The following is a 125,880-nucleotide window of genomic DNA, read 5'->3' on the forward strand; positions in this document are numbered from 1 at the left end:
GAGAAGGAAATGCCTGGCGTGTAAGATACACTCTCTTTATATAGTAACCCTGTATCTTTGTGTTACACTCTCTTTATATAGTAACCCTGTATCTTTGTGTTCATCAGATTGGTTAATTCTGATTACACTCTTAGTCCCTACCAATCGCCTGACCCGACCTCCATAAAATGAAGTTTATACATCTAAAAATTTCAGAACATTGTATCGCTCTCAGTTCAGTAAGAATTAAACAAGAACATCCATTTAAAAAAAAAAAAAAAAAAAAAACACTTTTATTTTTGACCTGGTACATGGTAATTGCCCAGTTTCTGTTTTGAGTTTCCATTCATTCAGTTAAAGCATTAGAAGGCATCTACTGAGGGATTTGTATGAGATCAAGGTCCTATTACCCTTTACTGAATTAAAATGCACTTATAATGTAGGAGAAGCCCTGGAAGAGGAGAAAGGCAGGTAGCATGGGACAGAGTGGCAAGGAGGGAAATTCAGGAAAAATCTTCAGGAATGGCCTTGGAGTCAAATTTAAGGAAGGGCAGGACTTTGAGAGATAGAAAACTGTGGGAGATAGGCTTACTTTACAGTTGAGAAAAATCAAGGCTTAGAGGGGAAGTCACTTGTACCCAGGCCCACTCCAGGCAGTGTGGCCTACAGCTAAGCTCTTCCTCCTATTTCCTATAGATTTCCTATAGTTTCTCCAGGGATCTTCGCTCCCCCTTTTTATGGAATGAGATTTTAAAAATAGATTTTAAACGTGAAATAATTCAGGTTAGACCACAGGCAGTTTTTGACCCTGCTCACATCCCCATTCCCATAGCTGGATGATTTATTATTTTTCCCCCAGCTGGGATATAGGCCTCCAAGGTAACCCAACTCTGGGGTAGGCCACAGGCCTCTGCGGAACAGGAGACCTGCTTTAAACAAAAGTCCCATCTCTTCATTCCAGATGTTTGTGGAGCTGCTGTTAATAGGCAGGATGGTGCCTCTCAGAAGGGTAGTAGGGATGACAGGCTTGCCCAGGGCCTCAGGCCCACTAACTCTGAGTGACCTTGGGAGATTTATCTTTTTGAGGTTTTCCTCTCATAGTAGATATAGATTTACCATTTATTCCTCACACATCGACCAGGGTCCAGGTTTATTAACGTTTATGTGAATCCTGGGGAGGCACTGAAAACTTTAAAGAAAAACCAATCTGGAGCTTTTTGATATTGTCTGACACTCATGATCCAGCAGGGACCCATTGGTCACAGATAGCAGTGACTATTTTCAGGAACTAACCCACTATAAACCACTCCAACTACCCAGGGTAATAGCCTGTCCTTTCCTGTCCTCTTGGAGTCAAATTAATCTATTTTTCCATTGGTTCCAGTTTGTTTTCAAATAGTTTTCTTCTCATGCTGTTTCATGAAGAGCTTGAATGACACCAGATGTAATTAAATTTACCAAAAGGAAAATTCATCAGAACGTATTAAATAGGGGGAAAGAATAAGGTCAGTGGAGTGGGCGAAGGGAAGTTGGGTATTAGGAAAAGGAAAGACAGTGGAATGAATCTGACATAAATTTCCCATGTACCTATATAAAACATACCACAGTGAATCTCACCATCACATACATCCACAAGAATTAAATACACACACACACACACACACACACACACACGCAAATGGCAGGAAGATTAATAAAAGGAAGGGAATAGAGGGTGGAGGAAGAAAGGGAAAAGAGAGGTACTAGGGACTGAATTAGAATAAGATATATTATTACATGCTTGTAAAATTATGTCAGAATGGATTCTACTTTCAGGTGTAACTAAAAAGAAAGTATTACATAGATTATATTCCGGAGTCACAATCTACAAAGAAAAGAGAAAGCCAAGACGGAGAAAGTAAAAAGAACATCGATCTGGGGGAGGTGGGAATAGCCTGAACAGAAACTATTCTCCCTCCCCAGCCTCTAATGGTACCAATCAGCAGCCCCACCCCGCAGAGATATATACCACTGCTTTTATTTTACAGTTGAAGGAGCAAAGCTGGGAGTAGTTGAGAAAGTTGTCCAAGGTCACAGAGCCTCTGAATGACAGAGCTGGTGTTAGAGAAGACCTCTGATTCTTTGTTGTCCCTCTCTTACACACCCTGATCCTGTGAGTGGTCCAACTTGACTGTTGTGAAAACAGGAATGGGAAGGGATAAAGATGGCTGATGTGAGTGGGCATTTCCTCAGTATAAAGTGCTATAACTTTTACAAGAAAAAATGAGCTGTCAGGACACAGCAACCTGAAATTGGTTGATGAGTCACCTGCCTTCTTTATAAGAAAGAATAGACGTTAGCATGAGACAGACCTGGATCCATTCCAAGCTCTGTCACTAACAAACCACAAATTACAAGTCCTCTGAGCATTTTTGATTTTTTTTTTTTTTTTACACCATAAAAGAGTTAAAACTGCCTATTTTGGAAGGTTGTAATAAGTCTAAGTGATTCAACCTACAGTAACTCATCTAGAACTCAGTAAATACTTAAATACTAATGCCCTCAACTCCTTCTCCTCTCCTCACAAATTTCTTATTACCCACTTTTTTTTTTAAACGAGATGAGCACACAACCCAACAGGATAACCTCAAGTCCAACCAAATGTTAAACCTCACCATGGCCCAGGTTACTCTTTTGTCCTACAATTTTATAAACCTCTGAAAGTAGATGTTCTGGACAAAAATCCACCCTTAGTTAATCCATTCCATTTAGGTTGCTCTCTTTTCTACACAAATCTCATTTGCATGTGGCAGACAAAATGTACTTGATAATGCTTCCGAGTATGATTTCCTTCCTTCCATCTTCCCTGTGGCCACAGCTCCCAGAAAAAGTCTTCATACTTTATAACAACAACAACAACAAACTGACTTTATTACAATTTAGTTTTGCTAGTATTTAGGCCTACCCCCCCACCACCAAGTTCTCTGGAAAAGACTGACAAAGGCACAAGGAATACACCTCCAAGGCAGGCCATAAATCTCATGTGTATTGTGCATGCGACACACCACACTTGGTAAGCCAAGATGAAGGCTTAAGAAATAGCAAGTATATCTCCACACTGACAATCAAATGCTGTGGACTACTTTAGGAGAAAACAAAATCCATTTTTTAATTTGCATTCAATTTTGATTTGTTTTATTTTTGTATTTTTCTTTTGATTTGAAATTCCTAGATACTTTTACTATTCACCAAATCCCTCTCTCACTCTTGTGCATATCCTCCCACCCTTCTAACCAGGTACAATTTGATGAAATCCTACTGATGTCTAGAGAATTCTAATTTCTGGAAGACACGCCAGACCATTCATTTTGGCTCCTATGTCAGGGTCTTGTACATAACAGATGTTCAATAAGTACTTAAAATCAATTGAACCACCTCTTGTGTATCAAAGAGCAAAAACATTACCAGGTATCTAGCCCAGACTTTGTACATTCTTGGCTATTTTGTTGAGCTGGGAGATTGCTAACATCTTTAAAGTAAACATGGCACTTTACATAAAACACATTGTACAGTGAAACATCCCCTGAATATTTAGTAAGTGGGAATTAAGTTGAATATTCTCTATAATGAACAGTTAATTGGTGGGCTATAGAAAGCAGTTTGGGGGCTGGAGATATAGCTCATTTGGTAAGAGTGCTTGCCTTGCAAGCACAAGGCCCTGGGTTCAATCCCCAGTACCACAAAAAAAGAAAGAAAGAAAGCAGCTTGGGGTCTGTCTTCACACTCTTGTGGAAAATGAATACTGGATGTTAGTTCTTATAGAACAAGGATGATTCATGTCAAGAGTGAAAGCATCATTTTCCCCACTTTGATCAGGACAGCCTTCGTTATACTTCAGGTTCCTCCCGGTTGTAAAAGGCTCCAATGCTGTGAATGCTACTCCAAATGAAACCAAATGCAAACAGCATTCTAACAAGTGCTCCCAAAGGAACAGAAGGATTCCAGCTCCACTTTGGAGCAGGTCTTAACTCCTTAAAATCATTCTAGAACAAATTCAGTCTCAGGGAACACCTTGGAGATACCTAAAAAAGCCATGAGGGGAGGGTGCTGGGTTGCCTCACTGCTGGCCTCCATCAGACAAGTCTGTGGCTCAGCCAGCCCACCCCAAGGGAAACTACCAAGAGAGCCAGCCTGGAAGGCCACATCTCCTTCCATTCCAAGGGCAGTTCCTTAAGTACAGAAACACTATTTATAGAATGAAAATAACTTTGCAAAGCTATTCTTCCAGAAAATGTTGACCTTAAACTCTGGCATCAGAGTATCTAGAATTCAGGGAGTAATGATGAGTCCAGGCTGAGTCCAAACTCATAAAAACAGCAAAAAAAGTTCAGAAAAGCAGTTAGCATCAGCACGATAAGGTAGGCTCTTTCTTAACTGAAGACAACTTGTACAAAGCAGCTTCCAAATATTTCTTTAGTCCTTATTATACACTTCTTAGAGAATAAGAGGAGTTTATTTTCTACAACTGTCCTCACAAATCTAAAGCTCACTTGATGAACAGGGGCCTGGGGAGCATCTGAAAGTGCAAACCACATATTTTATTCATTGCAAACCCTTGAAATTTAGGATATTTAGTGACATTCCCCAAAGCCCAATAAATTGAACATGAAATTCTGGAATTTAACTTTGAGGTTTGGCATTAATAATAAATCAAAGTCAACCTGCATCAGTAATTTCTTACAATTTAATAGTATGCAGAGAAATTTTCTACAATTAGACTTAAAAATGATGTTAAAATGAGAATAGGAATTAAGAAGATATGTGCAGTCAAAACTTAAAAAACACTTAACATAGGAATGAACAAAGGAAAGCAATCATAGATTGTTATTTTAAACAAGTCATTTTCAGTGGAAATTCCAGAATTGAAGCAAGTTTTCCCAATGCATTTGGCTATGAATTTTAAAGTATGAGAAGGACATTATTTTCCAAGTCACAAGAAACTAAGAAATATTAGTGATTATAGTATATTACTTTTTGCTACAGTTTTGTTTTCCTTTCAGCAAACTTTAATATTAAAAGATCTGAAAATAAAAAATATTGATCCTTTCTATATTCTGTGCCTAAAATACACACTAATTTTTAACTTTATCAAAATGTGCCTATAGTTCTTTCTCTTTAGATGATCCCTGAATTAAGGGCTCTAAGATCAATTGCTGACAGGTTTTTCTCACATGAGCACAAAACACTTTGTTGAGGGCTCTCAAAACCACATCAGATCCCATGAGGTTCCTGCCCTCAATTTAAAAATTGGAATGCTTACATTTTTCAGCTTTATTAGGGAAATGTGAGAAAATTGAATATATGATAATACAAGAGATTGTTGAAGATTCAATATACAATCACAAGGGATTTTACATGGTGAAATATGATTAGTTGCCTAGTGCATACGATAAACCTCGGGTTATTGAAAAACAAAGCCAGAGAGTTTATTATGAACAGAAAAAGACCCTGGGAAAACATAACAGAGATAAGGATCAGAATTCTGGTTTTCAAAAAGATGAATATATTGCAATATGCAGAATAAAAAAGAGAAGGTATTTAATTGTGCCAGCCAAAATTCAAAGGTGAGAAAATCCAGGAGTCCAGGCATTAAACGATTTGACTGAACTATAGGATTAATGTGAGCCACTGGAGAGAAGATTGAAAAAGAGCATACTGTTTAGGACCTTGGAGGTAAATGTAAATTTGGACTTTCCTTTGCTAAAGGAAAGGAGGGAAAGGAGAGAGAACACCCCTCCTTGATGCCCTGATCCTGACACAATATTCTTAACAAGATTAACATAATAGTAAAACACAGCACACTATTTAAAGGAAAACCAAGAGTTAGATGAAGCAAAGTCAAAGACTAGAACAACTTCTGGAACCTCCAAAGCTATCCAAAGGTATGGATAAGACTTGATGGCTATACCGTACTAATTTGATTTGCCTGCTAAAAGATAGTTCATATGAACATAGTTGCCAGTTGTTTAAATATGTTTTCTAAATACTGATCATTACAAAAGAAAACTTCTTTGGTGGATCCTACCTCATTGAGTTAAAATGTTGCACGGTAATAACTAAACAGAATATCACAAGCAATTGATAAGATGAATCTTATGGCTATATCACAGGAATATTGTCTATATTATGGAACTCAACAATTTTACTGGTTCCTACACATCTAGGAAGATATGCTATATTCTAGGGGACAATATTTTAGGATGTTGATGTGCCAGAATTTTCTAGGATGAGGCAACCAGGTCAGCAAAGAATATGAATATAAAGTCGATCAAAGAATAAATGAAGGAACAATCCATATTTCTTATCAACTTGTCTGTTCCACTCTGGGCTATTATGTATGTTTTATATATCTAGACATCTGGACATATCAGTCAATAGTAGCTTCCACCAAGAGTTGAAGAGCCATCCTGAAAAAAAGGTATTAGCACATATATTCTGGAGGTCAAAACAATAAGCAGTAGGTAGAAAATATAGGAGAATCATCTTGGGGATGAATATCAGAAAGTCTAGATGACTAATGACACCATTTGAAAATGGAGTAAACCTCCTCAGGTCATAGTGAGCTGCCTATCACTAGAAGTACTTAATCAGAAACCATCTGTGAAGGAAACTACAAGACAGATTGTTAAACTCAGTGAGAAACTTAAGATTCACTCAACTCTAAATACACATTCACCTCCAAGGATTCTCTCCTCTCCTGAGAACCATTTATTTATAAGGAATATAAATCTACTCAAACTAGCACAAAAGGAAGTTTTTCTGGAAGGACCTAGGGATGTCTTACAGAACCCAAAGGCAAAAAAAAAAAAAAAAAAAAAAAATGGTTGTTTCTCAGGAAGGACTGGAAACAGGAACCAGAAGTGATCATGGGCCAAGAATCCATCTTTTTATTCTCACTCTTCCATTCCATTTCTATCTTTTATTGTCTGTTAAGAGATTATTTCTGTATGTCTATTCCTTCCTTATGGATCTATGTGCAATCTTTTCAGAGTCTCTACTTTGAGATCTACCACCCGAACAGGCTTAGAGCTACTGCTAACTAACTAGTTCAGTACCTCTGTATCTTATAGCCCATTTTGGGTACTCCCTAGTGTAATCAGAGATTAGGGCCGCTCTTTGCGAAGAGAGAGTGAAGTATCTTAAAAGACATTTTGAATTCAGGGAGGAAATTATTGACAACCCTAAAACATTGAAAATATTAGAGATGCCCATTTTCCTAAAAGCAAATGCAGTCAATATGGTGAAGGAGTTAGATGCAAATAGGTTGGCATCAAGTAGAAATAAACTCAAGGCCTCTATATTTATAGCTAAGCTAAGCTAGTCTTTCTGTGTCTCTTTCCTCATCCATAAAAGGAAGATTAGAGGTATTCATATATAAAAAATCAGACAAACAGATAATAGAAATACTTTATATTTTGATTCTCAGAACTATAAATATTGGTCTTGTTTGGATTCTCAGAACTATAGATATCAGTAGAATATATATTCTTCATTCCATAGATTATAAACTTTCCCAAAATTACATGATGTTTACTTTTCATATAGCTAATGGCCTCACTGGGCCTACATTCAAGATTTCCTGAGTCCTTTCAACTGATCCTTCCACGTAAGATGCTGCTTATCTTCATCAACTGTATTTTTTAATGATTTGTTAGACTAAAGTAAGATTTAGCCTGATGAGCAACATCCTATACCCTCCTAAATATCTTCTTTGCCCTAAACACTGCTCTCAATAACTACATTAAGTTGCATTTGGCCTTGAAAATAATTTCAAAGACTATTTGAAACAAGAACAGGTTTGTAACTGCTGCCCCCTTGCCTGGGACACACTTCCTCTGAATACACGTCTCTTTACCTCCTCCACCATACTATCGGTTCCGTGAAGGAAGTGCCTAGAAACCACCTGGAACAACATACAATAAGTATTTGTCGAATGGATAAATACACCCATCTTTGTTATGGAGTTTATGCCCTACAGGCCTCCTGGATCCCCTCATAATGAAAGGAACCAATGTTCTGCAGTCACTTTGCCCAAGAGAGACCTTGTCCTACAAAGTTGAATAGAGCTTTCAGAACATTTCCAAGAATAGTTGGGTCTTTTCTGAAAGGTGCCTAACCTAAAAGAAAAAAAGAGATGGAAAGGAAAGAATAGACCACTGCCCATTAAGAACAGAGGACAGTGGTCTTTCAGCATGTTGGCTAAGTTACTGAAAGAAGACAAAGTAGTGAACAGTGAAGCTCCTCAGAAGAGGGGATCCTGAGACTATGGGGTACCAGCAGCAAGAGCAAAAGGGGGTTTGCACAGGGACAATTAGGAACAGATATTTGGCTATCTAATCATTGTGAGAATCTGACCGACTTAGAACGTTTTTTGCGAGAGAAGAAAACCCAGTCCAAGGCAACCAGAAAGTCCAGGGTACTAGTTTCCAGTTCAGTTTTGAGCAGGTTCAAGTGACAATGATCAAGACCCAATTTTTTTCTTTCCATCTCTCTGCTCTGCTACTTTTGATACCGATTCTATCTCTAAATAGGCTTTCACCTAGGACTACAAGAGGCTGTAGCATTCCTGGCCCACATCCTTGCAGTGTACAGTGTACCAGAAAATAGTTTGCTTCAATGATGCTATAACTGAACCTCACCAACTCTTATTAGCGTAACCTGAGCCAGTCTCTTATCCAAGCACACGCTAGGGAGAAAAGGATGTTTTGATTGGCCTAGGCATAGATGCCATCCACCATCCCTAAAAAATAAGGTCTGGTGCCAATTCCTCTTGAAATGCTTAGAGGTGGGGAAGAGATGGTTCCCCCAAGGAACCACTGGGGTGTATGTTCCCAATAAAGTGGAGTAGACACTAAAGAACAACTTGCATTCCATTTTCCCATCTAAGCTTAAGCGTGGCTATCATCCTTGTTGGCTTAGAGTGCTTTAATACTGGATTTCGGAAAACCCACCAAGACATCAGAGATGATATCAATTTGGAAAACATTCAAGTATGAATTACAACCTAGCTGACTTTTTACTGTGTGGTCTAAAGCAAGTTATGTAACCTCTCTGATTCTCAATTCCTTATAGTGTAATAGCTTCCTCAAGAGACCATTAGGAAGGCTTAATAAATAATGTTGCATCACTCAGTAACTGACTTGTGAATCCTAAAAGTAGCTGTGATGATGACACTCATGATGCTTAGAGTTGCAGTAGGGCCAGTAGGACCCTGGTTATTAACCTATTTTATAGGATGCTGAGATTTCTTAACCCATTTTCCCCATATAATAGGACGTTATCCTATATAATAGAATGCCAATAGACAAATTAACAAAAATGACCATAAATGTTTTTATGCACTGTTCAATTTAAGTTTTTATAGGGGTCCTATGGATGGGACACCAGGTCAAAATGGGTTAATGAGGCATGGTTTGTCTGAAAAACATGCAGTGGTCATCCTAATCCATGTAGTTTGCCTTTCTTTGGTCTATAACTTCTTTTATAGGAACCTCAGATTAATTCCTCTAGCCTTATCCTCTCTAAATATAAATTAAACAAAAGGAACACTTCTCTCTCCCTTGCAAAACTAAAGATTTCAATCAGTGTTCCCCTAGGAAGTCAGAACTTCATTACTGTAAAAATAAAGCAAGTGCCAAATCCCTTTGGAAAGCTGGCCAATCGCTGAGAAGCCCTGTTTATTTAAAACAAGCAATATTTTCTGTGTCACATTCTCTGCATCCAAAGTTTTGGCATTCTTCACAGAAGAATCCCTGTTCATGGACAATGGGAATATTCGGTTTATCATTTTCTGTCTGTGGACTAACTAGAGTTGGTTTATCAACAGAAACGGGCCCACCCTCTCAAGCGGAGCTTCCCCTTCTCACTTCTGTCTGAACTCCAGATTCTCAAGGAAGGACCATTAGGTAGAAGGCAGTATTTCTCTGCACTTTTAGTGGGCTTTTCTAATGTTTTCCCCAGTCCTTTGACTTTCACTACCACTAAAAAGTCCTCAGAAGGCCTCAAGCTTAACTTCACTCAATTTTATTCTACCCAAGAAAATTAACACTAATTATAGTCACTCTTGTCATGCTGTGAGAATCCCTTATATCAGAGTAGAAACCCAATTTTATAATTTTGGACACGCCCTGAAATATGCTTTAATTTTGAAAATGCTTTAATATTGAAAATGTCATTTAAAAATGTGTTTAAAAATCCTCCATTCTGTGGAATTTGTGTGTGTGTGTGTGTGTGTGTGTGTGTGTGTGTGTGTGTGTGTCTGTGCTGGGGGCCAAATCCAGGGTCTCATACATGCTGGGCAAGTGCTCTACCACTAAACTACATTCCCAACCTTTTGAGTTTTGGGGGTTTTTTGTTTGTTTTGTTTGTTTGTTTGTTTTTGGTTATAGAATCTGACTAATTTACTCAGGCTGGCCTTGAACTTTCTATCCTGCTTCAGCCTCTCTACTGGCTAGGATGACAGGTATTTACCACCATGCCTGGGCAGGAAGTCACATTTTAAAAATCTGGTTTCCTAACATCATCTTCTAGTAAGTTAATCAGTCACTAGTAGGTTACTCAATATTACATTCTTTAGATGTACTTCAGGAAATGTCAGAGAGCACTCAAATTCCCTAGAATCTCCTGTATTCTAACAAAATGTAGATTCAAGACAACTTCAAACTGTATGACTCCCTGACAGCATTCAAGATATTTTTTTTCATCATTGTGCTCAGCAGGTATGAGGGTCACATAGGTCAAAGTTCAAAATGAAAAGTCAACCAGACTCTAATGGAAGCTCATCAAGTATTGTCAAGAGGTAGCTGAACCCAGCTCATGTTATTTTTTCATAGTAAATTAAAGCATCTCAGAGACCTTCACTTTGTTAAACCTATCTGTATAAGGACTGTAAAAACAGATTTCTAATATCCTTTTCCAGAAGAAAAATAAAATTAAATTCTCTTCAGGCTACATTACTAGACTAATGATGCCAGAAGCACAGAGCATTTTCTTAATTAATGAAATATCTCAGGTTAAATCTTGCTAACCTATCTGCAAGCAAATCCTCCCATCCTTCCCCAATATTTTGTTTCCCTGAAAGATAATGGCTTTGATTCTGGATCCTGATATTCTTAAGTTTTCTGTGAAATCAAATTCCATTTATGAGCCTTGCTTTTATTTCTCTCCCCCATTCCAATTTTACCTTTATGCTTTCAAAAGGCAAACATGTTTTGATCTCTTGGAATTTGATTTCATCTTTCATTCAGCCTTAGAGTCACTATTCTTTTATAGAACTTTTTAAAATTAAACACTTGCCAGAAGTTGAAGGAAACTAAAATCCTGGGAGATTTAGACAAGGATTATTATACGTCCAAGAACTTCTACCCCTACTCGCAACTCACTGATACAAGAGTCCCAGGAGAGCAGAGGAAGGAGGATGGTGGTAAGTCAAGTGACTTACTTCAGTTATCCTTCCTGTCCCCTTCCTTCACCCTCCACTCTCTGGGCTGGTTTCTTTGCTAAACACTTAGATGGCAACAGTGGATAAGACAACCACAGTCCCCATCCTTACAGAGCTTACAGACAAGAACTCCTACCATCGTGATACAATATATTAAATGCCAGAGTGAGGGCTCACGAGAGAATCCCACTCACCATACTCGGAACCAGCTTCAAGGTACACAACTTATATAGTCATACAGGGACCCAAGCTTAGATGAGTACTGTTGTCTGTCTTGAGATTTTTTTTTCCCCCACGAGGTCCTATTGCTCCGGACCAGTATGCTATATAACCAGTCTTGCACAGACTTGCCACACAAAACTCAGGTGCAGGCCATTCTCCCTCTGTGGCCCAGTCTAGCATCTAAACTCTTTTGCTGAAGCAGGTTCCAATGACTTGACATGCTTCCTTTTCCTCTTTAGTACACCACTGATTGCATTCTTTATTCTTGGAACTTGCCACCCCCTAAATTGTCTGCAGAATGATGTTCAATGCATTGGCACCTGCTTCCTAGTTAATGTCATTGGTGTGATTTTTGTATTTCAATGTCCTTTTGGATCACTGCTACAGAGAAATAAAACTAACACGAAGATGTTACAAAGTTACTAACAAAATAGCAGATCACCTATACTCTACCCAGCCTGTTTTATGACCAGAGATGGAACAGAAACAAATCCTCCCCTATCAGGCTGAACAGTGCAGCAGCAAAGACTCTCCTTGAGGAACTGGCCTTTCTGCAACTCAACAGACTAGGGGACATTCAGTTCTCAGAGTCCCCAGCTCTCAAAAAGAATTCTTGAAGGGTTGTTTCCAGAGGCTAAGACTCCACCATGACCCAGGCACACACAAGGCAAGACCAGTCAGAGATGGGGCCCTCCACCCTTTGAGATCTGGGGCCTATCTCATTCTCGCAGCGCCTCTTACTATCATACCCATTTTGTAAAGAAAGGCTTAAAAGGTCAAACTACTAGGATTAACCAGCTAGGGAGAGGAGACCCAAATACAGACTTTTTTTTTTTTTTCCATCTGATTAGTCTAATTAACCCAATATATAAACTTAAAAAAAAAAAACTTGGAAATAATCATTGTCATCACACATTAGAGTGAAAGGGATAATTTTAAGTCTGATGTAAAACAAATGGTTTTTAAAACATTTTTACTTTTATATCAAATTAGATATAGATTACATATATCATAATATTAATAAAGCAGGTTTTTCTACTTCATAATTCATGCCAAACTTAATATTCTCTTCACTGATTCTTTGTATTGGGAAAGGGTAGTTTCATTTCCCCCCTCATTCTTAAGAGTAAGAACAGATTTTCAGTATTCTTCAACTTTTTTGGTACCAAGGAGCTCTTCTTTATTTAGTTCTGTGTTCTTCTCAGCAGATTTAATTGGAAGAAGAGTTTCTAGGATATTTTTTTCTGAGGCACTATTTTTCCACATATATTCTTCCATGTCTGCTTCAGTCTTATTTTTTTCCCATTCTTCAGTTTTCCAAGACTCCTGGTATAAAACCGTTAGTAGATATATCGCATAATCATAATTCTGTCTCTTTAAAGGACACCTATCTGTTTTGATGGTAAGTACATCCTTTGGGGTTTCAAATAGATGGTCCTGATGAAACAATCAGCTGTGTCAATTTCAATCAGAAAATGCTTCTCACATTTCTCATCACTGTCTAGTGCAGCTGGCCATTTGTTTTTTTAATTGCTACAGGAGTCAAATGCACAAAACTGGGGATCTTTAAAAGTTCCAGATTTCCCTCCTTTGCCATAGGCACGCCCTTTTTCACTGGATAACACATTCAAACAGGTAGAGGTACTGTGGAGGGTTTAAATGGTGCTGCAACAGGGTAAACTCTAGGTCAGTCCTGGTCAACAGCCATTTTCTCTGTCCTAGGAGGTAGTGCCTTTCTTCTCAGCTGCCTTTCACTTTTGGATGTTCTTTCTGTCATGCGCAGTCCAGGCCTCAAAGCATGAGTGGCCAGGGATACCACAGGGGAGAAGGCACGCAGAGTCCTGACCCATGGCTGCAGGCCCAGCCAGAGCCGGAGCACCGCGGCCACCACGCTATGAGGACAGCAAGCGGGAGGGAACAAGTCTCTAGACTTCTCAACCTCTATGCTTCCTCCTTTTTCCTAGTCTTAAGGCAGTGCCTCCTTATGATCCCCTAAAAAATCTTCCCTGCTGTATGATTAAGCACAAATAGAAACGAGAAGCCCCAGTCCCTCCACACTACCCCCAGCAGTTTCAGGTGCCCAAGGTAAATGTCCAGCTGCCAGAGCAACAAGCTTCAGGACAAGGAGGAGATAGGATGGGGGACAGGCCTGTGCCCCAGGATGGAGATGGTCTGCACCCTGGGTTGAAACGGGTGAAGGCACAGCCTCTCTCTGGGAGCTGCACCCAGGGGAGGGTGATCTGTAGGAAAAGGCTTGGGAGGAGAGGGCAGAGGTGTGAGGCCACAGCATTGGAGATGCTCCAGGAAGGGACTGGGGCAGGGTACACTGACGATGACGCCAAGAAAGAAAGATTGATAAATTTAATTTTTAGGAAGGTTTCTGAGTCAAAAGTTGCATGAAGTATCTATACTGCCCTTCTAAAGTTATGGGGCGCAACTTAAGAACAGACCAATCACCGGCCAGCTGACTGTCTCACTCAATGCCCCAAAAAATGGCTATTGGGAGAACAGCCCCGACCACAGGGTTGTAGGGGTTCTTATACCAAAAATCACATTAATTATAAGTGTCTGTTGCTATGATTCGAAATTGCACATTAACATCATGAGATCATCAACAGAGGGGAAAGTGGGTCAAAATGACCCTTATCTAGGTACAAACTAAAGAATGGTTACTAACATCCACACAATCACTGTTCACATGGTACGTTGTTTAGGAGCAATAGGGATCAAAAGAGAGCAGTTTTTCTTTACATAGAGATTGTCATTCTGTATAGTTAAACATGTCACACTAAGTAACTGATAATGGGCACAGAGGCAGGGTGTTCCCATGGGAGAAGTTTATTTCCTACATAACATGGAGTCTCAGAGCAAAATGGAGTCTGTTTAGTCATTTCCCTTAGAGTCTGGCCTATAACATTCTCATGGAGTCAGATCTGTCAGTCCATCACACTAAAAGTTATGTTAAAAAAATAAAACACATATATATATATTCAAAGCTTCTGAAGTTAGACTGCAATATCTTTGATGCAGTATCAACATATACTATGCTTCTTGAGATCCTGGTATTTAAGTTACAGAGAGAACAAATCAGCACTTTAGACCATTTCCACTGCTTTAGAAAGAGCTAGAAGATGATTCATCCTCTCAGAGGGACCTGCCCCTAACCATAACACCACTAAATATTGGAAGCTTTTTCTAGTCAAGAGAAAAAAATTTTTTAACAAAATGACTAGAAATTAAACACTAGAATTCTTAAAAAGCATTTTAGGAGAAAAGGAAAATTCCTGGAAAATATGATCAGCTACCCAGGCCACAGAGCATACACCATACATATGACTAGAGGTGCTCCTAAGTGTTAAAAATAAGGCTTGATAATGGGGACCCAACAGGGACCGGGTTTCCCTAATAAGAATCTGAATTCCAGATGAACGTTTTAGCCCCTAAAGGATTCTAGGAGCATGTGTATTTTGAGATAATTAGTCATCATGTAGTGGACCGTTTTACCAATTTTTCACTTTAGTGAAATCTCAGGTAAAGAGTCCATTAAATTATATTTGCTCTTTAGGGACTGACTTCCTGATCTGTAAAGCAGAATAATGAAACAGTGACACATCATATCAGGCAATGAAATTAAAGAGGCTGTTTTCACTGAGCAGGGAATAACTCACCTAGTAAACAACCCAGAAAAGACTTAAAAGTCAAAAATTAAAATCTTGATATCAAGTTAACCCCCACAGTGCTGAAAAGGTTTGCCTTTAGTAACAAAAATAGATTTTCTAGATTCAGAAAAGAAAGCCATTCCCTGAAATAAGAATTGGCTCTAGGAATAGCAGGGCAAGGGAAGGGGAATATTTTATCTTCCAACTGCAGCCCAAGTCACTCAGTGGAAATCCAATTTTCAAGTAGAAGAGAAACTCCCATCTTTTTCCCCAACCTTCCTTCAAGTGCAAGAGTAAGTTACCCATGGTCGTGGTATGTTCAGAAACCTAAAGAATAAACAATCCCAGTACACTTTTTTTTTTTTTTTTTTTTGGTTCAATTTTTGAGATACATTTCAGGGGTATTTAGTACATTCACCATATCATTCATGCAACCATCACTTCTAAATCCAAGACATTTCCATCACTATAAAAGCAAATTATGTGCAGAAACATTGATTCTGTGTTTCCCTCCTCCTACTCCCTGGCGACCACTAGTTTGTCTCTTAGTTGTATGGATTTATCTATTCTGAATGTTTCAAACAAATGAGATTATACTAAGTGACTTTTGTGTCTGCCTTCTTTCTCTTGGCATAACATTTTTATGGCTCATTCATGTTGTAGCATTTATCAGCACTTCATTCTTTTTCATGACTGATTAATATTCAATTGAATGGATTTAGGATTTACCTCTTTTCTTTTTCCATTCATCACTTGATAGATATTTCGGTTGTTGCCACCACTGGGCTACTATGACTCCTGCTGCCTTGAGTTGTGACCCCCTTTAACATAAATATTATGAGAGTGATTTATATACCACCCCTCATTTGGTCCTCTAATACGCATATCATTCATTTCTCAGGATTATTTATAAGACACAAAAGATATATTTCATAGAAATAATTCCAAGTCACCCACCTACTAAATGGTAAAACCCAGGCCCTTTGACTTCAGAAGTGAGCTCTGTAACCTATTAGACAGGAAGACTTCTAGTCCTTAACTCTATCTTAATTTCATCTGGAAGCAATTTTCCTTGGGCAGGTGAGGCCATACAAATTCATTTCATGCTCCAAATGCCACACAAAACTATGGCTACACTTGAAGCTCCTAAGGAGTAGGATTATGTTTTGTACACTATCATAGAATATAGCACTGATGATAGTATCTGTACAGCCACACAAAGCTATCACCAAACACAAGATTAGAAGGAAGAAAACACACACAAACACATACACTCAGGACAGACTCACACCATCACCGGAAAATTTTTCTTTTGTTCCTGTGACTTCCTGATCACTGTGCCCCTTTCCACACACTGGGAACATGAGTCAGGAGCAAGTCTGAACTGAAGGTAAAGTTAGTGGTGAAAATCACTGTGGAAAAATTCAGTAAAGTTCCTACTGCAGTCATCAGGCCTTTATTGCCTTTCTATTGTGAGACTGTACTACACAAAAAGCAAAAACCAATATGAAAAATAAAAACAGCAAAAAATGCTTTGTAAGGCATTAGCTCCATTATACTTCTGTCAAGGTTAATGCCCTACCCTTTCTGTGTCACAGAGAAATTATGGCTCCATGCACATCCCTCTTATATGCAGCTAAGCCCTGGATTAATGTATGATTTTAAAAAGTGAAGTTCCTATGTCACTGGACCAAGAACCAGAAGATGGATCCTAATCCTAGACCCATTTAAAATCATCAAATGTTAGGAGACTGTTCATTTCGGATCCCAATCTATTCCCAGTACAAGTGAAAATGATATTCCTACAGGACATTGGGTTAAGTGGGTACCTGCTTGCAGCTAGGAATGAAATAAAAGGAGTTTTAGATTGTGGAACCAACCTAGATGCCCTTCAACAGATGAATGGATAAAGAAACTCTGGTATATATACACAATGGAATATTATTCTGCCATAAAGAAGAATAATATGGCATTTGCAAATAAATGGATGGAATTGGAGAATATCATGCTAAGTGAAATAAGCCAAGCCCAAAAAACCAAAGGCCAAATGTTTTCCCTGATAAGTAGGGAATGATATATAATGGGGGTTGGGGGGGTGGGGAATGAGAGAATAAAGGGGAAACTTTAGAATATGTAGAAGAAAATGAGAGGAGGGAGGAATGAAAAATGGTGGAATGAGACAGACATCATTACCCTATGTACATGTATGATTACACGAATGGTATGAATCTACATTGTGCACAACCACAGAAATGAAATGATGTACCTCATTTGTGTACAATGAATCAAAATACAGTCTGTAAAAAATTAAAAGCTAAATAATAAGAAAAAGAAAAAAAAAAAAAAACCCAAAGGAAACAAACCCAACCAACAAACCTCTGCAACTGATTAGAGGTTGGCACCATATGGTATTTATTACCCCACAGTTATCACCTTGTGGTAGTAACAGTGCTTAAAATTTTTGTTTTCTGTTGAAACATTTCACATTAGCATCATGCTATCTCACCATGACTTTTTAAAGTGAGTGGGAATATTCCCATTTTATAGAAAAGGAAGCTCAAGCTAAATGTAGTGATTTCTATAATTATTCAGCTTAAAACTAGCAGATCCACAAGTCTAAGCCAGGTTTTCGGATTCAATCCATGCATCATTACCTAATTTATTCTTAAACTTGAGTTTGCATCAAATCATCTGAGAAGCTTTTTAAAGTACAGCCACTCAAGCATGGCATCATGGGAATTGTGTTTCCAACAAGCTCCCAGGTGCAGCCAGTCTTGGGATCCCCATTCAGGTGTGGCTGCCCAGTTGGCCAGTGTTCCATCACATTGACCATGGAGGTTCTCTCAATTACCTGTCCCTTACCCACTGAAATACAAAACATTCGACTTTCACAGCCCATCCTGAGAAATGGGTGACCACAGCAAGAATCATCTGTCAAAACATCATCCTATGTTTGCTCCCACCTGAAGGTCCATTTCTCTACAAAAATTCCTGCTAGCCTCTTCCTCTAAAAACCTTTTGTATTTGAGGTATTTGCACATCCTGAAATTGGAGAGTTCTCCCTATTGCAATAGTTTTTGAACAAAGTGTCTCCTTGCCAAGTCCATATTTGTCCTTATTTGACAAAGTTCTCAGCCTCTGAATAAACTGCAAGATTCATCAATGCTTCTCCACAGAAGGAAAAGATCTGACAATACCATTTGGGGTTTAATTTATGCACGCAGTAAATCGACTGGGGATTTTACCCCATAGACAGCCTTGAGATTCCACATAGGCCAAAATGTGTTTATCTATGGCTTGTTGTAGACCTTGCTTATCTTAGTTTCTGGACTTTAATTCCTAGCATCTGAAAAATCAGTCCCGTAGGGACCTAAAGATGAAAGTTTTCCCTATCTCCAGTTGTTTTCAAAACTCAAAAAGTGTCTGCCGTGAAATAGATCTCTCCTGAGATAGACCCTGCTTCCTCGTGTTCTAGGAAATGTTTCTTGAGGCTGCCAAAGCAACCTTCAAAACCGACTTTTTTCCTCCAAGGAGATGTCTCCCTTGTTTGTGCAACTCCCAGATTTGAGGTGTGCACTTTTCGTAATCTCTGGCTAGGCAGCCTAATTGGCTCTCACTGCCTTAACCATCCTCCTCCCAGCTGAACGCTTGGCTTGGCTTTGCAAAACTCTGGCCAAGAAATCACCCAGGCTCTTCAGAGGCAAATTTTAAGAGGAGAGTGCCAAAAAAGGAAATTAAAATCTTCTAAGTGCAAAAATTCCTTCCCATCAGTTAGAGAGCATTAGGCTATTTCTAGTCTACTACTTAAAGTGGTTTAATTTGTTGGTTGTTACTATTAACAATTATACAATGATGTCCCAAGTTTCAAAAATGCCTACTTTTTTAGGCAAGAAATAAAATGATCAAATGAAATTTGGATCTCAGGGGTGTGTAGTATCACTAGAACATTTCTAAAGAAACTCTACAGTATAGCTTTCTGAGTAGGTGATGCCTCTTGTCTTATTTTACTCCACAGGACACTCAAAAAGGCAAAAGAGGTGACAGAAAGCAGCATGTATTGATAGGAAGAAAAACCCCTAGAGTTAAATACCTGGGCTTAATAAGGCAAACGTGGTCTTAGGCAAATCACTAAACCACTCCAAGCCTCAATTTCTTAACCTGTGGGAGTAGGCATAAATAACATGTGAATCCAGTCTACCTCGTTTTGGTTGAGAAGATGGAGGAGTTGGAAAACATTTTAAAACAGTTAAGTGTTTTAGAGAAAAAAAATCAAAGCAATAAATATAAAATTCTATCATTCTGAGCCTTCAAATCATCCTAGGATGATTTGCTATGTATACTTCTACATCTCCAAAGATTTTTCTCCTTTATCACATGTCTCCAAGTCTTCATGAATGCTTTTGTCAAAAAGATGACTCTGTAGGTAATGTTGGTACATTAACAAAGTACATAATATATGCATCTCCAAGCCAAGCTGATAATATATACCATAAATTTAAGTACAACAGCACTTGCTTGTCTAAGGCCTTATTTAAACTCTTTTGGGAGTTAGCAATCAATTTATCTAACTCATTAGAATTGATTACATACATAGACTTTTTGCCTTTCAAGTGAACCAGAAACTTGCAATATTTTTCATAACAAGTCTTATGTCTCAAATATACTTGTATTTCTCATGCTGAACCTGCAATAGAATGTTAATGTTCTGTCATCACTTTAAAGAGCAGGAAAGGGAGGCATTTTAAAAATTAGTCAAAGTGAGCTTTCAAGCATCTGCTATGCTTCCCTAGTCCTGGAACTTGAAAAGAAGCTATGTCCAGTCTGCATTATGTGAATTTGCCTGGAGTGGAAAAGGGAGACATTGCAGAGAATTGGAGTCTGGAGCTGAGGTTTTAAAAAGTTGTCACCGCAAAAATTCCCTAACAGAGCAGAGACCCAGTATACCTGGGTTCTTCTCACCAGGTAACACTCAGCTTCAGGGACGCTCACAACATGGCCTGGGCCTGGTAGCAGCAGAGCTCTGTTGGACCTGAGCATCCTCCAGGTCCACCCCAGACCTACTACATAAAACACTCCGGGGTGGGGCCTGCCAACCTGTGCTTAACAAGCCCGCCAGGTAATTCCAATGTCTGCTCCAAGCTGAGCACTGCTGTTTATGCTATGGGTTGGCAGAGAAAACATCCAGTCCTGGTTTGATGATTCTCTGCCTAGAACCTGAAAGGGACCTGGATTCAGTGCACCCTCCATTCATTTGACAGGTTCTATGATTTTTATATGAAAGAAGTAAAGTCATGTGTTTTGTTTAAAAAAAAAAAATGACAAGCAACACAGGACATATAGAAGACATCTGTGATTCCACAGTCCAGAATAAGCAGTCAGGGCCATGACATTGCACAACTCCAGGGAAGATACAATGTAAGTCATGGATCACAGCAGTCTTAACCACTATTCATATCTTTTTGAATATCTTCCAATATATCCTCCATATAGAATCTGTGGTACCTACCATCTTAGAACCTGTTTTTATATTGAAAGAGATAATCATGATATAATCAAAACCATATGCTTTTTTGAATTTGTGATGGTATTTTTTATTTTTTATTTTTGCAGACTGCATTTTGATTCATTGTACACAAATGGGGTACAACTTTTCATTTCTATGGTTGTGCACAATGTGGATTCACTGGATTATCATATGCTTTTAAACATTCCTAATATAGGTTATTTTTAGTGACAGTCTGGTGGAATTTTCAGTGGGTTTACTATAAAGTATTATATGTGATTTGATATTTTGATTATAATTTGAAACCCTTATAAATACTAAAATGAACAACTATGAATGTTTCCTCGTGTGCACCTGTGGTTTTTCTCCTGTGGTAACTTCTAAGCAGAGAGATTAAAAATAAGGTCAAGAAGAAAGTTATCTTCTTGCTCTTTATTTGTGGTGGTATCATTCTATTTTACTCATAGCAGACTAAACTCTACATTTTGGAATTTTTTTTTTCAAGTAAGTATGTTAGGCTCTTTTCTATGAATCACTGAAGCATCTAGCTCAATGAAGAATCTAACTTGGACTTGTCCTCACGCTGCCATGTTAAGGAGATCCTAGCACCAAGGCAAAGTTCTCTTTCCAGAGGCAGCTTCCTGATTCAACATTAACAATTTTTGTCCATGTGCTTCCTGCAACCAGCACAGTTCCTTTAGAGCTTTGCAGAAAGTTCATTAGCCAGGTTGAGATCCATCAGTGAAGGACATAGAATTTTCCCCCACATTTCTGACACCAGTCATGGAATTTTAGTTCCTTTTCTTTATCTGGAATCCTTCAATGGCCCCTTTTTTCCTTCCACCCGTGACTAAATGGACTTCAATCAATTCGCATCATGTAGAAGCACAGCCATTCTGGAAGGGAGGGCGTTGCTGTGTGCACAGCACTAGGGGAGATACACGGCAGCCTTCCAAGGCTGTGGGTTGGTAATGGAAGGCTTGACAGGCACTTCATAACCCTGAAGCACTGTGATTACAAGCTCCAGCGCCTGCGTTAGGCGAGCAGGGGGAAAATTCGCAGTTCATCCAGCGCAGCAAGGCCCCTCATTGGAGCACTGCAGACATTTGGCTGAAAGCTGCAGAGCCTGCTCCAATGCGCCAGCTGGGGGCAGGAAATGAATCACACAGTAAAACGGAACGTGATCACCTCTCTGGCTGCCACGTATCTATGAGCAGGCTGCCTCTGCATCTTCACATGTCTAAGTGGGGCCATTAACCAGCCTGCATGGACTGGAGAGATTCTTCCAGATTATCACTCAGTCCATTGCTTTCCATATTCTCCAGATTATAGCAAACTCTATAGAATACAGGAGGAAGCAAAGCAGTGAAGGGAAAAGCAGCCCCATGGAGGTGGAAATCCCGAAGGCCTGAGTTCCAATCCCTCCTCCACTGATTCCTCCTGTCCTCACCTGTGATAGGGTGAGGGTGGCTGCTGTCCTCCTCACCATACCACCCACCATATGCAAGTGATAAACTGAATCAGCAATTCCTATAATTGATGAACTACCCCTATTCTCCACTCCCAAAGGCCAGCGGGAAGATAAGGAGCAGTTAATTATGTCTGAATTCAGAACTACACGTGGCCTTGTTTTGCCCACTTAAAGTGGTCCCTCCCCATCAGCCCCTCCTTTCCACCTGCTTCAATGCTTTACCCTCCAGTCATCCTTCAAGGTCATATCAAGACCCAGCCTGCAGTGGGTTCTGCCTTTTCTAATAGTATAGCAGTTATTGTTCTGACCACTACTTTGAGGTTCCTGTTATCTTTTAATTTGAGTGTGTGTGTGTTTCACCTCCATCACTAAGTTATAAACTTCATAAAGTCAAGGATTATGAAGTATACTTCTGGGTGTGCCCTGCAGTGACTCTTATCATGGAATTTATCCTAAGAAAGTAATCACAGGCACTTATGACTGATGAGTGCAAACCGATTTGTCACAATAATAACCAGTCCAAATAATTATTTTCTCCCGTAGAGCCTGAAAGAGCAGGGATAATCCATCCTCCTCACCTATCATCACTGTCACCTGCTTCCTAATTCCCTACATCCCGAGACTCAAGCCCCTATAAAAGGCTGCTCTCTAGTCCTTCAAGACTCTGGAGACTTTGGGACTAGGGTGGGCTTGAGGGTGGCTACAATATATTGTTTGGCAGAATTCCAAGCTACTTCCAATTTCCTCGGAGACAATTGCAACATTCTCAAAAATCCTCAAAACCAACAAACACTATGTTGGAGGGGAATTCTGAACTGAAATGAATAAAATATGGTAGGATTATTAAAGAACAGGGGGATCGCTGGGGCTCAGGTAGCAGACCCCCGATGTGGAAGGCAGAGTGGGCGTCTCTGCTGCTGTCGGCATTGACCCACTCCTGCATGCTCAGTCTCTGTTTCCACACTGATGCTCAGCATTTAAAAAGTCTTTTGTTCCTCATTCATGTTTAAAATGCAAATAGCCCCTGTTTAAATAAGCAGTAAGACAAATGGTTTATGTCAGGCCCTTAACTTAATGCAGGTTTTAATAGTAGAACAATAAGAAGAGATGCCATTGAATGAAAAAAGAGAATAGAAAGGAACAAAAACTCCCTTTGGGGCCAAAAATAAATTTATCCTATTTTTAAAAAAAATTTTAATTGCTCTGTTATAATTATACACAACAGTGGGGTTCATTGTTACTTATTTGTATATGCACACAATATAATAATATAATTTGGTCGATCTTAGCCTCAGTTATATCTGTTCTAGAATAATAATAAATCAACAGAAGCAAAAATAGCAACTTACTCTTGTAGGGTGGATTGTAGTCTATAGAATATGGTGATATCTATCACCTAAGACTTTTCCCAGAACAATCCCCCAAGGTCGACAGAATTCCCACATGACTGGTGAACCAAACGAGTCTTAAGGAGACGAAGTGAGAACTCAGAGTGTCACAAATACTGATTAGTAGAATGAGGTTTCAAAAACTTGGCCATGTTTATTTATTCAGTGGATAATTATGAAGGACCTACTATAGACCAGACTTGGGCTTAACATTAGGGATGCACAAAGCCCAGCACAGATTCTGACCTTGTAGACCTAGGAATCTCATAAATAAGACAAGTACTAATCAAATTAGTGACATAAATCAATGTGGTACTGCAGTGGTGAAAAGAGTCGTGGGAGTGGTGACAAGGACAAGCAGCCTGGACAGAGAAGGCTGAGTAAAGGAACAATTGTGCAGAGTGGTGACAGAGGATGGGAGAGCAGTGACTGAGATCGGGGGTCTCTGATGCCCTCCTGGCTGTGGCATGCCTGGTACCTGGGAATGTTTCTGTGCAAGGGCACAGGATGCTCAGCTGCTGTGGCAATGCCCTGCATGAGGAGGCTCTGTGCAAGAGTCCTATCAACTCTGACCTTGATCTCAGGTGCACAGCTCCCAGGAAGGAAGGAATTCTTATGCTAGACAACCACAATGTTTCATCAACTCTGCCTCTCTAGTTCCTGCCCACTTTACAGTAACGTTTAACAATGGACATTCTTCAGATCTACACAAAGCTCCTAACATTGCACTTTCCAACTGAGGATGGCAACTGCAGAAAAGCTACATAGATGTCCTAGTTTCTGTAACTTTCCTGAATACAAAGAATAATGCTTGCATAGTCTTCAACCTGATAAGGAGACATATATAAATAAAGATGACTGGCTTTAACTCTTTAGATCTGCATTTCCATCAGAGAGCAGAGCTCCACTTGATCCCAACTGAATCTTCAAAATCTGTGTTCAAGAATCTATTTTCCAATCCAATCCCTCTCGCTGAAGCTGAGAGTTTGGCTGTGCTGGTCACAGCAGACAGTAGTTTGGCAAGGAGAGAGGGAGGGCAGTTTTCCAGAAAGAGGGAGGAAATACCCAGCAAAAACCCTAAGCAAGAGCCAGCATGTGTATTCCAGAAACTATCCGAAGGCCTGCGAGGCTGCAGGAGGAGAGCAAGGGAGCAGGTGGTGCAGAAGGAGTGTGGGGAAGTCCGTGGCGGGAGAGCACTTTGAGTCTGGTTTGCCCTGACATGGACTTTGGTCTTTCTAATAAAAATAATTAACTGCTGTGGTTAAAATGTTTTAAATAAGGAGATGAGTCTGAGAAGTTTCCATGATTGAAAAGCATCCTTGCGCACAGTGACCCCATGTTCCCACACCTAAGTGTTTCCAATCAAAGTGAACATGTACAGTGGGAAGCCACGGCCCTTCCACTTGCCATGGCTGTCCAAACCTGAGGATCCCAAACCTGACGCAAGACCATGATGCTTCCTTTCTCCACCCACACCTCCCTAGATCTTGCCTGTAAGGTTCCATGCTGGGCACCACTGCAGATAAATATCTCAGGCTCAAACTCCATTGACAAGAAGTCTGTTACTTGAAGAAGGAAATAAGCCATGTGAACAAAGAAATTCTGGACCAAGAACGATAGCTGTCTCCTGGTTAAGGAAAGGAAATAATCCCAAGATCACAGAGCTGCAGCCTTTCCTTGTGGGATAGTTGGATCTAAAATGTTCCCCCTGGTGCATGTGCTAAAGGCATGGTTGCCAGCCGGTGGCACTATTTGGGGATGATAGAACCCTTAGGAGGTGGGGCCTAGTGGAAGGAAGTTAGGTCATCAGGACAGGCCCTCAAAGGAGATTTTGAGACCCCAGCCCCTTCCTGGGGAAGAAGAAGGTGACCAGGCTTCTGCCACACAGTCCGTTTTCCATGATATATGTGCCACCACAGGCCTAAAGCAGTAGGGCCAAGTAACCATGGACTGAAACCATTAACCAACATAAGCCATTCCTTGAAATGAATTTTCTCAGATATTTTGTCATAACAACAGAAAACTGACAGGATTGACCATAGAACCCAGGTTATTTCAAAGAAAGCATTGCTATAGAAGAGCAGGGTGTAGTTAAATTCCTATCTGCCATGTGACCCTCCCTCTTGCATGCACTCTCACCATAATGATATTTACTACGATGTGATATAGACAAGGGAACCCTGACCAGATCTGAACTGACAGGGCCACCCAACGTTAGACTTTTATCCTCCCAAACTGTGAGTTAAATAAGGATCTTTTCTCTATAAAGTACTCAACCTCAGGTATTTCGTTATAGCCCAAAAAACCCCACACAGACTAATATTGTGGTAACATTTAAATCACATAGACCATGCAGTGATGCAGACGATATGTAGTTTTCTGGCTCCATATCTTTTGTTTTACTTTCAGATATTCTACATGAAGTGAATGTAAAAGGTGCTTTCTACCTACTCACAGGAAAGCAGTTCATTTCTCAGCATAGGCAGGCTATTGATTATACTTCTAACCCAGCTTTTCAGCAATATAGTTGATGAAAACTTTCTCAAAATCTGGCAGTGGTTTAACTGACAGTCATATTCCCCACATTTTTCAGTCTTCCAGTATTTTAAGCAAAAACTGAAAGAGTGTATTTTAGAAACCATTTTATGTGCTTTTATAGGGGTTTCTTTTCTTTGGTATCAAGACTCAGCTGTAAGAAATCTCCAAAGCTAAGAAGATGGCAGAATAAGGAACATGGGGCTAGAAAAATTCAGTTCACTCTTCCTGAGCCTGCACGTTCTCATCTCTGTATTGAATAGAGAGCCCATAAGTTAAAGTGTACGTATAAAGCAGATGCACTGATTTCTACTTTGATCCACTGTATCATGGAGCTGATTTTTTGCTCCTTGGACAAGTCTGATGAGACAGAACACTCATGCAACAAGGCACATGAAGCAGGTTTATCGTAGATACCCATCAAGGGGCAACAGAAGCATAGGATTTATGATAACCTGGCACCTCGAGGTTCAGGAAAGTTGCCCAGAATTGATGGAGTCTTATCTGTGTACCCCACTTGAACCTAGGTAAGGGGTCCCAGAAAGCAGTCCACCATGGGTTTGCACCTCAGGAGCAACAGGACTCACTGAGATAAAGTGTTGAAGGACATCATGTTCTGGGAGGAGTGGGAACAGAGCCAGGTTTTCCTACCAGTTCTTCCCTAGCTAAGGATGTTCCATTCCCAGCGCATTCTACAGTTATTCTTGAAGTACAAACAAGAAAGCCAGGAGAATGGGGTCAGACCCAGGCCATGAGACAACCATCCTGCAATGAGGGCTGTGACCCTGTATTGTTCATACTGCCTGATCATGAGAGAATGCTTCTCGGAGCACCAGACTGGAATCCATGTCTGAAAAAAACAGAGGCACTCAAACCCCAAATAATAACAAATACATGCTGGTTACAGCAGCACAAGTCTGTAATCCCAGCTACTGGGGAGGCTGAGGAAGGAGGATCACAATTTTGAGAGCAGCTTCAGCAACTTAGTGAGACTCTGTCTCAAAAATATAAAATAAAAGAAGAGGGTATGTAACTCAGTGATAAAGCATCTCTGGGTTCAATATATATACACACACATACATATATGAACATGAAGGCTCAACTAGGAGCTAGTAATACTGATGGTTATGGGTGACCAGTTCTGCTTCTTCAAATGTTGAAGTTTGAACATTCGAGAAGCACAGTGAAGCAAGCATATAAACCAGGTGTAATTTAAAAGTAGTAATACAGACTTCTCCTCAGAGGGAGAAAGGGGGTGATAGCTGGTATTGTGGTATCCCGAGAAATGAAAGCCTCTGCAGAGACATGTTTGGGTAACCCTAGGATGGCGGCTGGCATTGAGCCAAGAGGTGGCGCATGATTAGTGTTAACACGGCACGATCTACTTTTGCCTGATTAGTTAACGTCTCCTCTGTGCTAGTGGTCAACAGATGTTCCTCATTCTTAATTGGTACCGTGGCGCATGCTCCAACCATGCTACTTAATCCTAAGCTGATTGGCTGCGTTAGGTATGTAAGACACGCACCTATAGGAAGAACCTCTGATAAGCAGTACCTCTGATAGATGGCAGAACACAGATTGCAGATCGCAGATCACAGAACGCAGGACTAAGCAGACAACTCTAGGTTGCAGATCGCAGAATGAAGATGGCAGGACGCAGGACTAAGAACGCAACTCTAGCACGCACCTTTAGGTCGCAGGTTGCAGGACGCAGGCTGCATGCCGCATGCTATACCCCGCACCTCTAAGAAGCGACCCACCTTTAAGAAGCAGTAGACCTTTGATAAGCGTAGCCTCTCTGAAAGAGTAACATCTCTAAAATTAAGCAAAGTCTCTTTTCCTCTAAGCAAAGTCTCTCTTCCACTAAGCAAAGTCTTTCTTCCTCTCAAAGCCTCTCTTCCTATAAAACTAAAAGTAAGCAAAGCCTCTCTTCCTCTATAAACTAGCAAGTAAGCAAGGAAGTAGCCCAGATAAAGTAATAGAAGTAGTTCAGTTCCAGGCCACCTCCGATAAATTACCACAGGATTGTTGCTGCGGGCGGCAACAAGCATCCTGCCCCGTTTTATATATTTCAGGTTTTATTTGTTCTGTTCATTTCCTCCTTATCTCTGTCCTGGGTACTGACTAGGCCCAGGAGATGCTGATAAGATGGCCAATAGTTGAGAAGCAGATGGACAGGGGTAAGGGCCAAATGGAGTGATCCAGTCAGCAAGCAGTCCAGGGGGCATTAATTAACAACTCCCTGTCTGCAACCTTTTGGTTTGTGTAGTAGAGGTAGTTAATCTTAGTAATCAAAGGGCTCTGGACCAGCTCCAAGTCCTGGAGCCAACGGTGAGCTCCGGCCCACAGGCAGTCTCTGGGACCAGGGCAGGGCAGCCAGAGACTTCTCCAAGCAGCCCTGCTCGCTCCAGTGGCAGGCTCCCTCCAAGGCCAGCTTCTCGGAGCAGACAGCCCAGTGAGAGCCTTTCCCCACAGAGTCAGCTCCAAGTCCTGGAACCAGTAACAGGCTAGGGGCAGCTTTCTTCAGAAACACTTCATTATCAAGTTCCTCCAAGACTTCAGGCTACTGAAGGCTGGGAAGTGATGTACTGGAAATCTACAGGGACTCTATAAGCCATAGAGTAAATCTGCAATATCTCAGAGTCCCACTGATATCTGACCAATATGAGAAAACAAGGGAAGAAAATGCCCCAAACAAATCTAGATGTTACATCAATAAAATCCAATGACAGCATGGCAGAAGAAATGACAGAAAGGGAGTTCAGAATGTACATAATTAAAATGATCAGAGAAGCAAACGATGAGATGAAAGAGCAAAGGTAGGCATTGAATGATGAGATGAAAGAGCAAATGCAGGCATTGAATGATCGCACCAATCGACAGTTAAAAGAGCAAATACAGGAAGCAAAAAATCATTTCAAGAAAGAGTTAGAGATATTGAAAAAAAAAACCAAAAAGAAATCCTTGAAATGAAGGAAACAATGAACCAAATTAAGAACTCCATAGAAAGCATAACCAATAGGATAGAACACCTGGAAGACGGAACCTCAGATATCGAGGACAAAATATTTAACCTTTAAAACAAAGTTGATCAAACAGAGAAGATGGTAAGAAATCATGAACAGAATCTCCAAGAACTATGGGATATCATGAAAAGGCCAAATTTAAGAATTATTGGAATTGAGGAAGGCTTAGAGAAACAAACCAAAGGAATGAACAATCTATTCAATGAAATAATATCAGAAAATTTCCCAAATATGAAGAATGAAATGGAAAACCAAGTAAAAGAGGCTTATAGGACTCCAAATATACAAAATTACAACAGATCCACACCAAGGCACATTATTATGAAAATACCAACATACAAAATAAAGATAGAATTTTAAAGGACGCAAGAGAAAAGAATCAAATTACATTCAGGGGGAAACCAATAAGAATATCAGCAGATTTTTCAATCCAGACCCTAAAAGCTAGAAGGGCCTGGAACAACATATACCAAGCCCTGAAAGAAAACAGATGCCAACCAAGAACCTTATACCCAGCAAAACTTACTTTCAGATTTGACGACGAAATAAGATCATTCCATGATAAACAAAAGCTAAAGGAATTTACAAAAAGAAAGCCGACATTACAGAACATTCTCAGCAAAATATTCCATGAGGAAGAGATGAAAAACAACAATGCAAACCAGCAATGGGAGGAATTCGCCTAAAGGAATAGCCAAATAAAGGAGATACCAAATCATGTCAAAAAACAAAAATGAGTCAAATGACTGGGAATACAAATCATATCACAATAACTGGGAATACAAATCATATCACAATAATAACCCTCAATGTTAATGGCCTGAACTCATCAATCAAAAGACATAGACTGGCGGATTGGATTAAAAAGAAAAATCCAACAATATGTTGCCTGCAAGAGACACACCTCATAGAAAGAGATACCCATAGACTAAAGGTGGAAGGATGGGAAAAAACATACCATGCACATGGACACAGCAAAAAAGCTGGAGTATCCATCCTCATTTCAGATAATGTGGACTTCTGTCGGGGTACCCGGGACTCCCAGCCTTGGGCACGGTCAAGATGGCACCTGGCGCTGAGCCAAAAGCAGTTGGCTATACAGTATTAGCTAGTTAACAATGTGATTAGTGCATGCCTCTCTCGTGTGCCTATTCTATACCTACAGCTGTTCGCCGTTTACCTCGTGTACTCTCCCTTGATTGGTTGAAGTGTATATAAGCTTGGCAACTTCCTGGGAAGAGTAGTAGAAGCGAGGAAGAAGAGTGGGAGCGAGGGCGAGAGCCGAGTGGGAGAAGCGGAGCGGCCGAAGCAGGCGAGAGTTAAGCGGTAGAGGAGTGAAGTGTAGGAGAGGGACTGTGCATAATAAACTTCCAAAGCTTCAGACGTTTGTCGTGTCTCTCTCTGCGGGCAGAGGGAACGCGATAACTGGTGCCGAAACCCGGGAGAATGAAAATTTTATAAAGAAAACAAGGTAAGATATCTAAAAAATTTTTTAATAAGTTAAACCGGTTATAAAAAGGTCAAAAGTAAACAGGTAAAGGAGAGGCAGCCTCGACGTTCGCGGTATAGCGACTATCGGGACACTCGGAATGCGGTCTGGTTAAAGGAAAATAAGGACACGCGGAAGGCGGTCCGGGGATACACGGAATGCGGTCCGGTTAAAGTGAAAGTAAGGACACGCGGAAGGCGGTCCGGGGATATGCGGAATGCGGTCCGGTTAAAGTGAAAGTAGCACGCGAAAGGCGGCTACCTGGACTAAGCGAAAGGCGGTCCATATTAAAGGTATTAAAGTGAAAGTAGCACACTAAAAGCGGTTACAAGCTCTATTTCCCTTTCAACAGTCTCGTTGCTTCTGGCAGCTTGGCTACTGTTTGTCATCGTAACTGCCATAACTGAAGCTGTTCAAATTAGTAACAATGGGGTCTGAAATGTCTAAACTCAGGGTGCAACAGCCCCTCAGGGAGCTATTAAAAAAACCATGGGACACCATTAAAGGCAAAAACAGCTAGAGCATTTCTCGATACTATAGAAAGGTTTTCCCTTGGTTTTTGGATGAGGGCCTTTTAAACACCCCACAGTGGGAACAGCTGGTGGGGGGGAAGAAACACTGGGGAAGGACTAGAAAATAAGGAAACCACTGTATGATCATATGTTCAAACCCTAGTAGAAATAAGCCCAGGGTTTATAGAAGAAAAGCTGCTCAGTGTGCCACAAGGGGAATCTTCATGAACAGGATCTAATAGCAACAGAAAAGAACTCTTAAAGAGAATAAAGTGAGGAAAAATTGAGTGGTGGTGACCTAGAAAACAATTGCTCAAAAAATTTAAGAACAAGGGAAAAAGGGGAACTAAGTCTAACACAAAGAACCCCCAAAAGGAATAACCAAGTGGTAGTGAAAACTTAAGAACAAGGGGAAAAGGTAGGAGAAACCTAAGCCTAATAGAAAGAGCTTCAAACTTTGTAGAACCTGCCCGTATTTGAGGAGCAAATGGAGATACCATCAACCATTGGAAAAACTTTAAAGAGGCAGTTAAGACTAATTGGAAACAGGTATGCAGAGCAGTGTTATCTGGAGGACAATGTCTAATTGGAGAGCTCAGTGGCAAGAAATAGCTGTTGAAACTGCTTGCAGAAACATAGTGGCAAGGTTTCCCGATAGAAATGTTGAGATGTTAATAGGAGAAGGCCAATACGTTTCAATAGATGCACAAAATCAGCAGCAAGGAGATAATGCCCTAACAAAAGATAAGAGATAACTATAGTAAAATCTGTTACACCTTATGCCCCAGGACTTTGCCTAAGGCGCAGAAGGGAAACACGTTGGGCTAACGAGTGCAAATTGGTTACTGTTGAGGGAAAGATGTTACCAAATCATTTAAGAAACAGGGCACAGAACTCTTCAACTCAAGGCTCTCAAAGTGGAAGCAGCTGTCATAGCCCTTGTAGAGTTTAAGGAGTAACAGATCTTTTTTGCTGATGTTGATTGCATCGCTCGAGCAGTTCCCAGGTTGGAGTTGGTTGGACCCATAGCCCCTCGTGAGCTGATTTAACCAAATAGATGATTTCCATCCTTTCTCAGTAAAGCAAGCTGCTTATTTTCATCCTGTGTAACCTTTTAATTCTTCATGTTGGTACCTCACTTTTAAGGAGGGTTTGTAAGTAAAGGGAAGTGCTGATTAGAAGGTTAATGGAGTTAATATTGAAAAATGCAGAGAGGCCATAAAACAAGGGGAAGAGATTTTGGAGGAAATAAAAGAGGAAAGGTCTAAAGCATCAGAAAGGGCATCAATAAGATCAGAGAAAGACAAGGAAAATGAAACTGGGTGTGAGGAACAACTTGTTAGGAAGAGGGAAATCAGTTTAGGGGAGGATCCCTCATTAGGAGTCTGCCCTACGTTATCTGCCCTTAAGGCCTGCTAACCTCTCCCCTCCCTATAGGGCCTTCCCGGTAAGGAATGACTACCATAGATATTGGCACACAGCTTCCGCAAGTGAGCAGGCAGATGGATTTCTTATCTTCAAGTCTCTTCTTTCTTGCGCTTCTATGCTAATTCCTTCTCCTCCTCCAACTTCGCCCCACCCAGCCCACCTAGTCCTCTTGCCAAGAGGTCCCACATATGCCGGTGTGGAGGGAGTAACCAGTCCAACCATCAGTGGCATGTCCTAGTAAGGAGTATGATATAGTAGCCCCAGTCCCCACAAATATTGGGAGATAATTGTTTCACAATTTTCTGCGTCCAAACCTGAATTGATTACTAACCAGGATTAAGGGTTAAAATGCCCTAGACATCAAGTTTCTGCTGGAACATTTTCTCCCCTTTTCAGATCCAAATCTCAGTCAAGGCTTACATTGAAATGTAAATAGAGAAAGCTTGAAGGCTCAGTAGGAGACCGGTCTCAAACCCAAGAAAAGGGAAAAAAAAAAAAAAAAAAAAAAAAAAAAAGAGCAAAAAGTTTTACCTGAACTCCAACAAAAATAAATTTTATGGTGCTTTACTAAAGTAATTAACGGCCGTAACATTTTCCCAGGACTCTTGTTTTTTCTGAATTCTACATATTTTTTTTTGAGCTCACGATTTTTTTGATCAGTTCTATTTTTTTATTCAACTAGAGTTTTTGAACATCTGTTACATTGCAATGGAGATTCACCTATAAAATTTCAAGGCCTTTGATTTTGTGTTATGTGTGTGTCGTGCTGTCTGATGTCATGTTTTGTCTGTATCAAAACTGAGCGCTCCTAAAATTAAAATTTAAAAATGGATCCAGATACTTTTGGTTCACATGATTTAAAAAGGTTCGATTTAAATTGGGTAAACGAATAGAAGTAAAATGTCTTGAAAATAAATTGCAAGTCTCTAGGTGGTCAAATTAATATAATGTTGATGTTAATAAAATGTCTAATATCAATTGTTTCTAGGACTTTTCTTCAACAGGAAAGAGACAACAAATACTGTTCAGGACACTTGTCTAATATCTTGGTTTTTCTTTTAAGAAAATAAGTGAATTAGAATTGACATGCATGGGATTACTCAAATGTGTTTGTACAGAAAATTGTTTTGTGTCATCACTAAAAACAAGGTTACTAAGAGTTATGTCCTAACAAGTGCAATTCTATATACAAAGGGTCCCAAAAGTTTCAACTGTGTTTCAATTAGAGTACTATAAATAACAAAATATTTAATCTTGTTAAAATAAAGTAATTTATCTAAATTCAGAAATTCATAAGAGTTGTTTCAGAGTGTGAACAAAAAGGGGTCAACAAATAGGAAAGAGAAAATAAAAGGTTCTGGGTATGGAAATATATTTAATAAAAGGGAAAAAGAAATGTTTTTGGGTAAGAAAGTGCTTGTGTGATGCTAAGAAAGTCTAGGTAAGTAAAGGGCAAGTTTCAACAAGTTTGCATGTAACTAAGATGGTTATATGTATGTGAAACATTTAAAGCTATTTAAGGTTTTTCCTAAGGTGAATTACTAATGTTCTAATATAAACCAAAGTTTAATTTATATGGTAAATGACATGGTAAAATAACAAGGATTTCTTGGAAACACTAATTTACTCTTAAATTTGTGTCTATTAAGTTTTATTCTTTAGAACAATTAGTCTTAAAAATAGGGGTTTATACAATTATGGTTAAGCAACTGTTAGAGTATTGTACTATGTTATAGAGTCTAAATTTTTCTTTACCCTGCGCTTTACTAGAGCCAAGGCTCGGTTTGTGTGTTTCCACAGGATAAAACATCGCTTTCCTGAGTGATAAGCTTTGTTGGGTACCACAGTGGCCCCTCACTAAGGAAAAACTAGAGACTGCTCATGAATTAGTACGGGAGCAACTTAATGCGGGTCACCTGCAACCCTCTACCTCTTCCTGGAATACTCCAATATTTGTCATTAAGAAAAAATCAGGAAAATGGAGGTTATTACATGATCTTTGGGCCATTAATAATCAAATGTACCCTATGGGACCTATCCAATGTGGGTTACCATTAGTCTCAGCTTTACCTAAACACTGGCCCACCATTATATTAGACTTAAAGGACTGTTTTTTCTCCATTCCCCTCCATAGAAAGGATTGTTGGAGATTTGCTTTCACTCTGCCTGCCATAAATCATTCCCAACCCAATCAAAGATTTGAATGGATAGTGTTGCCTCAGGGCATGGCCAATAGCCCTACAATGTGCCAAATATATGTAGATAAAGCTTTAAAAACCACTCAAAATAACTTTCGGGAATTGCTTATCTATCATTATATAGATGACATATTAATATGTCATAAAGATAGAGACATTCTAACACAGGCATTACAGTTCATGACTGAAAAATTAAGTTTTTAGGGATTAACCATAGCACCAGAAAAATTACAAACAGGAGAACTACAACATTATCTAGGAACAAAACTGTCTGCTACTACAGTCCAACCTTTAAAGCTTACTATCAGAACAGACCAATTAAAAACCCTAAATGATTATCAAAAATTATTAGGAGATGTCAATTGGATCAGACCTTATTTAAAATTATCTACAGGAGAGTTAAAGCCTTTATTTGACATCCTTAAAGGTGACCCTGATTTAAATTCTAGTAGAAGTCTGACCCCTAAAACAAAAGGGGCTATACAATTGGTTCAAGAATGGTTACAATCTTGTCAGATAGTTTGCTGTGATCCGTCACAGCCATTAATGTTGATTATTTTTCCTGAGAGTCATAACCCCTCAGGTGTTTTATGGCCAGGTGGTCCACTACAAAGCATTCATCTCTCTAGTTCTCCTACAAAATTGTTACAGTCCTATCCTACCACTATGGCTCAGCTAGTATTCAAAGGCATAGAAACATGTATCACCACCTTTGGTGTACAACCAACAACCATTGTTACTCCATATACTGTTAATCAACTATCATGGCTAATAAATAATGATTCAGATTGAACTGTACTCTACTGTACCACTACTGCAACTTTTGATAATCATTACCCCAAACATCCTTGGATCCAATTCTGTAAAAATACTCCCATCATTTTTCCTAAAGTCACCAGATCTAATCCTATAAAAAATTGTACAACCATTTTTACTGATGGATCTAAAAATGGAGTTGGGGCTGTTCTCATCAATGACAAAGTCTATACTCTCATTATTCAACCCCACTCCGCTCAAGTTATCGAATTGGCTGCAGTAACTATGGCTTTCAAATTATTAAATAATGTGCCTTTTAACCTATTAACAGACAGCTATTATATTGTCAACTCTTTATCTGTTTTGGAAACAGTACCTTATATCTCTCCACACTCTACTATTGCTCCTTATTTTTCTAGTCTACAAAAAATAATCCTTCAACGTTGTGAACCTTTCTATGTGGGACATATCAGGGCCCACACTAATTTGCCAGGACCTTTATCTAAAGGAAACACTATTGTAGATTTGGCTACTAGATCTTCCTTTGTGTTTTCTGTGGAAGAACAATCAAAACTTTTCCATGACAAATTTCATGTTAATTCTACTACCTTAGTAAGAAAATTTCAAATCCCAAAACACCTTGCTCGACAGATAGTCAAAAACTGTCAACACTGTGCACCCCTTATCCAAGTACAGTCAATTGGAGTTAATCCCTGAGGTCTTTTGCCAAATCATATATGGCAAATGGATGTAACTCATATATTAGAATTTCGTAATCTCAGATATGTACATGTGTCTACTGATACCAATTCAGGAGTTATTATGGCTTCTGCATTATCTGGAGAAAAGGTTTCCAATGTCATTCAACATTGTTTACAAGCCTTTGCCTGTTGGGGCATTCCAAAAATCATTAAGACAGACAATGGACCTGCCTAAACATCTAAAAGTTTCAAACAGTTTGCAGACACATTAAATATACAATTAATTACCGGAATTCCTTATAATCCACAAGGTCAAGGTATTGTAGAAAGAACCCACTTTACCCTAAAAAATTGTTTAATAAAACAAAAAGGGGGAATAGGGGTCTCCTTTAGATCCCCCAAAGATAAATTAAATCTAGCTCTTTTTATTCTAAATTTTTTCTCCACAGCATTGGGTGCGATGGAAGGACGTGTTAACTGGAGCATGGAAAGGTCCGGATCCCGTTTTATGTTGGGTCCGAGGATCTGTTTGTGTCTTTCCACAGGATCAACAAACTCCGGTCTGGATTCCCGAGAGACTGACCAGAACAATACAACATGAGAATGACAACAATAAGGACACAACTGGATAGCCAGACTCGGAACTTATGGGCTATAGTTAGAGCTTGGCCATATCCTCTGCCTTTAACTAATACCTCCTCTTTATTCCCTCCCATATTTAATGATAATTTTACAAATAATGATGTTCATTTAGGCATGAGACGTGTCAATCCTTCTGACAGTTGGCTACTCTTCATTTCGACCTCAGGATATACTAACTTACAACCTTTCTTTGCTCTTTTAGGAGGACCAGAAATATTATGTTTCCACATACGCCAGTTTGTGTTTTTTCCCCTTTTATGTTTCTGCTAACAAACAAAAAAGATGTTTCTCTCAATCTCTCTCAATGTTGGAATGCTTCTAGGTTCTCACGGGCAGTCTTAATGTGTGTTCCTACCTTCCTACCAGTCCCAGTCTCTGTTACAGATACGGAATTGCCAGTGTTACTATCAAGAAACAGGAGAGAATCTGGCATCACAGCGCCTATGGTCACTGCAATAGTGGTTTCTGCAACAGCAGCACTAGCAACTGCCATACCTACAGCAACAGCAGTCAATCACTTGGCCGAAAATACAGCTGCAGCCTTACAGACTAAAGAGACCCTAAATCAGCATCTAACAGCAGGCTTACCTCTTGTAAATCAAAGAATGGACTTACTACAAGAACAAGTGGATATCTTGCAAGAACTTTTAGGACTGGGATGCGTTTATTCCTTAAGAACTGTTTGTGTTACCCCTATTGTATATGATAATTCCAGCACCGCGGCTGGGTTATCTAGAAAATTGTCAGCCTATTTTATCAATTTGATGGTCTTATTTCAAAACCGAGAACTGAAATTGTCAAAGCTAATTCTACCAGGGTGCATATTGTTTCTGTATCTAATATGGCTAAATAGTTTTTTCTATTTATGGCTTTGTCAAACAATGGGCAGGCTTAGGAGCTATGATAGTGCTCCTCTGTCTTGGCTCCCTTCTCTTCATTTGTTTTGGCATGCACCTACAAGACAGCCAACAGAGAGATCGGATTATCTTTCATCAGGCCATGACCGCCCTAAAGGCCGGCAGCTCCCCACAAGTATGGCTCTCGATGCTGGACCGGTAGTCAGAGACGGGTAATGAAGGAGGTGGCTATGTACCAACCTAAGACAGGAGCTGCAGCATGCTCTGCAGACTCTGATGACGGGTAAGGACATATGCTGACCACTCAACCTAAGACAGACACGGTCCTGAGCCTTAAATTTATAATAAAGAAGGGGGAACTGTCGGGGTACCCGGGACTCCCAGCCTTGGGCACGGTCAAGATGGCACCTGGCGCTGAGCCAAAAGCAGTTGGCTATACAGTATTAGCTAGTTAACAATGTGATTAGTGCATGCCTCTCTCGTGTGCCTATTCTATACCTACAGCTGTTCGCCGTTTACCTCGTGTACTCTCCCTTGATTGGTTGAAGTGTATATAAGCTTGGCAACTTCCTGGGAAGAGTAGTAGAAGCGAGGAAGAAGAGTGGGAGCGAGGGCGAGAGCCGAGTGGGAGAAGCGGAGCGGCCGAAGCAGGCGAGAGTTAAGCGGTAGAGGAGTGAAGTGTAGGAGAGGGACTGTGCATAATAAACTTCCAAAGCTTCAGACGTTTGTCGTGTCTCTCTCTGCGGGCAGAGGGAACGCGATAGACTTCAAGCCAAAACAAGTCAGAAGGGATAAAGAAGGACATTTCATACTGCTTAAGGGAAGCATAAATCAGCAAGATAACTATCATAAATAACTATACCCCGAACATTGGCTCATCCATGTACATCAAACAAATCCTTCTAAATTCCAGAAATCAAATAGACCACAACACAATAATACTAGGTGATTTTAACACACCTCTCTCACCACTGGATAGATCTTCCAAACAAAAATTGAATAAAGAAACCATAAATCTCAATAACACAATCAACAATTTAGACTTAACAGACATATATAGAATATATCATCCAACAAAGAATGAATACACTTTCTTCTCAGCAGCACATGGATCCTTCTCTAAAATAGATCATATTTTATGCCACAAATCTACTGTTAGCAAATACAAGAAGATAGAGACACTACCTTGTATTCTATCAGATCATAATGGATTGAAATTAGAAATAAATGACAGAATAAAAAACAGAAACTTCTCCAATACCTGGAGATTAAATAATACGCTATTATATGATGAATGGATAACAGAAGACATCAAGAGGGAAATAAAAAAAATTCTTAGAAGTAAACGAGAACAAAGACACATCATATCAAAATCTCTGGGACACTGTGAAAGCAGTACTTAGAGGAAGATTTATTTCATGGGGCGCATTCAACAAAAGAAGTAGAAATCAACAAATAAATGACTTAACACTACAGCTCAAAGCCCTAGTAAAAGAAGAGCAGACCAACACCAAAAGTAGTAGAAGACAGGAAATAGTTAAAATCAGAGCCAAAATCAATGAAATTGAAACAAAAGAAACAATCTGAAAAATTAACAAAATAAATAGTTGGTTCTTTGAAAAAATAAACAAAATTGATGAACCTTTAGCCACACTAACAATGAGAAAGAGGGAGAAAACTCAAATTACTAAAATTCGGAATGAACAAGGAAATATCACAACAGACAGGAGTGAAATACAAAACATAATTAGAAGCTATTTTGAAAATCTATACTCCAACAAAACAGAAAACCTCGAAGACATCAACAAGTTTCTAAAGACATACGATTTACCTAAACTGAACGAGGAGGATATACACAACTTAAATAAATCAATTTCAAGCAATGAAATAGAAGAGGTCATCAAGAGCCTACCAACAAAGAAAAGTCCGAGACCAGATGGGTTCTCAACCGAGTTCTACAAAACCTTTAAAGAAGAGCTCATTCCAATACTCCGCAAACTATTCCATGAAATAGAAGAGGAGGGAACCCTCCCAAACTCATTCTATGAAGCCAATATCACCCTGATACCTAAACCAGACAGAGACACATCAAGGAAAGAAAATTTCAGACCAATATCCTTAATGAACATCGACGCAAAAATTCTCAACAAAATTTTAGCAAATCATATACAAAAATATATTAAAAAGATAGTGCACCACGATCAAGTGGGTTTTATCCCAGGGATGCAAGCTTGGTTCAACATCCGGAAATCAATAAAAGTCATTCACCATATCAACAGACTTAAAGTTAAGAATCACATGATATTTCGATAGATGCAGAAAAAGCATTCGATAAAATACAGCATCCCTTCATGCTCGAAACACTAGAAAAAACTGGGATAGTGGTAACATTCCTTAACATTGTAAAGGCCATCTACACTAAGTCCATGGCCAATATCATTCTAAATGGTGAAGAACTGAAAGCATTCCCCTTAAAAACGGGAACAAGGCAGGGATGCCCTCTTTCACCACTTCTATTCAACATCATCCTTGAAACTCTAGCCAGAGCAATTAGACAAATCAAAGAAATTAAAGGGATATGAATAGGAAAAGAAGAACTCAAACTCTCCCTATTTGCTGATGACATGATTATATATTTAGAGGAACCTGGTAATTCCACCAGAAAACTTTTACTCATAAGTGAATTCAGTAAAGTAGCAGGTTACAAGATCAATGCTCATGAATCCAATGCATTTTTATACATAAGTGATGAATCTTCAGAAAGAGAAGTTAGGAAAACTATCCCATTCACAATAGCATCGACAAAAATAAAATACTTGGGTATCAATCTCACAAAAGAGGTGAAAGACCTCTACAATGAGAACTACAGAACACTAAAGAAAGAAATTAAAGAAAACCTTAGAAGATGGAAAGATCTCCCATGTTCTTGGATAGGCAAAATTAATATTGTCAAAATGGCCATACTACCAAAAGTGCTATACAGATTCAATGCAATTCCAATTAAAATCCCAATGATGTACCTTACAGAAATAGAGCAAGCAATTATGAAATTCATCTGGAAGAATAAGAAATCCAGAATAGCTAAAGTAACCCTCAGTAGAAAGAGTGAAGCAGGGGGTATCGCAATACCAGATCTTCAACTCTATTACAAAGCAATAGTAACAAAAACGGCATGGTATTGGTACCAAAATAGACAGGTAGATCAATGGTACAGAATAGAGGACACAGACACAAACCCAAATAAATACAATTTTCTCATACTAGACAAAGGGGCCAAAAATATGCAATGGAGAAAAGATAGTCTCTTCAACAAATGGTGCTCGGAAAACTGGAAAACCATATACAACAGAATGAAATTAAACCCCTATCTCTCACCCTGCACAAAAATCAACTCAAAATGGATCAAGGACCTTGGAATCAGACCAGAGACCCTTCATCTTATAGGAGAAAAAGTAGGTACAAACCTTCAACTTGTTGGCTTAGGATCAGACTTCCTTAACAGGACTCCCATAGCTCAAGAAATAAAAGCAAGAATCAATAACTGGGATAGATTCAAACTAAAAAGCTTTCTCTCAGCAAAGAAAACTATCAGTAATGTGATGAGAGAGCCTACAGAGTGGGAGAATATCTTTGCCACTCATACTTCAGATAGAGTGCTAATTTTCAGAATATATAAAGAACTCAAAAAACTCTACACCAAGAATACAAATAATCCAATCAACAAATGGGCTAAGGAAATGAAGACACTTCACAGAAGAAGATGTACAAGCAATCAACAGATACATGAAAAATGTTCAATATCTCTAGTAATAAGAGAAATGCAAATCAAAACCACCTTAAGATTCCATCTCACACCAATTAGAATGGCAATTATCAAGAACACAAGCAACAATAGGTGTTGGAAAGGATGTGGGGAAAAAGGTACACTCATACATTGCTGGTGGGGTTGCAAATTAGTGCAACCACTCTGAAAAGCAGTATGGAGATTCCTCAGAAAGCTTGGAATGGAACCACCATTTGACCCAGCTATCCCACTCCTTGGCCTATACCCAAAGGACTTAAAATCAGCATACTACAGAGATATAGCCACATCAATGTTCATATCTGCTCAATTCACCATAGCCAGATTGTGGAACCAACCTAGATGTCCTTCAGTTGATGAATGGATAAAGAAACTGTGGCATATATATACAATGGAATATTACTCAGCCATAAAGAATGATAAAATTATGGCATTTGCAGACAAATGAATGAAATTGGAGAATATCACGCTAAGTGAGATAAGTCAATCTCAAATAACTAAAGGACGAATGATCTCGCTGATAAGCGGATGATGACATATAATGGGGAGAGGGAGGGGTTAGCGTTAGGGTTAGGTTTAGGGTTGGGGTTAAGGAGGGTGGCAAGAATGGAGGAAGGTAGGACTGTATAGAGGGAAGGGAGTGGTGGGGGGAAGGAAAATAAATAACAGAATGAATCAAACAAAATTACCCTGTGTAAATTTATGATTACACAAATGGTATGCCTTGACTCCATGTACAAACAGAGAAACAACATGTATCCCATTTGTTTACAATTTTTAAAAAAAATTTTTTAATTAAAAAAAAAGAAGAAAGGACTCTGGAGACCTTGACATTCCAGTCTTCCAGGATTGGTCTCCAACTTCCTGAGTCCAAACCAGCCTCCATCCTGAACTTCTATCTACACTAACTGCCTGTCTTTAATTCTGACCTCACTAGGACCTCTAAACTCTTGGTCTAACTCTATTCCCATTTGAGATTCGTAACTTTGGAAAAACTACTCAAATCTTTAGGGTACTCATACATTTAGAAAGGTTGTTGTGGACGGGGGCTGTACCTCAGAGGTAGAGGGCATGTTTATTTGGCGTGTGCAGGCAGGCAGTATAAACAATACACGGTTACAGTCCTTATTGAAGCACTTATTTAGAAGATGTGAAGCCCTCAGCTTGACTCCCAGCACCAAAAAAGGTAAAAATAAAAGGTTGCTGCTTTAAATCAGTGAATCTCAACCAGAAGAGATGCTATTGGTAGGATGGTACCACAGGTGAATACTGTGAAAGCCAATAAAAGATTGAGAACCCCTAAATCACTGCCCATAGAGGCATCCACATCTAAAATCCCTTGGTATTATGAAAACTGAATTTTGGCAATTAGAAAATGGCATTCTGGGTAATATTTGTTCCCATATTCCGAAGGCCCACAGCTCCCTTGAATTGTCAGAAAATACTTCTTACAAAATTTCTGGAGTGGCTTAACCAAAGAGTACTTTAGGGTTGGTATGCGTCCAAAGTGGTAATGTTCCTTAGATTGCCAAACCAGCTGTGCTGGATTGAAACAATGACAAACAACACATGTAAAATCCATTAAGCCAAGGCAGGCAGAAAATAGTTCAGGCACATGCATATTGTACAGAATAGACTTGTTTACTTTCTTTCTAATAGTGAGGGAAAAGGGGAAGTAACCTGGATCCCTTGGTTTTTTTTTTTTTTTTTAATTATTCATTTTCACAAACTGCATTTTGATTCATTGTACTCAAATGGGATACATCTTTTCGTCTCTATGGTTGTGCACGATGTAGATTCATACCATTTGGGTAATCATACATGTACATAGGGTCATGATGTCTGTCTCAGTCCACCATTTTTCATCGCCCCCACTGCCACTCATTTCCCTCTATGTAATCTAAAGTTCCTCCATTTTCTCTCAGCCCCCATCCCCCCACCCCCATTATATATCATCATCAGGGAAAACATTCGGCCTTTGGTGTTTTGGGTTTGGCTTATTTCACTTAGCATGATATTCTCCAATTCCATCCCTTGTATTTAAACATGAAAAGGAGAAAAGGAACTCTCAGGGCCTTTGCCATGCAGCTCTTGTTTTGTCCCTTTCCTGCTAATTGTCCCTGACCCCCTATATAATCACTAATCACTCTTTCTCTCTCTCTCTCTCTCTCTCTCTCTCTCTCTCTCTCTCTCTCTCTCTCTCACACACACACACACACACACACACACACACACACACTTGCTCATTCTGGTGTTCTTTCAGGTCTTCACCTTCTATAACCACACATACATTATGTGTATTTATTTGTGATTACAGCTTCTGTGTATTCCTGCTATATAGAAGACACTTTTAAGAAATTTCTATGTTATTTATTTCTCACATGGAAGATATTTAGTCTTGCTCCTATGTTATCAGAAACTGAAGCACAGAGAGAAAAAAAGTATTCAAGGACCCACAACTAGTCATACACACACACACACACACGCACACACACACACACACACACACTCACATACAGGGAGGTCATTAGGCTAAGGAGACCCCAGTACCCTGAGTTTTCACATAAGCAAAACAGAGTTAACCTGAATAACAACCAGAGAGATTCTCCAAAGAAAAATGACATTTATTTGGAATAGCAGAGCGTTAGGTAGGAATATGCATGCCATGGTAAACTGTGAGCACATTCAAAGAGGTTGAGACAAGGAGAAGTTCATAAAGGTAAAATTGAAGTGGGTTATCTAAGATTTTTTTTTTGTTGGGGGGTGCTGGGGATCGAACCCAGGGCCTTGTGCTTATAAGGCAAGCACTCTACCAACTGAGCTATCTCCCCAGCCCCCTAAGATATTTTGAAACAATAATCTTTGGACACAATGAATAATAACAAAATCAACACAGTCCAAGGCTGAACAGAACTGTTGGGCAAGTTTCCATGCAGAACTACTTTTAGTAGAAGGTTGTGATAGCCAAATTATATTGTTATATTGTGTGCATGTTCAAATATGTAACAACAAATCCCATCAATATATACAGCTATAATGCACCAAGAAAAAATGTGGGGGGGAAAGTATGTTCAGTGGTGAAATAATTAGATTGTGAGAGTTGGAACCTAATCGGTGGATCCATTCACTGATATGGATTAACTAGTAATTATGTTTTGTCACTGGTGAGTGGAACGCTCTCTCTCTGCTTCCTGGGCGCCATGTCCTGAGCTTCTTCCCTCCATCATACCCTTTTTTTCCTACATTGTTCTTGTTGGGTCTTTTGGTTTCAGTGATGAAAAAGCTGACTAAAACAACAGGTGACTGGGCACTTACAGAATGAATGGAAGACCTAAGGTATAGGGTTTAGGCTGAGTCTGACTGCCCAGAACACCACAGCACACTGACTCACCAGTGGAATGAATCTGGAACACCTGCACTCCACCATTCATCCTTCCCATCTGAATTTTTTAATTTAACCTCCTTCAAGTGCACCCAGTTGGTGGAACCAAAATTATGTCCAAATCCCTACTGCAAAAAGTCTGGGAAATAAATGGTTTTCTGACTTTTGAAGCATAACGAGGCACAGAAGGAAGAATTTAAAATAGGTGTTCAGAGACCCCAATCTACATTTTCCACCCCATTATTTTTAACAGAAAGAAAGTGACTCTCCAGAAGAAAAGAAATTTCTGAGAGTGTTTTATGTTCAAGTAGGGGAGCCCCTCAGTCATCTTGCATACAGTCCCACAGAGGTAACTACCTACTCTGTTCATTGGTAAAGCCCATCCTTTCTGCTAAAGAACCGGGTTTGTCCTGGAATTTTTTTAATATCCCACTTGTGACAATGAGGGTCTTTAAAGGTTTCTGTATATTAAAGTCATCAACAGAGCAGAGAATTACCGGCCAGTCTACTCCCAGACTACAAACTCTGTGACTATCTTGCACAACATTGAGAGGAGACAGACGGTGCTAAATTGCCCCTCAGTGATGTGTAAGAGTTAAAGTACTTCCCGAGAGCTGTAATTTACTGGCCTCTTACCACCTGGATCTGTCCCAACACTTGGCATATCCATTCGGCATGCTGAGAAGACTTGGCAGGGAGAAAAGCCATCCCAGTCCAAACCAGGGAAAATGAAACACTTCCCTCCTCCACCTCTGAGGCCAAACAAAGTATGCAATGGCTCCCTTCTTCCAAAATCACCTTTGTTTTAATCAGTCTGTTTGCCCAACTTGGTGTCAGATGGGCTACAAACCAGATGTCACAAATCAGCTAAATATTTATTTGATTGAAAGAAAGAATTTTTTAAAAAAAGGAAAGAAAATTTATTTTGAGTACCTTCCATGGACCTAAGAAATTTGCTTGGTAAATCCTCACACAAATCATTAAAATAATCATTACTCGCTCAATTTTGCCACTGAGAAAACTGAGGCTCAGAAATGTAGCATTTTTTTCTCAGGCCACAGCTTCTACCCTGTGGAGCTGGGACTCAGCCTAAACCTCTGACTCCACACCCTTGATGGTTCCCATACTGTGGGTGCTTCTCAGCCCTTTTTAAGCCACAACCCACCAAAAAACTTTTGCCAAAAATTCCTTTAGGTAGCTCACTACAAAAATGATAAATAATTTTTTTGTTTCCCAAATATATTATTATATTTCATTTACATGTATGGAAATATTGTATATTCATATTTATTCTTTCAAACTATACACACATCCCAGTTCATCTAGGGGTTACAATAACACACTGACCATCATCACCACTATGATGCCACAAAGGACTAAAATAATATCAACCAATGCAAAATAATTGAAAAGGAAGTGGAGGCAATTTCTAAAGAAAGTGAAGAGCCATGGACTTTAAAAACAATCACTTTAGAATAAGAAATTGCAAATTGAAGTTTGGATTTCTTGGGAGTTGTCTGCTTCATTTATACACTTATGATAGCTCAAGTACTTTGAAACAGTTGTGAATGCAAATTGTAAATCAGATGTTTCCTTCTCCAAGTTTAGGAGACAGTTATGCAATCTCATAATGCCTTCTAAGTGCACTCTAAACCTTGAGGCATATAAAAGGGAGTAAGATAATTTATCTACTTAGGGTCTATTAAAGATATAGAAAGTAATTAATTTATTGCCATCTTCTTAAAATATTTAAAAAAAGTAACAAACCCTGCACACTAAGAATATAAGTATGCTGCTAAAAGTGTTATACTATATAAAACACTCTGAAACTTGCTCTTTCACTCAATATTACTATTCCTTTCTAGTATCCATATTGATAAAAATGGTTATGGTTCATTCAATTACAGTATAGCATCCCCATGTATTCTTGTACCATAGTTTATTTTTTATCTCACATGGAAGAATATGTAGGTTATTTCCAGTATTTCCTGATTACTAACAGGTCCTTAGTTTAAACAATTATAGATACTTCTAAATATATGTGCAAAAGTGGATGGATTAGGTATATGATAGATAAAGGATAGATAGATGATAGATAGATAGATACATAGATACATAGATAGATATAGAAAGATACAGCACTACCTGTAGTCCAAAGTAGAATTGATAGGTAGATGTATCCTAAACTTTATAAGCTATTTCTAAAATTCTCATCAAAGTATTTAGAGTAATTTATACTACCTCTAGCAATATAAGGGCGTTCCATTGCTTCATGTTCTTGCCAACACTTGGTATTGTTTGACTTTTTAAATGTTTGCCAATCCTACAAAAAGTTATTTTATTTTTTTTTAAATTATTTATTTTTTATTTTTTTACAGACTGAATTTTGATTCATTGGACACAAATTGGGTACATCATTTCATTTCTATGGTTGTACACGATGTAGATTCATACCATTCGTGTAATCATACCTGTACATAAGGTAATGATGTCTGTCTCATTCCACGATTTTTCATACCCCCCACCTCATTTCCTTCTGCATAATCTAAAGATCCTCCATTACATTGCTGGTGGAGTTGCAAATTGGTGCAGCCACTCTGGAAAGCAGTGTGAAGAATCCTCAGAAAACTTGGAACTGACTCACCTTTTGACCCAGTTATCCCTCTCCTCAGTTTATACACAAAGGACTTAAAATTAGCATACTAGAGTAATGCAGCCACATCAATGTTTATAGCAGCTCAATTCACAATAGCTAGATTGTGGAACCAACCTAGATACCCTTCAACAGATAAATGAATAAAGAAACGGTGGTATATATACACAATGGAATATTATTCAGCCATAAAGAAGAATAATATTATGACATTTGCAAATAAATGGATGGAATTGGAGACTATTATGCTAAGTGAAATAAGCCATCCCAAAAACCAAAGGCCAAATGTTTTCCCTGATAAGTGGATGATGATTATATAATGGGTGTGGCAGGGGTGGGGAGTGAAGAAGAATGGAGGAACTTTAGATTATGTAGAAGGTATTTCATTTTGCTATTTGATTAGCATATCCTTGATCACCATTGAAATTAGGTACTTTCTGTTTATTGTTCCCCCAGGTTTACTCTTTTGAACTGTGTATTCATATTCTTTGCCCATGTTTATATTAAATCAATGGTTCTATTTTCATCAATTTCTGAGAATTATATATTCTAACTATTAATCCTTTGTCAGTTGTTTCTATCTTTTTATAGTCTATGACTTGCATTTTCAATTTATGGGTGCTGTGCTGTACAAAAATGTTTTGGTAAAGTCAAGTTTAGCAATATTTTCCTTGCTTGTTTCTTAGAATCTTAAGTCTTTTTCTTATTTCCAAGGTTGTAAAGATATTTTCCTCAATTTTCACCTAAAAGTCTTATAATTCTGTTTTTAACCTAGAGATCATTAATCCATCTGGATTCTTTTTATAAATCATTAAAACAGGAAATTACTTCAACTTTTCTGTAATGGATAAGTAACATCATTTTTTAAATAGCCCATCTGTTCTACACTCCCACCTAATACCACCTCTGTCATAAACCAAGGTGGTTTTTATATGTTAGATATTTGGATTTCTCTGTTTCCTTCAGTTTGCCTACCTGCTTCTCCATAGGTAGATACTACCCTGTTTAAGTAATGATAGCTTTATAATAGATTTAGACATTCCAAGATGATATAACTCTTATCCACAAATACCAACTTATCTGAGAAAAAAGTAACCCCCAAAAACTCCTGGATAGGAAGGGGAAATGTACTTTTTTTATTCTTCTTCAAAATGATTTGGTTATTCTGGACATTTTAGTTATCCACATGAATTTTAATATAATTTGTCAAGACTCAGTCAAAAAATTCCAGTCTTTATTTCCCCTGGAAATACATTTAGTTTATAGACTGATAGAGCTGACATGTAGATATTAAGTTACCTCATCCATGAACATTTTATAACTTTCCATTTAACAAGACATTACTTTATGTCCTTAAAAAACATAAAAGTCTTGTACCTATTCTTTTAGAGTTATTCCAAATAGTTTTTATTTTATCTATTGTAAGGTTGTTCAATACTTTATCAGCCTCCTGAGCAAAACGAAATCTTTAAAATGTTTGAACTGTTTTTTACATAGATCGCCATCTCATTTCTACATGGAGTTTACTTTCTATGATCTTTGTGTGCAAATTAAAATCTTTTTGATTGTCAACAGTTAATAAAATTACTGACATGCTATCCTTTTCGTGTTTTCCAGTGTTGTTTGTACCCTTAAACTTATTTCCGGATTCACCTGTACTTTCGGTTCTTTAATGGTTCTTTAAAGTGCATTTATCAGTAGTAAATTCGTAGTTTTCTGTTTTATATACAATTTAGGGTATAAAATCCTAAATTCACAATTATTTTTGTCTATCATGTTTCAAGTCTTGCATTCAATCTCCAGTATCGCACGTGCGTGCACACACACACACACACACACACACACACAATTATTTTTCCATTGACACTGTATAGATGTTTTTATTTCAGTTTACTCTGGATGAGATCTTTATCATTGGTCTAATTTCATTTAGTTGTCAGAAACCTGCCTTTGCTCTCTGATAATTAACTTTTTTACTTTTTACGGCAGAGTGAAATCTCTATCTTAACACTTTTTGTGTGTCCAGTTTTTTGTTGGTGTTGTTTTTTGTGGTGCTGGGGATTGAACCCAGGGCCTTGTACGTGGAGGCAAGTACTCTACCAACTGAGCTGTATCCCCAACTTTTTTACTTTTTAAGACTTTTCTTTATTCTTCAGCTAGCAAGAATGGGTATAGACAAAGACTTATTTGTTGTTATTTTTATTTAATCTGAGAAACTACTTTTCATTTCCAGAAAAATCTTAGCCATTAGCTTTCCAATATTGCTTTTATTTCTTGTAACTCCTTCCTCTGAAGCCCATCAACCTATCTTTTATATCTCTAACTATTGACCCATATCCTCAAAGTACGCTTTCTGGGAGAATTCCTTTATACAATTTGCTAATATTCTCTTTCATTGGGTCAGTGACCAACATTTGCATTTCCAAGATATATTGTTTTATTATATAAATGCTCAATATTATTTCACCTTTGTTTCATTTAATAATTTTTCCTTTAAATAAAGAAACGTAAATATTACTATGTCTTCACACACCTATTTGAGGATCCTTGATGCAACTAAATTACTGAAGAGTATTTGAAAGCTAAGCTTTAAATTTATTATTTCAATTTCAACTGAGTTTAATTGATCTTTTTCATCTCCCCATTATCATATTCTCTTTCTCATCTTTTTGGGGGGATTTTTATTTGTAAGCTTACTTTTGTGTAGAAGTTGATTTTTCTTACTTTCTCTTCTCCTTCACCCCTTCCTATCCAGGAGTTTTGGGGGGTTACTTTTTCTCAGATAAGTTGGTATTTGTGGATAAGAGCTATATCATCTTGGAATGGCATTAGGAATGTGGCAGATGCCCACTTAAACAGCACCTTACTTTGTTTCTCAGCTAAAAGGCTGGACTGGATCACTCCACTGGAATTGGGCCTAAAATCTTCAATCCAAGGTGCTGGTCAGAAGCAGGGTTTTCCCCATTCCTATAACAGAAGTAGAAGCCCTACCAGGGCCCTGATGTTTCCAAACCTTGTGAGGAAAAATTTTAGTAGCATCAGTGCAAAGATACCAAACTTCCAGTCACCAGAACATGCTTTCAGCCCTGGATTCCAGTTGGTCTGTGGCTTCAGCCCTGCCACCATTTGTTTTTGTGATTTTGATATTGTCCATGAGATATTCATCTGCCTTTTAGTCCATGCATTATTTGAATGTTCTATTTTTGAAATATGTTATCCTTTACTAGGAAAAATTGGAGTGCCTTGAATACAGAGAGCCAATTTTATTAAGTCTTTCTCCAGTTATTAATTTGCAAAGAAACTGAGTAAAGTAATATTTCCCTCAGAGGTAGTTTGAGCAACCTATACCTGAGCAATACTCTCAATGATTCCCTGAAGAAGTTAGTAGCTACTTAATTCAACAAATATCGTCATACCACTGAAGGTTTCTAGTTGAGAACTTAAAGTCTAATGGTGAAAACATGACTCTCAGTCTACCACCATCCCCTCCAAAGTCAAAACAGACATCACCAATCAATTACAGTCCTTCTTTCCCCCTTGTACAATTTCTCCACACAGAACATCCATCAGTTGGTGCAGATATAAGATTTGAAACCTGCTTGCCATTTCTGGCAAAACACAATAAAAGCATGGATGCGGCCTAAACAAGAGTCACATACCTAAAAATTCACTACAACAGAACACTAGTTTCATTAATACATGTTGGTATTAATGCTGACAATTATGAAACAACATAAGAATAGTCCAGGGTAGAATGTATTTCTGTTAGTTTGACTTTAAATCCTCAGAAGACCCTGGTTAAAATCTATCTCAGAGTAGGGAAAAAAGTCAACTTTAAAAACTGAAAGAAGTCAGTGTCTTAGAAGGATAACATTCTTTTCAATTTGGGGTGATATCTCTCTCTCTCTCTCTCTCTCTCTCTCTCTCTCTCTCTCTCTCTCTCTCTCTCTCTCCAGGCACAACAATCTCAGCCAAGGGGTTCAATATTCCTTAATTTCTTTTGTTCCAGCAGCTTGCTTTGCAATAGTTCCCCCATCCCTGGAGTGGTATTCATTATCCAGAATGTTCGGCATCCTATCAGCAGTTTCCATCTTCAACCAAGAGATATATATTTTTTTAATGATGATAGTATTTCAAGTCAGTCTCTACTCCTTGACTGATTATCACTGGCACTTCAATGTCATTAAACATTTGATGTGCTGCCTCCTGGCTTTGGGGCTTTGCTTCCTGAAAACTCTATCACTTTAAAGCTATTTTCATCAGTTCTACTGTTTTATCAAATGAATCACAAAATCTCCCCTCATTCATTTCCTTCCTGAGAAAACTTCTTAAATCACTAATATAATGAACTTTTTAAAGCCTGTGTTGCTTCCTGTTTCAAAATTATACCTCATCAGCCAAGCAAGAATTTTGGAATTATATCTCCCAGCTAGAGATGTGAAATATGTCACATATCCAAAGAGAAATGTGTTCCATTTGGAAGTGCTGATCATTTGGTTTTGCCTACTATTAAACTGCCCATATAGTTACACATAATAATATAAAGGGGGGGGGTGTCTTTAAACTGCAGGGCTTTATGAAGACAAAAGGAATTGTCAGAATGACTGAATTCACATTTGCCAGTCAAAATTATATACAATTAACTACACGTAGTTTAGCAATTGTTAATAAACTTGGTCACCATTAAGGGAACAGTTGCAATGCTCTGTAGTCAACCTCTGTGTGGCTCTCCAGCATTGTTCTTTTCCTGCACGGTCTTATTTCAGAACCTTTATTACTCTCACAAATCATTTATAGGTTTCCAGATTGAGCCTGGGAGGCTGCAAAGTGCTGCAGCGTCGCTCTGCTCCACACCTGGAGCCTGTTGTCTGCATTACAGTCTCGCTGCAGCTCAGAGGCATAACTGAGCTCCGTGGCTTTAAAGATGCAATAGAAGCATTGCCTTCTTCTAATACTGTAACTGCAAATGGATCCCACATTTGCATTGCACCATGATATTTTCTATGCAATATCAACACAGACTCTCCAGGTAGGAGGTGTAGCTCAATGGTAGAGCACTTGCCTGGTATGTGTGAGACTCTGGGTTTCATCTCCAGCACTGCAATTCTCTCCCCACCCCCATTCTCTTTCCCCCTACCCTAAACTTCCTCATGAAAGTAATTTAGGAGTATCAGGGGCATTAATACTAAGGTACCCTCCCCTCATGCCCAATCACTGGACTGCAGGTGTCCTTTGACACTCATATAGGAATATCATAAGTCAATTCATCTACTTCCTGACCTTCCTGGTCAAAAAAACTCTGAATATTAAAGAGGCATCTTGGCCTTGAAATTGATCTGACTGTTATTAATGCTAACATAAGAGGATTTTCACAACCCTCTCTAGCTACGAGGAATGTGTAGTTACAAGAACAGATTCACTGACTCACATGGTAGAAAAGGAAACAGAAGATCTGTTTGAACCATATCTACCCTTCAATTCTACCTCTTCCACAAATCCTAAATCTTTCACCTAATATCTTCTTTGAATCCCTGCAGCATTTAATCTCCACCATACACTATCACTGGGCTATATGCTAAACTGTTCTTTGTTGATGCCTTAGTCTTGACTGTGATCCTTGTTTGAGAACAAATGCTCCCCAATACAGATTCCTCTCAGCATCCACTCTATATCTTGACATGTGTCACATGCTTAGTAAATACTCGTGTTTGATAGCAGAGCACTTGTGATTCACTGTCTTCCAAAAACTAACAGAAATGGGGGATATCCTTTGTATTCAGCCTTCCCAAAATAAAAGTTAGCATGCCACAGAACCAAACTCCATCAAGCACACACATTATCAAGCATTTCTATGGTGGATGGCAAGGTCTAAATGGAGTAAGTACAGAATGGAGAATAACCAGTTAGAGTTAGGAGAGAATAACTCCCTCTACTAGTTACTACTAGTGCCAACTGCTAGTTATGGTGACACCAGGTCTGCAGCTGTCACCCCACCTAATTGGCATTAGGTGCAGAGCAAACCTGCACAATACCAGTGTCGGGGGGATGTCCCATCATCACTGCCAACTTCCCCAGGAAAATACCAATATCCAGCATCGCCCTGGCAACATCCAATTAGCCTACCAATAAACCTTAATAATCAGAATGCCTAGTTCTCTCCTTTGAGACAAAGAAATTCTGACTCTGGTCTTTTTTCTCTTTTCCTTGTGGTGTTTTGCAATTGCTTAGAAAGAAATGAGCCATGGGATCAATCATGATACCTTTTAGACCTGCAAATCCTGACAGAGAAGACCCTGACAGAGAAAACACAGACTTGGGTGGCCTACTATGCCAATAAAGCATAAAATTCATTCCTGTCCCTTCTGAAAGAACTGATTTCCACACAGACATTCATATCTGAAGTTGTACTGTGCCTGATGACTGCATAGAACCAGATTCTTGCCCTCTGGAGACTGAGTTTTCCTCTTAAGATTGAGTGCTTAGGGAAAACAGGAGATAGTAGTAAGCAAACAGTAAAATAAAAAAGAAAAGCAACATTTGCACCAAGGCAGGGTATTGGAATGAGACTTCAATGATAAAGCTTAACACTAATGCTATCACCTGGCAGGTTTTGGCCTTGCCATGTAAGTTTTTCCCAAAGTGCTTCCCCATATTTAGTGTTCTCCCACTTTTTGGCCTAACTGGACCAACAAGACCTTATCCCTGGGCTAGTCAACTAAAGAGGCTTCTATAACCACCCAACATACATTCCCAAATCACTGTTTTCCTCTGTCTACACAGCTGGCTAACACTCATCAGAGCTTCTAACTAGGCACAGGGCAAAATACAACTTTAGTTATATAACTTCTAACACTTGTAAAAAATGCTGTAGCAAAATTCCAAATACGTTCCCGCTTTGCCTCCTAAGCAAACTTTTCATTTCCACTCTTAGGATCCCCCAAAATGTTAAATTTTCCCAATTTAACATTGTTCACCTGTTTCTAACTGGAATGTCCTTCCTCCCTAACCATCTAAATGATATCCTTTCTTCAGGTCCAGCTCAAATTCTAAACCTGAGAAAGAACGTAGAGTCTGGAAGCAATGGTTTTACTGAGGAGAATCCTGAGATCTAGAGCAGAGAGGTGATTTGTCAAGTTCCTCACTACTAAGAAGGTCATAACAGGCACTCAGTCTGAGTCTCCTGGGTCTTCTTACCAGGCCACATTAGAGCTCTAGACCTATCCATCACACTTGGAGAAAAAAAATCATGTATGTTCCTATGACACACCCAACTTGATTCTTGCCCCTCTGCATTTACCATGTTTGCTACTGAGGTTTTGTTCCCATTAGTTGGTCCCTCTCATGCTCTCTTTTGGCAACAGATTTGACTTTTTTCACATTGACACACCTTTGAATCTGGTTGTCCACTCACAGCTTCCTATTACTTTGAGTCAATCTCCTGCATAGTCAATTTCAGACTCAGAGATTCAATTCTGGTCTGCTTCACCAAGCTTAACCTGGTATTCCAAGACTCTCTTTAGGAAAAAGGGCAGAGGAAAAGAGGGCAGAATTATTTTTTTCCCTAAATAACCCAGTAGCAAAAATAAAGTGTTTATTCTAACTTCCCAAGAAGTGTCATTATTAAGCAAACTCCCCCTTAAAATGAATCTATAGCTTCTTCAACAATCTAAGTAACATCTATTTAATATCAAAACATAATGCAAACTCCAACTTAACAATTATACTTGCATTTATTTATTCAGTCTGCAGATATTGTTTGATAAACATGTAAAGTCACTCATGAATCTCATACAGTAATTGGACAGAACCTAGGCTATCTGTTACAGATTTTGAACAATACTGTTCATTTGACAAGTATTGACCAAAAATGAGGATTATCTTGAGTTGCAATATTATTCATTTAAAAGTAAGCTATATTAGGAGAGGGATTTCATTTGCATTGTTCAGTATTGTCCCCAGGGCTAGGAACATAGTATCAATGTCATATAATAGGAACTAATTAGACAATTGTTGAATGTTACATGAATTCATATAATTTAATTTCACTTTCATGTATCCATGGCTTCTTTCCCTAATTAGTTGCATATTATTGGGATGCAGGGCTATTTTATTCATTGCAGACTCCAAAGCCTCCAACATTGTGACATAGTTGCTCCTCAAATTTTTGAGCATTTCCCAAATTGTATTCCATGACAAACTTTTCTGGGAGATATTATTGGGGTATAAAGTGAAATAAAGCATTCAATGGTTAAATATTTCTTAAAGTTTCAAAATGTACACAGCACATTTAAAGACCCTGCACAGTCCTGCAGTGAAGAAACCTAGTTTTCTTTGTGCAACTGAATTTTCTCAAATTTGAGCTTACTACTCCCTTTTATTTGGCATAAATTTCTTGTAGAACAATGTTCCATGATTTGTCTGCCAGTTTGAAAATGCAATTCTTCAAGTCTATGTCTCTACATATTTTATTCATTTTAATTACAGTGGAAAGAGTTTAGGGACCAAAAGAACCAGGTCCTAGCCCTAATTCTTACATTAACTAACAATGTAATGGAGGCAATAGTTTTATGACAGGTTATTTGGAATGGGCCTCTGCCAAGAAAAGTTGTTGAAAAATGAAAAAACAAAAGTAGTGAATTTCATAATGTTAACATCAAAAACCCTGACCATGAAGTTGGTATCTGAATTCCTAGCTACATTAACTTCCACTGTGACATCAAAAACCCATTTGAAAAGTCATCTTAATAATGTAATATGAAAGGAGTTTCCATAGAAAGAGTATAAACTAACTGGTGTTGATTTTCTAGGCCACTCTGGTAGAAGTACCTTCCAGTACCTTGTCTCATCTCCTTTCTCAGCCTCCCTTAGAGCTGGCACATACGTCTGGTTAAATGCTGGCTGACATTCACCCTTCATCTCTTTTCTTCCTTATCCTTCCCACTGTTCAGCTCCTAGGGATATAGATGTGATGGCTGGAGCCTGTGTAGACAAGGTCTACACCCTAGGGACAGTCTTTCAGTGAGCAGGAAGGGTCTTGAGTCCCTGAGGAATTTGTGAGCAAAGACACCAATTCAACCCTAAATTACAACACTCAGACTTTCACAGAGCTTCTAATTTTCATCTTCTTGCTAGTAATTGACATTTTCTTGTTATTCTCAGTTGAATCTAGCTTAACTAATACAGAATTTTTTATTTGGAAGTTGGGCTCTGCATGTGACCAAACCTAGAATAAAGGTGCTGACTTAGAACACTACTGAAGGACAATGAAAAGGAGACAGGATGGAGAACTAGTATCCTTGCTTTGAGGTGGAAAAGCATGATTTTACTCTCCCCTGCTTAATCTTAGAATACTATATGGTGAGTGAAACTGAAGCATTAAGGGAAATGATAGGAAAAAATCAGAATGTTGTGTTTTCATGTTTTTTTACTATGAAAGCAATACACTCATCCTGGACCTAATTAGTCTCCAAGCTGAATTAGAAAGTTACAAGCTCTATAAAGGATACTCTTTCTTCCTGTAATTTGGAAACTTGTAGAACTGAAAAGTCAACTGTGTGCAAATCCCACACTGAAACAAAGATGAGCAGGCTCCAAAGAGGCAGCTTTAACAAGAAAGAGCTGACAAAGTTGCATAAAGGTCATATAATGCTGCTGGTAGAGACCAGATGAAGTGCATTGCCTTTCACCTGAGATCATTGTTTCTTACTGCTTTCAGGCAGCATTAAATTGAGAGGGGAAAGCAGGGAAAAGAACAGAAGCCAGTACTTAAAAAAACTAGTCTCCAACCTTCAGATTATATCTAGACAAGACCTTTGCTGTGGCTATGTGCACATAGTACTGCTTAGAAAGTCTAAGTCTGCACTAAGGACTAAGCACTAAGTCTGCGTGAGAATTTTATAGTCAAGGGAAAAAGAAGTCAGCCAAAAATCTTGCCAGACATCTCACCAAAGAAGATACACAGATGAGAAATAAGCATATGAATAGATCATATGTCAACAGGGAACTGCAAATTAAAACAACAGTGAAGTACCATTTTGAACCCATTAGACTGGCCAAAATCTAGAACACTGACAACACCAAATGCTGACCAGGGTAAGGAGCAACAGGAACTCTCATTCACTGTTGGTGGGAATGCCAAATTATACAGCCACTTCCGAAGACAGTTTGGCAGTGTCTTAGAAACTCATACTATAAACCAGGCACAGAGACTCAGGAGACTGAGGCAAGAGAATTGCAAGTTCAAAGCCAGCCTCAGCAACTTAGCAAGGCCCTAAATAACTTAATGATACTATCTCAAAGGAAAAAGGAAAAAGGACTGGGGATGTGGCTCAGTGGTTAAGCACCGCATGCCAATCCCCAGTACCAAAAAAAAAAAGAAAAAAACCCTTACCATGTGATCCAGCAATCACAGTCTTCACCCAAGAATTGAAAGCTTAAGTCTACACAAAAATGCCAACAAGCATGTTTATAGCAACTTTATTCACAATTGCCAAAACTTGGCAGCAACCAGGATGTCCTTCAGTAGGTCAATGATGAACTATGGTACATGCATACAGTGCAAGATCATTCAGTACCAAAAGGCAAAGAATTACCAATAATGAAAAGCCACAGAGGGATACTAATAGCATATTATTAAGCAAAAGAAGCCATTCTGAAAAGATTCATTGTTAACCTTGAAAAGAGTCACTTAAATATCATGTCAGGTAGGGTTGGGGAAGCAGAGGGGTGACAAAAGATTAATGTGGAGTGGCAACTTCATAAAGTATCAGAAAAAAATGTGAAAAACTTTGGAACAAGGACTACTTCAGTGTCCTGCCTCAACCTTCCAGTTGTCTCTCTTTCACTGTCATTGAGTTATTTTATAACTCTGTAAGTTGTAAAAATCTGATAACAGAACAGATGACTCTTGTCCAAAGAGATGCAAGTGAAATTTGTCCATTTGAGATGTAATTGATGTTCCTGCTGTGGAAAAGATTTTGGCCTGCGGATATTGACCAGTTTTGCACTTATTAACAGATTCATTTCAGCATTTCCAATTACCTACATATGTGTCTGTTCTTTGGATTCTCTTTCTATTCAGTGTTTAGCTTTCCTTAAAAAGGATGAGTTTAGGCCCTTTTTGTCTCTCCAGTCCCATACCCCCACCTCACCCCTGACTTTGCCTTTCCACCTTGGGTTGACACAGCAAAAAGACTCCTGAAATATGTCAACATCTTGATATAAGACTTCCCAGACTCCAGAACTGTGAGCAATACATTTTGTTTGTAATAAATTACCCAGTCTCAAGCACTTAGTTATAATAGCACAAAACAGAGTAACAGACAGAAACCATCATCTTCAAAGAATATTGTAGACCAACACTAAAAACAACAGTCAACCATTGACAAACCAGAAAGCAGAGGAATCCTTGAAGACAGAAGCACTTGGAACCAGGACAGCAGGGGAACCAGATATAGAAAGTGCTACTGCATAGGGAGCCATGATTCTCCCCAACAGAACCTGAGACCCAAGCTCAGTTTTGGCAAATGCAAAGGATGGCTTTAACCTTGCAGGAATTAACCCCTTTGGCATCTCTTCCTTCTCAGGGGAATGTAGGGGAGCAATATGCATTTGCCCTCAAGTGCATAAAACTTCTTTTAAAAATAAGCAAACAGATCACATGATTAGTTCAATAGATGCAGAAAAAACATTTGATAAAATACAGCACCCATTCATGCTCAAAACACTAGAAAAAATAGGGATAGTGGGAACATTCCTTAACATTGTAAAGGCCATCTATGCTAAGCCCATGGCCAATATCATTCTAAATGGTGAAAAACTGAAAGCATTCACCCTAAAAACGGGAACAAGGCAGGAATGCCCTCTTTCACCACTTCTATTCAACATCATCCTTGAAACTCTAGCCAGAGCAATTAGACAGACCAAAGAAATTAAAGGGATATGAATAGGAAAAGAAGTACTCAAACTATCCCTATCTGCTGATGACATGATTACATACCAGGAAATTTCACCTGAAAACTTTTAGAACTCATAAGTGAATTCAGTAAAGTAGCAGGATATAAAATCAATGCTCATAAATCTAATGCATTTTTATACATAGGTGATGAATCTTTAGAAAGAGAAATTAGGAAAACTACCTCATTCACAATAGCCTTGAAAAAAATAAAATACTTGGGAATCAATCTCACAAAAGAGGTGAAAGACCTCTACATGAGAACTACAGAACACTAAAGAAAGAAATTAAAGAAAACTTTAGAAGATGGAAAGATCTCCCATGTTCTTGGATAGGCAGAATTAATATTGTCAAAATGATCATACTACCAAAAGTGCTATACAGATTCAATGCAATTCCAATTAAAATCCCAATGACATACCTTACAGAAATAGAGCAAGCAATTATGAAATTCATCTGGAAGAATAAGAAAACCAGAATAGCTAAAGCAATCCTTAGCAGAAAGAGCGAAACAGGGGGTATCGCAATACCAGAACTTCAACTACACTATGAAGCAGTAGTAACAAAAACGGCATAGTATTGGTACCAAAATAGACAGGTAGATCAATGGTACAGAATAGAGGACATGGAAACAAACCCAAATAAATACAATTTTCTCATACTAGACAAAGGGGCCAAAAATATGCAATGGAGAAAAGATAGACTCTTCAACAAATGAAGCTGGGAAAAACTGGAAATCCATATGCAACAGAATGAAACTAAACCCCTATTCTCATCCTGCATGAAAATCAACTCAAAATGGATTAAGGACCTTGGAATCAGACCAGAGACCCTGCATCTTATAGAAGAAAAAGTAGGCCCAAATCTTCAACATGTCAGCTTAGGATCAGACTTCCTCAACAGGACTCCCATAGCACAAGAAATAAAAGCAAGAATCAATAACTGGGATAGATTCAAACTAAAAAGCTTTCTCTCAGCAAAGGAAACTATCAGTAATGTGATGAGAGAGCCTACAGAGTGGGAGAAAATTTTTCCCACTCATACTTCAGATAGAGCACTAATCTCCAGAACCTATAAAGAACTCAAAAAACTCTACACCAAGAATACAAATAATCCAATCAACGAATGGGCTAAGGAAATGAACAAACACTTCACAGAAGATGTACAATCAACAGATATATGAAAAAATGTTCAACATCTCTAGTAATAAGAGAAATGCAAATCAAAACTACCCTAAGATTCCATCTTACCCCAATTAGAATGGCGATTATCAAGAATACAAGCAACAATAGGTGTTGGTGAGGATGTGGGGAAAAAGATGCACTCATACATTGCTGGTGGGGCTGTAAATTAGTGCAGCTGCTCTGGAAAGCAGTGTGGAAATTCCTTAGAAAACTTGGAATGGAACCACCATTTGACCCAGCTATCCCACTCCTTGGCCTATACCCAAAGGACTTAAAATCAGCATAGTACAGTGATGCAGCCACATCAATGTTCATATCTGCTCAATTCACCATAGCCAGATTGTGGAACCAACCTAGATGCCCCTCAATTGATGAATGGATAAAGAAACTGTGATATATATATATATACACACACACACACACACACACACACACACACACACACAATTACTCAGCCATAAAAAATAATAAAATTATGGCATTTGCAGGCAAATGGATGAAGTTGGAGAATATCATGCTAAGTGAGATAAGCCAATCTCAAAAATCCAAAGGACGAATGATCTCGCTGATAAGCAGATGATGACACATGGTGGGGGGTGTGAGAGAGGTAAGATGGAGGAAAGAGGAACTGTATAGAGGGAAAAGAGGGGTGGGAGGGGTGGAGGGGAAGAAAAAAATAACAGGATGAATCAAACACTATTATCCTATGTAAAAGTATGACTACACAAATGGTATGCCTTTACTTCATGTACAAACAGAGGAACAGTATGTATCCCATTTGTGTACAATAAAAATAAATTAAAAAAAAATAAGCAAACAGGTTTGGGGGAGGAAAGGAATGCTCCTAGCAAGGATCCTGGGAGACTGAAATAACCATCCAGCTTGAGGGAACACTGCAACCGAAAAGGAGAAAACTGGAAAGATTTAACCCAGGAGGAAAAACAGTAAGCAGTTCACCTCCAGAACAAAGTCTCCTAACTTTGGCAAGTAAAGTATCTTCAGCTGTCAACCCACATGCTATCCTTTCACCCCTAATCTACCATTTTCTATGTTCTAATCAAGAAATATTTGTACATACTTCTTATACTGCCACTTTTCCCATTCTTGATAACACAAAGAACACTGATACATTTTAGGATTGTATTGATAAATTCCTTTTAAAGGAGTCAATAAACTTAAACTCAATTTTCAAAACTAGATACTATCCATCATCTTCTGCAAGATTTATGTTTGGTTCTGACTTTCCCAACTTGAAAAGCACTCTCCAAATGAAAATACAATAGGAATTGAGTATGTCTATCTCCCTCTGAGATTTTTTTCATCCCACCAGCCTCCCCAAGAAGGAGCCACCCCTTCCATATTATTGCCAGGAGAGGAAGGCACATAGAAAGCACTCATCCCTCTCACCCTGAGTGCCACGTGTGGTCACACAGTGTATGAAATGCACAACTGTGACCTGAAGTTGTAGTCCTACATCCTAGTATTTCGCCAAGAAGCAACATACCTAGAGATGGCGATAACAACACACTGAATATCAGCCAGAATACTTGACAGCATTTGCAAATAATCAGGTAGTAGAGCAATAGGCATGTGCAATGTCATATGGTACCTTTACTCATCTTTTCCTGAACCTGAGTCCTCCCTGAAAGACTCAGGAAGACATCTGAGCCACACACTACAATGCTTTGATTCAGTAACTAATGTGGATTTTTGGAGCACTGGGCTAGATCTCCAAAGGAAGACGTTTCGGAATACTTATTAAGGGCATTTATAAAACATACTGCATTGGTGTATTCCATTATGTTGAAATGACATCACAGTCTTTGAACATTTCAAAGATAACTTCAGCAAATGGTAGATAAAAGGAACCCCAACAAGGTTAAAAGAGTAAAGAATAAAATGTCTGTGAGAATATAACAAATTGCTTCACCTGGCTATTCCCAGTCTTTTGGAGCAAGGACCATGGAAAGGAGGAGTGAAGTAGATGATGAGAGGGAAGGGAGAATTTGCCCAACAATCCTCTGTATGCACCTTCAGACTTAATTGAATTGGAAATTTTAGGATTAAAATCCCTTTGAGCAGCTTTGAAACCAGAGAAAGGACATCAGGAACATTTAAGTCATCTTTCCCTTGCAAAACAAAGCAGAGTTCGGACATTTTTGTTCCACAGAAAGACAGGTTTTAACCTTGCAGAAGAATAGGTGATTTTAAATATGAAAATAGAGTTTGGGAATTAATAGTATCATTAAATTTAAAAGTGCTATTGTGAGCATATGCAGTAGAAAATTACACGAGGAAGCTCCTATATTTAACAGCTCATTGCTTATATATGCTCTCATTTAGCACAAATAGATAAAATTGAAGAAGGGGCACATTTATCCTTTTTTCACTTAAGGTACGTAAATGAAAGTTTTCTCTAATATCCCCAACACTATTTTAATGGTACTTGTGGTTCTCCATCAGTTTTTTTTTTTCTTTTAGTTCTTCTGTTTATCTTCTCAAAAATAAATATCCAACAGGACTTAAGTATGGAATCCTTCAAAGAAGGATTTTCTCTTTAAAAAAAAAAAAAAAAAAAAAGACCAAAAGTTGCAAACAAATTTTACTTTTCTCACACAGCATATGAACAATAAAACTTTGTTGAACAATTAAATGGATCAATGAATATAAATTAATAAAGTTATAATATTAAGTACCCTCCCAGTGCTAAGTCCTACATGCCTATTATCTAATTTCTCTGTGCAATCACTAGTGGCATTAAAATGAAGCAAAGTTGTATACGTTCAAAAATGACCTACCCTCATATTTCATGGCAAGTATAAACAAACAGGTCATGAAGAAATTCCTGGTCTATATAAAATTCCTAGTAGAAAAGCAAACCATCTATCAAGACACTAAAGGCAAGTTCTACAGCAGGGAACATTTCGATGAAGGTTGAGCACAAGGAAGAAAGAACAGTCCAGAAAAACACAAAGACCACAGCTTAGAAATAGGAAATCCAACGGGCTGAGGGGCCAAGGGTACCCAGCTGTGCTATAGACAAAAAAGAACCCACTTATGGAAGAGAAAAAGAGAGGAAATTACAAAATGACAGAGCCAAGTCACTTATCACCAGGAACAACCTTACCTAATACAGCTCTTATTGCACAGGTGCCCTGTTAAATAGTTTAGGTCTAAAAGTTGAAAGTTTCTGCTTGGGACAGCAGTTTTACTGTGCATTTTCATTTTGGCAGCCTAAAAGATATTGAGCCTAAAAGCTATTGAGATGATTGTCTCCTGCCAGCAGTGTGCTGTTATGTTAGCTGTGCTCGTAGCAAACAGTTTGATTCTGACTGTAAATGAGAGTTTCTTGATTACCTGCGATGAAAACCCTCACTGCAAACTCTGGAAACTGATGACCAGGAAGGGCAGCAGTAGGTATACTTTGGAGACTTCTGAGAGATGCTAATACACACACACACACACACTCATACACACTCACAATGACACACACATGCACTTCCACTCACACACACTCACCCACACACATACATGCACATACACTCACACACACAAAATATGTGCCTCAGCCCAGCATGAAGGGGAAGCCTTACAGGGCTTTTGTAATCAGCTAAAAAGAAGAGAGAAACAGGAGAAACATAGGTCTCCCTCAGTAGAAATAAGTAACTTTTGTGGAAACGCCTTTTATACAACACTGCATCATCCACAAACAAAAACCCAAGGGACCCTGTAAGAGGCTCAAGTTCCTAGCTGAATTTTGACATCTCAAGTCCTCCAGATATTTTAGGAGATAATTATACTCTCTCCTGAAAGATTAGTACAATGAAAGCCCAACAGTTTGTGCCCTTTCCCCAAGTCTTAAACCAACAATTGGGACCTGGGAGTTTCTCCAGGGAGTTCCCAGGCTGGCAAGTTCATCTGACAGCAGCTCTCAGGACATTCCTTTTGTGGCTCCCGGGCCTCTTTTGGGGAGGTATTGGTGTTTTGGAGCCTCAAAACAGCCCAACTGAGCTATGTCTTAACTGTATTTTCCAAGAAACAACTCTTGAAAGAAACTGGTTCCGGATCTCTTAGCATTGGTTTAGGGTCTCCAGTCTCTGAAATAGCACCCCAGTTCAGTTCTCTGAGGGAAGATACAGATGAGCTCAGGTAGACACAGGTGAGCCCAGGGAAGACACAATGAGCTGACTTTCCCTCAGCACTAGGTCCCTTCGGCATGCAAAGGGAACTTTCCTTGCAGTGTGAAAAAGAACCCAAAATTCTCTCTTGGTAAATGCAAACTCAGATATTTTGAGGATATTACCTACAAATCTCTCCAGATATCCTTCCAATAAGACACTGGGGCACGTTTAAGAATTAAGATTAGATAAAAATCTGAGTTTCCTAATATTGTCATTCAAACTGATCTCCAAAACTATTCAGGATATTCAATTGTTTTGTTTAAGGAACCATAGATTTAAAATGAAAACCATACAGTTCCAACTACCACATCAAGGTCACATTATCTCAGTAAAATGTTAGAGTAGAGGAAATAGGAGAAATAAAAATTATTTTTAGTATCCAGATGACTGCCTGGTAATTTATTGTGTTTGGTCTTTAGTATCTGACTATTTTAATCTGTGGCAAAAATCAAGAAAATGTGGACATCAAAGCAGATCTCTGGAATAAAACATTGCCTGTGTCCTCAAGTGACCCATCGAACATTTCCAGGGGCTGAGGGCAATACATGTGTTAGGTTTAAGACAACCATAAAAGTTACCAATAAAAAAAAAATTGCAAAATAATGGAAACATTGACCATATAAAAGAAAGCAAAGGGATTTAATATGCATTCTACAACTGGTGAGTCTGGTTATAAAACCAAACTTTACATCCAGTTCTAGATTACAGTGAGAAAAGGAGAAGCTATGTATGTTATCATAAAAACATATGCTATCATGAAATTACTTCATGGACCATGAAAATACAAAATAAAATGAACAGAGGGATAGGGAGATATTGCCTTCATCTGAAAAGAGATTCCAAAACTAGACGTTATCTCTATGGTTTATCTTTTCATTTCTTCAAAACCCATCCTAAAATCTCCAAAGTTCCATGAAAAAATTTCCCTAAAAGTAGAAATAATATATTGATTATTTATCTCAGGATACTACACTAATGCCTATAGACTATTTGAAGTATCTATGTGAATCTCAAGCTCAGTTTAGGACACAGTTAGACCAACTGTGGTTCCTTAGGCTTACATTCAGATGTAAGAATTGGCCCTTGAAGCTTCATTTTATTTGTTTTGTTTTTAATCTGAATAGCAAACAGTCACACTGATGAACATTTTAAATGACTTAAAAATTGAACTCGAGAAACTTCTATATGCTTCTACTCTAAATTTTTCCAAACAAGGGTGCCTCAGGTATCAAAATGGTTGCTGTGTGCTTTAACACCTTAAGTAATCTCAGCACGCACAAATAGAATTATTAGCTAGAACTTTCTACCTCAGAAGCAGAATCTAGTCTCTACAAAACTAAATGACTCTATCTACCCATTTATAAAATTATATGAAGAGATGATTTACACAATACAAAAATCCTTCCAGAATGTAAGTGGAACAGTCATTGCCCAATAGTAGTCCTCCCTGTTGGATCCATGGCCCCAGGCAATGGACAGAGGGCTCACACTCTTGCTAAATGCAATACTAAATTTAAAATTTTTTCCATCACTGCTATATGGAAGAGAATCCATTGAGTGTCAAAGTGTGGGAAGAAAATCATCACACCCAAATTTAAAATTTACCTTTTATCCTCACCCAAGTTACTGCCCTTTGTGACACACTTTCCTGCTCTTTGACCACAACTCTTCTTGGTTGTTCGACCAAGTTTACAGACTGGTTGAAACATGTGTGTCACATAAAGTCCACCTCTCACTCCTTTGGGGTCGATTTGTCCTCCATACCAGGGATGATAGTCACACAGTTCCTTAATGTCTGGGCACCTGCAGGTCAGTAAGGCCTCATGAGTGCCCTGTGATGTTGGTGATTGTGTCCATATCCACAGTCATCTAGACCTTTCACCTTAGCCTTCTCTAAGGCTGTGCACGCTCACTTTGCTGTGCATACATTATGATATCTACGTTAAAGACAGTCAAGGAGAAGTGAACTCACATGGGCTGATCACACCCCAAAACAGTCCTGAAAGAAGGATGGCAAACATCTGCCAGCTGCCCCCCTGCTCTAGTGGTCAGTCTCAGGCATGGTGCTCTGTACTTCAGAGCTGGAAGCGAAGAGGTGCTAAATAAAAAAAAATTTATTACTTCTTGGAAAAATAATAAGCAAATATGACTTTCCTCTTCTATGGAAAATTTAAAGAAAAATATTACCAGAAAAGGATAAAGAGCTTGACACTGCCCACATTTTGAAGCTATATTAACTCAAAAGGTTAACTAGACTTCTACCACATGTACTCAAGAGCCTAAAGCCATTTGAGATATTTGGACAACAACTAACTCTTAAAGGACTCACTTTTTACAGTCTGTCACCACAGATGGCCCCTTCTTGTTATTTTCTTAACTCTAACAACTGTTATTTTCCCCACACCCTAATGATTCTCAGCTGAAACATTCCTAACTCTTCAAAGCTCAGAAAGATGCGGTAACAGAGCACAAGTGTTCCCTGTGCGGTAAGTTTTTTTTCTAAAGGCATCACTTGGTGGGACAAAGCCAGACTCAGAACTCTCAGTGAAAGGGTAGGATGAAGGGCAGTTTTTCTACCTATAATCCACTTAGATTTGCATTTCAGGACCCAAGTCCAAAACCAAATGTTCACCAGTGAGAAGCGTTCAGCATTTGATATAAAAACAAAACATTTCTTCTCAGAAAGCAGTGGCAGAGGTGGAGAGGTGCTTTGGCTGCCAAGCATAGCAGCTTCTCCATGGCAATGCTTTCTGGAATCCTTAAAATCTAGCAAACCTCTGGTGAGTAAAATGAGCCCTCATTAGTGCAGAAATCATCCACAGGAAACATTAGTCAACAGCAAAGACATTGCGGGAGAAGAGAGAGTTCTGCAGTAATAATGTCCACCTCCTCACAGCAAGCACGCCAACTCCATCAGTCCACAAATTGTAAGGAAGCCATAGGCAGCCACATGCTGGTGGGGCGGGAGGAACTTGGTGTTCCCGAGTAATGCTAGCTCTCAGTAATGCTAGAGGAACTCTGTCCAAACACTGCCCTACTTATTCAGCTAGGTTCCCTTTTGCCATGGCAATTTCACTGAGTTGCTGTGGGATAAGGAATTAGAGAAGCAAACCAAATCTGGGTCCATACTGATACCCACCACCCTTTATAAGCCCCTGAAGTTCTCACCTCCACGTAGGAAAATGTAAGGACTCCCAGTTTATAAAGCAACCATCAATCAATTTAAAATATATATTTCCCTTCACTTTTTCTTTTATTCCTCTCATCAGAATGAAAGCCTGGTTTAAGTCAGCATGCTTGTGTTTGTGTATTATGGGGTTGTATGTAGTCTATGAGTACTTTGTAGTATATAAATACTCCTGTTGATGATTTACAAGCAGAATTTACATTTAAGATTTCCTTTCCTTCAATTTCAATATGGAAATTAGGCATGTGAGTTCCATTGGAAGTTCTCATAAAGTTCCTGATGACTGTTCCTGCCTCTTTTCACAATTGGAGATGTGCTTGGAAATTCCCAGCTTCAGCAAAGATGAGGAGAAGGATACAGAAAAAGGGAGATGCACAATCCAGCTATCATCTGAGGAGCATAGATTAATCAGCACTTTCCTAACACTCAATCCCAAGAAAACTACTAGATGGCTCTATAATCTTTTATTATTCTCTTGACTACCTTTTCAATCTGTATGGTTATGTTCTACATGCCTGGAGTACTGATTGTCCCCCCAGTTTTTTTTCTACAAGACTAGATAACTCAGGGACACCTAAGTTTCTCAGACCATTCTCTGAGCAAGAAACAGACTAAGAGCTTTGCAAGACTTTTCCCCCGTTCAACACCTCAACTGTCCTTTAGATAACCCACAGTCATCTTCATCTTGCAGAGGGGAAAGTGAGATTTTTGAGAGTTTATGCAGTAACTCTGGTCATAAGACCAGAGCTTTAAGATGAGCAATTGATCTGGGTCTAGATTCCCACTTTTAACTTTCTTCAAATAATCATACTACCATGGAATGTAAATAAAGGCTCTTGGGAATAATACTACTTTTGAAGCAATAGAAGGAGCAAATGATTGAAGCAAAATTAAGGTTATTTTCTCATTTTTCTAAGTCAGTCATTAAATGTGTAATCACTTCCTTATGTGGACACATCTCCTTAGAATCTTTCTGGGTCCTACAGATCAAATGTCAACTATTCAGTGGAAGCTCTACTAATTTTTGAAAACTATTTCTGGAATTCAGATTTCAGGCACGTCTTTCAAATGCTAAAGGGAGAGAGAACGTATTCCCTATAAAGGGTTTCTACAAAATCACAGCTGTAATATTTAAGTCAATTCTAAAAGTTGTCTACTATGACTTCCTTCCAGGTAAAGAAGTCAAGTAGTACCACCTCTTGCCAATGGCCAGAAACCCATTAACACCACCCAGACTGTGCTGGAGTATTACCAATTATTCCATGTCTCCTTACTCCAGAGACAGGGCTATTTCCATTATCAGAAAATTCTAATTATTATAACAGCATTTCTTATATTGAGTGTAATTTACTCATTGTGACTTTCACCGTTACATCCTGTTTTCACCATTGTGGTGTGCCCAAGTTTATGTCCTTTTCTACCTGACACACAATGTCCAGCCTACTCCACTCTTTCAATAATTTCTCATCACTGATGGTTTGCAAAACCCTTAGTATGCTCATTTCCTCTTTCTCCTCAGTCACTCCACTTGATTGGTGATCTCCTTAAATTGTAGCTTATTGTTCAATAATCCATATATGCTCCAAAGAGCACAAAATAAGTCATTCTTTTTTACTTTCCATGTTCTGTATTTTGTTCTTTACAATCTAAGAATGAATTATTTCAAATGAACAAGAAAAAAAGCAGCTATATCACTCTTCTAGTCAGATTTAATCCAGTTCATATGATCACTGATCAAATAAGTTTGCCTATATTCTTTTTCTGAAAACTTTTCTAAAAATCAATATTCCTGCAGCTAACATCACATTTATGAGAAATAGTGTGTGTTTTCCTTTGAATTAGGGAAAAGGAGAGTGATGTCCCCTATCATCACTTCTTTTCAACATTGTACAAGAGGCCTAGCTAATGAAATAAAGCAAGTCACAGAAATAAAAGTTAAAAAGACAAGAAGGAAAACTGTACCCTCACAGATATGACTACAAATATAGAAAATGTACAATTCTACTCACTGAATGCATTAAAAAGGGTCACTGGATACAAACTCTTTATACCAAATTAATTGAATTTCTGTATACTAGCAACAAACAACAGAAAAATACAATTTTGCAATATATTTACATAGAAGCATCAAAAACATAAAAATATGTGAAAATAAATCTAATGAAAGAAAATCTTTCTGAAATAAATTAATGAAGACCTATATAAATACCTTCTCCATGAATTGTGTTTTGTCAACACTCAATTGATCTAAATGGTCAACACAGTCGTAATCAAAATCCTAACAAGCTTTTTTCATTCACACACCCTATTGAAAGAAAGAGGCCAAACATAGACAAGGACATATGCACAATTCCATTTACATGCTGTTCAAGAACTCATCTATATAAATAGTTATATAATATTAATGACAATAGAAAGAATATTGTTACCTCTGTGGAAGGAGATATTCATGAGGAAGGGACATAAGGGAGCTTTCCAGGGTGCTAGAAATATTCTAGGATCAGACAACATGGGTATACACTAAGTTAAAGTTCATTGAGATTTATGCACTTTATAATGTGTGTGTCTCATCATCTTTATTTTACTTTTAACTAATTAGTTTATTTAGGTACTGGGGATTAAACTCAAGGGTGCTTTACCATTGACCAACATTCCCAACTCTTTATTTTTTGAAACTGGGTTTCACTAAGTTGCCCAGGCTAACCCCAAACTCATGATTCTCCTACCTTAGTTTCCCAAATCACTGGGATTACAGGCATATGCCACAGCAACCGGCTATGTCTCCTATTTTTAAAATACTGAATAATTTCACTAAAACAAACAACATGGAAGACTTTTGAAGTATGCATTTAAATTTTTATCTCACAAATTCAGTTTAATGTTCCAAACCATTAAGAGACTCTTAAATGTGATTCTACCACTGGAAATAGCTATTAACAATTTAAATCAAATAGAACATAATTTTGGCGTTAGAGAACTCACTTAAAATCATTGGGTTGTTTCATTTGCTGAAATTCTCCCATTTTTTACTCATGCTGCCTACATTTATTCATCAGTTGTGAAAAACTTTGTCAAACAATTCACTAAATTAGACTACACCTCACTGATCTCTCCCCTCAAAAAATCACTATTTTACTCACATCATCAAATATCCTCATATTTCTATGTTCATTCTATTAGTTCCAAAGAGAGATGTATTAAATTTCCCAGTTGTTGTATATAGATCCATTATTTATTATGGCAATTGTAAGGCATCTCCAAATTTAAGTCATAATTTCCTAGTGAATTGACTTTATCATTATGACATATTCTTCTTTTCTTCATCTCTAATTATATTTATCAAAGCATACTTTTATTTTGTCTTGTGTTGGTATAACTACACCAACTTACTTTTTCATAGTCTTCAAGACACATGTTACAGCCTTTTACTGGGAACATTTCTGTAGTGTTATACCTAAGGTGTATCTTTTGTAAGCATTTTTTTTTCTTTTCTTTTCTTTTCTTTTCTTTTCTTTTTTTTTTTTTTTTTTTTTTGTGTGTGTGGTGCTGGGGATTAAATCCATGCCAAACACTCTCCCACTGAGCTCCATTCCCAGCCCATTAATTAACTTATTTTTTTATTTATTTATAGCCATGACAAATAAATATGAAATTTTTATTAGCTTCTTTTCAATTCTACAGATTAAAGGTTGTTAAACTAACATGTTTAAAGGTCAATGGAGAACACTGAATTATAAGCCTCCATAATAAAATCAATGTAACTTAGACCGTTTTCAACTTTTTAAATTCATGATTTTTTATCCAAAAGCAGAAATTGTATTCTAAAAAAGATGTAATCATTTCAATGAGTTCACCTTCAACATAGTTTAAGAAACTCAAGCTTACTTATTGACAAGTTATTAAGTAGACAAATTCATATATACCAAACAACAAAAAGGCTCACATATATCATGACACAATTTAAGTATTTATGGTTATCACTGATTTGAAATAAAGTCCCCTTTTCAAGATCAGTGCATTAGGACTGGTTAAACCAGTAAATTATCATCTTTGAATAAACCAAAATCAAAAGATGACATTTTAGAAAGGAAAATTATAGTTTCAAAATAAGTAACTCTTCCTCTCATTTCAAAAAAAAAGTACACATTTTCTAAAGTATAGAATAGAAAGTTTAATTACATGAGAAAATACTGCACATCTTAAATAACTAGGAAGAAAAAAAACTCTTTATACACAAACTAAGCTGAATCCACACAAAGTTTTACAACTACTCACGTAAGTAGTTTAGAGATAATTTTTATTTTAAGACAGAATCTCAATTAGTTGCCCAGGCTGGCCTCATATTTGTGATCCTCCTGCCTCAGCCTCCCAAGGAGCTGAGATCACAGGCTTGTGCCACCATGCCCAGTTTAAATTTTTTACTTTTTAATGCTGTTAGACCAGTTGTACATCTTTATTTTCCAGTATAGTCTATTCACATTTGCTATAATTAATAAAAGTTACTTGACTTAAATATACTACTATTGGTTTTTTTCCTCCATTTGTTCTATATTTCTTTTTTCTCACTTTCTTGCTTTACTCTATATTAAGTAGTATTTTATTATACAATGTTCCCCCCTTTAGCTCCCTAGATATAGAATATATTCATCTACTATTCTTTCAAAGATAATTAAATATAACTTAAATGTGTGGTTTTGCCAGTTGTTGAACAGTGCAAGAATCATTGAACTATTAATTCCATTTACCTCTCTCTTTTGTGCTTGTATTTTAATTCTCTATGTATTTTAAAACCCAAAAGCCCTTACCAGGTCAGTAGCCCTACATACATGCACACACAGAACTTCATTAGTGTTTTTCAATGCAAAAATTGGTCTATACCAAAGCTAGTCTGCTGGTATTGGTTATGGAAATTCTAACTCTGTTTTAAATAAGATTAGTAAATGATGATTTCTTCATTGTTCCTGAAGATCACATCTATTATGTCTTTTTACGGCTTTGCTTTTGACAGTTAGTAATAGTGTTAAGGGCCAGGTTATATGGGCAAAGACCAAACAGACTCCATTTTACCTGAGACTGCATGTCATGTAAGAAATGCTTCTCCCATGAGCAAACTCCGCCTCTGCACCCATCAACAGTTGCCTAGCATAGCATGTTCAGCAACACAAAATGGCAATTCTTATACAATGCAAAATTGTTCTCTTTTTGGTTCCTGTTTTTCTTGGGCAGTCTACCCTAACTACATAAAATGTTAACATCTGTTTAAATGTTAGTAACCATCCTCTGATTGTCATAGCAACAATCACTGATGCTTAATATACAGACTGACATGCTTCACTTATGGTATAAAAAGTGTATTCTAACCCCTGGAGTGGGTGGAAGGGTACAGACATGCAGCCTGCCCCTTTGTCCTGTCAGCTGGTGAATCCAGACCACCAGTTGGGAATAAAGATGGTTCTGTCTCCTGCTTTAAGATCAACTCAGTGATTTATTGCAATCTCAACATAACAATAGGTCTTAGATATTTTATATTCTCAATAGCAGTTGACTTTAAACTCCCTCTGCTCAATTCAGGCATTGGAAAACTGTAATCCAGGAACCAATTCAGGCCTGCTGTTTTTATAAATCAAATTTTATTAGCCTATGGTTATTTGCACAATACAGAGACCATAAGCATGCCACAAATATTCACTATCTGGCCCTTTATAGGAAATTTGCTGACCACCTTATTTAATTCCTAAAGTCAATTATATCCCCAGTGTGCAAATCAAGGGTTTGTTTTTGTTGTTGTTGTTGATGTTTTTTTACTGTTCTTGTTTCTCCAGTTGCTTTACCACTACTCTCTATCTTCCACTCCATTCTATCAATGGTGAATAAATATTCCCTCAATTCTAATCACATAACTTTTTGCTCAGAAATGATAGTATTACTGGGTGCAGTGGTGCACACCTGTCTCCCAGCACCTCAGGAGGATCATGAGTTCAAAACCAACCTCAGTGACTTAGCAAGGCCCTAAGCAAAGCAGCAAGACCCTCTCTCTAATTAAAATATAAAAAAGGGTTGGGGATGTGATTCCGTGGTAAAGTGTCTCTGGGTTCAATCCCTGCTAAAAAAAAAAAATAATAATAATAGTATTCTGCTCATATGAGTTATTTGTATTTTCTTCCTAACACATTTTTAATCTTCCTTTTTTGAAACCAGAATTTGTCTTTTATGTTCTAACATTCATTTTTACTGTACTGTGCATGATGGATGATCAATATTTATTTGCTTAATTGAATAACAATTTTAAGTGTTAGAACACTTAGCATGATCTGTTTACAGTCTAAATACTAGAAGTTAGGCATCTGAAATGATATATATTATTTCCAAATCATTCCACTGCAATTTCATTTGAAAATAGTACACCAGGACCTCCACCAGATTGCTTCTCTTTCTGCCATACATAATCCCCCACAGGACCCGGTTTTATCCTGTACCAGTCTCCTGTCCCCACCAGCCAACTCCATTTGGAGATAACTTAATCATTTAAACATTCCTTCTTCTGACCAAGTCCTTTCTCTGAGCCATGAGCTATACCTTGTCTTTTTTATTTTTAATGTCTTGTCCTTTTGTTCAGAAGTCATGATTTAGTAGATAAAATCTTGTTCTGCTAAACTATATTTATAGTCAGCTTTCTTCTCTACCCTCCTCTCTATTCTGAAGCCATAGAGTTTAACAAGAAGGATAAATGAATATAAAACCTGAGCCACCTTTACCCTTCTCCTTTATTTTTCTTCCCAGAGACTGAAATCTGAGGGAAATTATAAATGACTCACTCCAATGACTCAGCAGATGTAAAGAAGTTCAGGGTGGATAGGACAAGCTAAGAGACTTACAAAACACATTGAAAAGTAATCTTAAAATTGTTCTCCACCAAATCTTTCTATAACTTTTCATTTGTCATTAAAATATATCTCTTTAACTCAGAGTTTTGCACAAATTTTTCTTGAGAGCATGGGTATTTGAAATTTTCATTGAGGCTATGTCAAAACGACTTCCTTAGTCTTGGGAAGTCATAAGTTCAACGAAGTTAAACGAGTATTTCTACTGCAGAATTACTCAGAGCCTCCAAAATTCTTATGTGTATTATGAATCTGCAATAAAGGAGTTCAACGTAAGTAACTTTTCAAACTTATTTTATATCACTTTTGGAGATCAACTCTTAACTGAGGAAGTACTAGTCTATCCCTCTGAAAAAGATTTGTAGATACTGATACAAGTCCTAACTACAGCTTGGTTGGTGTTGTGATTTAGATCTGGAATATCCCCCAAAGACTCAGTGTTAAAGGCTTGGTTCCCAGTTGTTGGCACTATTGGGAAGTGATAGAAACTTTAAGAGGTTGGGTCTAGTTGGAGGAAGTAGATCACTGAGGTTATACCCCTGGGGGAAGCATAGTGGAACCCCAGTCCCTTTATCTCCTCTCTGCTCCCCCTTCCCCTTCCTCTCTCCCACTCTCCCTGCTTCTTGGTCACCATAAAGTGAACAGCTTGGCGATCCAAGATGGCGGCCTAGAGGGAGACTGCACCTCCGGTCGCTCCACAACCCAGGAGTTAAGAAGGGGAGGCATTGAGAGACTGGGACTGAAGTGGAGCCACGGGTGAGTCTGCCCACTGGGTAAAGCTCGGCCCGGGTGGCAGGCCCAGATAGAGGTGGCTTATCCGAGCCGGGCAGGGCAGCTAGAGTCATCCACAGGCAGTCCTGCGCACTCCGGCGGTGGGCCCCGCCCACACAGCCAGCTTCTCCAGGTTCTCGGAACGGAACTGGCCCGCTAGTGAGAGCCTGTCTGAACAGAGCAGGCTCCAGTCCCGGAGCCGCTGCAGTGCAGTGTACTCCTGCAAAGAACCAGCGGAGAGCCTCGATCTGCAATCAGCCTCAGGGATAAGGGCAGGGCAGCCGGAGACCTCTTCAGGCGGCTCTGCCCACTCCGGCTGCGGGCTCTCTTCATGGGGCGATCCAAGATGGCGGCCTAGAGGGAGACTGCACCCCCGGTCGCTCCAGAACCCAGGAGTTAAGAAGGGGAGGCATTGAGAGACTCGGACTGAAGTGGAGCCACGGGTGAGTCTGCCCACTGGGTAAAGCTCAGCCCGGGTGGCAGGCCCAGATAGAGGTGGCTTAGCAGAGCCGGGCAGGGCAGCTTGAGTCTTCCCAAGGTAGTCTTCCACACTCCGGCAGTGGGCTCTTCCCACACGGCCAGCTGCACGGTGCAGGCCCACAGTGAGAGCATTTCCGCACAGAGCCAGTTCCAAAACGTGGAACCCGTAGGGGGCTAGGGGCAGTATTCTTCGAATGAGCTGCTTTATCAGATTCCTCCAAGACATCAGGCTACTGAAGGCTGGGAGGTGATACACTGGAAATCTACTGGGACACTATAAGCCAATAGTGGAAAACTGCAATATCTCAGGGTCCCACTGACAACTGACCATTATGAGAAAACAAGGGAAGAAAATGTCCCAAACAAACCTAGATACTACATCAATAAAACCCAATGACAGCACAGCAGAAGAAATGTCAGAAAGGGAGTTCAGAATGTACGTAATTAAAACGATCAGGGAAGCTAATGAGGAGATGAAAGAGCAAATGCAGGCATTGAAGGAGGAGATGAAAGAGCAAATGCAGGCATTAAATGATCGCACCAATCAACAGTTAAAAGACCAAATACGGGAAGCAAGAGATCATTTCAATAAAGAGTTAGAGATACTGAAAAAAAACCAAACTGAAATCCTTGAAATGAAGGAAACAATAAACCAAGTTAAAAACTCCATAGAAAGCATAACCAATAGGATAGAACACCTGGAAGACAGAACCTCAGACATTGAAGACAAAATATTTAACCTTGAAAACAAAGTGGAACAAACAGAGAAGATGATAAGAAATCATGAACAGAATCTCCAAGAACTATGGGATATCATGAAAAGGCCAAATTTGAGAATTATTGGGATTGAGGAAGGCTTAGAGAAACAAACCAAAGGAATGAACAATCTATTCAATGAAATAATAACAGAAAATTTCCCAAATCTGAAGAACGAAATGGAAAACCAAGTACAAGAGGCTTATAGAACTCCAAACATACAAAATTACAACAGACCCACACCAAGGCACATTATTATGAAAATACCTAACATACAAAATAAAGACAGAATTTTAAAGGCCGCGAGAGAAAAGAATCAAATTACATTCAGAGGGAAACCAATAAGAATATCAGCAGATTTTTCAATCCAGACCCTAAAAGCTAGAAGGGCCTGGAACAACATATACCAAGCCCTGAAAGAAAACGGATGCCAACCAAGAATCTTATACCCAGCAAAACTTACCTTCAAATTTGACGATGAAATAAGATCCTTCCATGATAAACAAAAGCTAAAGGAATTTACAAAAAGAAAGCCAGCATTACAGAACATTCTCAGCAAAATATTCCATGAGGAAGAGATGAAAAACAACGATGCAAATCAGCAACAGGAGGCGCTAGCCTAAAGGAATAGCCAAATAAAGGAGAAACCAAATCATGTCAAAAACAAATATGAGTCAATTGACTGGGAATACAAATCATATCACAATAATAACCCTGAATGTTAATGGCCTGAATTCATCAATCAAAAGACACAGACTGGCAGATTGGATTAAAAAGAAAAATCCAACAATATGCTGCCTGCAAGAGACTCATCTCATAGAAAGAGACACCCATAGACTAAAGGTGAAAGGATGGGGACAAACATACCATGCACACGGACACAGCAAAAAAGCTGGAGTATCCATCCTCATCTCAGATAATGTGGACTTCAAACCAAAACTAGTCAGAAGGGATAAAGAAGGACATTACATGCTGCTTAAGGGAAGCATAAATCAGCAAGACATAACAATCATAAATATCTATGCCCCGAACATTGGCTCATCCACGTACGTCAAACAAATCCTTCTCAATTCCAGAAACCAAATAGACCACAACACAATAATACTAGGCGATTTTAACACACCTCTCTCACCACTGGATAGATCGTCCAAACAAAAATTGAATAAAGAAACTATAGATCTCAACAACACAATCAGCAATTTAGACTTAACGGACATATATAGAATATACCATCCAACAAAGAATGAATACACTTTCTTCTCAGCAGCACATGGATCCTTCTCTAAAATAGACCATATTTTATGCCACAAAGCTACTGTTAGTAAATACAAGAAGATAGAGATACTACCTTGTACTCTATCAGATCATAATGGATTGAAATTAGAAATAAATGACAGAATAAAAAACAGAAACTTCTCCAATACCTGGAGACTAAATAATACACTATTATATGATGAATGGATAACAGAAGACATCAGGAGGGAAATAAAAAATTCTTAGAAGTAAACGAGAACAAAGACACATCATATCAAAATCTCTGGGACACTATGAAAGCAGTACTTAGAGGAAGATTTATTTCATGGGGTGCATTCAAAAAAAGAAGTAGAAATCAACAAATAAACGAGTTAACACTACAGCTCAAAGCACTAGAAAAAGAAGAGCAGACCAATACCAAAAGTAGTAGAAGACAGGAAATAGTTAAAATCAGAGCCGAAATCAACGAAATCGAAACAAAAGAAACAATCGGAAAAATTAATAAAATAAATAGTTGGTTCTTTGAAAAAATAAATAAAATTGATAAACCCTTAGCCACACTAACAAAGAGAAAGAGGGAGAAAACTCAAATTACTAAAATTCGGAATGAACAGGGAAATATCACAACAGACACGAGTGAAATACAAAACATAATTAGAAGCTATTTCGAAAATCTATACTCCAACAAAACAGAAAACCTTGAAGACATCAACAAATTTCTAGAGACATATGAACTACCTAAACTGAACGAGGAGGACATACACAACTTAAATAAACCAATTTCAAGCAATGAAATAGAAGAGGTCATCAAAAGCCTACCAACAAAGAAAAGTCCAGGACCAGATGGGTTCTCAGCCGAGTTCTACAAAACCTTTAAAGAAGAGCTCATTCCAATACTCCTCAAACTATTCCATGAAATAGAAGAGGAGGGAACCCTCCCAAACTCGTTCTATGAAGCCAATATCACCCTGATACCTAAACCAGACAGAGACACATCAAGGAAAGAAAATTTCAGACCAATATCCTTAATGAACATCGATGCAAAAATTCTCAACAAAATTTTAGCAAATCGCATACAAATATATATTAAAAAGATAGTGCACCACGATCAAGTGGGTTTTATCCCAGGGATGCAAGGTTGGTTCAACATTCGGAAATCAATAAATGTCATTCACCATATCAACAGACTTAAAGTTAAGAATCACATGATTATTTCAATAGATGCAGAAAAAGCATTTGATAAAATACAGCATCCCTTCATGCTCAAAACACTAGAAAAAATTGGGGTAATGGGAACATTCCTAAACATTATAAAGGCCATCTACGCTAAGCCCATGGCTAATATCATTCTAAATGGTGAAAAACTGAAAGCGTTCCCCCTAAAAACTGGAACAAGGCAGGGATGCCCTCTTTCACCGCTTCTATTCAACATCGTCCTTGAGACTCTAGCCAGAGCAATCAGACAAACCAAAGAAATTAAAGGGATACGAATAGGAAAAGAAGAACTCAAACTATCCCTGTTCGCTGATGACATGATTATATATTTAGAGGAACCTGGAAATTCCACCAGAAAACTTTTAGAACTCATAAGTGAATTCAGTAAAGTAGCAGGTTACAAGATCAATGCTCATAAATCCAATGCATTTTTATACATAAGTGATGAATCTTCAGAAAGAGAAATTAGGAAAACTACCCCATTCACAATAGCATCGAAAAAAATAAAATACTTGGGAATCAATCTCACAAAAGAGGTGAAAGACCTCTACAATGAGAACTACAGAACACTAAAGAAAGAAATTCAAGAAAACCTTAGAAGATGGAAAGATCTCCCATGTTCCTGGATAGGCAGAATTAATATCGTCAAAATGGCTATACTACCTAAAGTGCTATACAGATTCAATGCAATTCCAATTAAAATCCCAATGATGTACCTCGCAGAAATAGAGCAAGCAATTATGAAATTCATCTGGAAGAATAAAAAACCTAGAATAGCTAAAGCAATCCTCAGTAGCAAGAGCGAAGCAGGGGGTATTGCAATACCAGATCTTCAACTCTACTACAAAGCAATAGTAACAAAAACGGCATGGTATTGGTACCAAAATAGACAGGTAGATCAATGGTACAGAATAGAGGACATGGACACAAACCCAAATAAATACAATTTTCTCATACTAGACAAAGGTTCCAACAATATGCAATGGAGAAAAGATAGCCTCTTCAACAAATGGTGCTGGGAAAACTGGAAAACTATATGCAATAGAATGAAACTAAACCCCTATCTCTCACCCTACACAAAACTCAACTCAAAATGGATCAAGGACCTCGGAATCAGACCAGAGACCCTGCATCTTATAGAAGAAAAAGTAGGTCCAAATCTTCAACTTGTTGGCTCAGGATCAGATTTCCTTAACAGGACTCCCATAGCACAAGAAATAAAAGCAAGAATAAACAACTGGGATAGATTCAAACTAAAAAGCTTTCTCTCAGCAAAGGAAACTATCAGAAATGTGAAGAGAGAGCCTACAGAGTGGGAGAATATCTTTGCCAACCATACCTCAGATAGAGCGCTAATTTCCAGAATCTATAAAGAACTCAAAAAACTCTACACGAAGAATACAAATAATCCAATCAACAAATGGGCTAAGGAAATGAACAGACACTTCACAGAAGAAGATGTACAAGTAATCAACAGATATATGAAAAAATGTTCAACATCCCTAGTAATAAGGGAAATGCAAATCAAAACTACCCTAAGATTTCATCTCACCCCAATTAGAATGGCGATTATCAAGAATACAAGCAACAATAGGTGTTGGCGAGGATGTGGTGAAAAAGGAACACTCATACATTGCTGGTGGGGTTGCAAATTAGTGCAGCCACTCTGGAAAGCAGTGTGGAGATTCCTCAGAAAGCTTGGAATGGAAACACCATTTGACCCAGCTATCCCACTCCTTGGCCTATACCCAAAGGACTTAAAATCAGCATACTACAGAGATACAGCCACATCAATGTTCATTGCTGCTCAATTCACCATAGCCAGATTGTGGAACCAACCTAGATGCCCTTCAGTTGATGAATGGATAAAGAAACTGTGGCATATTTATACAATGGAATATTACTCCGCAATGAAGAATGATAAAATTATGGCATTTGTAGGCAAATGGTCGAAATTGGAGAATATCATGCTAAGTGAGATAAGCCAATCTCAAAAAACTAAAGGACGAATGATCTCGCTGATAAGCGGATGAGGACATATAATGGGGGGTGGGACGGGCTAGCATTAGGTTTAGGGTTAGGTTTAGAGTTAGGCTAAGGAGAGCAGTAAGAATGAAGGAAAGAAGGACTGTGTAGAGGGAAAAGAGGGGTGGGAGGGGTGGGAGGGGTGGGAGGGGTGGGGGGGAGGGGAAAAATATAATAAACATCATTACCCTATGTAAACGTAAAAAAAATAAATAAATAAATAAATAAATAAAAATAAATAAATAAATAAAGTGAACAGCTTTGCTCTGCCATATCCTCCTGACCATGATACGTGATGTTCTGTTTTACCACAGGCCCAGAAACAACAGAGTCAAGTAACCAGTAACTATGAGCCCAAATCAATCATTCCTCCTTTAAGTTGTTTTTCTCAGGTATTTTGTCACAGCAACATAAAGCTGACTAACATAGTAGAGAAGAGGTAAGACCTTTTTAAAACAAAGTCACTGAATAAGATGGTTTAGCACCCAGAAGAATTTTTATTCAACTTTATTCCTTCATTAATTCTCTATTTTGAAATATTCTGGCACTGCCAATTTAAATTCGTAGTTGCCATAAAAGCTTAATTTTTTTCTGAATATATTTTATAATGTATATTTTAAGGGCTACAACATGATGTGTGTATACACACCCACACATACCCACACACTATCACACTATAGTGGAATAAATTAACATCTCCATCATCTCATACAGTTTGGAATTTAAGTGTCCTCCAAAGGTCCATGTGGTAAAGGCTTGTTCCCAAGGTGGTGTTACTAGGAGGTGATGGAGCTTCAGAAAGTAGGGCCTATTGGGAGGTCCTTAGATCATTGGGGTGCCCTTGAAGGGGAAGTGGGGTCCCAGCCCTTCCTCTTTCTTTCTCTTCTTGACCATGAGGTGAATGATGTTCCTCTGCCACATGCTCCTGCCATATTGTGCCTCCCCAGGTCAAAAGCAATAGGGTCAACTGACCACGGACTAAAACTTTCAAAACCCTGAGCCAAAATAAACTTTTTCTCAGCTGATTATCTCAGGTAAATTTTATAGTCACAACAGAAAGTTGACTAACATGCACAGTTAGTCATTTTTCTTCCCTGAGACAAGAGCAGCTCTAATTTACTCATTTAGCAAAAATACTAAATATAACACACTCTTATTAACTATAGTCCTTACATTGTCCATTATTTATACTACATATTTTGCTACTTTCATCCTTTGACCTATATCTCCCCATTTCTTTCCCTTCATCCTGACCCTGGTAGCCATTGTTTTATTCTGTATCTCTATATACTTGACTTTTTCAAAGCTTAATTTCTTACAAAGTATTCCTAAGCCAAACTCATACTGCCTGCCTATCTACCTGGGAAGCTATAAATAGTCGCATATTTCCTGAGAGTAGCTTAATTCTTATTGAATAGAGTTGAGTTTAACTAAAGCAATTAGAGAAACCTTAGTTTGGAGTCTTTATGCTTTTATATATTCTCCATTTTATCTTGTTTGGTTTTAAATTATTTAACTGATGTTCAGGATCTATAAAAAGAGAGTAAATTACAATTTACTGGGCCCATCACCATTAGTCAGTTTTCCATTGCTGTGACAAAATACCTGAGAGAAAAAAATTTAAAGGAGTAAAGATTTAATTTGGCTCAGTTCCAGAGGTTTCAGTCCATGAAAACTTGGTTCTGTATTTTCTGGGTCTTTGGTAAGGCAGAACATCATGGCAGCAGAGATACCTGCTCAACCTATGGGAGCCAGGAAGCAGAAAGTGAGAGAGGCAGAAGGTGGAGGCTGAGGAAAAGGGGCTGGGGGCAAAATATACCCTTCGAGGGCACACCCCCAGTAACGTACTCCTTGAAATTGAACCTTACCTCCTAAAGCTTTCACCACCTTCCATGTGTTCATTAAGCTATGCATCTATAAATGAACTAATCCATTGTTAAGGTCAGAGCCCTCATGAGCTACCCCCTCATAAAGATCCTGACTCTAAACACTGCTGACTGGGGACCAAGCACATGAGCTTTTAGGGGACATTTCAAAGTCAAACTATAATACCCTCTCTAATTCCTCCCTTGTTGTTATTTTGGTTTTGGTTTGGTTTGTATTTTTTTGTTTGTTTGTTTGTTTTTGTTTTTGTTTTTGTTTGTTTTTGCCTTAACAGAAAATGATTCTGCCAGATTGGTTTGTTATTTATTTCCTTTCCCTCTCTAGATAAGGTTAGTAATCAGTTGGGTATTGGTAAGGCATTCATCACTCAGGCCAGTTTCTTGAATTTTTCCAAAACAATTTCCTGTCTCCCACCCATTGAGGGAGAAGTAAACGATGAGTTTATGAACAGATTCACACCACAGCTTCTTTCAATGATGTAGCCATAGGAAATATGTTTAAGAAGCAATCACATCACTCCAGGAGCCACTATGAGGCCACTCATAATTTTTTTGGAAAAGTCTAATGGCATACAGGTAAGAAATGGATGACAGGAGAAAGTTATAGGTTACTAAAATATTTCATGTTCAGTTGAATTTTTTAAAACCCATTTCCAAGCCTGTTATTTTACTACCAGGAATGAAAATAGAAATGGCTTCTTCTCCAAAGTTTAAAATATTCTTGTAAAGGGATCATCTACTTGCAGAATTAGAAAGATATAAAGTTGTATCCACAGGCATTTCTTCTATCTCTTCTTTCTTAATTCACATTTCATAACATGGATGAAAAAGAAAACCTGAATGTGATTTTTCAGGCATAACTTAGCCACTTGATTCCAAATGACCCACTGATCTCAACCCTAGGAATTTATTCCAGAGAGAGAGTTTAACAAAAAAAAAAAAAAAAAAAGTACTATATACATCAAGAAGTTACCATAATATTTATCAAAAAAGGATATAATCTAAACATTTGATAACAAAGAAATGTTAAATAATTTATCTCCAACATAAAATTACATAACAATTTTTAAATGTAGGGACAGAAATACTGTACATATTAAGTGAAAAGACAAAATATAGAATTCTTAAACTCTAAAGGAAAAATAAACATACATGAATATGTTGGTAAATGTGACTCTAATCACTGAGTAATATTTTCCTTACAAATATTACATAGTTTTAGGTAGCAGAGGATCTTTGCTTTTCTTTGTGAAGAGGTATGTAGCATAGTACCCATGTCAGCACCCTCACATTTCCTTTGAGTGCTAGTCAGGGTTGCACTCAGTTGAAATTTCTTTGTTGAATGAGGGTTAAATTTCTGATTAAAAATGAATTTTTGTGTAATCAGCATAAAATATAAATGAGAATATTGATTCAGCATGTGTATGCAATAATTGGAGCATATCCCTCAAAAAAACTTATTTTTTTACCTGAAATTCAGATCTAACTGGTGTCCAAGATGGTAAGTCTAATGGAGAAATGGAAAAAGAGGCTAGTATTTGGGAGGAAAAGACCATTCAAGATCTAGTGACCCATCTTTTCATTTATGTCCCAGTAGGGAGGATATTTTGAACTTGGTTTGTCACTACCAATATGGGTCCCCCTTATTGTGTTGTGTTTCACACCAAGACCAACCCATCCTGGGATGCCTTTGACTTAGACATTGATTCTTAGTGAACTGACAAGGTCCATTTAGAAGAAATTGTTTTGTTCTTAAAATAGGACACAGACCACAGAGATTTCATGCAGAAAATCTGAACTTCTTTCCACTACAAAAAATTAAATGAAAAAAAAAAACATAAAATATAAAATATTTCTGTCATGTCAACTTAAAAATTGGTGGGACTATGTGGAAACAAGCTTTTGTAGCTATATCTTTAGGACATTACTACAGGAGGCAAAATGGTTTGTAGAAATAGACTATAGAAATAACATCAGAATTTAATATAAATATTAGTATCCCTTCAAATTCCAAATATTTCCCTCACTAACTCCCCCATTCTTCTATCAGAGTTCTAAATGAGAGGGAGTCATAAAAATCTCAAAAATATAGCAGATAACTTGGAGAGCAGACAGTAAAATGCCTCATTTAGCAAACTTAAGGAGGTACTGACAGGTTAAATAAGTTGTTCAAAGTTGCATCTATTTCATGACTTTCCTTTAGGAAGAAAAATTGAAATTATTTCAATCCCATCTTTCTCATCAATGCAGAAAGGTGATTGAGGATCCACCATTGACAGAGCAGACTGATTTACTAGGACTAGAAGATTCATGGTAAGTGAAAGGCAAGAGATTAGGGCAACCTAAGTAAGTCCTAACATTTTGTTTTCAGCAAAATTTAAAGATGAATTCAATGATTGTGATGAATAACCATGTGTTGATTTCAACTGAGAATATAAAGAAATTTTTATTACAAATTACACTGATTTCCATTTTACAAGTCGATGGCTTTTTGCTATGGCAACCTGCACTTTTGCATGAGGTGACTGTATTGATGGATGTAGAGGGAAGGATTTTTTGTTGTTGTTGATTTTGGTAAAAGTAGCCATTGAACAAATAAGCAAAACAAAATCCCATCTTTTTTTTTTTTCTTCCACAGACAAGATCTAAACATCTCTCTTGGAAAAAATGGAAGCTTTAGACTGTAGATAGTGATAATATGTTATTTTGCAGCCTTCTGTAATAGCTCAACTATACATCAAAGCTAGACTAACTCCAAGAGCCTGGAGTAATAAAGCTTGTCCACAAAATCATAATCCATGATCAGATAAAATGGAAAAGTACTGTTTCCAAAGCAGTTTAAAGAATTCTGGAAATTGCAAATAAGAAGCTAGTTTATTTCCTGGCACCAGAATGTTACAGATACAACTACTTTCCTTTCATCCATGTTAAAACTGCATTGATATAACTGTCGGGAGAAGATGGACTCATAAAACACTTACGTTGTATTTAGCTACCTTCAGTCTTCTTTCTAAGGGAAGGGTGGCATCTTGTGGCACAAACACAACTTGCCTCTACAAGCTCACTGCCTGTGTCCCTGTGCGCAAAACAGTTTGGGAAATGACATCTGGTTCTGAGCAACTGTGCGTATTTTTAAATTTCTTTCCCCTCTGGGACCAGCCCTCTCCTGCCCTTTGGTGGCTGGATCCTGCCTGAAGAGGGAAAGCAGTGGGTGGAGGTACTGGGTTTATCGACACAACCTGACAAGCAAACCACTATGTCAAGATGCTTCCCACACAGCTGGTTCTCACCTCTCCCCACTCTGCTCCACTGTGGAGGGCGGAGGACCCTTATTTTCAGATTTCCTGAGACTTTTCTCTCCTTGCTAATGTATCCTAAGCCAACAACTCTTCCTACAATTATAGTCACAAGCACTTTGCTTCTGAAAGCATTTAGCCTATTTCAGGGATAGAGAACAGTTTTGGTGAGTGGAGTTTTGGGGTTTTTTTTTTTGTTTTTTTTTTCCCAAGTTTTATTTTATTTTTAATTGGCACATAACAATTACATGTACTTCTCAGGTATAATGTGATATTTTGATACATGTATACACTCCAAGGATCAAATCAAGGCTATACACATATTCTCGCCTCATCATTTCTTTGTGATGAGAACATTCAAAATCTAACTCTTTTGAAATATGTAATTCATAAATGTTAAGTGTAGTCATGCTTCTGCACAATTGAATATCAACACTCCTTCTTCCTATCTAACTATAACTTTATTCCCATTGGCTGACCAATGGGAATTGTCCCCAGGTCCCCTCCCCTCCTCTGGTAACCATCATTTTATTCTATGAGATCAGCTCTTTAAAGTCCACATGGGAATAAGCCAGGTCTTTTGGGACCTGGCTTATTTCACCTAATATAATGTCCTCCATACTCATCCATGTTGTTGCAAATGACAGGACTCCATTCTTTTCTTGGGGCTGCATGGTATTCCATTGTGTATATGTACCATATCTTCTTTATCCCCTCATCCACTGATGGATACTTAAGTTGGTTCCATGTCGTGGCTCTTGTGAATAGTGCTGCAGTAAACACGGGAGTGCAGCTGTCTCTTGGACAGGTTGATCTTATTAGTAATAGTTTTCAACAATGCAGGAAAAGTCCTTGAAACCAGGAGGAAAGCACAATCATTCAAAAAAGGTTTATTTCATACCAAAGACAGACAATGGTGATACTACAAATAACTTCAGTGAGTGTTAACTTTTATCGGAAATTACTGACTTTACAGATCTGACTTGAAACTGTTGGAAAAAAAATTTTTTTAACAGGTCGGTAACATCCAAGACAGAGTCAGACTGTTTTCTCCTCAGTGGACATCATGCTGTCCCATAGGGCAGATGCACAAGTTCATAGCACAACAATCCATGCATTCAACTCCTTTTAACCTCTCATGTTAAAATCTAAAATTTTTGAAGCAGACATCTGAAGACTTACAAAGATATTTTAAACCTTAACGAGTGCCAGTCATTTCTAATTTCTCCCTACTCTCCTTTATAAAAATATCATTGCTGTACAACTCATTTCGTCAAACAGATCATTTCAATATGTGCAGACATTTCCCCTTCTCAGGAAATTTAATATCAACACAGTACTCTATGTAGACATATTCATTCTTTAAATCCCCCAATTATTAAGCACATTGGTAAGTAATGCTATGTAAATCTTTGCACACATTTCTGATTTCCTAGGGAAATTTTCCTAAAAGTTACATTTCTGAGTAAAGCAATATGAAAATATTATATGTTTTAAGATATATTGCTATATTGATCATCTAAAAGAATATGCCAGCTTGCATTCCTTTGAGTAGTACTTTTATACACCAATTCGTTTTATCACTTTTTAAAATCTTGTTGCTTTGGTAGGTGAAAATCAGTGCCTGGTTACTTAAAAATGAATTTGTATGATTCCTAGTGCATAGGACATTTATTTATTTATCTTTGTAAAAATTTCTTCTTTTTTTATTTGATAAAACTCATTGCTCATTTTTCTATTAGATTGTTTATCTTTTTATGTTACTTGGTATAATCTTTACGTGTCTTAAGAAAATCAACTTGTGATCATATAATAAAAGAAAATATCACAATCTGTTCTTGCTATCTTCCCAACCTCAGGAAACGCTATTTTCACTCCTTTCCACATGTCACCTTTAATATCACCTTTTGTTCAAATCCCATATCCAACCCAATAGTACATACTATGGACACTATCTTCAGAATATACCCAGTGTGTTAGTCAGCTTTTCGTCACTGTGACCAAAATACCTGACATAAACAACTTAAACAGAGAAAAGGTTTATTTTGTCTTGGTTTCAGAGGCTTCAGAACATGGTCAATTTAATTGCTTTGGACCTAAGACAAAACATCAAGGCATAAGGGACATGGTAGGAAAGCCACTCAGTTCATGGTGTCCAGAAAGCAAAGGGAGAAAAAAAAGGCGGGGTTGGAACAAGATAAAGCCAGGGCAGGCCTCCGGGACCCACTTCTTTTAACTAGGCCCTACCTCCTGTTTCCATCACTTTCAATAATGATAATTAGCTATGACCCCATCAATGGATGAATCCACAGAAACATGCCAGAGGCCTCATGACCAAATCAGTTCCCTAGAGCCCCACCTCTGAACAAAACTGCACTGGGGACCAAACTTCCATCACACGAGCCTTCGGAGAACATTCCAGATCTAAGCCATAACACCCAGAGTCTGACCAGTGTATACCACCAGCACCCAAGATGGTAATATTTGTCTGAGTCATTATTACTTCTTTCCTGGTCAGTACCTCCACATCTATCTTAAAAAACAAACAAATAATTGCATGTTATGAAAAGTATAGCAATATTATAATCTATTTAACTACTTCTCTATTTTTGTTAGGTTGTTTCCAGTTTTTCAATATTAAAAATAAATAGCATTAAAATAATCCAGTCATAAAAAAAAGAAGTACTATATGATTTCACTCATAAAAGTAACTAGAATAGTCAAATTCATAAAGAGAGAAAATACAGACTCAAGGGTTGACTTTAGGTCTTTTCTGAGACATCTAGCTGCCATCTATTGTGGCAGATGCTGTAAATATTAAGATCATTCAAATGCATTCATTTAAATTCACTGTCTCATGCTTAAGGTTAGATCAATAAGTTTTTAAGACAGGATTCCATAACTTTCACTTGTGGGCTTTAAATGAATTTTTTTAATGTTAAAAAAAATGAACCCCATGCGTAAATACGATCTGTCAGTCCAATTTGCATTTTAATATGATGGCCTATTATACAATGCTACCACCTGTGTAAATGACTCAATCATAGTTTAATAAGACTTAGGTTCAGTGCAAATTTTTATAATGTAAACTAGAATTACCTCATTTGGTGATTGTCAAAACTGCAAGCTGAATAAAGAGAAAAGTTCCATCTGTTACTATCTACCTTTCCCCCCTACATGAAGAAAACATAAAAGGGAAGAAAGTCACATGAGCTGATCTAAGTGCTTACATAGAATGAAATTTCCCATTTGGTAAGGACTAAGCATTATTCATTTCTGGATCACCCACAGTGGCTTGTGTGTTGTAGGCGTCCAATTAACATTTATGGAATTTAATCAAAGTCTACTTTGCTGTAAAGAAAAATGTCATGGTCATTATTCAATACATTTTTCACAAACTTTTATTATGGAATGTTTAAAAAAACAAATTAACTTCTGGGAACTTCAATACATGGAGTTACATAAAATAAGTGAAAAAGGATTAATTAACATATAAACAATAGTACTTTACTACTTGAGAGGTCAGTGGTCATCTTTGGGTCAGGAAATGACTTAGAATTGTACACAAATTAAAATTTATTGATTTAATAACTTAAGATGGTAAATTAAAAGCAGCAGATAAAACCATTTTAACTGTAAAACAAGGGTAAATGGCAACTAAATGACAGAAAGAAAGCAAGATTACAAATTACAAAGTAAAAAAATCTAATAATATATTAACTGCTGGGCGCATTTTTTCTCTTAAGAGAAATGTCATAATTGATACATATACTGAGAAAAAGATGCAATTTCACAAATACATCGATACATAACACATAATTAGATGCTACAGTGATTCAATGTAAGACATAGATTCAGCAGCCACCACCTAAACATGCAAAAGAGAGGATAAGAATAGTAAAGAATGATAAACGGAGGGAGTCTATGATGTTCAGAGTTGAGGATGTGAAAAAAAGACAAACAAGGAAGCTGTGATTCATGGAAGGGGTCTGGTGTCTTCCCAGGTAAAGGGAAGACTAGGGAGCTTCACCAGGTTAGAAAAAGCATAGTTATAAATAGGGGGTTAATGAGAATAAATGGAGTCATAATATGGAAGGCCTACCTAGTAAGATTTTTTTATTTTTTTATTTTTTGGTAACTTAGTAATTTCAGAGACAGAGGGATTCTGAGCAGGGGAATGGCATGATATGAATTCTGGTAAAGAGAAGCATGTCTAACAATATGGTATACACCTTACTACTCAAAGTGTGCATCCTGGACCAGCAGCATCAATATCTAACAGCAACAAATACTGTCCAATTAGCAATTTTCTTCAGCATTGCTATTTGGCCATGTTTTCATTTGAAAATGGGAATGTTTGATGGAATATCTTTTAATATTCTTTGATTAACCCATAACATAATGGCTAGACTTTAATCATGTATCTAATGTCCTCTTGTTCAATTTATTTATGCCTTATTAAAAAACAAAAACATGTCATCTTTAAGAGATTTTTATGATTCTAGTTTCACTAATTACACTTTTTTAAATAACTGTATTCTATTGCATTTTAGGCAGTTGTTTAAATTGCAAGTAAATGTTACCAGAGAATGCAATGCTATCACAAAGATAGTTTTATTTTCAATTTAACTGGATTGGAATACTTAGGCAAAGGTTTTTTTTTTTTTTTTTTTAAATCTATGTTTCACAACCAACCCACTGCTAGAAGTATGATTTCAAGAGCAAATCTCCAAATAGTTTAACTCCAAGTTGTTATGTTAAATACAAGTTGACTTTTCAGAACAAAATTTTGAAATATTGATCTGGAGCAAAAATTATGCTTCTAATGCAGTTGAGATGATCTGTATCTTTTCAAAAAAAAAAACTAAAATACCCCAATATTAATGAGACAGCTGAGTACTGAAAAATGGTGTTTGATGTTGGATTGATCATAACCCACTGCCACAGGCAGGCTACAGAAGCAATTCAGAAGGGACCTCTCAAAGTATATGCCTTCTTTTTTCAATATACTTACTATCTAAGTACAAAGAATTTGTTTACAGTGAAATGCAATTGCAAAACTACACTAAATAAATGTACAGTCTAAATAAAATATATCCATTCATACACACACACACACACACACACACACACACACATACACACACCTTGCAATATAGGGGAAGAAGGGGAAATATACACACCATGAAAAATTAATTTCACCTTTCCTAGACTCCCCTGATGGTAGAAAAAAAATTACAATTTTAAACTGAATCCCAATTGTAGTCTAGCTCAATCATTTTTGGTTAATGCTAGTGACTCCATCTTCCTTCATCTTCCCTTCCAAGATGGTGCCTGGGTACAAGGGAAGTTTATATGTGCTCATGAGGGAAAGTGGCCCATGATTCACATGCAGCCCTTGAAGTAAGTCATTCACTTACTTGGTCATAGGGACAGGTACTTGTTAAGGTGTATCAGGCACCTCTGGTTTCTAAAGTTTTCATGTTTAGAGTCTCTTCCTCCTCAGTGGGCCCCAGCACCTCTAAAGTCCTGCTTCTTTTTTCAGCATCTTTGATCTCTCCTGGAAAATTTGCAAACTCATTGTTGCTTTCTCTACACCTTAGCCTACCTGCCCTGTAGCCTACCTCTCCAGACAACTTTCTCAACCACTACAAAACTACTAACTGCACATTATCATGTCATTCTAGCACTATATCAATTAAAGGGCATAGATATTATTCCAGACTACCCACCCAAAGTAGGCAAGTCCCCTCAAAGATGCCCATGTCCTAATGCCCAGAATCTGTGAATATGCTATTTGACAAAGGGGAATAAAGTTTGCTAATCAACTGACCTTAAAATGGGGCAGTCATCCGGGATTATCTAAATGGATCCAAGGTAATCACAGGTGTCCTTAAAAGTAGGTCCAGAGGGCAGAGGAGTCAGAATCAGAGTGATTATGAGAAATCTACCAGACCTTTGCTTTCCTTAAAGATGGAGGAAGCAGCCACAAGACAAAGAGCACAGACAGCCTCTAGAAGACAAGAAAATAGATTCTCCATTAGAGATTCCAGAAATAAATCCAGATTAACTGACACATTGATTTTAGCCCAGCAAGTCCCATTCAAGACTTCCAAGTTCTGGAAATATAATAAATTTATATTGTCTAAGTAGATGAATTTGCTATAATCCATTAACAGGAGAATTATAAAATAAATGCATTATCCCTCTGCTACCCTGTGGGAAGCAAGAAGCGATTCTCTGCCACCTGAAGACTTCCCCTGCCTCACTAGCCCTTTCTTCCAACACTGGACAGTGTCACACCTCTTGGCACCTCTGTTTCTCTCTTCCCTGCTTTTCTCTCAGAAAGTACAAGAAAGTACAAGCTCTTTGATTCTGTACCTTCCTGTAAAGCATCCCTCTATTGAAACTCAGAGTAAATTTAGCATTTCAACATCCAAGTTTTCCCTTGATACTTATAAGGAACTTTTAGGATTTAGAAATTCCTGTTCTCTCCCTACAAAGCTGCACTTTCCAAACAATGATTTCAAGGTTGAAGGACAAAACAGCACATAGTCATCCCTATAGCTCAGGAAAAGTATTTGATAAAATTCAACTCTCTTTCTTAATAAAATCTCTCATTGGTAGAGTGCATGCTTTGCATGCACAAGGCCCTGAGTTCAAATCCCCAGCACCGCAAAAAAAAAAAAAAACTCTCAACAAGTTAGACATAGAAAGAATGTAACTAAACACATTTAAGTCCATGTAATACAAATCCACAGATAACATCATACTCAGTGGTTGAAAGTTCTTCCTCTAAAATGAAAAACAAGACAAGAATCCGACCTCCCTTTCCATTTCTAGTCCATACAATACTGGAAGTTCTACACAGAGCAATTTGGAAAGAAAAGAAATAAAATGCATTCAAAATGGAAAGGGAGGAGCTAAATTGTTCCTGTTTGCAGAAGATGTGATTTTATATGTAGGAAACACTAAAAAAAATTGGAATTAATAAAGTCACTAAAATTTCAGGATAAAAAATAGACACACAAAAGCACTAACATTTCTATATTCAGATAATAATATTCAAAAAAGGAAACAATCAATTTACAATAGCTTTAGAGAAAATTACCAAGAATAAATTTGAGCAGGAAGGTGAAAGACTACATGCTGAAAACTACAAAACATTAATGAAAGAAACCGAACAAATGTGAAGATATTCTATGTTCATGGATTGAAAGAATCAATAGTGCTAAGATGTCCATACTATCCAAAGTAGTCTACAGATTCAATGGCATTCCTACCAAAATTTCAATGAAATTTTTCACAGAAAAAAAAATCCTAGAATGTCCATGGAAACATAAAGACCCCAAATACTCAAAGCAATCCTGAAAAAAAATAATGCATTATACTCTCTGATTTCAAAATATACTACAAAGCTATATTGGTCAAAAACAGCATGGTATTGGCATAAAAACAGACACTTAGACCAATGGAACAGCATATAAAGGCCAGAAATGCATTTATACATTGAAGTTCAATTGATTTTCAACAAAGTTTCCAATAAAATATAATGGAAAAAAGGAAAGTCTTTCAATAAATGATACTAGAATAAATGTACAGATACATGCAGAAGAATGTAATTAGACCCTTATATCTCTATATATACAAAAGTCAACTCAAGATGGATTAAAGTATTAAATGTAAAATCTTAAACTATAAAATGCTAGAAGAAAAATAGGAGGACAACTCTATGTCGTTAGTTTGGGCAATGATTTTTTTTTTTTTTAATGTTAACACAAAGGCACAGGTAACAAAAGAAAAAATAGACAGATGGGATTGCATCAACTAAACAGCTCTTGCACAACTAAGTTTTATATATTCCATAGAGTTAAGAGACAACTGGTCAAGTGTGGTGGCACACGCCTGTAATCCCAGTGACTTGGGAGGTTGAGGCAGGAGGATCTCGAGTTCAAAGCCAGCCTCAGCAAAAGTGAGGAACTAAGCAACTCAGTGAGACCCCTCTAAATAAAATACAAAATAGGGCTAGAGAGGTGGCTCTGTGGTCAAATACCCCTGAGCTCAATCCCCAATACTCCCCTAAAAAAAATGAGTTAAAAGACAACTTATGGAATGGGAGAGAATATTTGCAAGCTATACATCTGATAAGTGTTAATATTCAAAATATGTAAGGAACTCAAACTCAATAGCAAGCAAATAAATAACCTGATTTAAAAAAAAAAATGGGCAAAAGACCTGAATAGATAGTTTTCAAAAAAAGACATACAAACTTTCTATAAGTATATGAAAAAAATGCTCAACATCACTGATAACAGAAAAATGCAAATTAAAACCACAATGCTATATATCATGCATGCCTGCTATATTTCTACAGTAGCCATACTGTAGAAAAGACAAAAGATAACAATTGCTGGTGAGGATGTGAATGAAAAGGAACTTTTGCATACTGTATGTGGTATCTAAGGAAGTTGAACTTAAAGAAATAGTAGGTGCTGGAGGGTAGGGGTGGTTAGGGATGTATTAGTCAAAGAATCCCACATTGCAGTTAGATAGGAAGAATAAGTCCAAGAGCTCCCTTGTACAACATGTTTACCATCACTAAAATTAATTTATTTTTCAACTTGATAAGAGAGTAAAGTTTTCATGTTCTCACCACAAAAAGCAAGTTTGCAGGATAATGAATATGTTAATTAGCACAATATGTTAATTAGCTCAATTTCACCATTCTGCAGTCTATACATATTTTGAAACATTATGTTATACATGAAAAAAATGTTCAATTTTTATTTGCTTATTTTAAACTAAGATAGCTGATTTTTTTTTTTTAGTTTTATCAAAAGAAAGAAAAAATGCCTGTGGAGTGGAGGGCCATGGAGTTGGAAATGGGCATAAAAGAGAATGAATTAGTCCATAACTAAGCAAGGAAACAAAGAGAGGGATTCTTCAAGGACAAGGTTCATGAACTGAGGGCTAAAGTAATGCAACCCCCCTGCACCTGTCTCCAAAGCACTTAACCACAATAATAAAGGAAATCCCTGCCCATTTAGTGTGAGTCTTAGTTTTTCTCCAAAACTTGCATCCTTCTTTTCCACCCTCATTTTCATGGCCTTTGTCTACTTGTTCTTCCTCTTCACCACTAAATCCTCTTCCTTCTCCAGCATTCTCTTTTCAACCTCTATTTCATCTCCCTCCTCCTCTTTCTTTGCTTTCACTGACCTTCTTTTCTCTTCCTCCTTTCTCTCCCTTCTCCTTTATTTCCAACTCTTCTCCTCTCCCAGAATGAAGGTATTTTTAACATATTGTCTGACAAATTTTACCATCATGTTGACAACAATGGCTAGCATTTAGTGATCACATTGCCTCTGCCAAGCATCAATCCAAGTTCTTTACATGTGTTGCTTCTCACACCAACTGCTGTGGTTTGAATAGTACCCTCCAAAACAGGGATTTCCAGTATGGTGGTACAAAAAAGTTAGGGCTTGAAAAGATGATTAAGCCACAAGGGTTCTTCCCTCATGGATGGGATTAAAGCCCTTTAAAAGAGCTCTCTGACCCTCTGCTTCTCCTGTGTCACGGGAGGACACAGCACTCCTCCCCTCATGGGGATGCAGTAAGAGACTGCAGCCCTCACCACACAGCCAAACCTGCCAACACCTCGATTTTGCACTACTAAGCCTCCAGAACTATGAGAAATGAGCTCTGTTCTTAAAAATTTCCCAGTCTGTGGGATCCTATTACAGCAGCACAAAATGGACTAAAACACCTTCTTAGGCATGCAACATCCTTCGGCTCATGTGACCAGGTAGAAAGTAAAGCACAGAAAGTTTTAATAACTGACTCAAGGTCAGGTAACTAATCTGGAGGAAATAATGGATTCAAACTCCAGGCAGTCTGGCACTGAATCCATGTAATTAATTACTGTGCTGTGCTACCTGTCTTAATCTACAGAAATAGACTTGGTAATCTCAAATAAGAATGTGTATTGTAAGATTGTATTAAAATGGGGGAAATCCTAAATTTACCTAAATGTTCGCTAATAGCTGTCCATATCCCCTATAATCAATATCAGCAAAGAATGAGTTAGATCCACATGCTTTCACATAAAGGGACCTAAGACATTAAGTGAAATATGTAAGGAGCAAAATATTTGTACAATGTGATTTTCTTGAGTCATTTTCATTTTAAAAAGAGATGACACAGTATGTATATGCATGAAAAATTATATGTATATCTGCAAAAATATTTTGGGGGAATATGTAGGAATACTGAAGGATATATAGTTTAAGGTGGAAAAGAGTCTGAGGTAAAAAGAAAATTTTACTTTTTCATTCCCCTTTAGATTGTTTAAATTTTCTAATCACAACTGTATTGTCTCTTAAACAATAAAGATTATTAGAATGATAAAACCATATGCCATTTTTGCTTTGTTCTTTATGTTTTTTGTACTAAAAGAAAACCTAATAAACATTACTTGAAAAAAATACATGTACTTTAAAACTACTACTTTTGATGGCATGAATCATCAATGTTTTCATAATCAAAAATTTCAATTTGTTTGACATTAATCACAAAGCTATACATGCTGGCACAGAATACAATTTTGTAAAGGAAAATGAAAGTGTATTTTCTTCCTACAAAGCTTGCAGGTCCCAGCCTGCTGAAGTAGCAGGTAATCAATGGCAGATCTCCAATATGACAGCATGTGGCCTTTCAGATGGATTTATGTTAGAGCTGAAACCACACTTTCCTAATGAGATTATGGAGCTGGGCAGGGAAGGAAATGGAGCAGTAAGAGGGATTCAGATGTTTTAAGAACTTTTTGCAAATCCATTAAATGGAATTGAACATTTTACCTGCTAAAGACTCATCAGGAGTCTTTATCAGGAGTATAAATGTTACCAAATAATCTGGATGAAACTCAATGTCCAGAAAGGTTGATAATCAACAGAGTAATGATCAGTGGTTCCCAAGTATCATCATACTTCAACACAATATCATCAAACTGGAATTCAGGCACAAGAGCAGAACGAGACATCCAAATGTGTTCACTGTTTAGTAGTCAGAAAGAAAACCAAACAAATGCACTATCATTACATATTTTTCATGGCACCAATAAACATTTTCCTCTAAGAAAGCTGGAAGATGACCTTTTGTTGCTAACTCACCTATTTTTTTCCTCTAAGATAATTTTATAATAACACAACTTAAACTAGACTGCAAAATTCATAAAGAACAGAAATTATTTCTCCCAGTTCTAGAAGCTTACAAGTACCTTTTTTTCAAAGAACTTTGAAAGAAACTAGTTTGTAGTATTTTAAGAATTACCTTTAAAACCAACCAGTTAGAAGTTATACTAAAAGAAAAAGAATGAATTTTCAAAAGCAAAAAAAAAAAAAAAAATCACATATTCAGACATGATCCTATATTTAAAAGACACAAAAAACTCCACCAGAAGACTTCTAGAGCTAGTCAAAAAATTTAGGACACAAGATCAACATACATAAAGGAATCATTTATCTATACTCCAATAATGAATCTGCTAAAAGAGAAATTAGGAAAACCATCCCATTCACAATAAACACACAAACAAAATACTTAGGGATTTAATGAAGGAGGTGCAGGAACTCTACAATGAAAACTATAGAACACTAAAGAAAGCATGAACACTGAAGAAAACCTTAGAAGATGATAAGATCTCCTATGTTCTTGGATAGGCAAAATTAATATTGTCAAAATGCCCATACTACCAAAAGCATTATACAAATTCAATGCAATCCCCATCAAAATACCAATAACATTCTTCATAGAACTAGAAATGAGATTTCATTTCTAATGAGATTTCTAAAATGAGATTGCCCAGTTAGAATGGCAATTATCAAGAATACACTTGCAGTCCTAAGCATCATTTGGAAAAATGAGAGACACAGAACAGTCAAAGCAATCTGAATTAAAGGAGTGATGCTGGAGACATCACAGTATCAGACTTCAAAATATACTACAGAGTTACAGTAACAAAAACACCACAGTACTGGAATCAAGTCAGATATGAAGACCAATGGAATAGAAGACACAGAAACAAACCCATGTAAATACAGTTATCTGAGACTAAATCAAGAATCCAAAAACATATGCTGGAGAAAAGTTAGCCTTTTAATAAATGGTGCTGGGAAAACTGGAAATAATATGCAGAAGAATGAAACTTGACCCCTATCTAACACCCTGCCTAAAAGTCAACTCAAAGTGGATCAAAGACCTAGAAATTAGACCAGAAGTTCTGCAATTGCTAGAAGAAACTGTAGGCCCAATCCTCCACAGGTAAGCACAAGAACTGACTTCCTTAACAAGATGCCTAACGCACAAGAAATTAAATGAAAAATCGGTAAGTGGAATGGCATCAAATTAAAAGGATTGTGCTCAGCAAAGGAAATAAGAGTGCGAAGAGAGAGTCTAAAGAATGGGAGATCTTTGATACCTGCTCTTCAGACAGGGCATTAATATCCAGCATATATCAATAACTCAAAAAGCTTAACACAAAAAAAAAACAAGTAACTCAATTAATAAATGGGCAAAATAAAAAAAACTTCTCAAAAGAAGGAATACAAATGACCAACAAATATGAAAAAAAAATGTTCAATAACCTTACAATCAGTGAGATGTAAATCAAAACTACACTGAGATTTCATTTCACCCCAGTTAGAGTGGCAATCATCAAGAATACAAATAATAATAATTGCAAGGGGGGATTTGGGGAGAAAATTATACTGGGAAACCAGCAATGTGTGAGTATACTAAACACAAATTAGTATAACCAGTTTTGGAAAACAGTATGCAGATTCATCAAAAGATAAGGAATAAAACACCATAAGACCCAGCTATCCCACTCCTTGTAATTTATCCAAAAGAACTAAAATCTGCATATTATAGTGATACATGCTTACCGATATTTATAGTATAGCACAATTCACCACAACCAAGTTATGGAACAAGTCTAAATGCTCATCAACAGATGATTGGATAAAGAAAATGTGGTATATTACAGCCCTTTCAAACTATATACTATAATTTTAATTTTAAACTGGAAGCACTCTTTAAGGTTAATTTATAGAATTTTATTCTTTTTTTATTGTAACCAAATAGGGTACGACTTGTTTCTCTGTACATGAAGTAGAGGCATACAATCTGTGTAATCATACATTTAAATAGGATAATGGTGTTGGATTCATTCTGCTATTTTTTCCTTCCCCCACACCCTTCCCACCCCTCTTTTCCCTCTATACATTCACTCCTTCCTCCATTCTATCCCCCCTCTCACCCCCCATTATGTGTCATCATCTGCTTATCAGCGAGATCATTCGTCCTTTGGTTTTTTGAGATTGGCTTATCTCACTTAGCATGATATTCTCCAATTTCATCCATTTGCCTGCAAACGCCATAATTTTATTATTCTTTATGGCTGAGTAATATTCCATTGTGTATATATATATATATATATATATATATATATATATATATATATATATACCACAGTTTCTTTATCCATTCATCAATTGAGGGGCATCTAGGTTGGTTCCACAATCTGGCTATTGTGAATTGAGCAGATATGAACATTGATGTGGCTGCATCACTGTACTATGCTGATTTTAAGTCCTTTGGGTATAGGCCAAGGAGTAGGATAGCTGGGTCAGATGGTGGGTCCATTCCAAGTTTTCTAAGGAATCTCCACACTGCTTTCCAGAGTGGCTTGCACTAATTTGCAACCCCACCAGCAATGTATGAGTGTACCTTTTTCCCCACATCCTCTCCAACACCTATTGTTGCGAGTGTTCTTAATAATTCTCATTCTAATTGGTGTGAGATGGAATCTTAGGGTAGTTTTTATATGCATTTCTCTTATTACTAAAGATGGTCAACTTTTTTTATAAATCTGTTGATTGCTTGTAGACCTTCTTCTGTGAAGTGTCTGTTCATTTCCTCAGCCCATGTTGTTGATTGGATTATTTGTATTCTTGGTGTAGAGTTTTTTGTGTTCTTTATAGATTCTGGAAATTAGTGCTCTATCTGAAGTATGAGTGGCAAAAATTTTCTCCCACTCTGTAGGCTCTCTCTTCACATTGCCGATAGTTTCCTTTGCTGAGAGAAAGCTTTTTAGTTTGAATCTATCCCAGTTGTTGATTCTTGCTTTTATTTCTTGTGCTATGGGAGTCATGTTAAGGAAGTCTGATCCTAAGTTGACAAGGTGAAGATTTGGACCTACTTTTTCTTCTATAAGATGCAGGGTCTCTAGTCTGATTCCAAGGTCCATGATCCATTGTGAGTTGATTTTTGTGCAGGGTGAGAGATGGGGTTTAGTTTCATTCTGCTGCATATGGATTTCCAGTTTTCCCAGCACCATTTGTTGAAGAGGCTATCTTTTCTCCATTGCATGTTTTTAGCACCTTTGTCTAGTATGAGAAAACCGTATATATTTGGGTTTGTCTCTATGTCCTCTATTCTGTACCATTGATCTACCTGTCTATTTTGGTGCCAATACCATGCCGTTTTTGTCACTACTGCTTTATAGTAGAGTTGAAGTTCTGGAATTGCGATACCCCCTGCTTCACTCTTCCTGCTAAGGATTGCTTTAGCTATTCTGGGTTTCTTATTCTTCCAGATGAATTTCATAATTGCTTGCTCTATTTCTGTGAGGTACGTCATTGGGATTTTAATTGGAATTGCATTGAATCTGTATAGCACTTTAGGTAGTAAGGCCATTTTGACATATTAATTCTGCCTATTCAAGAACATGAGAGATCTTTCCATCTTCTAAGGTTTTCTTTAATTTCTTTCTTTAGTGTTCTGTAGTTCTCATTGTAGAGGTCTTTCACCTCTTTTGTGAGATTGATTCCCAAGTATTTTATTTTTTTGAGGCTATTGTGAATGGGGTAGTTTTCATAACATTTCTGAGGATTCATCACTTATGTATAAAAATGCATTAGATTTATGAGCATTGATCTTATATCCTGCTACTTTACTGAATTCACTTATGAGTTCTAAAAGTTTTCAGGTGGAATTTCCTGGTTCCTCTAAATATATAGTCATGTCATCAACAAATAGGGAGAGTTTGAGTTCTTCTTTTCCTATTCATATCCCTTTAATTTCTTTGGTCTGTCTAATTGCTCTGGCTAGAGTTTCAAGAACAATGTTGAATAGAAGTGGTGAAAGAGGGCATCCCTGCCCTGTTCAAGTTTTTAGGGGGAATGCTTTCAGTTTTTCACCATTTAGAATGATATTGGCCATGGGATTAGCATAGATAGCGTTTACAATGTTAAGGAATGTTTCCACTATCCCTATTTTTTCTAGTGTTTTGAGCATGAAGAGGTGTTGTATTTTATCAAATACTTTTTCTGCATCTATCACAATAATCATGTGATTCTTGACTTTAAGTCCGTTAATATGGTGAATTACATTTATTGATTTCCAAATGTTGAACCAAACTTGCATCCCTGGGATAAAACCCACTTGATCATGGTGCACTATCTTTTTATTATATTTTTGTATGCGATTTGCTAAAATTTTGTTGAGAAGTTTTGCATCAATGTTCATTAAGGATATTGGCCTGAAATTTTCTTTCCTCAATGTGTCTCTGTCTGGTTTAGGTATCAGGGTGATATCGGCTTCATAGAATGAGTTTGGAAGAGTTCCCTCCTCCTGTATTTTATGGAATACTTTGAGGAGTATTGGAATGAGCTCTTCTTTAAAGGTTTTGTAGAACTTGGCTGAGAACCCATCTGGTCCCAGACTTTTCTTTGTTGGTAGGCTTTTAATGACTTCTTCTATTTCATTACTTGAAATTGATTTATTTAAATTATGTCCTCCTGGTTCAATTTAGGTAATTCATATGTCTCTAGAAACCTGTTGATGTCTTGGAGATTTTCTATTTTGTTGGAGTATAGATTTTCAAAATAGCTTCTAATTATGTTTTGTATTTCAATCGTGTCTGTTGTGATATTTTCTTGTTCATTCCGAATTTTAGTAATTTGGGTTTTCTCTCTCCTTCTCTTTGTTAGTGTGGCTAAGAGTTAATTGATTTTTTTTTTCAAGGAACCAACTATTTATTTTGTCAATTTTTTAGATTGTTTCTTTTGTTTCAATTTCATTGATTTCAGCTCTGATTTTAACCTTTTCCTGTCTTCTACTTTTGGTGTTTCTCTGTTCTTCTTTTTCAAGGGCTTTGAGCTGTAGTGTTAGGTCGTTTATTTGTTGATTTTTTTCTTCTTTTATTGAATGAGTTCCATGAAATAAATTTTCCTCTAAGTACTGCTTTCATAGTGTCCCAGAGATTTTGATATGATGTATCTTTGTTCCCATTTACCTCTAAGAATTTTTTTATTTCCCCCCTGATGACTTCTGTTATCCATTCATCATACAACAGCATATTATTTAATCTCCAGGAGTTGGGTAGTTTCTGTTTTTTATTCTGTCATTTATTTCTAATTTCAATCCATTATGATCTGATAGAACACAAGGTAGTATCTCTATCTTCTTGTATTTGCTAACAGTAGTTTTGTGGCATAAAATATGGCTATTTAGAGAAGGATCCATGTGCTGCTGAGAAAAAAGTGTATTTGCTCTTGGTTGGATGGTATATTCTATATATGTCTGTTAAGTCTAAATTAGTGATTGTGTTATTGAGATCTATGGTTTCTTTGTTCAATTTTTGTTTGGAAGATTTGTCCAGTGGTGAGAGAGGTGTATTAAAGTCACTAGTATTATTGTGTTGTGGTCTATTTGATTCCTGGAATTGAAAAGGATTTGTTTGATGTACATGGATGAACCACTGTTCGGGGCATAGATATTTATGATTGTTATATCTTGCTGATTTATACTTCCCTTAAGCAGTATGAAATGTCCTTCTTTATCCATTCTGACTACCTTTGGCTTGAATTCCACATTATCTGATATGAGGATGGATACTCTGGCTTTTTTGCTGTGTCCATGTGCATGGTATGTTTTTTCCCATCCTTTCACCTTTAGTCTGTGGGTATCTCTTTCTATGAGATGAGTTTCTTGCAGGCAGCAAATTGTTGGATCTTTCTTTTTATTCCAATCTGCCAGTCTATGTCTTTTGATTGATGAGTTCAGGCCATTAACATTCAGGGTTATTATTGAGATATGATTTGTATTCCCGATCATTTGGTTCATTTTTGTTTTGTGACATGACTTGGTTTCTCCTTTATTTGGCTATTCCTTTAGGGTAGTTCCTCCATTTGCTGATTTATATCATTGTTTTTCATCTCTTCCTCATGGAATATTTTGCTGAGAATGTTCTGTAGTGTCGGCTTTCTTTTTGTAAATTCCTTTAGCTTTTGTTTATCATGGAAGGATTTTATTTCGTTGTCAAATTTGAAAGTAAGTTTTGCTGGGTATAAGATTCTTGGTTGGCATTCATTTTCTTTCAGTGCTTGAAAAATGCTGTTCCAGGCCCTTCTAGCTTTTAGGGTCTGGATTGAAAAATCTGCTGCTATCCGTATTGGTTTCCCCCTAATTATAATTTGATTTTTTTCTCTTGCAGCCGTTACAATTCTGTCTTTATTTTGTATGTTAGGTATTTTCATAATAATGTGCCTTGGTGTGGGTCTGTTGTAATTTTGTATATTTGGAGTTCTATAAGCCTCTTGAACTTGATTTTCCATTTCATTCTTCAGATTTAGGAAATTTTCTGATATTATTTCATTGAATAGATTGTTCATTCCTTTGGTTTGTTTCTCTAAGCCTTCCTCAATCCCAATAATTCTTAAATTTGGCCTTTTCATGATACCCCATAATTCTTGTAGATTCTGTTCATGATTTCTTACCATCTTTATATTTGGTCAACTTTGTTTTCGAGATTAAATATTTTGTCTTCAATGTCAAAGTTCTGACTTCCAGGTGTTCTATCCTATTGATTATGCTTTCTATGGAGTTTTTAATTTGGTTTATTGTTTCCTTCATTTCAAGGATTTCTGTTTGTTTGTTTTTTTCAATATCTCTAACTCTTTATTGAAATGATCTTTTGCTTCCCACATTTGCTGTTTTAACTGTTGGTTGGTGCAATCATTCAAAGCCTGCATTTGCTCTTTCATCTCATCATTTGCTTGTCTGATCGTTTAATTGTGTACATTCTGTACTCCCTTTCTGACATTTCTTCTGCCATGCTGTCATTGGATTTTATTGCTGTAGTATCTAGGTTTGTTTGGAACACTTTCTTCCTTTGTTTTCTCATATTGCTCATGTATCTACCCTTCTAGTAGTGATACTCTGAGATATTGCAGATTTCCTCTATTGACTTATAGTGTCCCTGTAGATTTCCAATAACTCACCTCCTAGCCTTCAGTAGTCTGAAGTCTTGGAGGAACTTGATAATGCAGTGCTTCACAAGTTAGCTGCCCCTCTAGGGTTGCCTCAGGTCGGTATATTCCTGCTAGTGGGCAGAGGCACCTCCACTTGTTGACTCATGGTCAGCCAAAGGGGGAACTAGACTACAGGATAGGGCATGGCTGGTCTGGGCCTGTGTCTCTGGTTCTACTGCCTCGTCCAGCCAGGAAGACTCACCCAGTGGGGAAGTCTTGCTGGGCAGCTCTCTTCCAAGAAGTTCCCTTCAGGCCAGAACTACTGCCTCACTGGGCAGCCCTCCGCTGTGACGTTCCCAGGGTTCTGGACCTACCTCCTGGGCCAGGGAGCCTTGCCCTGCAAGTGAGTCTCTCACTGGGCAGCCCTCCTCCGTGATGTTCCCTGGGGTCCAGACCTACTGCCCAGGACTGGCACCCTCACCCTACGCCGAAGCCTCTCGCTGGACAGCCCTCCTCTACAATGCTCCCAGTTGTCTGAGCTCCAGTGGGGGAGTTTCACTGGGTAAATCTACTCCACAAAGTTCCCTGTGTTCCGGGACTACTGCCATGTCCGGGAAGCCTCGCCCAGTGGGAGAGACTCACCCGGAGGCTCTGAGTTGGTCCTGAGTCTCTCACTACCTCCTCTTCTTGAATCCTGAGTCCTGTCAAAGGACCTCCAGTCTCCTGTAGGTGTCTCAGGAAGGGAGCCACCCTTCCAATGATGATGGTCACGCCCTCAGGAATAATTCAAAATGCCTGCACCAGCCTCCAAACAAGCTGGGGAGCCCCAGCGAGAGTGCGCAGAGTCAGCACAGAGGCAACTGCAGTGTCCCTCAGCAGTAGGGGGCAGGCAGGCAGGCTCAGCAATGGCATCCAACCTCTGTGTGGGGGCTGGGCAGGCTCCATGATGGCATCTGACTTCAGTGTCAAGAATTTTATTCTTAATCCACTATTATGTATATGTAAAAAGGAAAGGTAAATGAAATAAATTGGTTAAGGGATTCTTTCATTTCCAACTTCTCTAAATCACTTTTATTTTTGGAGTTGAAGTAACCCATATGCTGCCATGGAATATCATCCTCGGTGCTCTACTACTGTCTCCAAGATAATCTTCAAAAATGCTGATACATGATCTGTTAGTTTTTTTTTTTTATTGTATACAAATGGGATACATGTTGTTTCTCTATTTGTACATGGAGTCAAGGCATACCATTTGTGTAATCATACATTTACATGATCTGTTAGTTTTGATGCTAGAACCATCTTGATTTTTATTAAAAGTAATTGGAAGGCTTACAGACATAGATGATATGATCTATTGACTGAAATATCAAGAAGTTGCAATTCTTTGGTTCATGCATGCAGACAGCAATGATTACACCATAACTGCTCCTTATTGACAATGATTGTAAGAGGCCATTGAATATAAGTCTCACCTTAATTTAAGGCATTAAAATATGAAAAAAGAGCCCTTCATCATTGTTGAAATCACTAAATGAAGAGACCCAAGTACAGTACAATATACAAAGAAAGTCATTAGGATAAATATGGGGAGAAACAATACTTACATGTGATTGTGGATGCATGAAATGTCTTTGGAAGAACACACACACACACACACACACACACACACAATCTATTCTCTGAGGAATGAGAGCAGGGTAACTAAGAATGAAATGGGAAGGAGTACTTCATTGTATAATCTTTGTGTCCCATGAATTTTAAATACTAGGAATATATTGATTCAAAAAATAAAAACATTAAAACCTTACAGAATTACTTCTTTTGCTGTTTTGAAAATAAATTTGGAAGCGAGGTGTCATCTTATTCCCAACAGTTTTCAATGCCAGATAAAATATGTCTATATAAAAAGTAGTTAAATTCATAGCTTTATGCAGTTATTTCAAGAGCAAAGAGAACCCCAAAGGATGCATTACCACAAGTAAAATCTAAATGAAAGTACAAATCAGTCGGTAAGGCACTCCAGGACAGCCATTTATATCCTTACTTGTTAGGTTCAAAAAATATACTAAAAAGCTTTGTAGCACAGGGAAATCAAAAAATGCCATTCCTAATCCATCCTTTTTAACTATATGTGCACACAAAAGGACAGCAGTCCTTCATCCAATAAACAACAGAATGGCTATAATCATGGGAACATAGAAACAAAAGTATTGACTTCAAGGACCTCAGATTCTGGTGGGGTTAAAGGATAAATAACCCTATGTTAGGATTCAATGGGGGAATGTTCACAGAGCTATGGGAAAAGGGGCAGTGTCTAAGTTATCTTGGGGATATGTAAGGAGGCTTACTACCCAAACCAAAAGTTGGTATCCTTCAAAATCCATATATTAAGTTCAAACATCCAATGTGATAGTATTAAAAGGCAGGGCCTGTGGGTGGTGATTATGTCATGAGGGTGGAGCACTTATTAAAGAGACCCTCCTGCCAAAAATAGAAAGAAAAGAAAGAAAGAAAGAAAAATACTCCATCACCTTCTTATCCATGTGAGGACAAAATAAGAGAACCTCTATCTATGAACTAGGAAATGATCTTTCACCAAAACTCAAATCTGTAAGCACCTTGATCTTAGATTTCCCAGTCTCTAGAACTGTAAAAAATAAATTTCTACTATTTATAAATCACCCAGTTTATAGTATTTGTTACAGAAACCTAGACAGACTAAAATATTTGTACTAGGAGCTGACACTGAGACTGAATCCTAAAGGCCTTCACTGAAGCAAACAAGTTCAATGAAAGCTGTGTTCAAATTCTGCTCAGAGGATTAATTTTTAAATGGGAATTTTTAGGACATTGCACATAAAAATTGATGGAATTCATAATGCTATCATTTATCTTTCATAGTTTCAATCTCCCCTTTTATACTAGGTTTTTCTTCTCAGCACAAAAATATGTTCATCTCTTCCATTTTAAAGTTGATTTTTGTTTCCATGCCCCCTTCAGATTACTAACCCACTTTTTCTCATTCCTTTACAGTTAAACTTTATAAAACATGCTATATTTGCTACCTCTACTCCCTTAGATTCCATTCATTCTTCTCACTACTTCATTGCCCATGTACTCTTGACTAATTCAATTAATACTTTACCTTACCTTCCTTGACCTCCTTATCTCCTTCCTTAGCTTCTAAAATCTTTCAGTGACTCTCCATTGACTTTATTATAAAAATTCCTATGAATGTAATTTTGAAGAATTACCTGATTTGAGAACTTATTTTATTTCAAAAACAAATGCCTACAGAAAAAGTAGATTAGCATACATCACAGAGAAGTCCAATAAAATTCATCATATTTAGTCCAATGACCAATAGACAAATACGAGTTAAGAAGCATTTGGCAGAAGTATTGGCTTCATCAGGGCCTTTACTTAATCAGAGTTCATAGCATAGGCAAACTAAAGCTCCTGATCTCTATAGGCAGGGTGTCCTCAAGGAACACAGGAACAACACACTAAGTCATTTGAACTGACCCATTCACTAAGAAAAACTAAGAAAGCTATACAAACAAATAAATGAAACTTTAAAAGTATTGAAGTCTTGGTGGGCCAAAATTGGAAGACACAAACCAAGAAGGGTAAGTACTTGTTTATGATAGAAATTATGAAGCTCATTTGTGTTTTGGAGTCCTCTTGGAACCAATGAGACAGAAATCAAAGTCAAGACACTGCCAAACGATGGAACTTATAAACTAATTCCCATTTTCAATTAGAATCATGAAAAGCATGTCTTCAGGGTAGAGATGAACTGAAAATATCCTAGCAAGGACTTGCAATTTAGCCTCCCATCATTTGAATGTCCAGGAATCTAATATTTTCAACCAAGACTAAGAAAGTCCCAGAAGAGAAGCTTTCCAAAACATCTAGAGAACCAGATGAAAGTCCTCTTTGGGACAAGACACCATCATCCCAGAAGACAAAAATAGGTCCCCAAATTTCTTTTAAATACAAGGTCCTGCACATACTTAAAAAATAACCAAGCACAAAAGGAAACAAAACACCCTAAGTAGAAAACAGTATATATAAACAACTCACTGATATGTGATGTGTTGAAATTATCACACATGGACTACTTTTTTAAAAAACCTGCATTTATTACATTTGATAAAATAAAAGTTAACATTGAAAAGTGAGACAGGAAACTAGAAGCTATAAAACAATAACAAGAAATTTAAAATACAAACAGTTAAATATCTAGAAATTTAAAATAATATCTGAAATTAAGAACTCAACAGGCATACCTGCCTAGCACATGAGGTTTTGAGTTCAATCCTAAAAACCAAAAACAAAACAAAACAAAATTTCAGTAGCCTTCAATGGGTGATTTAAATAATATAATAGAGATAAAAAGAAAATAGTGAATTATGAGACAGGCCAAAAAAAAAAAATCTGGAATGTACAGAAAATTCAGAAAAAAGAAATACTTAGAGAATATGTTGAGAACTTGTAACAAATATTTCACTGGATTCCCAAAAGAATAAAAATGTGTAATCCACAGATTCAAAAAGACAAAACTAAGTGGGATTCATACAAATAAATCATATCTAAAAATATCATACCAAAAGGAAGGGGGAAAGACTAAAAGGAAATCTAAAAACAGCTAAGCTAAAAAGACCTTCAAAAGATCAAAGGTTTAGCATTACAACTGACTTCACAATAATACCAATGGAAGCCAGGAAACAGTGGAATGTCTTCAAAATGAGAATGCTAATAGAAGTAAATGCATCTAGAATTTCATACCCAGGAAAAAAAAATCTTTCCAAAATAGCATTTTTAGATTTATAAACAGAATCTGAGTTGTCACCAGAAGACCTGTGCTAAAGGAAATTCTAAACAATATGCTTCATGCAAAATAAAAAAGATGAGATAGAAGCTCCAAAATGCAACAAAGAAAAAGGAATAAGTAGATTGGTAACTATGACAGAATAATGGGCTACATAAAATAAAAACAATATGGCATTTAAAATATTTAGAACAAAATTACCTGGCAACAATAGCCTATGAATTAGAAGATAGTAAATGAAGTTAAACTGTTCCAACATTCCTATATTATCTGGGACAAGGTTAAAAATCTTGGCTAATAGTAGTATACTTTTATAATATAATTGTTAATATTTGAATAGCCATAAATGTATCTTTTAATTTTGAGGGTGATCATTAAAAGAATAAAATGTGTAATTTTCAAATTAGTAGATGGTTGTGGTGTGGCTCAGTGGTAAAGCCGGTGCCCTGCATGTATAAGATCCCTGCATTCAATTCAGAGATTTCAGAGATTCACAAAGAAAAACAAAAAAAATACTGGTAGATTTTTTTTTCAAAAACAGAATCATAATTAAATCCAAAAGAATGCAACAAGGAAAAGGAGAGAAATGGGGTGGATGGCACAAAAAGAAGGTACAAAATACGATCATAGATTTGAATCCTAAAATTTAGAAACCTCAGTAAATGGACTGAACCTCAGGTTAGAGAGCCTTCCTGTCCCTGTCAAGGAAGTGATGGAACAATCACCAGCTTCCTCTGGGCACAAATTGGAGGCATGTTGCCCCTGCAAGTTTTACAGAACAGAACAAAATGTGTGTTTCCTTGGAGCAACTAGATGAACTGTGTCTTACAAGTAAGGGAGGAGAGGAAGGGTCTGGGGCCTTTCATACCCACTTCCTATTACCAAAAATACTAAGAAAATAATAACAATTCACTTTTCCTTTGAGGTAGATGCAAGAGCAGAAGGAAAGTTCAAGAATATTACAATAATGGATAAAGCTAGAGTAAAATCAGTCCACTCCCATAGAAATATTTAGCATTCTAGTGTAGATGCTTGCAACATATTTGTTAAGGGGTGGGAGAAGGAGAAGTTAGAAAAAGAAAAGGTGAGGGTACATACAAGGCAAGTCTTAATAAAGCCATAAAAACTATGTTAGGGTAGGAAAGATTGAAGCAAATATATGAAGTGTTTTCAGGAGTTGTTAAGACAAAAATAAAGAGCAATAGAAGATACAAATGATTGTGAGAGAGAAACAACTCATTAATACAAAATTTCAGGTGACATATAATTCTTCCAAGGCTGTTTGTCAATCTACCTACATAGCCCTAAAAAATATGTCTCACAAAACCACTTTCTTAAAGGGTGCATTTTTCAGCTAAAATTGGAAGCAGTTTCAAAGTGCTCAAATAGAGTTAGAACTAAGATCACATCTCAATCTGTCCATTTTTTAAAATACCCTTAAACCAGCTACCTCAGAAAGAGAAAAATATAGCCTATTTCTAAAGACCTCCAGAGAAAGATTTTATATGTCACATAGTTGATTAACTTCATCACTTAACACTATATCTTTTATACATTAAATTAACTATCATTCAGAACCTTAATGAGAATTTCTTTTAAAAAAAGAAAGAAAAGAAACTAAGGTAATTTACCCTATAACTTAAATCTAATTTTTGTTTTTCCTTCTGGTAAACAGGTATTATACCAGCTCCATAAAGCTGGTGGCAAGATGCTTTGCTGAACTCTCAAGCAGCTCTCCCCAGAAGATTTACAAAAGGAGGAAGTTGTATGAAAATGAAAAGAACAGAAAAAGTATTGCTGTTCATCATCACTGCTGGGCAGATCTGGTGTAGGTGCAAGATTTATAATGCTGAAGTGAATTGCTTGACTTTGTGGAAATCAATGAAAGTAAAACTCAATTTAAACTTTTTATTAAAATAACATAAATTGTAAGATGTGCCTTTCCTGTCATAGTAAATCATTACTATTAGTAAGGATTACTAGAGGTAGAACCAGAAAATCATCATTCAAGTGTATGAATTATGTCCTGGCAAGAAGACTATTGGTCCTTTAGGGCTCATCAAGAAAAGAAAATCTGAACCAATGCCATATACCCCGGGCACACCAAACTGCACTATAGCATGTTAGCAGTCCCCAGAGATGGTGATTGGTGTGGCCAAGTCAATTACATAGTAATGTGCATCAGTTATCAAAATTACTGAAATTTAGAAAGCAGCTATGTTATATACTGTCCTTTTCAAACACAGCAGAACAACTTGACAACTGTCAGTGGTTTAAAGAGCACACACTTATGGTGTGATGCTGAACTAGCCCATGCAGCTGGCCGGCTGTATTGAACCCAATCCTAAAAAAGAAGGAAGAAAAAGAAAAACAAAAACAAAAAACAACCAGAATCATATGCATTTTAAAAGCTAACTATAAATTCATAAGAGACACTTGGGGATTCAGAAGGCAGGCAGGAAATAGCAGCCCAGATTTACTAAGGAGCTTACAAACCAGGGCCTGAGCTTGACTCCTCTCCCTTGGATGCTCATTATAAACCAAGGTCACAAACCCCGGAGAATACAAGCTAAGAGGGAAAAAATGTCATTTGAAGGGCATGGTGCTATAAAACAGAAGACAACAAACAATGACACATAGCAGACAGAGATGGATTAGTGAAGGAAACAGATTAAGAATTTAAGGTAAGATCAGGAATTGATTACAGAAGTCAGAAACAGGAATTTTTAAGAACCAGAGAAGACGCCTGAAAAGCAGCATGGATACAGCAGAAAGTGAACTTAGGTAGCTGGAAAAACAAGTGAAACAGCCAGCCCAGAATGACCCAGGAATGAATTAACAGATGGAATAGACGTGGGATATTAAAAATACATAAAAGAGATATGGGAATGTTACCATCTGTATCGTAATATATCCAGGCTAAACAAAAGTAAACCAAAGAAAGTAAATATTTGAAGAATTAATGACTGACAACGTCCCAGAATTAAAAGTGATTCACCTCAGATTACGAAGGTTCATAGAGTGCCAAGGACCAAACAAAAGAGAGAAGAACAAGTAATCCAAAATCTGAACCTCAGTGGGGAAACTCAAGGATTTCAAAATCTAAGAGAAAAGCAACAAGCTTCCAGAAAGAGCAATTCAACTACAAAGAATAAAATTAGGATTGTTATCAGTCTCCTGAGACAAAGAAAAAATATTTTTAAAGTGTTTCTGGGAAAGAACATTGGACATAGAATTTTATGTCCTGTAAAGTTATGGTTTAGCTATAGAAGGCAATAAAGATATTCTTTGGATGCAGAGCTTCAGAAGGCTACCCAAAGACCTACTGTGAAAAATGCTTAGGAAAAGTAGTCTAGCCAGAACCAAAATAAACAAATAAAGCCAGATATATATAAGTTAGAGTGAGCCAGTAATTCAGTAAAATTTATTTTATTTAAAAAAGCAAGGGCAAAAAATGAATATCCATAATAATCCAGAAGTAGAACTAAATTATACTAAATGAATTTCTTCAAGGAGGAAGGTAAAAACTTCAGTCAGAGAAAAGAGAGACTCCATTTCACAGATGAGAAAACTGAGGCACAGAGAGGTTAAGAAACCTCTTCAGAGGGCAATGCCAAGATTCAAAGTTAGGCAGCCTGCCTCAGAGTCTTGAGGGGGAGGACATCGATACTTATAAAACTAGGAACTGTGAAAGGAAAAACAAACATAAATGTAGGTTTTAGTAAGTCTTAGGTAGCCACAAGAGAAATAAAAATTTTGAAATGTTCAACTACCTAATCAGTCCAAGAAAGTTTGATTTATTCAATGGGAAGAAGGAGAGGAGAAATAAATTAAACAAATGAAAGTATGATAAAGAAATAATATGAATTAGATAATCTCAATAACCCCAAATATATAAATAATTAAAATAAATGTACATGGTTAAACTAACCAATAAAAAGAAATAGGATACCAAGTTCATTTAAAAACAAAACAAAAGATGAAAGACTAAATTATCAATGGAAACAAATACAGAAAAGTCAAAAATGAAGGGAAGGAAAAGGGTATAATAAGTATGCATAGACCAAAAGAAAGCCAGAGAAGCAATTTTAATGTCAGATGAGAGTGAATTCAAAACCAAAATAGCATGAGAAAATATGACTATTATACACAGGTTAAAAAAAAGTAAATCAAAAAAGGTATGATGATGACATATATAAATGTACCAAACAAGATCATCTCAAATAATAATTGCAGGTAAATGGATGGAGTTGGAGAATATCACGCTAAGTGAAATAAGTCAATCTCAAAAAACCAAAGACAAAATGTTTTCTCTGATAAGTGGATGCTGAGCCATAATAAGGGTGGTGGGGGTAAGGGAAGAATGGAGGAACTTTGGATTGTGCAGAGGGAAATGAGGGGAGGGGAGAAGGTGGGAAAGACAGTGGAATGAGACTGACATGATTACTCTGTGTACATGTATGATTGCAGGAATGGTGTGAACCTACATCATGTATGACCAGAGAAATGAAAAGTTGTACCCCATTTGTATACAATGAATCAAAAAAAAATTTTTTTTAAAGAAAACATTTATGGAGTGCTTACCACATTCCAAGTACTGGTTTAAGAGCTGATATGTATTAACTCGCTGTGTCCTCGTACCTTTGGGGGTGAATATTGTTATCCTTTGTTTTACAGACAGGGAACTGCGGCAAGAGAACTTAAGGCTTACATTAGGAACCTCTCAGACTGTCTGACCCAGAGACCACATGCACATCCTCTATGCTCTGCTGCTATTTCAGATTATAAAGTAACAACTGAAGGGTTTCTAAGGAGATAAATCAAGAATAAATTATGATTTTTTTTTAAATTTTATCATACCCTTAAAGACATTGATAGATCAATAGACAACAAATAAAGTAACAGAACAGGGACAACAAATTATGACTTACAAACAGGCTGCCAATTTTTGTAAATAAAATTTTATTGGAAGACAGCTATGCTTACTCACATATTTCTGTGATTGTTTTTCCATTAGCACACTGCTGGGTTGTTATGACAGAAACCATATGCTCTGCAAAGTCTAAAATATTTATTATTGTCCTTTAAGGAAAGTGTGCCGGCACCTGCTGCAGAAGGTTTAAACAATAAAATTAACCACCTCAACTATTGGTATAGGGAGCAAAATTTTATATGCAGAAAAGAGTCTACACATCTCTCAAAAAGAGCATCAAATTCATTACCACAAGGCCTTAGTTCTACCCTCCTTGTACAATACCATAGCTATCCAAAATACAACCCTAACCACAGTATTAGAGAATAAACAAATATAAGGACCAGGTAAATAAGATGAAAATTGTGCCTTAAGAAAGGACATTTGAATGTAACAGAAAAATGCAGGGATCTTTAATGCTAGAGGTCTAAATTAGTAAAATATCCTAATGCAACTGTGAATACTTGTCAACAAATCTTTAATAAGCATTTACTGAAGAGTTCCTTAAAGCACCTACTGGACACATCTTGAAGGAGAAAGAGTGAGGTACAGTGGATAAGAGGTTGGGTGCTGGCAGAGCATACACTGCCCCTTAGCACTGTGTGTTCAGGGGGACTCACCTAACTGCTCTATACCTCAATTTCCTGATCTGTCAAATGAGGTTGATGATAATACCTACCTGATCATAGAGTTATTGAGAGTAATAAGTGAGATAAATGAAAAGGGCTTAGCATCATTCCTAGCAAATAGAAGTTTGAGGGAGATACTATTGAATAGTGTCAATTGGGGATACTACAAATAATTGACAAACCACCAGGACTCCAGGAACAATTTCTTTTATTATTCAGCAGCTGAGCCAGCCATATTTTGAGAATGCAGGATACAGATACTTACTAAGAATGTCCATGTATAGAAACAAGAACATTGTGAGGAAGGAGATAGGGGAAAGAGCCCTTACCTGTAACAAAGGAGCTCAAAATGTAAGGAAATCCAAGTTTCAGAGGTTATCCTGTATTGTTTTGTGAACGCATCCTAATAACGACTAGTGTGAATGTTAGAGCAGAAGTTTTATGGTCAATACTATAGAAAGCAAGATGTTACCGCTAAGGTCTTCTACGATAGGAAATCAATTTTAAGAATAGACATACAAAGAATCTTTTCTCTGAAAGTCTATAACCGTAATGTTGTGGATCAAAAAGGGTTATCTCATTTCTGAAAAGAAAACAGAAAACAGGGTTATCAGACTTCAAAAATAACAAAACTTCACCAAAATGTAGGCAATCCATCTCTTAATATCCAGGATCAAAAATAAAAGTAGGGAAAGAAAAATTAACAAAGCTCTTGACTCAACGATCTCTTTCAAGTGCAGAACTTGGATCCAGAATGTGTAAGTAATGATGCTTAGAGTGGGAGGAGTTGAACTTTACATGTGTCTGCATGAACCTAATAATTTGAGCATTCAAATTCAAAGAATAATCAAAATCTCTGCAACATGGGAAACCTAAAATGGAAGATTAGAATACTTCATCATTTCACATCAAGTAACTTTACAAGGTTATGCATTTTTTTGTAAGATTGAGAATATTAGCATTTATATATTTATATATAAACAGCAATAAATTTATGTTACTTTTTGACTCAAAGCTGGAATTGTGTTGTAGGCTTCATGTAATGTGCGACTCTAAAATGTAGAAATTTCCTTTGTTATCATTGGAAAGCTTTAGACCCAATATCTTTCTAAAGTCTTTTTTTCCTTTGTGTTTGCAAATTTTTTTTTCCTGGTAATACTGGGGATTGAACCCAGAGACTTGTGTTTGCAAGGCAAGCACTCTACCAACTGAGCTATATCCCCAGCCCTGTAAATCTTCATAGAGCAAGCTCACTCTATTAGCTTATCAAGTCTCATTTATAATTACCAGCATTGGTCATTCAACTTCAGGTCTCATAATGACCTGAAAGGATTCCCAAAATAAATTCTGAAAAATTAATAGCTGAAGTTATATCATTGTTCTTATCAAATGTCAGACTGGTTATATTAAAACCTGTATTTAAATAAATTATACTATCAACTCCAAAGGAAAAATAATCAGAACTATTTCATTTTAACAGTCCATCTACTGATCTACCTTTTCCTAGGGTATACATGGGAAAAGTTTTCTTCGGCTTCTAAATATTTTATTGAAGTGGGACTAACCATGCACAAAATATATAGCTATGTTCATCTTCAAAATCATAGATGCAATACTAAGCAACTTGGGATTTAATATAGATTTCATTTTGACATTTATTTATTGAAATATTTGTTGTAAAAAAAGTCACACCATAAAATCTCATTTCTGTAGGTAATGTTAGTGCTAATACAATCAAGTGGAATAAACAGAAAAAAACTTAAACAAACCTGTTTCCAATGGTGATTACTATTTTTTAGACTTGTTCCTTGGGTTGTATCTTATCACACTTCTGTTTACACTTAATCCAGGATGTAAGATTGGATGTAAGATTTTCAACATCTGTCAGAGGTTGAAGCCTGGGTAAAATAAACAGTTTTCATTTTGTGCCATAAAACTTTAGATCAGAAGGCCATCGAAATAACTCAGGGATAAAAACAGAACACAGAGTGGCCTGGACAGATCATTTTTTATTCTCCTCTGACTTCATAAGCCAAACAGAGCTGAAAACACACAGCTCTGAACCATCAGCTGGTCCTAGACCACTTCCCTTGTGTACCTTTACCTCCAGAGACTTCTGCTAGTTTTACATGATTTTTTTTCTTACGCAAAAGTTCGTGATTATCGGTTGCCTAAAGAGGATACGAGGGTCTCCATATATTGTTGCATTTTGGCTAAAGGTGAGGTTGTGGCCATTTTTTAAAAAGAACAACCTTCTCTTTGATTTTCAGTGTTCGTTCTATTTCTCATTCCCCGAGTACATTAAAAATTAATGTTAATAAGACTTTTCTTTAGAAAAATAAGACAAGGGTTAGCTAATGAAGAATTTCCCCACTGAGCTCCCTGTAAGTGTTACTGGCACAAATCAGGGATCTTCATGGGGTTCCCACGTCTGTGTTTTTGGCATCAAGGGCAAATAATTGAGCAAGTCAGGAGAGATTGGCAGGCCAGGCAGAGGTTTACTGAAAGCCAAAGAAAACACTCCAGGAAACCACAGTGGGTTGAGCTGCAATGTAACTCAAGGTCCCATAGACACAGTGGAACTGGTTATTGTTGGGCTGTGCTAGTTTCCCACCCAACCTCTCCCCTGGGTGGATGTGAGGTAGATTGGCACTTGGATTGACAGCCAAATTTGACATAATTTCCTCTCTACTGCCCAAGCATATGTTTCTTCCCTGAGCACCCCACATCCCTGTCTCCAGAAAATGCAGAGAGTAGAAGCAAAATGCAATGCTAATAATACGACAACTAGAAGCATGTTAAATTTAGGTTAGTCCCTTGGACTATTGTGCATGTCCACAATTGGGGACTTTTCCTTCAGGGTCTCTAATTCCTCCTGTGGTTTTTCCTCTCTGTAACTGCAGAATGATCCAGTTTTCCCTCACAGGCAAGGGCCTCCGGTAGAGTTGGGTGGGTGTTCAGAACCCTAAGGGCTGATCCCTTCCCCTTCCACTATCTTCCACCTAACATGGACTTTAATGTTTAGATGACAATAACCAAATATCAATAATATTCAAGGGCAGGACTGTGGATATCTTGGCATTTTAAAAAATAAATACCTTTTACAATTGTCTCAAAAATAATTTTTAAAAACTTTTTAAAATGCTTTACACGACAATTAATAACTTAGGGGCTGGAGATGTAGAGTGTGTACTTAGCACATACAAGGTCCTGAGTTCAAGTCCTAGCACACCCTCCCCAAATAATAACAATGTACGTGATTTTGATAAATACCTCAAGCAATTAATAGAAGTAAAATCAGAGGAACACTATGGAGAGACTCATTCTTGTACCAGTCTTGTTCCCATCTCTTTGCTTTCATGATTGGTGGGGTCCAGGAAATCATGCTGCTTTTAAGTCTACCAAAGCAAGCCAGAAAGCCAACAAGGGGAGCAGCTGCCTTAGGCCAGAGAAATGCCCACTACTGGTTATACCCCTTTCCTGTTTCTAAATAGAGCAACTTGTTGCCATTGTAACGTCCCACTGTGTCAAATCTTATCAAAATAAACCTAACTTCAAATCATCCTTTAAGAAGAAAAAAATCCTGCCATATGCAACAACCAAGGATAAACCTGAAGGATATTATGTTAGGTGAAATAAGCCAATCACAAAAGAACAAACACTGCATGATTTCATTTACATGAGATACCTAAAATAGACTCCTTGAAACAAAGGGTAAAATAATGGTTGCCAGGGGCTGACAGAAAGTTTTGCTAATCAATGAGCCAAAGAATTCATTCTAGAGAGCTGTTGTACAATGTGTGTCTATGGTTACTAATACATATTGCACATTTAAAAATTTGTTTAAAGAATGTTCAGTGTTCTTCCCACAACAAAAAAGGAAGGAAAGAAAACACTAGGTTAAATCAGAAGATCAAGCTGGATGTGGCACGTAACTGTAATCTCAGCAGCTCCGGAGTTCAAAGCCAACCTTAGCGACTTATCAAGGTCCTAAGGAACTTAGCAAGATATAAAAAAGGGCTGGGGTTTTGGCTCAGTGATTAAGTGCCCTTAGGTTCAATCAATGGTACACACACACACCAAAAAAAAAAAAAAATCAGAAAATCAGGGTAGAGACCAGACCACTTATTATTAAATGTGATAAGATAGAGAAAGTTATTTAACCTCTTTGATTCCTCACTATCTTCTTTTTAGGAACAAAAATGACTATCACCTTCCTGTCCAATATATTCAACCACCTCAGTGATTCATTAAATATTTAGAGACACTAAAAGAAATCATAAAAGTGTCAGGGGAGCTCTCACCTGCACATTAATCTATAGAAGACCTTCTTTCTTCTGTTTTCAGAAAGGTAACTCCTGGCCCTTGGGTCTGTTTATACTGGTTCACACCCATACCCCCAGCACACATAATTTTATTATTTTAAGAAAGCCATCATTTCAGGCTGTTTTTGTAGCTCAGTGGTAGAGCGCTTTCCTAGCAGGCATGAGGCACTGGGTTTGATCCTCAGCACCACATAAAAATAAATAAAAATAAAGGTATTGTGTCCATTCACAACTAAGATAATTTTAAAATTAAAAAAAGAACATTGTTTTTAATTCTGCAAATTCAAGCTGTAGAAACTAACGCTAACTCCTGGTTTCCATAAAAATACCTAATGGGAATATGAGATAGGAGGCCTTGTAATCGCAGCATAATCAAGGATCAACTCTCCCCCCGTTATCTGTGAGTAACAGATTTAAACTTTATTTGCCCTTGGCAGAACATATACTGGCTATATTTACTTTCAGAAAATGAATCCAATATTTAAGATTATATCATTTCATTCTCTATAATCATGCCTTTATCTGAGTATTTAAAGATACATCAAGTGTCCAAAGTAAATTCTCACTTGGGGGGTCAGCTTCTCCATCTGATTTAAACTGAAATCCCTGCTCCTCTCCTGCTACTCCTGATCCCTCTTAACCTGTTCCATTTTTTTAAGGCACTTTCACCTTCTAATTTTCCACCCATCTTATTTATGATGATGATGATGATGTTCTCACCTTGCTTGCTCTCAACTAGAATGTCAATGTCACAGAGGTATTACTATTCAAACCAGCATGTGTGCTTCAGAGTTCATGTGTTGGAAACTTAGTCCCTAAATTCCCAAATAGTATTTGGAGGTAGGGCCTTTCAGAGGTAATTAGGGTTATGTGAGGTCATAAGGGTGGGGCCAACATGATGGAATTAATGGTTTTATAAGAAAAGAAAGAAGGACCTGAGTTTGCACACTCCCTCTCTCACTATGTGATAATGCAGCATGTTGCCGCCTGCAGCAACAATCTCACAGTAATTTATCTGAGGTGGACTAGAACTGAACTACTTCTATTACTTTATCCGGTCTACTTCCTTGCTTGTTTGCTTGTTCGCTAGTTTATAGAGGAAAAAGAGGCTTTGCTTAGAGGAAGAGAAGCTTTGAGAGGAAGAAAGACTTTGCTTAGAGGAAGAGAGACTTTGCTTAGAGGAAGAAAGACTTTGCTTAGAGGAAGAAAGACTGCTTAATTTTAGAGGTGCTACTCTTTCAGAGAGGCTACACTCATCAAAGGTCTACTGCTTCTTAAAGGTGGGTCGCTTCTTGGAGGTGCGGGGTGCGGCATGCAGCGTGCAGCATGCAGCATGTGTCCTGCAACCTGCGACCTGCGACCCCCGTGTTCTGCGATCTGCGACTTAGAGGTGCGTGCTGAGTCCCGCGTTCTGCGAACTGCAACCTTCATTCTGCGATCTATCAGAGGTGCTGCTTATCAGAGGTGCTTCCTATAGGTGCGTGTCACCTAAGGCAGCCAACCAGTTTAGGATTAGCCCAATTGAAGCACGCCCCTCGTACCAATCAAGAAAAAATGAGGAATATCTGTTGACCACTAGCGCAGAGGAGACATTAACTAATCAGGCAAAAGTAGATCACGCCATGTTAACACTAATTTTGCGCCACCTCTTGGCTCAACGCCAGCTGCCATCCTAGGGCTACCCAAACATGTCTCTGCAGCAGCAAGAAAAAGCCCTCACCAAAATGACACCCCTCAACCTCGAACTTTGCAGCATCCAGAACTATAAGAAATAAATTTGTTTTCTTTATATGTTACCTACTAAGGTATTATGTTATAACACTGTAAAATTAACCAAAAAAGGCAGTGTATGTGTGTGCTGGTGTGTATGCTGGGATCTCATGGTGACATTGCAATAAATCACTGAGGTTGATCTTAAAGCAGGAGATGGAACCATCTTTATTCACCAGTTGGTGGGACAGAAGGGCAGGTTGCAAGTCTGCACCCTTCGACCCCCTCCAGGGATTAGAGTACAACTTTTATACCATAAGTAAAGCATGCCAGTACATTAATCCTAAGTGGCTGTTGCTATGATTCAAAACTACAAACAAACATCATGAGATCTAAAATCAAAAGCGGAAGGGAAAATGGGTCAAAATGACCCTAATTGAGTACAAGTTAAAGAATGGTTACTAATGTCTAAACAATCATTCTCTGACAGAGTACACTGTCCAAGAAAAGTAGGAACCAAAAAGAGAACAATCTTACATTGTATAAGAAGAACAGAACCATTTGTGTTTCTAAGCAAGGTGTGCTAAACAGGATCAGTATGGCAGAGACAGAGTTTTCTCATGGGAGAAGCATAAAGCTTCACAGCCCAACCTCTAGATGAGCATTTATAAGAACAGATGTCGGGGTCTTAAGCCCCCTTGCCCTTCTCGACCAGCGGCAAGGGAAGGGGACACTCCCCAACAAGGTCAGATCAGGATAGGTAGGGCCGACTGACCGCCCGCTTCCAGCCCTCCAGGCGGAGGACAATCAGACACATCAGGGAGACCCGTCACAGCAGGAACTCGTTTATTGAGGAAGTCACACAGCTTTTATGTAGAGTGGGGGCTAGGCAGGAACCAATCAGCTTAAAGGTCAGCAAGGCAGGGGGGTTCACGCAGGTGAGAGTCCCATTGGACTATATGGCAAGCACGAGCTGATCATGTTCGCGGAACTGTTGTTAACCAATCCCTGAGGGTGGTCTGGTTTATCGCCATGAACCTTTGAAACCGCCTTTGAGCCTTGATCTTGCTCACTTGCCAGGGAGTAAGGAGTCAGCCTGAGTTAGTTAACGTGTCATTAGTCCCAACAGACAGAAAAATCTGTTTTGTTCACTGATGCTTTCCATATGCTTTCCTGAAATTACCTGGTACAAAGTTGATGAACAGTAAGTAATTATTCAATGAATGAATCAATGTTAATTTTTAAAATCAGATATGCCATTCTATCATGCTTACAGTAATAACTAGAAATATGAAAGCATAAATGCAAAACTGAGTTAAGAATTGTAAAATATCCAACCGAGGTCCATTTTTGATAGTAGTATCATAGTATTTTATGGGAAATAGCATGGATTTCTGTAACAAAGGTTATGCATTTAGGTAATTCATTTTAGAGTTTTGTCCAGATTTTCTGACAACCATTTCATCTTGAGTTTGGCCCTGGATACTCTGTTTCTGTTCAAAATGCCTTTGTAAGCAAGGAATAACAGAAGGTTTAGGGGGATTAAACCATAATGACATTTATCGCTTACTTAATAAGAAAGGGTAGGCAGTCTCAGAGTATGGTAATTTTTTTTATGAATCCAGTCTCTTTCCAATTTCCTGTTTTCCCATTCTTATTAGGGTATTTTGTTTTGTTTAGTCTTGTTTTGCTTTGCTTAGAACCTCATGGTTGCAAATGACTACCATAACACAGGCATTGTAGGCACGCTCAAGACAGAAGAAAGAGACAGGAACCACAGCACTATTGAGTTCTCAAGCATCTATTTTAAAGAAAAGCAATAAGTTTTCCAGAAGATCCAGTAAAGTTTCACTCACCAGAACTACGTTATATGGCCACCCAGAAAGATTTAAAGACCCGGGAACAAATATCAAGTGAAGAACACAATCACCTTACAATTCTCTACCCTAATGGGAGATTTTTTAAAATCCTAATACCTAGGCCCCAGTCAGACCAACTAAATCAGAATTGTGCGGGTGGAGGACCAGGAATCTGAATCTTTAAAAGCTACCCGGGTGATTTTGTTGTATAGGCTGGGAAATAGACCGCCACAGACTGGACCACCCAAGAGGCACAGTGTCTCATGAGAGCAGCTGGGTTTTGTTAAGAGGTCCAGTTAGGGGAGCAAATAACAATGTCACTCACACCCTTCAACTTACTATCATTCCCACGACTCTAATAAAAATAACTGTAGTAAATACGTGATACCTAGATATATAAAATCCGTTGTTCCAGAAGAAGGCTAAATTCAGCTGGAGTCAATTGTCAGATTTATCTCCTTTTGAAATTGACTTGTATCTCCTTCCTATGGCAGGTATGATCCAGCGCCTGTCTGTGCAATCCCTGGTAACAGACTCACATGCTTAGCGCTCCTTCCTGCCTCCCTCTGACTTCTTGCTTCTGTGAAATTTCCTCCACTTAGAGACCTCCACAGCCCCACACACGATGCCAGTCCTTTTCCACATGAGAACACCTTACCTTGAGCATCACCTGATACTTTTATTCCTACTATCTAAAGCAAATGACTGTGTTTTCTTTTATTTAATTTGCTGAAAGTTTGGGCCTCCACAGTGGTTTTTGACATACCAACAAATAAATTTGAGTACCGAGCATCCTTCCTTCTTCTTCAGCCACCACTAGACCAGGAAATCTCTCACTGGCAGCTTATCTCCATGACCCTATCTTTGTACAATGCTGGGGTACACATTCCCTCCTTGTCTGACCTATCCCCTCCCAGTAACCCAGCCTGTTTTTGACTTCTCATACTGAAAAGCTTAATTATCTCTACGTTTCTCTGGTCCTTGACTTCAGAACTTCCCTAAATTCCACCAAAGAATATTCTTAAACAAAGATTATTTTGGACCTAAAATGACTTCCAGGACCAACTTTAAGATTATTTTTCTCCATTTGGCTATTTTTAGGTCTTGATACTTAGGAAGCAGAAGATCTATAAAATCTAAGTTGATCAGAGTGATGGGGCAATAAAGTCACAAATAGTGACTGAAGATACAAACATGTTTGTGATCTAGGAGCTTAACTAGTATCCAATAATTTTAAGTATTATGTCCTGTTCTGAAGGTAGTTTTGGAAAAAACCAAATGATTGTCTATACTGATGCTGCATGCTTTTAGTTTGTAACCAAAAATTTTTTTTCTGTTTAGCCAAGTAATTCATATTTATAATACAAAATTACATTATTAAGTATAAATACAAATAGTATATTTTTAATTATTAAATTTCAAATTTTGAAAAGAAAATTGTGAGAAAATAAAAATGACTACATGTGGATGTATTAAAAAGTACACTGTTAAAAAGAATACTGCCAACTTAAGAGAATACATACCCAGCCCACAAAAATCTGAAATATCTACACTATTATCTACAGCCAATACAACAAACATCCAGTACAATCCACATGCAGGGTCCAGATGAATAAATACATAATGAGCATGTTTGCTTGTTCCAGAGTTTGCATTCAGCTCTTAACACCAGCCATAGGAAAACTTTGGCTCCATTAAACCTGTTTTCTGAGAAACTGTTCCTATTCTATTCTGCTAAACACCATTCACATAAAACAGAGCACTCTTTATTTTTAAGAAAATAAAATTCACATTTGGTTGTTTTATTTATATGAGAATGACATATGCTTGAGTTTTAAGGTGATTATTGTTCAATTATCATTAAGAAAACCTATAAAGTAAGTGTCCATCTACTAGAAAGGAGTAAGACTTTCAGGAAAATGAAAGGGAAATGTCAAAATATGGATATCCTTGCTAGTTTTGGACATTCTGCACTTCTTTGAAATAAGAAATAGAAAAAGAGTTCCATTCAATGATGAGTGTGGTTACAGCTATTCAGGAGGCTGAGGTAGGAGGATCACTTGAGCCCAGGAGTTGGAGGTCAGCCTGGGCAACATAGCAAGATCACAGCAAAATAGAAGGAAGGAAGGATGAGAGAGAGGGAGGAAAAGATAATAGCAAACTTTTAAAAATACGGTTTACATAAATATAATCACAAATGTAACAAGAGAAAAGGAATATTAAAATAACAGTCTGAGTAAGGTGCACATGACTACAGGAAGAAAATGATTTTGTTTTATTTAGGCAATACACTTCATTCAAGTAAATTGAAGAAAATTGTGGATTCAGTCATTTGTTCATTCAAAAAATACATCGAAGAAATGGTTTCCAGACTGTCTCTCAGCTGAGGCATTATGAGGTCTATCAGATGTAGATACAGTTTTATGGGCTCAAACTACATTTAAACAAATAAAATCACATCAAACAGCCTAGTGTTTTGAAATATGCATTAA

At 37.7% G+C, this 125,880-nt stretch overlaps 1 non-coding gene and 1 pseudogene across 1 annotated transcript; both read right to left on the reverse strand.

Annotated features, from left to right (window-relative positions):
- Positions 1–12,727: 12,727 nt before the first annotated feature.
- On the reverse strand, positions 12,728–121,250 carry LOC124962895 (28S ribosomal protein S35, mitochondrial-like; annotated as a pseudogene).
- Positions 44,405–44,478, reverse strand: Trnai-uau (transfer RNA isoleucine (anticodon UAU)). The gene has a single exon. It is a non-coding gene; the product is annotated as a tRNA-Ile (tRNA).
- Positions 121,251–125,880: the final 4,630 nt, after the last annotated feature.

This window comes from Sciurus carolinensis, chromosome 13 (assembly GCF_902686445.1).
Source record: "Sciurus carolinensis chromosome 13, mSciCar1.2, whole genome shotgun sequence".
Taxonomy (NCBI): domain Eukaryota; kingdom Metazoa; phylum Chordata; class Mammalia; order Rodentia; family Sciuridae; genus Sciurus; species Sciurus carolinensis.